The sequence below is a fragment of the Rhinopithecus roxellana genome, chromosome 12, assembly GCF_007565055.1.
Source record: "Rhinopithecus roxellana isolate Shanxi Qingling chromosome 12, ASM756505v1, whole genome shotgun sequence".
Lineage (NCBI taxonomy): Eukaryota > Metazoa > Chordata > Mammalia > Primates > Cercopithecidae > Rhinopithecus > Rhinopithecus roxellana.
Genome location: NC_044560.1, coordinates 119911737 through 120055915, shown reverse-complemented (window position 1 = coordinate 120055915; position 144179 = coordinate 119911737). Strand labels below are relative to the sequence as shown.

The 144179-nt window shown below is 43.8% G+C and overlaps 1 protein-coding gene and 2 long non-coding RNA genes across 7 annotated transcripts; 1 reads left to right on the top strand and 2 right to left on the bottom strand.

Moving 5' to 3' along the window:
* Positions 1–38567: 38567 nt before the first annotated feature.
* On the bottom strand, positions 38568–45954 carry LOC115892324. The gene is made up of 2 exons (XR_004052209.1): positions 45266–45954; positions 38568–39170 (listed from the first exon to the last, which is right to left on the bottom strand). It is a non-coding gene; the product is annotated as an uncharacterized LOC115892324 (long non-coding RNA).
* A 175-nt stretch (positions 45955–46129) lies between these two features.
* Positions 46130–118589, top strand: LOC104680928 (paternally-expressed gene 3 protein). Of its 5 annotated transcripts, none has more exons than XM_030913356.1 (12): positions 46130–46268; positions 51057–51143; positions 59854–60019; positions 60614–60703; positions 61495–61578; positions 62867–62970; positions 65928–66030; positions 67105–67197; positions 96429–96508; positions 111034–111202; positions 113677–113772; positions 117615–118589. In XM_030913356.1, exons 3-12 carry the CDS (start codon positions 60004–60006, stop codon positions 118454–118456), a joined length of 1677 nt encoding a protein of 558 aa, XP_030769216.1. In that variant the 5' UTR covers positions 46130–46268; positions 51057–51143; positions 59854–60003; the 3' UTR covers positions 118457–118589. The 5 variants fall into 5 exon arrangements, with proteins under 5 accessions (XP_030769216.1, XP_030769215.1, XP_030769218.1 ...); XM_030913355.1 differs by having other exon boundaries at positions 46130–46273; XM_030913358.1 differs by lacking the exon at positions 67105–67197.
* LOC104680927 lies at positions 85917–96455 on the bottom strand. Its single transcript, XR_750523.1, has 3 exons — positions 96301–96455; positions 95081–95334; positions 85917–87561 (listed from the first exon to the last, which is right to left on the bottom strand). It is a non-coding gene; the product is annotated as an uncharacterized LOC104680927 (long non-coding RNA).
* Positions 118590–144179: the final 25590 nt, after the last annotated feature.

The following is a 144179-nucleotide window of genomic DNA, read 5'->3' as shown; positions in this document are numbered from 1 at the left end:
CAAGCAAGCGATCCAACTGGAAACTACATTGTCCGTTATGACTGAGCATTAGAAGTCATATGCTCTATCACTTCCTCCATATTCTACTGTTTCCAGCTGCAGTGGGAAGGGTTCAAGCGAGAACCAAAAACTTCCTAAATCTTCCCTTCCCACCTCCCTCAGCCTCCGCTGGTCATGAACCAGCTCTGGGTCAGTGTCAGAAGAGACTACAAGTCTATGAGCACTACTAGGGAGTGAGGATTATTGGGGGCCACCTTGAAGGCTGGCTACTACAATCTGGGCAGACTCAGGGACACCAGGAGCCTCTTGTCCTTAATCCCTCTGGCTGCCGGGCTGGAGGCCCTTGCCAGGGCCAGGAAGGAGGCTTACTCCTTTGACCTCTCCATCTTCCACCCCAGCAGAGGAGGGGTAGCCTGAGACCCCTGCCTGACACCAAGAGACAGGATTTCTATCCCAGTGGGGTATAGGGCGTGCAGAGCTGGAAAGGGGAGAAAGTATCATTGCTTCTATATCCAGCAATGGGGGAGGTAGGAAGAAAGCCAGAAGAGAGAATTGTCAGGGAGGTCTGGTGAACACAATTCAGTGTGGACTCGAGTCTTCTAAGAAGGATGGGGTGGGGCAGGTGCAGTGGCTCACGCCTATAATCCCAGCACTTTGGGAGGCCGAGGCGGGTGGAACACCTGAGGTTGGGAGTTCGAGACCAGCCTGGCCAACATGGTGAAACCCTGTCTCTACTAAAAATACAAAAATTAGCTGGGCATGGTGGTGGGTGCCTGTAATCCTAGCTACTTGGGAGGCCGAGGCAGGAGAATCACTTGAACCCGGGATGTGGAGGTTGCAGTGAGGCAAGATCACACCACTGCACTCCAGCCTGGGCAATAGAGTGAGACTCTGTCTCAAAGGAGGAAGAAGAAGAAGAAAAGAAGAAGAAGAAGAGGAAAAAGAAGAAGAAGAAGAAGAAGAAGAAGAAGAAGAAGAAAAGAAGAAGAAGAAGAAGAAGAAGAAGAAGAAGAAGAAGAAGAAGAAGAAGAAGAAGAAGAAGAAGAAGAAGAAGAAGAAGAAGAAGAAGAGAAAAAAAAGAGAAGAAGAGAAGAAGAAAGAAGAAAGAAGAAAGAAGAAGGAGGAGGAGGAAGAAGAAGAAAAGAAGAAGAAGAAGGATGAGGAGGAGGAGGAGGAAGAAGAAAAAAGAAGAAGGAGGAGGAGGAAGAGAGGAGGAGGAGGAAGAAGAGAGGAGGAGGAGAGGTGACAAATTGTCAAGTCTTTATGACAGCTGGAACTCAACTACTGGATTTGTCAATGTGGAGATTATTGGTGGCCTTTTAGTAAAATGGTATAGATGAAAGCTTGATTGGAATGAGGTTAAGAGAGAGAGAGAAATACAAAAGTAGAGCTGGGGCTATAGAGTTAGTTCTAAGGGGGAGAAGAGAAATGGTGAAGGAGCCGAATGAAATGTGGGTTGGCCAAGCACAGTGGCTCATGCCTGTAATCCCAACACTTTGGAAGGCACTGAGGTGGGAGGATCACTTCAGCCCAGGAGTTCAAGGTCAGCCTGAGCAACATAGGAAGTACCCATCTCTAACAAAAAATTTAAAATTAGCTGGGCGTGGTGATGCACACCTGTAGTCCCAGGTGTGCTTAGACTTGGGAGGCTGAGAAGGGAAGACTGTTTGAGCCCAGGAGGTCAAGGTGTCAGTGAGTCGTGGTTGTGCCACCACACTCCATCCTGAGCAACACAGCAAGAGCCTGTCTAAACAAACACACAAAAAAGAAACGAAAGAACTCAGACTCCCATCCAAACTATGAGGGTTCAAATCTTGGATCTGTTTATTCAGCAGGTGTTAGACAAATTATCTCTCCCTAAGTGGAAAATAAAAAGGATCTCTGAAAGTATCCAGTCAAAGGGTTATTGTGAGAACACTCTGTGAAAATGTTTCGTGAGAACACTTAGCTCATGCCTGTATCTTCCGTGAATGTTATTTATTGCTGGAATGAGACAGTATTCCATGAAATTCAAGAGGAAAGGTATCGGACAAGTAAGTGCAGTGCTTACAAAAGGGGTACATTTCTCATTTATTACAGGTTATTACTATTGTATTACAATAATCTTACATATAACATATAATTAAATATATAATGCAATGATTATGTAATAATGTTATATATGACAAGTAAGTAAAGAGACAATCTATAATAAATTTATTGTAGATTTTCATCCCTTGCCAGAGAATCAACAACACAGTCCTCATTGCAGTTTACCTGAGTGAAGTAAGGCTTGGTAGGGATAAACTAGCAAGAGACGAGCCAACAAGTCATTGACTGACTGACAGTGAATTCAGTATTTATTGAATGTCGAAGACAGAGTTGCAATACACAACCACCCTTCAGCCAAAGCTGGTGAAAGCCTTTCTCCTATACATCCACATCAACATTCAGGAAAACAGAAGATACTATATTACCTGCAGTATATTCCTTTGACTTGACACATGGACATTGATCCGTTGACAAAGATTCTTCACTTGGCCACATGTTACTTTGTTTGTTTGTTTTGTTTTGTTTTGTTTTTGAAACAGAGTCTTGCTCTGTCACCCAGGCTGGAGTGCAATGGTGTGATCACAGCTCACTGCAACCTCCACCTCCCAGGTTGAAGCCATTCTCCTGCCTCAGCCTCCTGAGTAGCTGGGATTACAGGCACCTGCGACCATGCCCGGCTAATTTTTATATTTTTAGTAGAGATGGGGTTTCACCATGTTGGCCAGGCTGATCTCAAACTCCTGACCTCAGGCAATTCTGCCCACCTCGGCCTCCCAAAGTGCTGGGATTATAGGCGTGAGCCACCACGCCCAGGCTTGGCCACACTTTAGACAGGCTCCTGAATCTTGTGCTAGGCCCATCTAAGACCCAGTTTCAGGGAAGAACCCTGCTAAGTGAGTTTAGCAGGTACCCTCCACTGTTGACATCTCATCCCCTTTGATATCTGACTGGATTCCTCCTGTCACCCGGGGCTGCCTTCAGCAGGAATCCTGAAAGGTCAGTTTAACCAGAATCGCCCTTATCTCTGAAGTTTCCTCTTAGTAATTTTCTAGCCACCGCTCCTGACCCTGTTCCTTGGCTCTGAATTCCCGCTTTCCCTGCTGTATTCGGGAATTAACCCAACCTCTCTCACCAACTGCAAGCCCCTGTGGCAGCGGTCCCCGTACCCACTGCGGTGATCCCAAATAAAGTCCACCCATTGTCATCGAGCCGTTTTTTCGCAAATAAAATTAAAGTCTGCCCGTGTCATTGAGCAAATGCAGGCATTTTTTCACTCTCTCCTGCTTTCAACCTTGACAAATATGCACCTCAAAGGCAGCCCAGGGCCTCTATAAGGGGAGCTGTTGGGGACAGCAGTATTTCAAAGCGATTTCAGGTTTGGGATCCAGAGGCTTTTCTTTCACCCCAGGGCAATTCACTGCGATAAGATTAGGGGGTGAGAGAGAGGTATGCTATTCATCTGTAAAGTGTTAGCAGGGTCGTGGCAAAGGGGGGCCCTAGGGCACCTCTCTGGGAGATGGATTCTCTTAAACTGTGTGCTCCATCCCCCGTGGGGGTGTGCCAGCCTCCTGGGTTACAAGTATCCTAATCTGAAGGTCACAGCTCCAGCGACCTTCAGACCTCTGATTGATTTGGGAGCCTCCAGCCCTCTGGCCCACTCCAGCTCCCCTGGGAGGCTCCTGGGCTGCCACACCAGACTCAGGGACGCCAGGAGCCTCTTGTCCTTAATCCCTCTGGCTGCCGGGCTAGAGGCCGTTGCAAGGGTCAGGAAGGAGGCTTGCTCCTTTGACCTCTCCATCTTCCACCCCAGCAGAGGAGGGGTAGCCTGAGACCCCTGCCTGACACCAAGAGATGGGATTTCTATCCCAGTGGGGTTCAGGGAGTGCAGAACTGGAAAGGGAGAAAGAATCATTGCTTCCATATCCAGTAATGGGGGAGGTGTTGGCCGTTAAGGTTTCCACATTCAGGAGGGGGTTGCAGATGCAGACCCCGCCTACACTCCCATTCCCTGCTGGGGCAGGTGACCTAAAAACCCCGTTTCCAGCTGCAGTGGGAAGGATTCAAGTGAGAATCAAAAACCTCCTAACTCCTCCCTACCTCCTTCAGCCTCAGTATCCCCAGTCGCCTAGAAGGCCTCAGCTTCCTGCACACCAGAGGAGGGGGAATGGAGGGAGGGGCAGAAGGTTCCATCCCATTCACCCTGCAAATCAAAGATCAGGGAGATTCCCAGCCCCAGTACAGAGTCAGCCCTCTGAGGGACCAAGAGACAAGGTCTGCCTGTCCCGTAAGTGCCCCATCACAGGACAGTGGCAGGCAGGTCTCCTCTGGAAGCTTCGTCCCTCCTTTCTGGTGCCGACCAGAAGAATTCAGAGACCTTGCCTAGGGACAGTCAGGTGTAAGCTATAAACAATATTCTGTTAGACATCAGCAACAGAGAATCCACTCATACAACAAGTATGTTTCATGTTTGTGCCCTGGGCACTGTGTTAAATTCTAGGAAGTCCGGGGGAGCCAGAGACATGTCTGTTTTCTCCTGGAGCGGATGGAATGGGGTGTGGGAACTGACAAACAGAATCAAGAATTTTTTTTTTTTTTTTTTTTTTGTTCCGATACAGAATCTCGGTCTGTTACCCAGGCTGGAGTGCAATGGCCGGATCTTGGCTCACTAGAACCTCCGCCTCCTGGGTTCAAGGGATTCTCTTGCCTCAGCCTCTTGAATAGCTGGGATTACAGGCACCCACTACCACGAATAGCTAATTTTTAAATTTTTAGTAGAGACAGGGTTTTGCCATGTTGGCCAGGCTGGTCTTGAATGCTTGACCTCAGGTGATCCACCCACCTCAGCCTCCCAAAGTGCTGGGATGGCAGGCATGAGCCACCGTGCCCGATAAGAAAATTTTTAAAATAAATGGGGTTAGGCAATGACATGCTTTAGGATCTGACACCAAGCACAGGCAACAAAAGTGAAAATAGGCAAATGGGACTATATCAGATGTAAAATGTTTGTGCCTTAAATAACTCAACAATTGACAGAATGCAAAGACAGCCTATGGAATAAGAGAAAATATTTGCAAATGATACATCTGATATGTGGTTAATATTGAAAATATATACAGAACTACAACAACTTAACAAAAAAATCAAATAACACAATTCAAAAATGGGCAAAGAGCTTGAACAGACATGTCTCCAAAGAAGATATACAAATGACGAACAAGCACATGTTCATTATTAATCATTAAAGAAAAGCAATTCAAAACCACGATGAGATACCAACTCATATCTATCGGGATGGCTACTATCAAAAAGAAAAAAAAAAAAGCAAAGCATAAAAGGCAATGTGGACTTGGCACGGCGGCTTACGCCTGTAATCCCAGCACTCTGGGAGGCCCAGGCGGGCGGATCACGAGGTCAAGAGTTCGAGACCAGCCTGGCCAGCATGGTGAAACCCCATCTCTAGTAAAAATACAAAAAATTAGCCAGGCATGGTGGTGCGTGCCTGTAATCCCAGCTACTCGGGAGGCTGAGGCAGGAGAATCACTTGAACCCAGGAGGCCGAGGTTGCAGTGAGCTGAGATCGTGCCACTGCACTCTAGCCTGGGTGATACAGCAAGACTCTGTCTCGAAAAAAAAAAAAAAAAAAAGGAGGCAATGTGGAGAAATTGGAACCCTTGGGTACCATTGGTGGGAATATAAAAGTGGTACAGTCACTTTGGAAAATGGTATGGCAGTTCCTCAAAAAATTAAAAGTAGAATTACCTTATGATCCAGCAATTCCAATTCCAGGTATTTACCCAAAAGAAAACATGTACTCAAAGAGGTATGTGTACAGCCATGTTCCTAACAGCACTATTCACTATAGCCAAGAGGTTGAAGCAGACCAAATGCCCATCAACAGATAAATGGACAATGGGAATGTGGTATATGCATACAACGGAACATTATTATTCAGGATAAAAAAGGAAGTGTTGTAAGATAACAGGACTGAACCTTGAGGACATTATGCTAAGTGAAATAAGGCAGTCACAAAAAGATAAATGTTATTATCTCACTTATACAAAGTTACTTACGAATCAAATTCATAAAAACAAAAAGTAAAATGGTGGTTACCAGGGACTCGGGTAGGAAGCAATGGGGAGTTGCTTTTTCATGGTTATAGAGTTTCCGATTTGCAAGATGAAAGAGTCCTGGAGACTGGTTTCACAATCACGTGAAAATACTTAACATTACTAAATTCTACACTTAATTAGGATGGCAAATTTTATGTTATGTGGTTTTTACCTCAGTAAAATAATTAACGAAGATCACAAAACTGGGGAACTTGCTGTTTCCTCAGGAGTTTCTACACAGGGGGGACTTCAGAGGGTAAAGAGAAGGGAAGTTGAAGCTGATTTGTATATTGCTTTATAAATAACTTTGAGGAGACACAAGTTGTCCACGCGAAAGAATGGGGGTTAATTACGGCGATGAGGCCACCTATAGCACGACAGACATTGCTGGAGGGTGACCGAGGCTATTTCAGCTCAGGTTCTCAGAAAAGACCCCTTCAAGGAAGTGACATTTAAGTTGAAGGAAGCCTAAATGATCAGTCAAGCAAAGATCTAAGGGAAGAACATACCGAGAAGTGAGAAGACAATGGAGAGAAAAATGTTGGAGAGGGAGAAAGAAATCCTGTGTGGCTGAATAAGCCAGTGGAGAGGTGGGAGGAGGTGACTCTGAGCTAGGGTAAGGTTTTCATAAAGGAAAAATGTCCACAGGAATACAGGAATGCTGCAATTCACAATAACAGCTATGACTATTATTTCTTTTCTTTCTTTTTTTTTTTTAAGAGTCTCGCTTTGTCGCCCAGGCTGGAGTGCGGTGTCATGATCTTAGCTCACTGCAACATCTGCTTCCCAGGTTCAAGCGATTCTCTCACCTCAGCCTCCGGAGTAGCTGGGACTACAGGCATGTGCCACCACGCCCAGCTGACTTTTGTATTTTTAGTAGAGACAGGGTTTCACCGTGTTGGCCAGGCTGGTTTTGAACTCCTGACATTGTGAACTGCCCGCCTTGGCCTCCCAAAGTGCTGAAATTACAGCATGAGCCACCGCGCCCGGCTGACTATTATTTCTATCATTATTATTGTCTTGTTGATTTCCAGGGAGACAGATTGAAATTAGGGTGGCCATTACAGGTTGAGCATATCTAATGGGAAAATCTGAAATCAGAAATACTCCAAAATCTGAAACTTCTTGAGTGCCAGCATGATGCCACAAGTGGAAAATTGCAAAGGGTTGCAGTCAAAAAAACAGTCAAAACTTTGTTTTTATGCATAAAATTATTAAAATTATTGCATAAAATTACCTCCAGTCTATGTGTATAAGATGCCTATGAAACATAAATAAGGCCGAGCATGGTGACTCATACCTGCAATCCCAGCACTTTGGGAGTCCGAGGCGGGCAGATCACCTGAGATCAGGAGTTTGAAATCAGTCTAGCCAACGTGACGAAACCCATCTCTACTAAAAATTAAAAAACAAATTAGCCGGGCATGGTGGTGGGCGCCTGTAATCCCAGCTACTCGGGAGGCTGAGGCAGGAGAATCGCTTGAACCTGGGAGGTGGAGGTTCCAGTGAGCTGGGATTGTGCCACTGCACTCCAGCCTGGGAGACAGAGCAAAACGACTCTGTCTCAAAAATAAATAAATAAATAAATAAATAAATTTCATGTAGAGATTCAGGTTATATCCCCAAGATATATCTCATTATATAAATGCAAAGTTCCAAAATCTGAAAAAATCTGAAATCTGAAACACTTCTGGTCTCAAGCATTTTGGATAAGGGATATTCAGCCTGTATTCCCTGAGCCTCCAAACCCTGGTTCCACCACTCACCAGCTACAGGCCTGGCCCCTGCCTTGGTGAAGCTTATCGTCTAACAGGGAAGACAAACACCACATCAGAGAGGACAGGATGTTTAAGCAGCACGGAAGGGGTGACCATTCCATGGTGGGCTGGTAAATGTTTAACAACTAGCTCTCAGGGGAACAAAACCATGTTCTGTAGAGTCTGCCCATTTCCATGGTGCAAATATTCCCGCTGTGGTTGACTTCAAGCTAACAATGTGATATCACCAAACGTGCAGTTGGGAAGAGATGAACAAAATTGGATCTCATGAGGCTGGGGAAGCCATGACTGGGGCTACCCCTATTCTGAAGGGGATGGGAGGGAGGCGTCAGAGGTCTCCTGGGAGGAAGTGTCCTGAAAAGTGCAGGCAGAACAGGAAGGAATGGCAAGGGGGAAGTGTTTCAAGCCAAGAGGTCCACAGCTTGAAGTCTGGCTACTCAGAGCGCAGCCTCCAAGAAGTGCAGAAAAACAAGAGCATGACAGCAGAGACACAGTCCGTTTTGTTTTTTAATTGTGGAACAATACAGGTAACATAAAATTTACCATCTTAAACTCTTTTGTTGTTGTTGAGACAGATCCTTGCTTTTGTTGCCAGGCTGGAGTTCAATGGCTTGATCTCAGCTCACTACAACCTCTGCCTCCCGGGTTCAAGCGATCCTCCTGTCTCAGCCTCCTGAGTAGCTGAGATTACAGGCACTTGCCACCAGGCTCAGAGGAAGTGACAAGAACTGGTCTGGAGAAGGAGCTATTTTGAGGCATGAGAGGCAGGATTCTCTGGGTGGTGGGACGTGGAGCCTGAATGTGGAGAGCATTGAGTGCATCCCTGAGTCTTCCCAGGCACTTCCTTTCCCCAAGACATGCAGGTGAGACTTTGGATCTCCAGAGACTTTTGAGGTGAGTGACCAGCCAAGGTTATAATCTGAAAACAAGAAATCAAATCCTTACAAAGCAGGAAGACCAGCTCAAGTAGGACAGGCCTGGGAGCAGCATGAGGCCATCTCTACTCTCCTCTGGGGAAGCGGGGCCCTAGGAGGCGAGCTGGGGAGGCGGCTGCAAGAACCAATCTCTCCTGGAGGTGAGAGCCGGGAGTGCCCCTCCGTTCCCCAGTTGCCAGGGGGGCCAAGGGCACCTGCTACCAGCCTGCCTGGATTTGAACAACCTGGGACCCCCACCATGTCTCTGCTGGGGCAGAGAGCTTGTTCTCAGCTTGTGGATGCACACGGTGGTTCTCCATGTTCTAACGAGGAGGACAGGACGCTAGGGAGATATGACCCCAAGTCCCTGGAGCTAACAGCATCCCAAGGCGAAGGCCAGTGCACGATTTACCCATCGGTTCAATATTCTCCACTGTCTTTGCTCAAGAACATTAAATCTTACCAGTAGCTACTACCCTAGGCGGGAGGGTCAGGCAAGCGGTGAGTGGGAAACCCAGAACACGGAGGATTCATGTGGGACAGATTCAGGTCCTACAGAGAACACACGGCATGTGCCCAAAAGCCAGGTGTAAGGACTTCAACTCTCACACTGGAGGAAAGAAACATCTTCCCAGGAAAGCAGGGAGAGCCTACCAATGCAGGAGTCATCTGTAACCATAGAGGTGGCGTATTTACTTTGCCAAAGCACAGTGATACTAGTGTTCTATTATGGACTGAATTGTGGCACACCTCCCACCCCCACCTTCATATATTGAAAGTTCTAACCCCCAGTTTTTCAGAATGTGGCTGTATTTGGAGACAGAGTTATTATTATTATTATTATTATTATTATTATTATTATTATTATTTTGATATGTAGTTTTGCTCTTGTCAGTCAGGCTGGAGTGCAGTTGCATGATCTCAGCTCACTACAGCCTCCACCTCCTGGGTTCAAGCGATTCTCCTGCCTCACCTCCTGAGTAACTGGGATTACAGGCGCCCAACACCACACCCGGCTAATTTTAGTATTTTTAGTAGAGACAGGATTCTACCATGTTGGCCAGGCTGGTCTCGAACTCCTGGCCTCAGGTGATCTGCCCGTCTCGGCCTCCCAAAGTGCTGGGATTACAGGCATGAGCCACTGCGCCTGGCCGATGACAGGGTCTTTAAAGAGGGAAATAAAATGTGGTCATTAGGGTGAGTCCTAATCCATATGCTGCTATCCTTTTAAGAAGAGGAGACCAGGACACTGACACACACAGAGGGACAACCCTGTAAGGACATGGGGGAAAGGCAGCCGGGTATCAGTCAAAGAGAGGCCTCAGCAGGAACCAACTCCAGCAACACCTGGATCTTGGACTTTTTGCCTCCAGAACTGTCAGAAAATACATTTCTGTTCTTTAAGCTACTCAGTCTGTGGTCCTTTGTCACGGCAGCCCGAGCTAACACAATTCAATATCTGAAACAAAAGAACAATGCTGAATCGGTTTCTTACTGTAATAAAGGAGAGAGAGAGATGCTAACCAGGCAGTCTCTCTGTGCAGAACAGTCTGGTTGGATGGAGGGTGTCGGGGCAATGTGAAGTTCAGAGGTTGTGGGGCTTCCATAGACATCAAAGAGTTGACATCATCTGCAGGACGGTGATCTCTCGAGTGGGACCCTTGTGGACTGGCTGGCACTCACAGACACATGTATCAGAGGGGAGTCCCTCCAACCAAATGATTGTTTGGCTTGCAAAGGCGCATTCACTGAGGCGGGCTGCCATGGGTCAGTGGTACAACCTTAAAACTGATTCTGATAGCTCCCTGTTTCCCTGGCTGCTGACTAATCTATCTTCTCCCAAGCTTGGGAGAACTTGCTTATTCTCCACGTTTTTGGCAATTGGGGCCCATGAGACTGTGAGCTCTGGGAAACGTGAAGGAGATATAAATTGTTCATCTAGGTTCATTCCTGGACAGGGCGTGTGACTGGCCTAATGTGGGCACTCGATACATATTGGGAATTAGTACTGTTCCTTGCTGGGTGCACATCTGGGGAGTGGTCATCTGGGCTCCCTGAATAAGAATGGCGGGGTCGAAGGGTGTGCACGCTTTCAGCTTTAGTACCTGCAAGCAGAAGAAGGAGAGCTAGAAGAAGGTGGGGCCAGGACAATCAGGATAGATGGTCTACGAAGGGACAAGAAGAAGTGTTTTTGCGCCAGGCGTGGTGGCTCACGCCTGTAATCCCAGCACTTTGGGAGGCTGAGGTGGGCGGATCACGAGGTCAGGAGTTTGAGACCAGCCTGGCTAACATAGTGAAACCCCATCTCTACTAAAAATATAAAAATTAGCCGGGCATGGTGGCGGGCACCTGTAGTCCCAGCTACTTGGGAGGCTGAGGCAGGAGAATCGCTTGAACCAGGGAGGCAGAGCTTGCAGTGAGCCGAGATTGGGCCATTGCACTCCAGCCTGAGTGAAAGAGTGAGACTCCGTCGCAAAAAAAAATAAAAATAAAATAAAGAAATAAAAATGAAAAAAGAAAAAGGAGATAAAATTGGTAGCCACAGGAAACTGATTGGCTGAACTTGGGGCAGACAGGAGCACTTAAGAACTACAGCTTTATCTCTGCCTGGGGCGACTGACAGGGAACAGGTTTGTTCAGTAAGCAAAGAATTTCAGGCAAAGCCAATGGCCTCCAACCTCTAAGAAGAAAAAAGGCAATTCTGGAGAGGGAAGAAAGGCTGACCACGCAGGTCAGGGTCACGAGCATCTCAGGGGCCTTCTCCCCTTGCCGCCCACCCTGAGAACTGTGAGGTCTCTAGAGAGGCAGAGGAGAAAGAGGGGGACGAGCAGATGTAGCCTGCCCTGGCAGCATCCTGACTCACCTTCTGCGGCCCCCCTCCTTGCCCCTACTCAGAGTGGAGACAGAGGAGGTCTGTGGCTTGCCTGCCTTGACAGTTTCTGCAGCTTCCTGCTGGGGTCTGGTTCTTCCCAGGCAGCCCAAGGTACTCATGGCCAGTATGTTTTTTGGAAAGGTGACCTTGGCTGTATGTGATGAACATATGGGAAAGGGGCAGTGAGGAAGCAGATACAAGGAAATGGTCATTCTTGAAGAGGGAAGAGATGACAGAAGCTTGGTAGCTAAGGAGGGTGGCATGGGGAAGGAGGCAGTGGGAGACAGGTGTGGACAAACCAAGGTTTCTGTTGGAGATGCAAGTGATGGATTTGAGGGGGCAGAAGGACCCAAGATGTCCCCAGTCTTCTGACCTGGTGAGTAGGTGGGTGCTGGCATCCTGAGCATACCTGATTAACACTGAAAAAGAAACAATTCAGAGTTTGGAGTCAAAGGACTGAGACCAACTGGAACCAGACAAAGTGGAAATGTCCAGTGAAAGCAGGATTCATGCGTGACCAGAGGCTGGAAGAGAGACCTGGACTGGAGGAACAGGAGACATTGAGAAAAAGATGGCAGATCTGGCACAGGGTCCAATCCGAGGTGTTGGAATCACTAGGAGTGACGTGGCACAAGGATTTCTTCTGCTTTTGTTTTAAAATAGGGACTTAACCTTCTGCAACTGTGGGAGGTGGCTCAGCAGTCGAGCTTAGCCCTGGAGCCTGTGTTTGGCACTGGTGCTGCTGTTGAGAAAGGAAAGTGAAGAAGAACAAGTGCAAATGGATCTGGGAGGTCTTGCCAGCACCCATGGAGATGAATCGGAACCTCCATCAGTCTCTCATGGCCTGTGAGGATGCGGCACTTTGCAGGAGACCCTGGAGCCCTTCAGTGTGAGCTAAAAACATGCAGACAGCCCAGGAGAAGCTAGTGGTGTAACCACCCAAAAGTTTCTTCCCATCTGCTGCACAAATAAAGATCATGGTATTGCAGTAAAGAAACAATTTAATTGACGTGAGGCCAGCCGCGCCATACAAAAGATGGAGTTATTACTCAAATCAGTCTCATCAAAGGTTTGTAGGTTGGGGGTTTTTCAAAAGTAGTTTGGGATAAGGGGCGGGGGTGGTTATGCAATGGGTGGTTGCTGCTGATTAGTTGGGTCAGAGATGAAATCATAGGGAGTTGAAACCATCCTCTTACATTGAGTTGGTTCTGGGTAGGGCCATAGGAGCCATCGTGGATGGGTCTAGGTGGAGCCAGGGAGGTCAGACATGCAAAAAACCTGAAAAGATATGTCAAAAGGCCAGTCCACAATAGCGATGTTACCTGCAGGACCTCCAGAATAATGGCTGGCAATCTTTAAGTCTACACCTTAGCAGAATTCAGTCTTCTCCCCTCCCCTACTCTGGTGGTCTCTCATTAGCTTTACAAAGGTGGTCGCGTTTTGGGGAAGGGCTGTTATTACTTAAACTATAACCTAAATGCCTCTCAAAGTTAGCTCAGCCTAAGCCCAGTGATAATTAAGGTAACTTGAAAGCTAAAGGCAAGAGGAGGGTTGGCTAGATCAGATCTCCTCCACTGCCAACATTTTCTCACTGATATAATTTTTGCAAAGGTGGTTTCAGTGGGAGCCGGGAATGCCCCCATGGGCCACAGGGTGAGCCGGCAGCTAGCAGGGACATGCATGAGCTGCACAGTACCTGATCCAACTGTAACCTCTAAACACACGCACCCACACACACATGGCAGCGGGTCCAACTGTAACCTCTAGACACACACACACCCCACACATACACACATACACAGTGAGCTGGCAGCTGGCAGGGACATGCATGAGCTGCATAGCACCTGGTCCAACTGTAACCTCTAAACACACACACCCACACACACACACACAGAGCACCTGGTCCAACTGTAACCTCTAAACACACACACACACACACACACACACGGCACCTGGTCCAACTGTAACCCCTAAACAAACACACCCCCCCATACACACATGTACACAGTGAGCTGGCAGCTGGCAGGGACATGCATGAGCTGCATAGCACCTGGTCCAACTGTAACCTCTAAACACACACACACACACACACACACACAGCACCTGGTCCAACTGTGACCTCTAAACACACACACCCACACACACATACACACACACGGCACCTGGTCCAACTGTAACCTCTAGACACACACACACACACACACACACACAGCACCTGGTCCAACTGTAACCTCTACACACACACAGCCACACACACACACACACACACACACACAGCACCTGGTCCAACTGTAACCTCTAAACACACACACCCACCCACACACACACACACACAGCACCTGGTCCAACTGTAACCTCTACACACACACAGCCACACACACATACACACACACACACAGCACCTGGTCCAACTGTAACCTCTAAACACACACACCCACACACATACACACACACGGCACCTGGTCCAACTGTAACCTCTAAACACGCACACCCACACACACATACACACACACACACACACGGCACCTGTCCAACTGTAACCTCTAAACACACAGACCCCTGCCACACACACACATACACGGTGAGCTGGCAGCTGGCAGGGACATGCATGAGCTGCACAGCACCTGGTCCAACTGTAACCTCTAAACACACATACACACACACACACAGCACCTGGTCCAACTGTAGCCTCTAAACACACACACACACACACACACAGCACCTGGTCCAACTGTAGCCTCTAGACACACACACACACACACACACAGCACCTGGTCCAACTGTAACCTCTAAACACACACACACACACACACAGCACCTGGTCCAACTGTAACCTCTAGACACACACACACACACACACACACACACACACACAGCACCTGGTCCAACTGTAACCTCTACACACACACAGCCACACACACACACACACAGCACCTGGTCCAACTGTAACCTCTAAACACACACACCCACCCACACACACACACACAGCACCTGGTCCAACTGTAACCTCTACACACACACAGCCACACACACATACACACACACACACAGCACCTGGTCCAACTGTAACCTCTAAACACACACACCCACACACATACACACACACGGCACCTGGTCCAACTGTAACCTCTAAACACGCACACCCACACACACATACACACACACACACACACACGGCACCTGGTCCAACTGTAACCTCTAAACACACAGACCCCTGCCACACACACACATACACGGTGAGCTGGCAGCTGGCAGGGACATGCATGAGCTGCACAGCACCTGGTCCAACTGTAACCTCTAAACACACACACACACACACACACACAGCGCCTGGTCCAACTGTAGCCTCTAAACACACCCACCCACACACACAGCACCTAGTCCAACTGTAGCCTCTAAACACACACACCCCCACACATACACACATACACAGTGAGCTGGCAGCTGGCAGGGACATGCATGAGCTGCATAGCACCTGGTCCAACTGTAACCTCTAAACACACACACACACACACACACACACACACGGCACTTGGTCCAACTATAGCCTCTAAACACACACACACACACATACAGCACCTGGTTCAACTATAACCTCTAAACACACACACACACAGAGCACACACAGCTGCCACTCCACCCATGCGTTTTCCATCCCAGGCAAACCCCTCTGGTGGCCAAGCCCAGCCGAGAACCATAATAGAAAGTGGACTCTGTGAAACACCACTGGTTCTGCCAAGTTGAGCACAGCACTGAGCCACCACAGGCAGCATTCCAAGCCACACCAGCGGGTAAAATCTCTACGGTGTCTTTGCCTAGAGATCTTTAAATTGCCAAATCATGATATTCCCAGATGAGTGATGTGGGTGTTCCTACAAGGGGGCCATTTAAAACTGGAAGAGTTGGACTGGAATGGAATTAGCTTAGGTGAGGACACGAACATGTGCATCTCTGAAACTCTGGGGTAATATATTCCTTGGGAAGCCAAGAGGCAAAAATGTGTTCCCAGCATGGAGGATGAGCTTACAAGGTAGGTGTCATTTATTTATGTGGTTTTTTTTTTTTTTTTTTTTTTTTTCTGTTTTTTGTTTTGAGACAGAGTTTTGCTCTTGTTGCCCAAGCTGGAGTGCAATGGCACGATCTCGGCTCACTGCAACCTCCGCCTCCCAGGTTCAAGCGATTCTCCTGTCTCAGCCTCCCGAGTAGCTGGCATTACAGGCACCCGCCACCACACCTGGCTAAGGTTTTGTATTTTTAGTAGAGATGGGGTTTCACCATGTTGAATGGGCTGGTCTCGAACTCCTGACTTTAGGTGATCTACCTGCCTCAACCTCCCAAAGTGCTGAGATTACAGGCATGAGCCATCGTGCCCGGCTTATTTATGTGTCAATTTTTAAAAATTATTTTTAACTGTGGCAAAAGATATATAACACAGGCTGGGCACAGTGGCTCATGCCTATAATCCAGCACTTTGGGAGGCAAAGGTGGGCAGGTCACCTGAGGTCAGAAGTTCAAGATCAGCCTGGCCAACATGGTGAAACACTGTCTCTACTAAAAATACAAAAATTAGCCAGGCGTGGTGGTGAGTGCCTGTAATCCCAGCTACTTGGGAGGCTGAGATAGGAGAACTGCTTAAACCCAGGAGGTAGAGGTTGCAGTGAGCTGAGATTGCGCCACTGCACTCCGGCCTGGGCAACAGAGCAAGACTCTGTCTCATAAAAAAAAAAAAAAATATATATATATATATATATATAACACATAAAACCCTTGCTTTTAAAAAGTGTTGGAGACAGGATCTTGCTCTGTTACTCAGGCTGGAGTTCAGTGTTTTGATCATAGCTCACCGTAGCCTCAAACTCCTGTGCTCAAGCAATCTTCTCGTGGCCTCTGACTGTAGCTGGGACTAGAGAGGCACACACCATCACCATTGACTCTGGTTTCAATTTTCTGTAGAGTTGGGGCCTCACTATGTTGCCCAGGCTGGTCTTGAACTCCTGGGCTCAAGTGATCCTCCTGCCTCAGCCTCTCAAAGTGCTGGGATTCCAGGCATGAGCCACCGCGCCTGGCCCTATCTTAACCATTTTTAAGTGTACGGTTTGTCTACACAAAGAGTCAAACGCTATGAAATAGCTGAAGAGATTTATTCTGAGCCAAATCTGAGTGACCATGACCCGTGACACAGCCCTCAGGAGGTCCTGAGAACGTGTGCTCAAGGTGGTCGGGCTGTGGCTTGGTTTTATACATTTTAGGGAGGCATGAGATGGGGGGTGGCTTCCAGGCTACAGGTAAATTTAAATATTTTCTGGTTGACTTTGTCTAAATACCTGGAATCTACAGAAATAAAATGTTCAGGTTAAGATAAAAGATTGTGGACAAGTTTTTTTTTTTTTTTTTTTTAATGGAGTTTGGCTCTTGTTGCCCAGGCTGTAGTGCAATGGTGTGACCTTGGCTCACCGCAACCTCCGCCTCCCAGGTTCAAGCGATTCTCCTGCCTCAGCCCCTCAAGTAGCTGGGATTACAGGCATGTGCCACCACACCCAGCTAATTTTTGTATTTTTAGTAGAGACGGGGTTTTTCCATGTTGGTCAGGCTGGTCTCGAACTCCCGACCTCAGGTGATCCGCCTGCCTCAGCCTCCCAAAGTGCTGGGATTATAGGCGTGAGCCACCGTGCCTGGCCCCAAGGTTCTTCTGAAGCCTTATAGTGGCTGCCCTTAGAGACAATAGATGACAAATGTTTCATATTCAGACCTTTAAAAGGTGCTAGAGTCTTAGTTAATCTCCTCAGGATTGGGAGGGCCTAGAAGAAAAAGATCTAGCTATGTTTATAGAGATTCTTTACAGATGTGAATTTTCCCCCACAAAGGGCAGCTTTCAATGGCCATTTCAAAATATGGCAAAGAAACACGTTTGGGGTAAAATATTTTGACTTTCTTCTTTGTCACATAATGTTATGCCAGAGTCAGATGAAAAAGTAAGTTACGATATATAGGGTTAAACAAAACCTATCTGATGAGAATTTATAGTTCGTAGGGCATGACTTCCCAGACGCCTTAGATGGGAATTTGGGCATGATAAAAAAAATCAGAGCTTAATCCTCAAGTTCAGTGACATTAAATACATTCATATCTTTGTGCAACCATCACCACCATCCAGCCCCAGAACTCTTTCAACTTGAAAAACTGAAACTTTGAACCCATTAAAAACAGCTCCCCATTTCCTGCAACTCAGTCCCTGGCACTTACCATTCTACTTTCTATCTCTATTAATTTGACTACTCTAAGTACCTCATGTGGAATCATACAGTACTTGTCCTTTTGTGACTGGCTTCTTTCACCTCACATAACGTCATAATGCTCATCGATGTTGTAACAAGTGTCGAGTTTCCTTCCTTTTTAAGGCTGGACAATATTCCATTGTATGGGTAGATCACACTGGGTTTCCATTCATGTTTTAATTTCAAGACATCATCTCCAGAGACAATTGCCTCACCTGATTTTTAACCAATACATTCCTAATCCCTAGAAAGAGTCTGATGTAGTTTTTGTTTGTTTGTTGTTTTCTTGTGTGTGTGTGGTTTTTTTTTTTTTTTTTTTTTGAGACAGAGTCTTGCTCTGTCGTCCAGGCTGGAGCATAGTGGTGCAATCTCAGCTCACTGCAACCTCTGCCTCCCAGGTTCAAGTGATTCTCCTGCCTCAGCCTCCCGAGTAGCTGGGATTACAGGCAAGAGTCACCATGCCCAGCTAATTTTTTGTATTTAGTAGAGACAGGGTTTCACCACGTTGGTCAGACTGGTCTCAAAGTCCTGACTTCAAATGATCAGCCTGCCTGGGCCTCCCAAAATGCTGGGATTACAGACATGAACTACCACGCTCTGCCAACTGCCTGTTTTTTTTTCTTGTTTTTTTTTTTTTTTTTTGAGAGACAGAGTCTTGCTCTGTTGCCAAGGCTGAAGAGCAGTGATACAATCATAGTTCACTGTAGCCTTGACTTCCTGTGCTCAAAGGATCCTGTTGCTTTAGCCTTGCTAAAGTCATGCTGGGACTACAGGCTTATGCCACCATACCTGGTTAACTTTTAAAAATATTTATGTAGAGATGAAGTTTTGATACGTTTTGATACGTTGCACAAGCTGATCTTGAACTCCTGGGCTAAAGTGATCCTACCTCCTTGGCCTCCCAAAGTGCTAGGATTACAGACATGCGCCACCATGCCCAGCTAATTTTTCTATTTTTAGTAGAAACAGGGTCTCCCTATGTTGCACAGGCTGGTCTGGAACTCCTGGGCTCAAGCGATCCTGCTGCCTTGGCCTCCTAAAGTGCTGGGGTTATAGGTATGAGCAACTACACCTCGCCTCACAGCCTGTTTTTGTATGGCTCAAGAGCTAAGAATGGTTTCGGTATTTTTAAATGGTTGAAAACAAATCCAAAGAAGAATATTGTTGATGTGACAAAATCATCTGAAATTCAAATTTCAGCATCCCAAAATAATGTGGAACACAGCCATGTTCATTCATGTACATATTGTCTATGGCAGGTTTTACACAAAATGGTAGAGCTGCATAGTTACAACAGAGACTGTACAGCCCACAAGCCTAAAATAGTCATTGTCTGGTTTGTTCCTGAAGTTTTGCTAACCACTGCACTTGATTATAAGTTCCAATACAAAAGGCATCAATTTAGTTCAATACATTATCTCTTATACCTCACACCATGCCTGACATGTTATATACGTTTCTGTGTATTTCTTACGTAAATGAATGTGGATCTGAAGGTTGCCCCATACTTCCCTGGCCTTACTGTTACTGGTTCTTCACTTCTCTGCTACCCTAGTTGAGTACAAGGTCCTTAATGGCTATGATCATGCCTTGTGCACCTTCTCATCTACAGAATCTTACAGAAGGGGTCAGTGAATGTCTGAATGGGTTGGTCCAAGCATTTTGAATCCAGGCAAGCATATTCTTCAGTGAACCCTGGACAGCTCATAAAACCTTGCTGTGGCTCAGAGGAAACATTCCTCTATACTGTGGACCTCCATGTTTTCATTCCATGCTCTCCAAAAACTCTCCTGATTTACCTTAATTTTGAAGCAGTTAACAAATTCACAATCTTTCAGTTCCTGCAAATAATTTCTTCTCACTCATTCCTCCGTAAATCACTAACAACGCTGGTTAACATTTATTGAGAATTTACTATGTGCTAAGCACATTACATGCATTATCTAGTGGAAGCTTAAAACACACAGTGGGATGCTCTTTCTTGATTTATTCAGACAGGCAAAAAAATGGCTATAGGCCAGGCACACTTCAGACCAGTTTAGCATCCCAGCAAAGGGAATGTTATTTCTCATAATTCCCAAGGAAAAGTCCCAGGTAAGTAAGTCTCTGACTGGGCCATTGGAGTCATGTACCCATTCCTGAACCAATCACTTTGGGCATAGCAACAGCATGAAGTGACCAGGCCTAGGTCAGACGCCAACCAGTTCTCCATAGGAAAGAAGGCTTCTGTAGCAGGAAGCCTGGGGAAGGCGTGTTGGGCAGAAAAATTACAGAGATCTGCAACAACATAAATTATGTTCATGAATACTGATCAGATCAATTATATCTCTGTCATTTTCAGTTACTTAGGCCAATAAATTCTTCTTTTTATTTAAGTCAACTTGAGTTTAATATCCTTTTTCTTCTAACTAAAAGCAAATGAATTCATTTATATATTTTCCCTCTCTTTCCATTAGAATGTAAGTTCCATGAGAACAGATACCAAGTCTATTTTGTTCCCTGCTGTCATCCCCTTGCCTAAAATAGTGCCTAGCACCACAGTAGCTGCTCAGTAAATATTTGCTGTTTTGTGATTATCTATTTAATGTCTGACCTCAATCCCACCAGGATCATTTCCATGCAGCTCAACAATTTGTTTTGAACTCATCCGTGACTCCCTAATACATGTCTCACACATATGGGACCTCAGAGTATATTGAAGAATAAACAAATGTCTCTTCCACTGAATTCTAAGAAACAGGAAAATAGAGACTCTGGTTTTTTTTTTTTTGAGACGGAGTCTCACTCTGTCCCCCAGGCTGGAGTGCAGTGGCGCGATCTCGGCTCACTGCAAGCTCCACCTCCTGGGTTCACGCCATTCTCCTGCCTCAGCCTCCCGACTAGCTGGGACTACAGGCGCCCGCCACTACGCCTGGCTAATTTTTTGTATTTTTAGTAGAGACAGGGTTCCACCATGTTAGCCAGGATGGTCTCAATCTCCTGACCTCATGACCCGTCCACCTCGGCCTCCCAAATTGCTGGCATTACAGTTGTGAGCCACTGCGCCCGGCCAACTAGTGTCTGTTTTGATAGTAATTACATCTTTGGGATCTAGCACTGTTTGAGATGCAGAAGTGCCCCCAATCATTATTAGTTGAATAATGACTAAATACATTTTAATAAATGGTAAGTATGCAAAAAGTTTATGTCACCAGTGTTTGAAGCAGTTCCTGAAGTGAAAACTTATGAATTCATGGGGTCTGCTGATGTTTACATAGACAGCTTTTGTTCTTTTGCAGAGACTCCATCCAAGGACAGATGTTGACACAGACAAAATTCTTGCATAAACCATTGATGAAGGAATAGAAGGCTTTAGGGCTTCAAGCAGTCCTTCCCATCCCCCAGCCAGGGTAGGCTGACGTCAATTGTTCTGGCTTATTCCCTTTCAAAAACCCTTAGCTCTTGTTAGCTACAGAGGCAGGTTCAGTTTGTTACCATAGAAACTGCAGCTGGAGTGGGGAAGGGGAGGGAGGCTGAGGAATGGTCAGACACTGGAATTTTCCAGTTCTGGAAGCAGATTATGTGGAATAGAAATCCGAGACCAGCAGCACACAGTCAGTTCTCAATAAATAATAATTATTTTATTTATTTATTTTTTTTTGGCACAGAGTCTCACTCTGTCACCCAGGCTGGAGTGAAGTGGTGTGATCTCTGCTCCCTGCAACCACCCCCTCCCAGGTTCAAGCGATCATCCTGCCTCAGCCTCCCAAGCAGCTGGGACTACAGAGTAGTGTCACCACACCTGGCTAATGGTTTGTACTTTTAGTAGTGGCAGGGTTTCACCATGTTGGCCAGGCTGGTCTTGAACTCCTGAGCTCAGGCAATCTGCCTGCCTCAGCCTCCCAAAGTGCTAGGATTACAGGTGTGAGCCACCAAGAGGCCATAATACATATTTTTGGGGGTGACAGTGAAAATATTAGAACTTGGACAAGTAAATTCCTATCTCTGAGCTTCTTTCTGCACTTATAAAATAAAAATAATCATCCTACTGTGTAGGAGGTTTCAGTTAAGATGATGTAAATACAACACTGCACACACTTTATAAAACACAGTTTCTCAAGTGTAGTTTTCTGACTTGCTTTAGAATTGTTTGGAAGTACTTATTTTATTTACAAATTCTGGGTACCGTTTTCTTTTCTCTTCCAGTTCTTTCTCTAAGAGGCACACAATCATTTTTCCTCCCCACCTTAATATGTCTTCTAAGTTGCTAAATAAAATATAGGACACCCAGCGTATCCAAACGGGACATAACTTATGCTAACAAATTATTTTTTTAGTTTATCTGAAAATCACATTTGACAGGGTTATCCTGTATTTTTTATTTACTAAATCTGGCAACCCTACTTTTCACACTAGGTCACTCTGAGACAAATCAAAAGCTGGTTGTTATTAGCTAATCTACTCGATTAACAGTAGCTAATTATTAGCGAATCTATCCGTTAACAGTAACTCAGGGTGCCTTTTTCAAAGACTCCAGTCAGTCATTTGAGAAATACTCGAGGAGCATCCATTCCATGCCAATTACCATGCAAGGCGCAGAGGATAGGGCACCCACACTCATCAGTGGCTGCTCTCTCAGAGCTTTCATTCTGGTCATAGAATCATACATCTTTCCCCCACAACATAACGAAATCTCGGAGGCTGAGGCAGGCGGATCACTTGAGCCCAGGAGTTTGAGATCAGTCTGGGCAACATGGTGAAACTCCATTTCTACACAAATACAAAAAATAAAATAAAATAAAACATTAGCTGCGCGCAATGGCGCGTGCCTGTAGTCCCAGCTACTCAGGAGACTGAGGAGGGAGAATCACTTGAGCCTGGGAGGTTGAGGCTGTGAGCCGTGATCACACCACTACACTCCAGTCTGGGTGATAGAGCCAGACCTCCCTGTCTCAAAACAACCGAAAAAACAAAAAACCCGTATGAAATTTCAAAATATTTCAAAATATTCAAAATATAATTAAATATAATTCTAAAACTGAAATTTAATAGAATTCTAAAACTTGCTTTTTAAAAGATTACCTCACTCTCTAGATCACAATGTAAAAATAATGTGTCCAAATGCAGATTGCTCCAAGCTCTATCACAGACCTTTAGGTATAGCTGACAGACGTCCCACGTTTGACCCGTTCTCCTGTTTCCCAGTCGGCCGTGAGCTCCCTGAGGGCAGGGCGTGTGTCACCTCACATACGGTTTCCCAGGTGTCCTTGCTCGGGGCCCTGCACGGCGCGCATGCGCACTACCCGCGGCCTCGTTGACCGGAAATGCTTCCGCCTGGGTCTCACCACAACCCTTTTCTGTGACCCGAGCTCGACTGAAGAGAGCTGCGACTCTGAGGACATAGTCAATGGAGGTCATGGTTCTACTGACCAACTCCTTCAGAGCAACCGGGAGAACAAACCACGACGGTGAACGGACTAGATTCGAAGGCCGGCGGGGTGCATGCGCAGAGGGCCTGGGACTCTGGCGCAACAGGGCCGCTGCGGGCTGGAGGCTCGGCGTCTCGCTGAGGTCAGCCAGGTTCGTGGGCTCGCGCCCCGCGCCTCTGCGACACACGGCCTTCCCCTCTCTTGGGGAGATACCTCCGATGTCCTCCAGACGGAAGTGCTGGGGGTTCCAGTCCGCGCCAGGCTGCAGGCCTCGCGCTGAGACCCAGCCCGTCGTGGTGAGGCGTTACCCAGGTGACCTGGCAATCACAGGCCTCATTCGCCAGACGTGGTCTCTTCTCTGCCGGTCCCCACCAACGGCTTCCAGCTTCGCCGCTAGAGGCTTCGAGAAAGGCGAGCAACTTCCCGGAACGGCCGCTGCAGTCTGGGACCCATTCCCTGATCCCCAGTGCGCCCATTCTACGCTAGCATTTCTCAGAACTTGCTGTGTCCGATTATAAGCATTGATTTGGCTGGGAAAAAACCTGTGAGACGCCTAGCGCGGAGTATAGGAAATGGCTTTCGACAAGAAGCGGTACTGGGGTACCCAGCCTCTTTTAGACAGTTTTGTGGAGATGCAGTTTACGTCAAAATGTACCCAGTATACAACTGAGTATTTTTTAGTAAATTTATGAGTTGTACAGCCATCACTGCAATCCACTTTTAGAATGTTTACGTCAACCAATCCCACCATTCCCAGTTCCCTCGAGCCCATTTGAGGATCGGCCCCAGGCAAGCACTAATCCACTTGATGCCTCTTGAGATTTGCCTTTTCTGGACGTTTCATGAAAACTGAATTGTACAATTTATGAGCTTTTGCGGCTGGCTTCTTACCTTTAGCATAACACTTTTGAAGTTCATCCATATTGTAACGTTTATGTGGAGTTTGGTCTCGCCTCTTTCAGAGGAAGATAGTTTTGGTTCAGAACTGCTTTGCTGAGTGAATTGTGGAGACTGTTGACATTGTTTGAAAGCTGTAGGTATACCACCCACCCCTTCATCCCCTTAAGTTTGACTGAGTTTTGTCAATTTCTTTTTTCCCTGGATTGAGCATGTATAATTAGGATTTTCAGACTTATTAGCTGAAAGTCTGTTAAGGATGCCGGGTTTGTTCCCTTGCTAGCTTGGATTTGGATCCAGGCCCTCTTGCTTGTGTGATTTTGGACAACCATTCAACCTCCTTATGGTCTTAGTCTACAGGGGATACTTATTCCTAGTTTAAATGAGTTATTGCATGGGAAGTGTTTAGTGTCTGGCACATAGTTCAGCTAAAAATGTTAGCTATCATTATCTTGCATGGTTTTTTTATTTTTAATGGTGTGTTTTTTTTTTTTTTTTTTTTTTTTTTTTTTTTTTTTTTTTTAGTGGTGATGTGTTAGAGATAAGTGCTGTTGCAACCCAGTGGGCTAGGGTATTAAAACTTGTTAAGTCTGTTTTCTTATGACCCAGATCAATTTGTGGCACGTATTTATTTGCTTCCTGGGAGTTGGTAGGAAATTTATACAACTCAGCAAGATTATTTTGATAGTTACTATTGGTACTTTATATATTTTCAGGAAATTATGTATTTCCTTATATTTGCAGATTTATTAGATAAAAGTAAATGGTGTGGTGTTAAGACTAATCTCTGGAGGGCAGAAATGAGGGTTAGAATGCTGAGCTCTATGTGGAGCATTGGGCAATTTGTTTAACATCCCGAGGACCCAGTTTCATCCGTGGAATTGGAAAACAATGGCACCCTACCTTCCTGGTTGTCAGGAAGATTAAATAGAAATCTTCTACTTAACCACAACACCTGGCAGCATAGGGAAAGTTCCATAACTGCCAGCTGTTGTTATTTCCATTCTGCAGAGTTCTTTCCAATTAAAACAGCTTAGGGATTGTAAACCTCTGTGAACCAGTTAATTAAAATGAACTGGGAAGCCCTCCACTGTTTTCTAGGCCTTGGAACACTTTATGGAACGGAGACATTATTTGTTCCTTGAAAGTTGGAGGTTAGTTTCCATTCCTACTCCAGTCACCTTTTGAGGCCATGCTTTTTCTTGCTTTTTCCCGGGGAGGGGGTGGAGGGGGGGGACGGTACTTTCTGTGTACTACTCCTCCATTTTAATAAGAGTTTTAAATATAATAACAAAGAGGGTCAGCAAATCTTTTCTGTAAAGAGCCAAACAGCAAATATTTCAGGCTTTGTGCGATATACTGATGTCTTGTCAAAATTACTCAGCTCTGTCCTTGTAGTGTGAAAGCGGCTGTAAATAAATGGGTGTGTCTGGGTCCAATAAAATACAGCCAGTGTTATTTATGAACATTGAAATTTAGGTTTCATTTAATTTTCTCATGAAATATTTTTTTTCAACCATCAATTTTTTTTTTTTTTTGAGACGGAGTCTCGCTCTGTCGCCCAGGCAGTGGCGTCTTCTCGTCTCACTGCAACCTCCGCCTCCCAGGTTCATGTGATTCTCCTGCCTCAGCCTCCTGAGTACCTGGGACTATAGGTGTGTGCCACCACGCCTGGCTAATTTTTTGTATTTTTAGTAGAGACAGTGTTTCACCGTGTTAGCCAGGATGGTCTCGATCTCTTGATCTCGTGATCCACCCACCTCAGCCTCCCAAAATGCTGGGATTACAGGCGTGAGCCACTGCGCCCGGCCCATCTATTTTTGATTCAACCGAATTTTTGTATGTAGGCTGTGTGAACTGTATAAAAACACAGCAGACTGGACTTGGCCTGCTTGCTGTAGTTTGCTGACCCCTACCATAGTATTTCATGACATAGTGACTAGTGGTGTGATGTAGAGTCAGAAAGACGTGGGTTTAATACAATTTTGGCTCTGATATGTGTTAATTGGGTGTATTTGGGCAAATCAGCACATCATTCAGCCTCATGGTCTTCATCTTGCAATAGGCAGTAAACTTACCTACGTTTCTGGTTGTCAGTTGGGATAATACATATGAAGGGAGTCAGTGTGATAATCCACAGTGCTAGGAGTCCAGTGAATCATATATTAGCTATAGCATATTCTTTTTTGAGAGTTGGTTGTGTAGACTTAAGTGCTGGAGAGTAGAGCTAGATGACTTGGTTTTTAATCCTGGCCACTTTCTAGCCATGTGACTTTGTGCCAAGCATCTACCCTCTCTGTGCCTCCCCTTCCTCATCTGTAAAATAGGGATTATTAATAGTACCTACCTTAGTTGTGATGAAGATTTAAGAAGCTAACAATTACAAAGTGCTCAGACACATTCCTGGTACATACACATTCTTATGTCAAAATAAGGTATATTTGGGGTTGAAAATCCACGTGCTTTCTTCAAATGAAACTTTTGTCTCCTTTTGCTGAAATTACACAATTTATAAAGCATAAGAATTATTTGTTCTTTGGAAATGTGAAGAAAGTTGCCTATAAATGGTAAAGGCTTGGATAACTTTTTGAGGAAAGTACTCCCCTGACATTTGCCAAGTTTTTATTATCTCCCTTCCTTTCAAGAATGATCCATTTCATTATGGCTTTCAAATGTAATAGCCTAGAAATGTGCCTAGTGGTGGTTGAGGGCTGAGGCTCACGAATCTAACAGATTTGGGTTTGATTTCTAGCTCTGCCACCCTTTAGCTTGTAACCTGGGAAAAGATACCTCTTAAGGCTTGCCTCTCATCTGTAAAACCTGGATGATAATAGCATCTACCTCATTAAGTTGTTATGATAATTAAACATAATAATTCACATAAAGTGCTTGGTGCCAGGCCTTACCCACTGTAAAAGTTTAATAAATTATAGCTATTATTTTTATTATTCTCCGGGGCACTCTTGAATTCAGATGCACTTGGAAGCCATCTGCTAGCTTCTTAAATGGACAGCTTCCCTCTTACTTTAGGTTTGAAATGCTTAATAGCATTATAGGTTGAGTATTCCTTATCTGAAATGCTTGACACCAGAAATGTTTGGGATTTCTGATTTTTTTGGATTTGGGATTTTCAACTGTATATGAATTATTTGTTCTTAGGAGGCTCCCTTCATGAACCTGTTAGTCATAAGTATGTTTTCTAAGAAAAAAAGGGGCCATTTATTGAAGATTTTCAGTGTATTTGCATAGGATTGTGTTGGGAGATAGTAAGCAATATACACAGAAAAACTCATATTTGATTTCTCGCCTTCTCAACTATTTAGATTATGACTCTGAGTAGATAGCATCCTCTCTGAGCTGCAGATTTCTCGTCTACAAAATAAGTATATTAGTTTCAGTTTCATTAAGGTTGTTGGGAAAATATACCTAGATATATATTTTTAATAACAGCCTTATCAAGATATAATTCATCTGCCTTACAATTCACCTGTTTATAGTGGGTACAGTTCAGTGGTATTTAGTATATTCAGAGTTGTACGGCCATCACTGCCATCAATCTGAGAACATTTTCATTACCCTAAAAAAAACCCTTCAGTCCTCATTCGCCTCTTCCTCCAACCATAGGGAACCATTCACCTATTTTCTGTCTATAGATTTGCCTGTTCTGGACATTTCATATAAATGGAATCATATAAGATGTGAGCTTTTGTGCCTGACTTTTTTTACTTAGCATACCGTTTTCAAAGTTCATCTATGCGGTAGCATGTATTAGAACGTTGTTCTTTTCTATTGCCAAATAATATTCTGTTGTTTGGATATACATAATTTATCCATTCATCAGCTAATGACCGTTTGGGTTTTTTCCCCTTTTTGACTATATTATGAATAATGCTGTTAAGAACATTGATGTGCAAGGTTTTGTGTGAACATGTGCAAGTTTTCTACCTACCAGTAGAATTACTGGGTCATATGGTAACTCTAACGTTTTGAAGAACTGCCAGATTGTTTTCCAAGTGGCACCCAGATCTTTTCTAAAGCACTTACTCCAGTGCCTGGCACAGGGTGAGTGTCCCATACAAGAGAGCTATTCTTGTAACACATTTTCATTGTAAGAAATATGTTCTTGAAAGCCACTCTTCTAATTCAGTTCAATGAATTGGCAAGCCCTCGTCTTTTTCTTCTTAATGTCCTGGGAACTATCTGTGCAGACTAAGAATAATTTGTTCCTTAGGCATTGGAAGAACACTTCCAGTCAAATAGATTTCAAGTAATTTCTGTTTCCCTAGAAAATGATGCATTTCTTTAAAGTTTTCCAGCTTATTAATACAGAATTAACGTAGGATAGTGGTTGCAGACTCTGACTTCTGGAGTTACTTACTGGGTATGCTTCAGTTTCCTTATATGTAAAATAGAGGTAATGAGGTCACCTATCTCAGGAGTTGTGAGGATGAGCTGCAAATACATGTAATGCTTGATGCAGTATATAGCACACAGGAAATATTCAATACATATTAGTTTTATCTCATGGAACCTGTAGGGGCTAGATTATTAAAATGTACTAGAAAGTTTTAACATACAGGATTCTTTGTAAGAAGGCTTTTCTTACCTTTTTTCCCCCCTATTCCTGTGGCAGTCAGTTTGCTAATTTTTATTTTCCTTGAAAATGTTCCTTTGCATTAAAATTTTCATAAGTACTCATCTAAAATCATATTGAGTACTAACTTTTTTTAACTTTTAAAAGGTAATATATTTGTGTAGTTTGAAATTCAAAAAGGAGAAAATTCCTGCTCCCCACATCCCATCTTCTAGCCATCAGTTTCCCTCTCTATACATAACCAGTGTCTCAGATGTGTTTGAGTCAGAAAAAGAAAAAAAAAAAAAGATAACCAATGTCAATAGTTTTGTGAATATCTTTCCAATGTTATTCCATGCATATAGAAGCAAATGCGTCTGCAGTGTGTTTCTCTTTTTATTTAATAAATGAAGTATACTGTGTTTACTGTTTAGCACCTTGGCTTTTCATTTAACAGTGTATCTTGGTGGTTGTTCCATAAGAGTTTTTGCATGCTTTTTATCATTGTAGATTTTTCTGTTAAATGTATGTGCCATAATTTATTCATCTAGTCTCCTCCTTGTAAATATTTTACTTATTGTTAGACTTTGTTAAATCTGTATCTCTTACCTCCAGCTGTTTTTCTGCTTTCTGATTCATGTTTTACTTTTATATCAATTATTGCCTTTTTCTCCATTATTAGGTTTATCTCATGATGGGCCTTAAAAACCAACCAGATAAAAATGCATTTTCTCTATCTGCACGATGATCTGCATTGTGGAAGCCAGAGTAGCTCTCCTTATCATTCTGGTCATGTTCTCAGGCATTAACATGTGAGTATGTGTGGAAATCATGCTGTTTTTCAGGGGACGTGGTTGAGATGTGAGTGCCGATCTCACCTGGGAGAAATTCTTGTAGTGTGCTACAGTTGTGGGTTGTCTGGGACCTCCAGTCATTAAATGGCCTACAGGGTCTTACAAGGTCTGACTCTTCTCTGCTTCTGTAGCCTTTATCTTATGCCATTCTGTATTCTAGCTACACAGGTTTCTGTATTCCTGCAGCCTCATAACCCTTGTGCACACTGTTAATTAGGCATAGAATGTCTTTCCTTACTACCTAGACTGGGTCAGGCTCTCTGATATATGTGTTATAGTACAATGTTTGTTTCATCACATTTATTGCTTGTTACTTATGTTATTTATATGCTTATTTGATTGTTTGGCTTCATCAGTGAGCTATAGGCCCCATGAAGGCAGAAGACTATGTCTCCATTGTTTATCACTGTGTCTCTAGTGTCTGAATGTAGTTGATACTCATTACCTGTTTATTAGATGGTCGGATAAATGAACGTCTACCATTTTGACAGTTCAGGGTTAGAGCTTTCTGGCTGGTAAACCAACTTGAGCAAAAAGCGGATGAGTAACCCTGCGTTTTCTACGTGTACTACTTTGGTTACCATGTTATAGCTTGATTTCTGAATGTTTTTGCTTCTTATGAGAAATGGTGCCCAGTGCCCTTTTGGACAGGGACATATAAGCTGAACTTTAGTTCTGAACCGTAATGCTGTCTGCCAGACTTGACATATTTTCCTTTTATCATATCTGATTCATGATGGGGGTGGGCTTTTGCCTGTCTTTAATTCTGTATGTAATTCATTGCTTTTGGGAACTGTTCTTTTTTTTTTTTTTTTTTGAGACGGGAGTCTCGCTCTGCCGCCCAGGCTGGAGTGCAGTGGCCGGATCTCAGCTCACTGCAAGCTCCGCCTCCTGGGTTTACGCCATTCTCCTGCCTCAGCCTCCCGAGTAGCTGGGACTACAGGCGCCCGCCACCTCGCCCGGCTAGTTTTTTGTATTTTTTAGTAGAGACGGGGTTTCACCGTGTTAGCCAGGATGGTCTCGATCTCCTGACCTCGTGATCCGCCCGTCTCAGCCTCCCAAAGTGCTGGGATTACAGGCTTGAGCCACCGCGTCCGGCCGGGAACTGTTCTTTTAATATTTGAACTTAGTAGTACTTTCTGTGAAAGGGTTGGTTACTTTAATATGAATGTTTGGCTTTATGTTGTCCTGAAACTCCTACTAGAGAGAGTTAAAAAAAAAAACAAGTTTTCCTTAAGGAAAATTTGTTAGATTTGCATTACTGAGGAATGGTGTACAAATTTGTATATGAAGATATTTATCCAGCAGCACTGAATATATACACACGAGTTCTAAATACTGAAGAACTGGTTTCTTTATCTTGTAGTGTTTTTAATCTGACTATTCATGCAACAAATCAGCTATGTGTGGAGGACTTCAGAGCTCTAGCAGAGACCTCTCCAGAATCCCTGCTCAGTGTCTCCACTTGCTTTAGTATAAGTATTTTAAATATTACATGTCCCACATAGCTCTTGATGTTGTGCTCTTCCCCTGAAACCTGTGTCTCAGATACTCACCAAATAACACTTCTGTGCACCCAGTTGTCCAAACCAGAAATGTGGAACTCATTCCTGATTCTTTTTTCTTTGCCACACATATACAGATCATCAGCAAGATCTGTCTATATTGTTTGCAAAGTACATCTTGATTTGTTCACTTCTCCCTATCTCTACTGCCACCATACTAGTTCAGAGCCCTGCCATCCTTTGCTGCCCCTTAACTGGTCTTCTTGCTTCCTCTGTTAAGTATCTCCAGTCCCCTAGTTTTCCACAGAGCAACATGAATCATCTTAAAATGCACTGTGTCAGGCCTTATTTAAAAATCTTTAATGGCCCCCATTACATTTAGGATTAAGTTCAAGCTCTTCCTCTTAATCTACAGTTCTTAAAGAGCTGGCTTTTGAATACCTGTACAACCTCATTTTACACCCCTCATTATCCTCTAGCCACTCTGATGTCTTTTCTGTTTTTTTTCCTTTATTATCTTTGTATATTGCTGTTTTGTTCTTTCTTTTTTTTTTTTTTTTGAGATGGAGTCTCGCTCTGTTGCCCAGGCTGGAGTTCAGTGGCACGATCTTGGCTCACTGCAACTTCCGCTTCCTGGGTTCAATCGATTCTCCCACCTCAGCCTCCTGAGTAGTAGCTGGGATTACAGGTATGCACTACCATGCCTGGCTAATTTATGTGTTTTTGGTAGAGATGGGGTTTTACCATGTTGGCCAGGCTGGTCTCAAGCTCCTGACCTTGGGTGATCCTCCACCTCAGCCTCCCAAAGTGCTGGGATTACAGGTGTGAGTCACCACGCCCTGCCTGTTTTGTCTTTTTGAAATGTTCTTCCCTTCCTCTTCCCCAGGCTGCTAGCTTTTTCAAAATTTAGTCTTAGTTTCTCTTCCTCAGAGATCCCTGACTATTCTGTATCTACCATACAAACACAACATTCCTCATCTCGGCATCCTGGTTTTTTGTTGTTGTTGTTGTTGTTTTGTTTAAAGCATTTACCATAATCTTTAAAGGTTTATTGAATGTCTCCTCCCAGCTGGACTGAAACTCCAAAGACATATTAAATAAATAAGTTATGGCAGGGGCCATTTCAGTTTGATTTACAGTGAACCATGAACTTGACCTAGCATTGGGTCTTATAAGTAATTGCAAAAACCACTATTACTTTTGCACCAACCTAATAAGATAGTAGGCACTCAAATATTTGCTGAAGCAATAGCTGAATAAACACTTACTGAGAGACTTCTGTGTACTAAGCTTTGTGCCAGGCCTTGAGATCATAGTAGTGAAAAAGACAGATTTCCATCCAATCTGCTCAAATAACCCAAACTATTACAGATTTATTGTAGACCACAGATTCTCAAGCTTTTTGGTCTCAAAACCTACTTACACTCATGAAAATGAGGACCCTAAAGAACTTTTGCTTACGTGGCTTATACCTATCAATATGTATAGTTTTAGATATTTTAAAAACTAGAAATATGGCCAGGCATGGTGGCTCACACCTATAATCCCAGCACTTTGGGAGGCCGAGGTGGCAGATCATGAGGTCAGGAGTTCAAGACCAGTCTGGCCAACATGGTAGAACACCATCTCTACTAAAAATACAAAAATTACCTGGGCATGGTGGCACGTGCTTGTAATTGCAGCTACTTGGGAGGCTGAGGCAGGAGAATTGCTTAAACGGGACCTGGGAGGCAGAGGTTGCAGTGAGCCAAGGTCACGCCACTGCACTCCAGCCTGTGCTACAGAGCGAGACTCTGTCTCAAAAAACAAAACAAAACAAAAAATAAAGCTAGAAATAAAGTCAGAGGACTTCAGTACTTGTATTAGTCTGATTTCATACTGCTGATAAAAACATACCCAAGACTGGGAAGCAAAAGAGGTTTAATGGACTTACTGTTCCACATGGCTGGGGGGCCTCACAGTCATGGCAGAAGGCAAGGAGGAGCAAGTTAAGTCTTACATGGATGGCGCCAAGCAAAGAGATAGCTTGTGCAGGGAAACTACCATTTTCAAAACCATCAGATCTCATAAGACTTGTGCACCATCATGAGAACAGCACGGGAAAGACCCACCCCCATGATTCAGCTATCTCCCACTGAGTCCCTTCCACAACACGTGGGAATTATGGGAGCCACAAGATGAGATTTGGATGGGGACACAGAGCCAAACCACATCATTCCTCCCATGGCCCCTCCCAAATCTCATGTTTTCACATTTCAAAACCAATCATGCCATCCCAACAGTCCCCCAAAGTCTTAACTCATATCAGGATTAACTCAGAAGTCCACAGTCCAAAGTCTCATCTGAGACAAGGCAAGTCCCTTCTGCCTATGAGCCTGTAAAATCAAAAGCAAGTTACTTCCTAGATACAATGGGGGTACAGGTATTGGGTAAATAGAGCTGTTCCAAATGGGAGAAACTGGCTAAAACAAAGGCTGCAGGACCCATGCAAGTCCAAAATCCAGCTGGGCAATCAAATCTTATATCTCCAAAATGATTTTCTTTGACTTCATGTCTCACATCCAGGTCATGCTGATGTAAGAGGTGGGTTCCCATGGTCTTGGGCAGCTCTGCCCCTGTGGCTTTGCCAGGGTACAGCCTCCCTCCCAGCTGCTTTCATGGGCTGGCATTGAGTGTCTGCAGCTTTTCCAGGTGCACAGTGCAAGCTGTAGGTGGATCTACCCTACCAGGGTCTGCAGGATGGTGGCCTTCTTCTCACAGCTCCACTAGGCAGTGCCCCAGTAGGGACTCTGTGTGGGGGATCTGACCCCACATTTCCCATCTGCACTGCCCTAGCAGAGGTTCTTCATGAGAGCCCCACCCCTGCAGCAAACTTCTGCCTGGACATTCAGGTGTTTCCATACATCCTTTGAAATCTAGGTGGAGGTTCCCAAACCTCAGTTCTTGAATTCTGTGCACCCACAGGCTCAACATTACGTGGAAGCTGCCAAGGCTTGGGACTTGCACCCTCTGAAGCCATGGGCCAAGCTGTACCTTGGCCCCTTTTAATCATGGCTGGAGCAGCTGGGATGTAGGACACCAAGTCCCTAGGCTGCACACAGCACAGAGACCCTGGGCCCAGCCCATAAAACCATTTTTTCTTCCTACGTCTCCAGGCCTGTGATGGGAGGAGCTGCTGTGAAGACCTCTGATATGCCCTGGAGACATTTTCCCCATTGTCTTGGGGATTAAAATTCGGCTCCTGCTTACTTGTGCACATTTCTGCAGCAGGCTTGAATTTCTCCTCAGAAAATGGGATTTTCTTTTCTATCGTATTGTCAGGCTGCAAATTTTTCGAACTTTTATGCTCTGCTTCCCTTATAAAATTGAATGCCTTTAACAGCACCCAAGTCACCTCTTGAATGCTTTGCTGCTTAGAAATTTCTTCCGCCAGATACTCGAAATCATCTCTTTCAAGTTCAAAGTTATACAGATCTCTGGGGCAAGGGCAAAATTCTGCCAGTCTCTTTGCTAAAGTGTAAGAAGAGTCACCTTTGCTCCAGTTCCCAACACGTTCCTTATCTCCATCTGAGACCACCTCAGCCTGGACCTTATTGTTCATATCACTTAGCAGCATTTCTGTCAAAGTCATTCAACAAGTCTCGAAGAAGTTCCAAACTTGCCCACATTTTCCTGTCTTCTTCTGATCCCTCCAAACAATTCCAACCTCTGCCTGTTAACCCAGTTCCAAAGTTGCTTTCACATCTTTGGGTATCTCTTCAGCAATGCCCCACTCTACTGGTACCAATTTATTGTATTATTCTGTTTTCAAGCTGCTGATAAAAACATACCCCAGACTGGGAAGAAAAAGAGGTTTAATGGACTTACAGTTCCACATGGCTGGGGAGGCCTCACAATCATGGCAGAAGACAAGGAGGAACAAGTCAAGTCTTATGTGGATGGTGGCAGGCAAAGAGAACTTGTACAGGGAAACTACCATTTTCAAAACCATCAGATCTTGTGAGACTTATTTACCATCATGAGAACAGCATGGAAAAGACCTGCTCCCATGATTCAACTATCTCCCTCGCACAACACATGGAAATTGTAGGAGCCACAAGATGAAATTTGGTTGGGGACACAGAGCAAAACCACATCAGTACCTCACTTTTAGTAATGTATAGAGTATCCAAACAGAAAACAATAAGGATAGAGTAGATTTGAACAATACTGTAGGCCAAATGGACCTGACACATATACAGAACATTCCATCTAACTGCAGAAGAATATACATTCTTTTCAAGCACACAAGGAACATTCTCCAGGACAAATCATGTATTAGGCCACAAAACAAGACTTAACAAATTTAAGAAGATTGATACCTATATGAAGTATCTTTTCTGACTATAACAGTATGAAACTAGAAATCAATAATGAAGAAGAGTGGAAAACAACACATATGTGGAAATTAACACACTCAATCCTGAACAGCCAGCAGGTCAAAGAAAAAATCATAAGGGAAATAAAAAATATCTTGAGACAAATGAAAATGGAAACACAACATGCTATAACTTGGGATGTAGAGAAAGCAATTCTAAAAGGGAAGTTTATAGTGTTAAATACTATATTAAGAAAAACAAAGATCTCAAAGAACCTAAGTTTACACCTCAAGAAACTAGAAAAAGATGAACAAATTAAGACCAAAATCTAGAGAAAGAAGGAAAGATAAAGATCAGAGCAGAAATAAATGAAATAGAGAATAGATAAACAATAGAAAAGATCAACAAAACTATGATTGTAATAGTGAAATCTGTTTTTTTGAAAAAATAAAATTTACAAACCTTTAGCTAGGCTAAGAAAAAAAGAAGACTCAAAATTATAAATGGAAGAGGAGACATTACAACTGATACCACAGAAATCATAAGATTCTAAAAATTCATAAAGAATCATAAGATACTACTATGAACAAGTGTACACCAACAAATTGGATAACCCAGAAGTGAAAAAATTGTTAGAAACATACAACCTACTAAGACAGAATCATGAAGAAATAGAAGTTCTGAGCAGATCAATAAAGAGTAAGGAGATTTAATCTATAATCAAAAACCTCCCAACAAAGAAAAGCCTGATACCTGATTGCTTCACTGGCGAATTCGACCAAATATTTGAGGAATAATTAACACACAGCCATCTCAAACTCTTCCAAAAATTAAAGAGGAGGGAAAACTTTTAAACTCATTTTATGAGGTCAGCATTACCCTGATACCACAGCCAGGCAGAGACACTACAAAAATAGAAAATTACAGGCCAATATCTCTGATGAACATACATGCAAAAATCCTTAACAAAATAACTAGCAAACTAAATTTAACAGCTCATTGAAAGGATCATACACTATGGTTAAGTGAGATTAATCACTGGGATGTAAGGATGGTTCAACATACACAAATAAGTAAATGTGATACACTAACAAAATGAAGCATAGAAATTGTGATAATTTCAACTGATGCAGAAAAAGCATCTGACAAAACTCAACTTCCTTTCATGATAAAAACTCAACGAATTATGTATAGAAGGAACGTACCTCGAAATATTAAAGGTCATATATGACAGGCCCACAGCTAACATCATTATCAGTGGTAGAAGACAGAAATGTTTTCCTTTAAGATCAGGAGCAAGATAAGGAAAAACAGAAGGCATACAAATTCGCACAGAAGAAGTGAAATTGTCTTTGCTGATGATGTGGTCTTATATATAAAAGACCCTAAAGATGCCGCCAAAAACTTGTTAAATTAATAAATTCAGTAAAGTTGCAGTAAAAACCAATATTGTTTCCAGGTACTACTACCAATAAACTATCCGAAAAAGTAATCAAGGAAACAATTCCATTCACAATACCATCAAATTATTTAGGAATAAATTTAACCAGAAAGATGAAAGACCTGTTCACTGAAAACTATAAGACTTCGATGAAAGAAGTTGAAGACACAGAAAAATATCTGGTGTTCATGGATTGGAAAATATTGTTAAAATCTCCATACTACCCAAAGTGATGTGTAGATTCAGTGCAATTTCCTTTAAAAATTCCAATGTCATTTTTCACAGAAATAGAAAAATACTCCTAAAACTCATATGAAACCACAGAATACCCCAAATAACCAAAGAAACTTTCAACAAAAAGAACAAAGCTGGAGAGGCATCATACTACCTGATTTCAAAATTGAGTATAAAGCTACAGTAAAAAAAAACAGCATGATACTGGCATAAAACCAGACATAGAGACAAGTAGAACAAAATAGCCCAGAAATATATCCGTAATTTATAGTCAGTCAATCTTTGACAAAAGTGTCAAGAACACACAGCGGGGAAAGGACTTTTTTTTTTTTTTTTTTTAAATAAGTGAGTGGGGAAAACTAGATATCCATATATAAAGGAATGAAATTAGACACCCCATATTACAAAATCAACTCAAAATGGATTAAAGACTTAAACATAAGACCTGAAACTGTAAAACTACTGGGAGAAAACATAACGGAAGAAACTTCTTGTCGTTGGTCTGACCAATGATTTTTGGATAAGACTTTAAAAGCACAGGCAGAAAAAGCAAAAAACAGAAGGGATTGAATCAAACTAAAAAGCTTCTAGTGTTGGCAAAGATATGGAGAAAGGGAACCTGTGTACATTGTTGGTGGAAATGTAAATTAATATTGCCATTATGGAAAGCAGTATGGAAATTCATTAAAAAAATTGAAACTACTGTATGACCCAGCAATCTCACTTCTGGCTATGTATCTAAAGAAAATCAGTATATACTTTCATGTTCATTGCAGCATTATTCACATTAGCCAAGATGTGGAATCAACCTAATTGTCCATGGATTGATGAATGGATACATAAAATGTATATATATATAATGGCATACTTTTTCAGCCTTTAAAAAGAAGGAAATGTTGTCACTTATGACAACATGGGTAAACCTGGAGGACATAATGGTAAGACAAACACTGCGTGATCTCATTTATATGTGGAATCTAAAAAAGTTGAACTCATACAAGTAGAGAGTAGAATGGTGGTTATCAGGGGCCAGAGGAGATGAACTGATGTTGGCCAAAGGATGCAAAGTTTCGGTTAGATGGGATTAAAAAGTCCTGGCGATCTGTTGTACGGTATAGTGACTATAGTTAATGTATACTTGAAAATTGCTAACAGAGTAGATCTTAAGTGTTCTTCACACACAAAAATAATATGTGAGGTGATATGTTAATTAGCTTGATATCCTTTTTCAGTGTATATATATATTGAAACACCATGTTGTACACTATAAATATATACAATTTTTACTTATCAATTATATCTTAAGAAAAAATTAAATATTTAAAATGTGTATTTTATTTAAAATAATGGTAGTAAACTTACAGGTTAATGGAAGCAACATTTTTAATGAAAAATAACAATTTTCAAAACCAAAGGTTATTGAGAAGAAGGGCATTGTTTCACATCTTTGTAAATCTCCTTAGCATCTGACTTAGTACAAAACAGCTGGATTCTCATCTGCTTCGGCCTTCAATTTGTCATGATATCACAGATCATACAGCCTCAGGCAAACTCCACACCACACTTGGGAAACAAGTGAAAACTATTGTAGTTCATAGAAGATAATACTTTTGATTGAGATGGTGCTATGATGCTATGAGTTTGTGAGTTCACAATTTACCCTCCTTTTAATATAAACTTGGAATAATAGGAATATTTAAGATATCCATATGGGTCAAAACTTGAACAGAAAAATGCAAGGAGGATATGTGGAATTGAAAACATAAACCTTCTGAACTAATGATCTTGAAAAAGGCAGAGGAAATTAGGAATCTGACTGCTCTTGGGTAATGAGGTCCAGAAGCACCCCATGAATATTGAGGTCCCAGGCTCATTGTGGCAAACAGGCACTAGATTGGGACTCTCCTGACATAAAAGCAGCCTGGAAAAACAACAACAACAACAAACAGTGATGGTTACCCAGGTTTTTTACTTACGAGTGGTGGCAGGGGGTGAAAAAACAGAGCCATGCAGAGAGGACCCAGCCTAAGCTTTAATCTTGCTCAGTGACTAATACGCCCCTTTTTTCACATGGCACAAAATCCCCAGTTGACAATACATGATTGTCTCTGGACTATGCTTCTCATGGGTGAGGTAGAGACAGTCAAAAAGACGTGGAGGGAAGAAAAGTTCAGAGAGGAGGGGAAACGATAACCCATAGGAAAAACACTTAGAAACTAAACTTGCAAAGCACTGGGTTAAAGTTAGGAAATCTTAAAATGAACAAGACAGCAAAACCAGCAATCGAGACATGAATTCAGTCCTTTCAAAATGCAATTCAGATAATGTTAGTGTGACTTGACGATTTTTGAAGCAATAAAGAATAGTGTCCATGAAATGTTCATCCATTTGAGAAAGGTAGATATAAAAAAAGGTACCAATTAGAAATTATAGAACAGAAAACATAGTTACTGTATTTAAAACCTCTAGGGAAATGCTATTACCAGATGCCGTTAAAAAGAGGAGTTACTCAGCACAGAAAACAAAGTGAAAAATAGAAAGATTGAGACAAATGGAGGATGGATTAAGATGGGTCATTATACTTTATAGGTTGAAAAGAGTAGAAATGGAATGGCAGAAAAGTTATATTTAAAGACACACTAGCCCAAGAATTCTCCAGAGTGGAAGAAAGACCTTCATTGTTCACATAAATCCTGAACAGGATAAATAAAAATCTGTACATAACATCTATTCTGAAAGCTACCAGGACAAAAACTAGCTGTTATTAGAAAGGAACGTTATGCTGATGCAGACCTCCTCATCAGGTTTGTTAGAAGAGAATGGAATAATATCTTAGGAGAGAAGATAAAGGTTACCTAAGAATTCCATAACTGGCTAAAATGTCATTCAAAAATGTCTTATAAAGACATTTTTAGAAATACAAATAGACTACCTTATACACTTCCTGAAAGATACGTTTAAGGATTTATTGCAACGAGAAAAAGTAAACCTAGAGGAACGAGGACTGAGATTCAAGAAACAAGAACGAGTGAATCAATTCTTGAAATAAACCAGTAAATATAATTAGTCATTGACTGTAAAAATGGTTTTCCTTTGTTTATAAAAAAGGTATAATTAAAATTCTAGACAATATTAATGAAGGTGGGAATGGGAAATCCAGTGAATTGCTGACGTGTGCCAGCATGTTTGCTTTAGTACTTTATAGTCTGTTAAAAAATACATGGTTGTGTAGAAATTAGGAACTTAAAGATAGACACTGAAGTAATAAATATAATTGAAACCTCCCAAATAAGCAGAAGGAAAAGAGGGGACTAAAGAAAACTCGATCAATTCCATAGAATGCAGGAAAGGAGAAAATAAGTGACAAAAAGCATATTAAACAAATACATCAATAATTAAAAATGTAAACAAATTAACTTTCCTGTGTTTCTCAACAGAGTCATGGCCTTGTTTGCACCTAAAAACATAGCCTTGAAATATATATAAAGCAAAAACTATTAATTATAACGAGTGGCAGATAAAACCATAGGAATATTGGGAGATTTTATTATATCTAGAACAGATAGATCAGGCAGACAAAAAATTACCAAGAATACTAAAAATCTAAACACAGTTAACAAGTTGATCCTATGAACATAAATAGAAATACCTAACAATTAGAGAATACTCATTCTTTTCTAATATATTGAACAATTAAAATTAACCATATCTTAAGATCACCAAGGATGCTTTGACAAATGTGAAATAGTAGCATATGGGCCATGCTACATGAGTATAATGCAGTTAATTTGGAAATCTGTATTCAAAAGATAGTTTTTTCCCCCCAAGGTCTTTGACCCCTAAACATGTTTCTTCATGTCGCAAAGAGGAAATCTAATGGAAACAGTGAGATACAGAACTGAACAAGAAAGAACTACAGAGAGAACAGAAATTAATTACATGGAAAAGAAGGAAGAATATGGTCAACAAAATCAAGTCATTTTCAAAAGACAGAACTGGCAAATCTTTAGCAAAACTGATGGAGAAACCATGGAGAGAATAATAATGTTAGTAATAGAAAAAGGGGCATAATTCCCAATGGAGAGGAGATTATAAACTATGGTAGAGAATATAAGAAGATGACAATCCAAATCATTCTATGAGGATGTTACAACCTTGGTAGCAAAACCAGACAAGGATAGTGTAAAGGAAAAGTATAACTCAGTAGTACCCAGCTGCATGTGTCTATGAATCAGATCCTCATAATCATGATCAAGCAGGGTTTAGGAATACAGTTTTCAACGTAAAACCTGCTTTATTCACCATATCATCAGATTATGTTAAATAATATCTTCCCAGTGGATGCAGAGAAGTCATTATATAAAATTAAACTTGTGATAAAATTTTTAAAAACTAGAACTTAAGGGAATTTCCTTAACCCCCAATAAAGGGACTGTACAAAACAAGTTTGCAATGAACGTTTTTACCTCTTAGTAAAGATGAGTATCCCTTTCAAATATAGGACGACTTGTTCAGTATCACCCCAGAAGTCCTAGCCAATGCATTATGTTAATGAAGTAAGGTATGATTGTCAATGAAAGTAAAAATGAAGTCATTAATTAGCATGTTAATATTTTAAAGATACAGGAACATTTTTTTCTGTAGAAAAAAAAAAAGTCAAGAAGTTCACTGGATCCAAAGTCAGCATATAAAAAGCAATAGCAGGCCAGGTGCGGTGGCTTATGCATGTAATCCCAGCACTTTGGGAGGCCAGGGTAGGCTGATCACAAGGTCAGGAGTTCGAGACCAGCCTGACCAACATGGTGAAACTCTGTCTCTACTAAAAATACAAAATTAGCCGGGCATGATGGCACATGCCTGTAATCCCAGTTACTCAGGAGGCTGAGGCAGGAGAATTGTTTGAACCTGGGAGGTGGAGGTTGCAGTGAGCTGAGATTGAGCCATTGCATTGCTAGCCTGGGCGACAGAGCCGAACTGTGTCTCAAAAAAAAAAAAAAAAAAAGGCAATAGCAGATACTCTTCTCAAAAATTCATAACCCAAATCAAGTTGTGAGAAAATATCAAACAAACTGAGTATTCTACAAAATACTGAGAAGCTGTCCCAGCCTTGGGGAGCCTAAGGAGATGTAATCACTAAGTGTAATGCTGTGTCCAGAATGAGATCCTGGAACAGAAGGAAGATAGTAATGGAAAAATGGGTGAAATCAAAATAAAGTCTGTAGTTTGTTTTCTGCTAATTATCTCTTCTTTTTGACAAAGTAGCAAGGTTACGTAAGGTATTAACATCAGGGAAAATGGGATGGGGAAATTTTGTACTATCTTTGCAACTTTTTTGTAATTCTGAAACTATTAAATAGCCAATTATACAATTAATGGGGGGAAAAAGGACCTCCTAAAGTCAAATAAGGCCTTTATAGGGAAAAAAATTACAGTGTATCATTGACGGCCATAAGAGTTAGGAGTAAATACTGATATAGAGGATGGTCAAAGATGAGAGATCTTGATATAATGTTTTCAGTTTCTCTAAATTGCTGTGTGGATTTAATAAAATGTCAGAATCTCAATAGGATAGTTCATCAGACTTTAAAAGCTGCTTCTAAAAATCATTTGAAAGATGGTAGGCTACGAGTCATATAATTTTGAAAGACAAGGTAGGGCCAGACACTTTGAAAAACAAGGCAGGGCAGTCACCCTTTCAGATACCGAGATACTGTAAAGGTGTAATAATATGGTGCCTTAATGCACAGAGATAGAGAAATGGATCAGGGGACCAACAAGAGAGTTCAAGCACAGACCTGCTCATATACAGAAATATGATACAAAGTCTGGGGAAAATTAGATCCCTAACACAGAACATAGGCAAAAATAACCATAAAGAAAACTAAAATGCACAGCTATTTGAGTATGACATCAGTGTGGGAAAGAATTTCTTAAATTAGGCATTGAAGGAAAAGATTGTGAAATTTTACAGCACCTATATTTAATTGTCCTCTAAGACAAAAGATAATGTTGGCTCTTCTAATTTTGGGCTTTTGGACTTTAAATGCAATTGGGATGCGGGGCAGGAGGTCATTCAAGCTGAAACATGACATCTTTTTTGCTTTGCAAGATCACCCTTAATACTGTGTGGAGAATACTGGAGGAAGGGTTTGGAATGGAAGAAGGGTTTTTGTAGGAAGATAATGTTCCTTAGGACTACCATGGAAAGGGAAATCATGGGACAAATTTGGGATTTGCCTTAGCAAGACTTTAGGGTCAGCAAGACTTGCTGATAAATTGGATGCTGGTGGTAAGGAAAAAAGGAATGAGAACAATCGTGAGGCTTTTTTGTTTGTTTTTATTTTTGTTTTGTTTTTTGTTTTTGGCTTCAGCAACTGGTACTGTTTATAGAAATGGGGAAAGGGGAAATTAATATTTGTTTGAAATGCTTTGAGTTACCTGATAGACATCCAAGGGGATCAGTCAGTTTCCAAGCAAAAGACGGCACTTTTGTGGACCTTCCTGTGGCAGAGGATTGGAATTTGGGAACCATTGGTATGCAGGTGGCATTTAAATTATGTGACTAGGTGAGGAGGGAAGGGCTGTTACCTAGGGAGTGGACATTGATGAAGAAGGCTAGTGGCTAAGTTCTGAGGCAAGACCCTCCAGTGTGTAGATGGTGAGCAGAGCAGAAGCCATTTATGACTGAGAAGAGACCACTGATAGGGGGGCAGAAACCAGGACCATGTAATTGTCACCAAAAATAAGAGAAGATAGCGTGCGATTTTGTTTTTGTTTGCTTGTTTTAATGAGGATGTTGACTATTACTGAGAGATAAAGTGTGGTTAAGAACAAGTTTCTTGGTCACATAAGGAATTGCTGAAATTTGTCAAGCAATTTCAGTGGGTTTGGAAGGGATGGAAGCCTTTGGGGCATGTATGTTAGCAGGAGAGTATGTATGGTAAGACCATTGAGTCAGCAACAGTAGACTGTTCTATCAGGAGGCATTTTCAGGGCCAAGAGGTGCTGAGCAAAGGAGTAGTAACTGCAGGAGCTCTGAGAGCATGTGGTGTCTGGTGGAAATTAATGATTCAGGATCCAGAAAGAAACTGGTATTGCAGATAGAGGCCTCTGAGGAGAGAGGGGGATGACGGAATCCTTAAAATATGTTAAAATCACCTACAAAACCTAAACCAGACATTAGGATCCCTTGGGAACCTGAAAAACAAAGATCTCTGTGGGACACTGGGAATCTGCATTGTTTAACCGCTCTCCAGGTGAGCCAATTTTGAAAATCTCTAACCTAAGTCAGGGTACTGCCACAGTCACCTTCAGTCTTCCTGCTGGGAACTTGTTTTGAACGTGTATTTTCATAAGCATAGTGTTTTCATTCGTATATTATGTTTATGTTGCACTGCCGGGCGAAAAGAGACTGTTGATGGTCTAGGGAATCTAAAACACATAAAGCAGCTTCTCAGTGTAGCAAGCAATCACTGATAACTCCTTGAGTATAATCAAAGTTTAATTTGGGGTATTAAAGTCTATGTGCTCCTTAGGTAAACACCTTTTGGTAATTAACCACGTCTTACAGATTTTTTCCTTTAAAGTTAAAATCATACAGCATTTTTATTAGCCACTGAAAATCGCTCTGTGTAAATTTACCAGAATACAGTTTAATTCTTTTCTATGGAGCACAGTTTCTGTGATAAAAATGATGCTCCGTGAATATCCCTGTATAGAATCTTCTGTATATCTCTGTATTTCCTTTGCTTTTTTAGTTCCTTGAAAGTGGAATAGTTGGACCAAAGAGTATATTAGTGAACTTTTAGTAATTCATTGATTTTACTGCCAGAGAAGAGATACGTATTTCTGCCAAGGAAATTCACAGTATGGATGGCAGAAGGGAAAAATCCCTCTTCCACCCCACATTCCTTGTCCCTAGAAGTAACCCATTAACAATTTCTTGCCTACCCTTCCAGCAGTTTTACCTGTAGTTGGGTTTATCCTTAAAAAACAAATATATGAGAAAACACTTACCAGTTCGTTTCTACAAACTTCAGTAACTTGTATATTTCACTAAATCTATTGAGAATTCGGTCCTTAATAATCCCATGCAACTCTACCTCATTATTTTTATCTCTCACTTTCTCGCTGTTTTACTAAACGGCAATGCAGTGGGCCCACGCAGTGGAAGGTCTGTATTGACGGCTGGTGGGAAACAAGTCAGTAGTGTGTGAGACTGCCCGCTCCCATAAACCGCACGTGCCAGGTGTTTCAGGTTTGCATTTCTTTATGCAAAAAGGTCGTGATGTTTCCTTCGCAGGTCGGCCAGCCGTTTGGATTTTCTTGCGAATTGCCAGTTTTGTCCCCTTTGCCCATTTTTCTGGCTTGGTTTGGTCTTTATCTCGTTGGTTTCCAAGAGCTCTTCATTTATTAAGGAAATTAGCTCGGTGTCTTTCATGTGTCCCAGGCGGAGAAGTCTTGTCTTACCTGTTGGTCTTTAGACGTTAATGTATATGTTTTTGCGGCCAGGATTTTCATTTTTTTCATTTAGACAGTTGTGTACATTTGTCCCTTTATTCTTCAGCGGTTTTACATTTGAGCATCTCAGTGGGGTTTACTCCATTTCGACCCCCATTTCTTTGTTTGGGGGCTGCACCCCCACCACCCAACGCACCCCCCTTTTCCAGACCCGGCTTTGGGGTCCCTCACGGCTACTCCCTGACGTCAGCCCCCAGCCTTCGCGCCAAGCCGTTGCTGTGGCAACCGCAGCCTGATTGGCACATCACGGGGCCGTGGTGAGGGGGCCCGGAGAGGGCGGCGAGGCTGCTGATTGGCTAGCACAGAAGCCCCGCCTCTGCAGAGAAGCCCTGACAAGGAGGCGTCGAGCTGCCCCTCGGTGCAGAAGCCTGGGAGCTGCGGGTGGAGAGGTTTGGGAGGCGCGAGAGATGTCCACCCTGGGCTGGTGGCGCCGCCGGGCGCCAGGCGCCATGTGGGTGCGCTAGGCGGCTGTTCGCGCCCGAGGCTGCGCTGCACTGAGGTGAGGTGAGTGCGCCCTCGGCCGCCCGGTGCACCTCCTGTCCGCCGGACCTTGGTGTAGTGACGGTGCTGTGCCGGAGTGGCCGTCTTGCCGCAAGCCCAAGACCCCCGTGGCAAGCCAGCGACCCTTGTGGCAGGGCGGGCCGGCGGGCATGGTACATGGCCGCCCACTGCCCAGTCCGGGAGTGGGCACAGTGGCGGCCGGGCTGTGGATGGTTGGTGCCTTTTTGGGGCAGGGGTGGGCGCAGCCTGGGCTGCTGCGTTGGTGCCGCCATCTTGCGGGCCGGGGTCTGAAGGGCTGCTGCGGATTCTCCGCGCCTTCCTGACTGGCCGGGGCCACCGCAGCAACCCGGGGGCATTAGGGCAGACAGCCAGGGGCTCTGTCACGGCGAGTCCAGCAAGGTGGACACCAGTGCCATCCCTGTTGCCGCGGTGCAGTGCGGCTCTCGGGAGCCCTGGGCTGCCTGGACTGGGTCTGGGGGCTGCAAGAATGCCCCTTCCTGCGGGCTGCCATCGGCCTCACGGCGCTGGCGTGCCCGGTACCCTCTGGGGGCGGGGCCTGTTTGCCGCAGTGGTGGTGGGAGGGGCGAAGGCCACCAAGGTGGCGGGGCTGAGGGCTGTCCTGCCTGTAAGGGGTTTTCTTTCCCCGCCCTCTTGGGCGCGATCTTAAAGGAGGGCGGCTGAAGCTTGCGGCGCAAGCGCTGCCCTGGTTGGTTGGCGGCAGATGGGGCGGGGCAAGGCTAAAGTGACTGTGGGTGCCATTGGATGTAATCATCTGCTCAAGCCCCACCCACTGGATGACATCTTTTCTGAGGGTGGCTGAGGTTTGCCGCGCAGGGGCTGTTCTGGTTGATTGGCGGCAGATGGGGCGAGGCAAAGCTGAAATGACTGGGTTGCATTGGATGTAATGGTCTGTTCCAGCCCCACCCACTGGGTGCATCTTTTATGAGCGTGGCTGAGGTTTGCCGAGCAGGAGCTGTTCTTGTTGATTGGCAGCAAATGGGGCGGGGCAAGGCTGAAGTGACTGGGTAGTGTTAGATGTAACGGTCAGCTCAGGCCCCGCCCACTTGGGCGCCATGTTTGATGGGGGCTGCTGAGGTTTGCTGCGCAGGCGATGCCCTGGTTGGTTGGTGGCACATGGGGCGGGGCAAGGCTGAAGTGACTGGGTAGCATTGGTTGTGACGATCTGTTCACGCCCCACCCGCTTGGACGCCATGTCTGATGGGGGCTGCAGGCCCCGCTCTCTTGGACGCCATGTTTGATGGGGGCGGCTGAGGTTTGCTGCGCAGGCGCTGCGCTGGTTGGTTGGTAGCAGATGGGGTGGGGCAAGGCTGAAGTGACAGGATAGCATTGGCTGTGACGATCTCAGGCCCCGCCCACCTAGGTTTGCCATGTTTGATGGGGGCTGATGAGGTTTGCTGTGCAGGTGCTCCGCTGGTTGGTTGGTAGCAGATGGGGTGGAGCAAGGCTGAAGTAATTGGGTAGCATTGGATGTGACGATCTCAGGCCCCGCCCACCTGGATGCCATGTTTGATGGGGGCTGATGAGGTTTGCTATGCAGACGCTGCCCTGGTTGGTTGGTAGCAGATGGGGCGGGGCAAGGCTGAAGTGACTGGGTAGCATTGGATGTGACGATCTGCTCAGGCCCCGCCCACCTAGGTGCCATGTTTGATGAGGGCTGCTGGGGTTTACTGCGCAGGTGCCCTGATTGGTTGGTGGCAGATGGGGCGGGGCAAGGCTGAAGTGACAGTGTGGCATTGGACCTAGTGGTTTGTTCAAGCCCCACCGACCTGGGCGCCATCTTTAATGGAAGCGCCTGAGATTTGCTGCACAGGCGCTGTCGTGGTTGGTTGGGCGAGGCAAGGCCCGCCCGCCTGGGCACCATCTTTGATGGGGGCAGCTGAGGTTTGCTGTGCAGGTGTTGCCCAGATTGGTTGGCGGCAGATGTGGCGGGGAAAGGCTGAAGTGGCTGCGGGTGGCATGGGCGTGATGGTCTCAAGCCCCGCCCACCCGGGCGCCATCGTTGATGGGGGCGGCTGCGGTTTGCCGCATAGGTGTAGGGTTGTCCGCAGGGAGGGGCGAGGCCGTGGCTGCTGTGCCTGCCTTCTTTGCGGTGGTGGAAAGCTGTGGAGTGCCACGCCCGTTGGGTTGTGTGTGCTGGTCACCGAGTTGTTTTGCCAGTGGGGCTGGCTCGGTCTCCGCATCTGCGGGAGCCAGGAGACCTGCCTAGAGAGTTTGCCGTAGCGGCCGCGGAGCCATTTGTCCTCAAGGACAGGGCGACGCTTGTCAGCGTGCTCGCTGTGTTTTTGGCTAACGGTGGCAGAGGCTCACCCCTTCCCCTGTTATTGCCTGACCAAGACTATGTTCACCTCAGGATGTGTGTGGCTCCATTTTGTGTCTGGGGGCGGCTTGGCGGGGGAGCTGCGTGGCGGGTTGCGGAGGCGCCTTGCTGCAGGGCTAAGGCCTGGGGCCCAGGACAGTTCTTCGGGACTGATAGGGCTGAGAGCACCCCTACCTCCACTGCCCCCCGCCGCCTCCACGGTACTGGCTGTGCTAGCCGCGAGGGGGCGCCCGAGGTTGATTGCGCAGGCGCCATCTTGAGTGACACCTGGGTCGGCCCCAGGGCGGGCATGAGGGAGGGCTGTCTCAGTGACTGGGAGCTGCCAAGCCTGGTCCACTCTGGCGCAGTGTTTGGCTACAGTGGGGCACGTGAGGGCAGTTACACAGGCAGTGGTTTGAATGACTGCTGGGTTGGCTGTAGGGCCGGGCGCAGAGGAGTGACCCGGGGGCTGCATGGCCCTGCCCACCCTGTGGCATCATCGTGGCTGGCCATTAGGTGGCAGCCAAGGTTTACTGTGCAGGCACCATCCTGAATGACAGGCTGGCTGCAGGTGCGGGCCTGAGGGAGGAGCTGTCTTGTCTTGAGTGACTGAGGGGGGCCGTAGCATGTGTGTCTTGTCTGATGGAGCAGCCTGCATTCAATGTGGCGGGTGCACTGCAGAGGCGCCATTTTTGAATGACAGCTGCGTTGGCTGTAGGAGTGGGCGTGAGCCCCGCCCACCCTAGTACCTTGTGTGTTGGACGTTGGCGGGGGCAGCAGAAGCATACTGCGCAGGCGCCATCTTGAGTGACAGCAGGGCTGTTGGAGGGGGCTGAGGGGATTTCGAGGTAGGCGGGGCCGTAGAGCCTAGTTCATTCATTCTGTGTCATCTTTGCCGGCTCAGGGGTGGGGCCTGCGCGGGAGCCTTCCTGAGTGACCGCGGGCTGCACTGGCGTGCCAGCTGAGCCCTGCCCCTGCCATCTTGGGCAGCGCGCCTTCATGGCTGGTGGCGCTGGAGTTCCTCCACGGGGCGCCAAAGCCAGGTCTCGGGAAGCCATCGGGTTCAGCTGCGCAGCCTTGGAACAGTGAGGTCCAAGGCCAAACTCAGACGTTTTAAGAGATTTGGGGAAGGGTGGGATTTTAAGTGAGAAAATGGGAGGAAGTGCGCTGTGGGTGTAAGATTTGGGGTCTAGGTGATTTGGAGACTCTGGTGGTGAAGGATTTTCTCTCAAAATCCTACAACTGGAGCTGGAAAAATTCACGGCTGCAGGTGGTCCTGAAGAGAGGGGCAGTGCCTTGGAACTAGGAGACTGCCCTGGGCAGGTGGGGGTGTGTTTGAAGGGGCTGCCCCAAAGGTAGGGTGGGTCCTTGGGAGAAACTATTCATGAGCAGAGCCGCTAGAGGGCTGCACAGCTTCCAAAGCTTAGTTTGGGTGGGGACCTCCCAGCCCTAGCTCTCCTACAGAGTCCTAGAGCTCACTTACCTAGCCCTGGCTCCACCCAAGAAGATCTTAAGTCAGCCCTTTTGTTTTATTTGAGGTAGGGAAAGTGACACATATGACGCTTCCTTCCTAGCCTGTCATCATCTCTTTTTTTTTTTTTTTTTTTTCCAGACAAAGTCTCGCCCTGTCGCCCAGGCAGTAGTGTGGTAGCGCAATCTCGGCTCACTGCAGCCTCTGCCTCCCGGGTTCAAGTGATTCTCCCACCTCAGCCTCTTTTGAGTAGCTGGGAATACAGACGCGCGCCACCATGCCCAGCTAATTTTAAATTTTTAGTAGAGCAGGGGTTTCGCCATGTTGGCCAGGGTGGTCTTGAACTCCTGACCTCAGGTGATCTGCCCGCCTTGGCGTCCTAAAGTGCTGATTACAGGCGTGAGTCACTGCACCCATCCTTTGAATAGTTTTTAATAAGCTCTTTAACCTCACCAAAATATGCTCACCTGACTCTTGGAATATAAACCAGCCCCGTAATCATGAAGGTCCTTTCCCCAGCGACCTCTAATTGATTGAACACATACGCTGAGGTGTAGTGGGACTTGAACTATGTCCTACTAGTCCACTGAGAGCATGTTGATAAACCCTAAAATATTTCACATGATTAAGGGTACCATTACCTAATAATGATAGGATAGCGGTCCTAACATAGGGATGGCCAGCGCCATAAATGGGGTTCTTGAATTGATTCCTTAATCTAGAGCCACAGGGAAGGTTGTAAGACCCCCCAGAAACTAACTTGAATGCTTTTGATGTAACTTTGTTGGAGAAAGTCTATGAGTACATCCCAGGGTGTGACATGGCCTAAGGGAGCTATACCCATGGCCATTCATCCTGGATGGGATGCTCTTTATGGTCTCGTTTGACCTGTGCCATCATAGAAGATAAATGTGGAACTGTTGTGGTATTGTTCCCCCCTGAGCAACCCAGCAACTGCAAAATAAACTTGGCGAATCACATTTTCTTTTCCTCTACAGCTTTGCCTTCTTGGTCTTCCATCCTTCTTGGAGACGACTGGCGAGAGGAAGAGGGACTAGGTCCAAACGCTAGGTGGCTGGGTCCAGGTGAGTTGAATTTCCTCCTCAGTGCCACATCCATCTTTGAAGTGACCACCGCACTTCCTTACTCTGACACTTTCCTACTGCACACGTGTTCCACATAGCCACCCCAGCACCATTTGTGCCCTCTGAGAATACCCAGACTCTTCTCGTGAATTTTGTATTCCCTAGAAATTCTCCTTGGCCTCACACCATCCATTTCAGCATCCTCCCTCTTTTTCTCATACTCAGCTACTGCTTCAGGCCTACTCTTTTTCTTTTACCTGGTGATTAAGGAAGCATAAGAGATTTATCCACTCATCTGTGAATATTGACCAAGTGTGTACTTTGTGCCAGGTACTGGGACATAGCCCCCATGGGGGAAAGGAAGTGTTTTTGCAGAGTTTTTAGTCTATTTGGGAATTAAAGCTGTGGAAAATATAATTGTTTGATTTATACTTTTGCAAGAGAACATCTGCTAGCAACAGCCGACTTAATCTTGGAGAGGCCACATAGGGGCCTCCCTGAAATGGTCAAGAACATTAAAGCTGAGCCCTGAAGGAGTGTGAATGGTGTGTGTCATGGGGAGAGTAGTCTCAGCAGAGGGGACAGGGATGTTCTTGGGAGATGCAGAGAGAGAGGAGCTGAAAATCCAGGATTCCTAGAGCAAGGGAATCGTTGAGTGGCATCTGACTGAGGTAGGAAGAAGGTAAGTTGCGGCTTCATTGTGAAAAGACTTGTAATCGTGGTGAGTAACTGGGCTTGACCTGAAGTGCATCAGGAAGCCCTTTTAACCACGGGAGTATCATGATAATCAGATTTGTGGTTTTAAAAAGATCATCTGATTACAGGGTGCAGAAGGGGAGGGTGGACGCAGTGGGTGTAAGGAGGCCACCTTGGGCCTGGGTGAGAGATGGTGGCTTGGCTTGTGGTCATATCACAGGGAGGAGCGAAGTGGGTAGATTATTTGAGAGGTGCTAGGAGGGAGACTCCACAAGACTCACTTTCTCTGTTCATGGCCTGCTGACTGATTCAGAGCAGACACAGTGAGTCACATGATGTGGGAAAGCAAGCACATAGCCAGAGGTTGTCTGTTGGTTTATTTGTTAGCAAGCATTGATACTGGGCCTGATCCAGGACAGGATCATGCCAGGCTTGGAGTCTCCAGAAGTGAGTGGCATAATCCCTGGCCTCAGTGTCTACTGAGTGGAAACTACTCCCATCACAAGAAGAATAAGGATGTGTTGACCAAGATAGGTGGCTACGGTGGTGGTGGAATACTGCTTGGGGAGAAGCTAACATGGCCAGGTGGGCCCTTGGGATGGGTTGGTGTGTTCCTGGCCTCAGTGAATGCTCAAGATATCCATTATGGCGCTTAACCCTGTGGAGACTTGGAAACCTCCTTTGCCTGAGGGCTTGTGTTGGTAGATCCACGTTTAACTAAGCTCGGGAGACTTAAACCCGTACTGACGTGTGACTTATGATAGGATGTTCTTGTTCCCACAACTCTGGTTTATTAATTCATGGTAGGAAATCAACAGTAGTGGGGACCCAGGTACTCAGCAGTGTGTATGATCAGCAGATTCTCTCCCTGTGGGCAGACCTGCATGGGAAACACAGCCATAGTGAGAAGGTTGCTTGGTGAGTGTGGAATCAGAACCAAGAGGATGTGGGTGAGCTTTCATACCACTGGTTTGTAACACAGCCTGGTGCAGCCATGTAGTCACAGTGAAACCCTTGCTTAGGGTTACCAAGACACCACAAGCCCCTTATCTAACATCCTTGCCCTCCCCAAACTCCATTCGAGTTAGGTCTGATGAGAGTTGTTCACTATCCTGTAGATGGTTGGATGGACCATGCTTTGTGGCCTACTTTTTAGTACTCCCTCCCCTTAAAAAAATAAGATCAACCAATTATTGTTATTAGAATATAGTCAAATAATTCATACTGTTCTGGAAGACATTTTGTCTCTTTAAGTAGCTTTATTTGTCTGGAACCATTTTGTGCTGGTCATAAGACTGAACTCTTAGATATTATTTCCTCTCTTTCTGAACTTTTGGGGAAATCTCTCAAGGATGGACAACGACAAGGAGATTTTGCTGCAGTGTGGTAAGTGCTAAGCTTAATGTGGTAGAAGTAAGCCCAGGATGTTGAGATTATCTGAGAGAAGCCAGCCAACAGACCAGAGGGTGGAGGTTGTGGCCTTTGAGATGGAGTTGGTGGTCATTTACTCCTTGCTCCCATATAAAATTGTTCCCTCTAAAGACCCTGTGTCCCATATGTACCTTATTCGTAGGTGATTGGACCAGACTGGATACCTTAGAGCAGTGGTTCTCAAAGAACAGCTCCTGGAGTGGTTGTAGGAATGCTTCTTTCCTGGGGAACCACAGACCTCCTGGGTCATCCCACCTGGAAAGGTAGCTTCGTGTTTCATAAGCACCCTAGGCAACTCTTCTGCACGTCGGAGTTTGAGAACCACTGCCCTAGAAGGAATCAGGCTGTAGCATGCACTTTCATACCGAGAATTTGGATTAAGGGACACTTGCGTGTCGGGCATTTAAACTGGGAGGTGAGGTAGGCCTGGGCTGGGACAGCATCTTACTCCACGTGCATGCTGAACTAGAGAATGTCGGTCTGCAGAGAGAGGCAGGAGAATGGAGCAAACAAGAAGAGAGACGAGACCACACACCACGCTGTCCCTGAGAGACGAAGAGAGTAACTTCCTCGGTTCCTGACTTTAAAGTTCTCAATTCCAGCCCCCTTTTAATGAGGTAGGTAGAATGAGTTAGGGGCTGAACCTAGGTGCACCATGGTGAGGGACCAAAGTAAGTAAATGTCAATGAGACTGAAAGAGACTTGGTGGATTTTCTCCTGCGTCAGATGGGATGTGGGAACCTGAGGCCAAACTGGAGTCACAGGATTTCCTCTCACACATAGTCCCAGATGCTTTCTAGTGCATGATGTGTTCTTTAATTAAGTTCTTCCTTGCTCAGTTGAACACTGACCCGTCATTTCTCTGATTAAAGCCATAGATCTTCCCCAACTTAATGGCAAGGATGCCTGATGAGTTTCATTTTTATTATGTATTATATTAATTGTGAGATCCATGCTTTTATTTTCTACTCATTTTAATGGAATAGAAGTAAAGTGTCATAAAATATTCAAAGAATGTCATCAGTACCACCCTCCAGACTTCAATGGCAATGCTGTCTTACAGCAGGCTGCGCCAAGCTTATTCTGTATACAGAGAGGTTTCATGTTTAGATATCTAGTGTAAAGAACAGATCCTTTGGAGATCAAATAATGCCAGATTCCCAGAAGCACTCTTCCTGCCTGGCTGTGTAGAGGGACCCTTTATTAGTGGCCCCATCACTTGGCGCCTCTCCTCCCTCCCTTTGAAGTTGGTGACTTTTCTTTGTCCCCTGGCCCAGAGTCAGCTAGCCCTTGTGTGCTGCTAACTACTGTTGGCTACTACTTAACACTGAGTCCTGCTCTGAAGAGAGAGCAGAGGGAGATGTGGAAGCTTTAGTAATGAGGGGTGTGTGGGAGCCCACCTTCAAGTCAGGAAGGAGATGGATTTGCCCTGTGGCCAGAGTTCAGTCTTGAGCCATATGATGGCTAGACAGCTGTCAGTGAAGTGAGGATTTGGGTGTGGAGCTTGATGCCTACTAGCCCCCTCCATGGTACAGTCACTGGAGAGGGGAGATACAGATGGTGACCACAGGGTACCCTCGGAGGGAGTGCAGCAGGAAAAGGGGAGGGCCTGATGTGCTATAACAAGCTGGGCAGGAAGGAAAACAAATACACTAGGAAACAGTCATTGAATTTACTTCATTTTTATATTTATTTTTTTTCCTGATTGGGAAGTTAAAATAACATTTTAAATAGAGGTGGAAAAAGAAACAGAGACTTGTTATTGTTAATCATTTATTCTGATAGATTTCCCCTATTTTATAAATAGTCTTAGTACAAGTGTATGTGAGTTTTCTTCCAGTTTAGTTTGTGTGTAGTTTAGTTTATATGTACTACCATATGTTTAACTATTTTTTACATACATGAGATCATGCCATTTATCAAACATTTCACACTCAAGGTCTCCGTCTATAGCTTTGCTTTCTGAAAATGGCATTATATTCCATTGTGTGGACATTATCATTCTCTGTGTACACATAAATGGGAATATTTGCAGAAAGAACAACATATGTATAGATTTTAAGATTTATTAATAGCAACAAACTTAATCAGTAGGTGTGGCTTGCAGTTTCTGTGGTGAATGTTTTGCAATACCTGAATGTAGTGCTGTGTTTTATTTTTATAATCAGAAAGTAAAGCCTTAATATTTCTTGACAACACAACTTAATGGTTATGTAACATTTTGCTTAATACTTTGTTTTCATTCGTTGTTTAATGAAAATTCAGGAGGGATGCTGATTTTTTGGGTGCAGTAACTCACTTAGAACAAAGTATGTTTGTCGTTGGCCCTAGTGGCCTTAGCCTTCCAGAAATGTGTAGGTGAAATACCTAATTTCTTAGGGGACGCTCCATGCCAGCAGTGGTTATATCGGCCTTTCCTAACGTCAAAGGCCAACTCTAATTCTAGAAATGCATGCTTGAGTAACCAAACACTAAAGTGTCAGCGGTCCTGTCATGGCCTTTTTGTTAAAGTTATTCTTTGCCATTTAGTTGTAAGAAAGTTCCTAGTTTGTATTTAAGTAAGGAATCCTTTTCCAGTCCTTTATTATACATTAAGTTCTCACGTGTCTGTAGACTTTCACACAGTTGAATTCTGGACTCTGTTGTGTCCCAGTGGTATATTTGTCCTTGTGCTTATATCCTTATATTGGAAAAAACACTTTATTTTCGTGTGTTGGAGTCATTTTACAGAGAAACCACCTCCCACTCCATATAGGCCTTACGCAGGGTTGTCTTGATATTCTTGTACATTTATTCTTCCAGAAGAACTGGATTATCGGTTTGTCAAAACTCCCCACCTCAAAATAAAAAGGAACTTTTAAAATGTGATACACGTCTTCATGTATTTATTTCAGACTTATTGCCCTTCTGTAATTTTTTTTGTTTTGTTTTGTTTTGTTTTGTTTTTGGTGATGTGGTCTAGTTCTGTTACCCAGGCTGGAATGCAGGGGCATGATCTTAGCCCACTGCACCCTCCCCCTCCCAGGGCTCCCCCTGCATCAACCTCTCGAGTAGTTTGGATTACAGGCGCATGCCACCAACCCTGGCTAATTTTTGTGTTCCTCTGTAAACTTTTGAAATTTTTTTTTTGTTTTTTTTTTTTTTTTGAGACGGAGTCTCGCTCTGTCGCCCAGGCTGGACTGCAGTGGCCGGATCTCAGCTCACTGCAAGCTCCGCCTCCCGGGTTCACGCCATTCTCCTGCCTCAGCCTCCCGAGTAGCTGGGACTACAGGCGCCACCATCTCGCCCGGCTAGTTTTTTGTATTTTTTAGTAGAGACGGGGTTTCACCGTGTTAGCCAGGATGGTCTCGACCTCCTGACCTTGTGATCCGCCCGCCTCGGCCTCCCAAAGTGCTGGGATTACAGGCTTGAGCCACCGCGCCCGGCCAACTTTTGAAATTTTGTTTGAAGTTGCAGATAACTTTGTTAAACTTACTTATGGAGATTGATTTATTTGTTTTGCTATTCATGGGAATTATTTCTCTTGCTGTATTTACTCATAAGGTTTTGTAGTTCAAAATAATGCTGTCCCCACATTTATACTTTTTTCTTCAGTCGCACTAGCTAGGACTTCCAGGGTCGTGTTATATTGTAGTTGTGATGTAGCTGTCCCTTCCAGAGGAACACCTTTAGGGTTTAATAATGCGCTTGTTTGTATTTCTTTGAGATAAGTATTATGCTTAGATGGCCTCCTGCGTTTACTCTGCTAAGAATTTATGAGGAAAGGCTGTTGAAGTTTGCAAATGTTGTGTAACTTGAAATACTGCTCATGGGCTCCCCTTCCCCTTTCATCCTTTATATAACAGTTTACCCTTATGTGACATCCTCCTTGTATTCCTGGAATAGCCTTTCAAGATCATGGGCTATTATTTGGACTTTGTTAGATTGGGTTTGTCAAATGTTTTTGCATCTATGTACAAATAATATTTATTGAACACCTATAAAAATACAGAGATGAAAAAGGTAGCAGAGTCCTTGCCCATGGGGCCTTGCAGTAGGGTATAAATACAGGTGCTCTGTTGTTCTGTTGGATTCATACATCTTCAAGGACAGCTCTGATTAATAGGCTACATTTTTATTGATGGCCCGTTTAGGCCATCCTCGGGCAGACTAACTCCTCAGCCTTACTTAATGTTTCATTTGATAGCATCAGGCAAGCCTTTAGACCTTTCTTCCTCTCGGCACCTGCAAACACATATCTTCTGTTTTCTTCAGTGGTAGGCGTGGCTGTTGCCACGGAGAAGCTGGCCTGGGGAAGTGGGGGCCGAGTGGGTAGAGCAGTTATGCTTTTGATTGGCCAGACTCGCTGTCACAGAAGGTCACCCGGGATCTGATCTTCCTCAGGCAGGGTAAGGTAAGTATGTGGCCCTGGCAGGTGCAAATTCAGCATCTGGCCCCTTTGCTAGTTGCCCTTTGGGCAGCAAGTAGAGGATGGGGTTCATGCCTGTACCAGCCAGCTTCTCTACACCCTCACTAGCAAAAATTTTCATCTTTTAAACATATGCCCATTTGACAGGTCAAAAAAATGTTTATTGTAATATTTTACATTTCTTTGATTTCTGATGTTAAGTGGCCTTTATTATCACTAATTTTATGAACTCTGTGTATTAGTGTTGTTTATTTTCATATTGGGCTATTTTTCCTAATGCCAAAAGCCTTTTACATTTCAAATATTAACTGTCATCTATGTTATAAAATACTTTCCCCCTCACTTTTTGCTTTGTTTTTACTTTGGTTGGTTTTTATAGTGCAGAAAAGTTGGGCCCATCTTTATTTTCCTGTCTCCCACGTGGTGGCCTTTCAGTGGTCTCTGGAGCCTGGACTCTCTGGCCTGTTGCCTTCCCTCGCTTTGGGATTCTTCTTCCCAGCAGAGCATTATCTGTGTTGTGCTGTCTGTGGTGTCTCAGTCCTATGGAGAAGGGCAACAAGGGAATAGTCCAGTCCCTAAGGTCTTTAGGATCAAGGCATTTGCATTGGATAGTGCCCAAGCTCCATGGGATAACTTACAAGAGAGAACACGGGAAGGCAGTTTGCATAGGGAGGGAAGTGGGAGCCCATCACTGAGAGGAGTAAACATGAGTTTACCACAGTTACCACATTAATTTCCAAGTGAGAATGTCTAATTGAGACTCTGAATAATGGAAACACCTTCAGTTTTCCTTTAGACTTTTTTAAATTAAAAAATTTAAACTTGCTTTTCTTTTAAAACAAAGGGAGAAAATTTTTGTTGCATATGGTTGTTTTTTTTTTCTTCTCTGGAAGTAAAGCCAGTAGGTAGTTTATGCTCCCAGACCTCGATCTCTCTCCCATATCGCCCTACTTAGCTGCACCGGTTGTGCTGACAAGTCATAAAAATACGTAAGAAAACGTAAATGCAAGCAAAAATGCTTTAAGGGAAATGTATAGCTTTACTTGGTTACGTAAAAAAGAGGAGAGTTTGAAAATCTTTACGTTTAATAAATGGAAGGGGGCAGATAATAAAATAAAGACAAGGAAATAAATGAACTAGGTAAAGAAACAGTAAGAAAGGAATGTCAAAACGGAAAGCCGATTCTTTTAGACAGATGAGATCTTTGATGAGATTGATGAAGGGCAAAAGAACATACAGTAGCATCAAGAGGCACAGTGGTCGCTTGTCACTGTCTGAGGGAAAAATGTCATATTACCTAGAGTTGAGTACTTTTAATATTTTTGAGTGGTCTTCCATTTTTTTACATGTTGTATACTGTGTTTTAATGATTATGTTAAGGGAAGAAATGTTAGGGGAGGATTTGCCCCAGCTCCTACTTCCCTTTTCATTTTTGCTAATAAACGTGCTGACATCTGATTTTAGTACTGGCTAGGGCCTTGAACATTTCTCTTGTGCCTTGCATTGGGCAGTTAAGTCTTTTTAGGTATCTTAGTTTATTTCAGCTTCACAATTCTGAAAGGGATGGAGGTGCCGTTATTCTCCTTTCTCAGATTACAGAGACCGACTCTAGGGCATTAGACAAGTTTCCCACAGTCGCCTAACAAGTTAGTAGCAGATCTAACTCCTCAAGAGTAGGTCTGTGTGAAGCCCAGGGATCGTGCTTGTAACTGCTGTGCTGAGGCCAACTTCGTGCAGTTGTTTGTCTCTTTCCTGGCGACTCCCATATCCCAAAGCATTGTTGATGCCCCTGGTAGGGTGGCCTCCACTGCTGCCTGGTCCTCAACTTCTGGGACATGTGTATATCTCCTTATGATCTACAGTTCCCTGAGTACTGACAGTCACAGGCTGCCGTGTCTTTCCCGTTGACTCATGTTTGATTCCTCCAGTGAAAATTTTACTTAGAGAAATGCTGCCTCCAAAGCACTTGTCTGCCACCACACCTAAGAAGTCCTGGGCCCCAAATCTGTATGAGCTAAACAGTGACTTGACTAAGGAGCCGGATGTCATCATAGGAGAAGGTCCAACTGACTCTTAGTTTTTCGTCAGAGGTTTCGGAACCTAATCTATGTGGAATTTGTTGGGCCTCGGAAGACCCTGGTCAAACTCCGAAACCTCTGCCTTGATTGGTTGCAGCCAGAGACTCGTACCAAGGAGGAGATCATTGAGCTCTTGGTCCTTGAGCAGTACCTGACCATCATCCCTGAAAAGCTCAAGCCTTGGGTGTGAGCAAAAAAGCCAGAGAACTGTGAGAAACTCGTCACTCTGCTGGAGAATTACAAGGAGATGTACCAACCGGAAGGTAAGAATCTCCACGGGGTGATGGTGGTCAGTGCAGGCCTCAGGCGTGCCCTGCGGCTCTCAGCCTCCACACTTCCGACATGGTCTGGGCTGGATTACTCTCTGTCCTGGGCAGCGGTGGGGGTGTCCCGTGTACTGTGGGATTGAGCCGCATCATGATTTTCTGGATGTGACCACCACAAGTGTCTCCACACATGCCCAGGTATACCCTGGCAGCCAAAACCGCCCTGGCGCAGAACCACCATCCTGAGTTAGGAGAGGGAAGGGAGACACTTCTGTGGAAGGGAGAAAACGTCTTACGGCTCCTGCCCTTTTGGTGTGGCGCGCTAGGAGATTGCCTTCTGGCTGTTTGTGTCTGGGGGTGAGGTCGGGGTGCTCACAGCCACCATGTTCCCCCCCAGTTTTTAGTATGTCAGGAGTGGTTGGAAGCCACTAAAGGGTTTTGAGCTCAACAATGTCAGGATCAGGTCACTCCAACCATGTGTATGTGTGTGACAGGGAGATGCAACTCAGGGATTGGGGGGAACTATTGTGAGAATATGGGCCAGAGATAGTAACCAGGTCGATAGTAACCAGGTGACCGGTGTCCTCTCAGACGACAACAGCAGTGACGTGACCAGCGACGACGACATGGCCCGGAACAGAGGAGAGTCCTCACCACCTCACTCAGTCCATTCTTTCAGTGGTGAGTACCCATCCCCCCGGTCAACCATGGGCAGGCGCTGCCAGATGCTTCCAGGTGGAGACACGGTGGGTTGGGGCCTCCATGAAGATGCCCCGCCATCCCCAAGTGGTCAGCTTCACTCAGAGGTCTGAGGAGAGGGTAAAGTAATTTATGGCATAATGAGATATTTTTATATCTAAACAGACACCTTAAATACTTAGTTTCGTTTTATTCAGCGATAAAATATTTAAAGCTATTTGGAATTTGCAACAGGCTGCTTCCAGCTGTACCCCAGCCTCCCCAGGAAGGTTCATTAAAGATGCTTCAGTGAGCTTTTATAGGGAGCACTGCTTTCAGGGAGGGTGTGTGTGTTGTTTTCTTGGGTTTTGTGTTTTTTTGTAGTAGAATGACATGCACTTTAAGATTGGCTGCCAGACAGTAGACGGTCTGCAATCCATTCTCCTGAATGTGGACTCAGCCCCTTAGGAACTGGGAATGTGGACTCAGCCCCTTAGGAACTCAGTTCCCCTTAGGAACCAGCAAAGAGTCTGAAGTGGGGGTTAGCTACTGGACTGAGCTTTGGAACTTGCTTGGAAGCAAGCCCCACTTGTGCAAAGCCTGCAGAAACCATGTTGCGGGTATATGATAAAGAAGGGGCCAGATGAGCCTGGGAATCTGGAGCTCTCTGTTCTGGATCCATTTCCTTGTGGGAAGAGGGTAGGATCTCTTTCCAGAGGGGTGTTTGTGCACATGCAGGGAAAACAGGTGTGTTGAAGTGCTTTGTTAACCACTGGAATATCTCACCTGCTCAGGTGACCGGGACTGGGACCGGAGGGGCAGAAGCAGAGACATGGAGCCACGAGACCGCTGGTCCTACACCAGGAACCCAAGAAGCAGTGAGTCTTAACCACTTTCTTTCTTAGTAGGAGATACAGAGCATGTGCTGTGCACAGGTTCAAGGGGAAAGTGCCAGGGCCTCGAAGTTTCTGCTGCTCCATTTGGACTATATTCTGCTTCCCCAAAAGTTTAGTCTGAGCCTCCTATTGGTGAAGTTCCACTCTGTGCCACCAGCACAGGTTTCACCACATAGACCTGTCGCCTTCTGAACTATTTGCTCAGTGTTCTTAAGCTGGTGCATTTTTTTTAAAAAGCTAGAAGTTTCTGTATGAAAGATTATGCTACTCTAAAAATTGAAAACTAGGCCAGGTGCAGTGGCTCATGCCTATAATCCCAGCACTTTGGGAGGCCGAGGCGAGCGGATCACGAGGTCAGGAGATGGAGACCATCCTGGCTAACACAGTGAAACCCCATCTCTACTAAAAATACAAAAAAATTAGCCGGGCGCAGTAGTCCCAGCTACCCAGGAGACTGAGGCAGGAGAATGGCGTGAACCCAGGAGGCGGAGTTTGCAGTGAGCCGAGATCATGCCACTGCACTCCAGCCTGGGTGATAGAGTGAGCCTCCATCTCCAAAAAAAAAAATTGAAAACTATTATAAAGTGCCATAGGCAGAAAGCAGAATGAAAAACACATTATAACAATGTTGTTAACTAGGAATGTCTGCCATGACTTCTTGCAGTGTTAGGGAAGTGCCACATCTGAGCACCAGGCCTGAGATTTGAAAGGGAATCAATCATCACACCAATGTGGTGTTGGTGTCCATACTGCTGGAAATCATTTCCTCTTCTTCCTGGACTTGGAGAGCACTGCTATGGGCAGCAGGGCACCCCTAAAATTGATCAGGAGAAGGATATCAGGAGTGAGTGACTTTTAGTGATGGTTCACAACACATTAGGCATTGTTCAGAGACATGAGCCTGTGGGACGGTGTCTCCGATGCCATCTCCCTGTCACACTTGCAGCTGGGGAGACCCAGAGGTTGTGCCCAAAGGATGAGGCTAGTGGGCACTGCACTGGACCCACACAGCTTGGGCACAATCTGAACCACCTGCGAGACTGGGAGCAGAAGGACGAGGCAGGGCCCCTGGCCCTGCTCTGGGTCTGGGTTTTTGTAGGGCCACAGGTTTTATGGGACTCCTCAGAGGCTGCCACAGAGTGCAGAGAAGAGAAAGGCACTTGCTGTCGTACACTCACACCCCAGCCGGCTTCACAGTTGAGTGGGACAGACCTGGGACCTGCAGGATGGACTGGGCCCTGCTTCTTGTTGATGCCTTTTCTCTTCCCAGGGCTGCCTCAGCGAGATCTTTCCCTTCCTGTGATGGCGAAAACAAGCTTTGAAATGGAAAGAGATGATGACAGGGACTCCAGGGCTTATGAGTCCCGATCTCAGGTATGCTCAGGTTTCCTCTCTTTCTAGAAAGGCCATCTTCATTTCGTGGCAGAGATGCCTTTCTTTCCTTGGATGTTGTGTTTATTTATCTGCCCCTTAGAGTCCCACCTGGGGTGAGAGCCCCAGCCCTCCAGGAGGAGCCCAGGCCCATCCCATAGGTGATAAGTAGCCCAGGCTGCTGCTGGCTGTCTGTGTCATTCATGTGGTCAGAGGAGCTCCTGCCCCTCAGCATGTGTGTCACTTGGTAGGTTGGTCACATTGCCATTCCCTACAGGGCCGGGGAAGCAGAGTGACTGTGGAGATGTTTCTGGTCCTCAGGAGGGAGCCAGGAAAGCTGTGGGTCTGCAGAGTAGACTGGCCAGGGAGAACAAAGGCTCTGGAGCTGACAAGAGCTGGGTTCAAAGCCTGGCTCTGCCACTTGCTAGCTGGCCTTGGGCCATTTACTCAACTAAGCTGAATTTCAGTTTCCTCATCTGTAAAATGAGTATGGTGATTGCTCCCAGGGCTGCTGTGAAAAGTCACTCATACACATACATAAAGTACCTGGCACATGGTAGGCATACCATTAAATGTTATGGCAGTTGTGGTTTAAGAGGCAGCATGTGCCAGGGAGATGCATGAAGGGAAAAAAAATGTGGGACTTGAGCTTGTTTTTTAGGAAGGAGGAGAGGGGTCACTTAGACATGGTGGAGTGTGGAGGAAGACCCCAGCACTGACTGGACTCAAAGAACGGAGGAGCCATTGGGCTGAACCTTCCTTTCCTTCATGTATCAGTACCCACCCCATGTCAGATAGCAGGCCTAGGCCCTGGGGGGCACAGCAGTGAGCAACATAGAGAGGGGCCCTGCCCTGAGAAGCTTTTGACAGCTGCACAAATAAATATTGACACAAATGTTGTATATGACTGCTAATCGTTCTCAGTGCCCTCAAGAAAAAATAGAGAGTTAACAAGAAATTATAACAAGGGCCTTGATTTGGATTGAAGGGAAATGTCTTGGAGGCATTAACAGTTGCCGTTTAGAGCCAGGAGCAGGCTGGGTCAGGTGTTGTGGGAGGGGACCCCAGGCATTAGGGAGAGCTCAGCTAAAGTTGTGGGATAGGAACTAAACAAAGGGCCAAGTGACTGGGATACAGGAAGAAGGCTGCAGGCATATGTGGGCCTGGCCATTGGTATCCTGGTAGTTGGGCTTTGTCTCGTTTTGCTTTTTAAATGCCCTTCCTTGACAATCTGTGAAGAATTGGCATCCAAGCCCCATGACTGCATAATCAAAAGTCTGGAAGCTACTGATTCCTACTGATGCAGTATAGTAGTAACCCCAGCAGCAAATGACAAATTACATTTTGGAGGTGTACAAAACAGAAAATTCTCTCATCTTCTAGCATCATGTGTAAATCTCTTAATTGTTCACATGTATGGATCATGTTGTGAAAATTACATTGTGCCATACTAGCATTGTTTTCAGAACAGCATCTCTTCCGTTGAACTTGATTGCAGTTTGTATACATTAAGATGTCATTGTTGATTACAAACACGAAGTGAACAACCAATGTAGGGCTGCCCACTTGCCTAGATTTTAATTTCAAATCAAAGTGTGCTTTTTCTTTCATGTGAGAAAATAATTTTATTGTGAAGCTCTGCTTTGTTTCCTTGCCCTACTTAGTTTTTGTCGTTGTTTTTGCTTTTTTGTGGCAGGACACAGGCAGTGCATAAATAAGGCTTCCCTCTTAAACCCAGATGCCCGTACCTCTTTGTCTTTCTTGATATATACCTTATTCAGCAAACCCTCTTTTTTTACTACGTTTTTCATGTTGCTGCATGCCTTTTCCCAGCAATAGAACTATGGTGGATTTAATATCAAAACATATGTATTTCCTTTACATAATTTTTCTGAATATTTAAGCAACACATCACATTGCCGAAAATCCTCACCCACAGTATTGCGAAGCAGATAAATGCACTTCTCCCCATTTTACAGGTGAAGAACCTGAAAGAAAGGTTCAAAAAGATTTCCGTTCCCAAGGTTGCACAGCTCATAATCGGTGCGATCCTCCTTTGACCGAGATCTCTGTCCAGCTCCAAAGCCTGTGGGCTTCCCATAGCACCGTCTCCCTCCTCAAGTCTCTCTCCAGCCTCAGTGCCATTCTTCCTGGGACCATGACTCCCTGAAACCAGTGGTGTTCTCGTCAGCCCTCTGGCAATAAGCAGAGGTCCTTTAGGATCCTAGTAGAAGGTTCTCCTGAGTAATTCGAGGAATTTTTAAATCCCTTTTTAGGTAAATGTCCATTAAAACAGAAAAGGCAATTATAAAAATGCCCTCAGGGCTTACAGTTATTCCTGGGTTATTTGAAAATTCTGCAAACTGGAAACTCCCTCAGTATAGCCATGCTATGCCATGGAGAAACCAGGAGGGAGGTTTAAGTCACATCCTGACCAGACGTCTGCCTGAATGTGTGTGTCTTCTTTCTGTTCCCTGAGTACTCCATGCCTGTTTGATATTTAGTCTGTTTAAGTTTTTCCACCAATCCCTTTCTCTATGTATCATAACCTCACCCGCTACTTAAGGCCCCACCTGCCCTCCACAAACCTTTGCACACTGTTCAGGCCCACCCTGAACTGTCCCTCTACAAAACCTGTTTAGCACTTATTATCTGTACCCCAATTTATTGTTTATTGTTCTCTAATTGTTTCATGAGTCTTTTCTCTCCAACCAAATTATAAGCTGCATGAGGGCAAGGAATATGTGTCATGCGTCTTTGGGATCTGCCTCAGAGTGTAGCACCAAGGTAGGTACGATGTAGGCCCCTAGTAACACTTGACTTGGATCACTCAGAACCCCAATACCGTGAGCACTTACTATATAACTTCATATATGTAGCTCCCATGTCGCCAACATTATTCTGTCTTTGGATATCGGTGGGGACAGACTCCATTGAGAGGTCTGTGTTTGCTGTTTTAGGATGCTGAATCATACCAAAATGTGGTAGACCTCACTGAGGACAGGAAACCTCACAACACAATCCAGGACAACATGGAAAACTACAGGAAGCTGCTCTCCCTGGGTAAGCAGCTGCTTCTCAGTCACTCCCACTCCACTCGTTGGAGCGTTTTGTCATCTTGCTCCTTTTTAAGCTGGATGTTAGAGTCCACATTAATATATTTGGACTTCAAGGGTAGTAAGAAATCTATGAAAGATTTCAAATGAGGGAGTAAATGATGAAATTTGTGTTTTTAAGAAATGCCTCTGGCTTTGTGTAAAGATATATTGTACAGGGTGGGGACAAACAGGGAGATGCTTCTTGCCACAAGAGTTGATACCTTTTTCCAGAGCAGTAGCACTGGAGGTTTTTAAGTAGACATTCAGGATGGAATTCTGAGTTCCCATGTGGACTTTCCTGGAAGACATCTAGCCCAAGTTGGTAGTGGGCAGTTGGCTGTCCTGCAGGTCTATAAGGCCACAGGGCCTCGAGGGAGCGGGTGGAGGAAGAGCAGTCGTGAGGTAAGAGGAAGAAGGCCAGTGAAAACGAGGACTTAAAAAGTGGTTACAAGGGCCGGGCGTGGTGGCTCAAGCCTGTAATCCCAGCACTTTGGGAGGCTGAGACGGGCAGATCATGAGGTCAGGAGATCGAGACCATCCTGGCTAACACGATGAAACCCCGTCTCTACTAAAAAATACAAAAAACTAGCCGGGCGAGGTGGCGGGCGCCTGTAGTCCCAGCTACTCGGGAGGCTGAGGCAGGAGAATGGCATAAACCTGGGAGGCGGAGCTTGCAGTGAGCTGAGATCCGGCCACTGCACCCCAGCCTGGGCGACAGAGCGAGACTCCGTCTCAAAAAAAAAAAAAAAAAAAAAAGTAGTTACAAGAAGGTGAAGACTAAAAGACAATGCACTGATTTCAGGGACATGTGAGGTCTTTGTGCACATTTCCGAGTGGAGTCAGAAGAATTACTTGCAGATTACAATGGATTAGGGAATAGATAGTAGGGAAATGAGACAGCAAATGTCTTCTGACATCCAAGGAATCAGATACGGGCCACCTCATATTTAGAGGCTCAGTGAAAGATGAAGATCAATTTATGGGGATGAGTCTTGGTCCTCAACTTGAATTTGAGGCACCATATTGTCCTTGTGACCAGGAGTGCAGCTTGCTGAAGACGATGGCCACTCCCACATGACGCAGGGCCACTCATCAAGATCCAAGAGAAGTGCCTACCCAAGCACCAGTCGAGGTAAGCAGGAGGCACATCCCACAGAGGAGCCACACAGCCAGTAAGATGCTATCAAGGAACCTTCTACACTTTGCATTCCTAAACATCACAGAAGGGTGCACCCCTCCAAGTCCCACTGATCTTTCTATGGGGACTAGGGAGTATTTACATTTAGGGTTTCTTTCCAGGTCTAAAAACTATGCCTGAAGCCAAAAAATCATCCCACCGGCGGGGGATTTGTGAAGATGAATCTTCCCATGGAGTGATAATGGAAAAATTCATCAAGGATGTGTCGCGCAATTCCAAATCGGGAAGAGCAAGGGAGTCAAGCGACCAGTCACAGAGATTCCCCAGAATGTCAGATGCTAACTGGAAGGACGTTTCATTGCACAAGAGGGAGTCAGTGATCCAGCAGAGGGTTTATGAAGGGAATGCATTTAGGGGAGGCTTTAGGTTTAATTCAACCCTTGTTTCCAGAAAGAGAGTTCTGGAAAGAAAGAGGCGCTATCATTTTGACACGGATGGGAAGGGCTCAATTCACGATCAAAAAGGCTGTCCCAGGAAGAAGCCCTTTGAATGTGGTAGTGAGGTGAGAAAAGCCGTGAGCATGAGCAACTTGAGCAGCCTCAGCTCCCCGTCCTTTACCGAGTCGCAGCCAATTGATTTTGGGGCAATGCCATATGTATGTGATGAGTGTGGGAGGTCGTTCAGTGTCATCTCAGAATTTGTTGAGCACCAGATCATGCATACTAGAGAGAACCTCTATGAGTATGGTGAGTCCTTTATTCACAGTGTGGCTGTCAGTGAAGTTCAGAAAAGTCAGGTTGGAGGGAAACGTTTTGAATGTAAGGACTGTGGAGAGACCTTCAATAAGAGTGCCGCCTTGGCTGAACATCGGAAAATTCATGCTAGAGAATATCTTGTGGAATGTAAGAATCAGGAGTGTGAGGAGGCCTTCATGCCTAGCCCAACCTTTAGTGAGCTTCAGAAAATGTATGGGAAAGACAAATTCTATGAGTGCAGGGTGTGTAAGGAAACCTTCCTTCATAGTTCTGCCCTGATTGAGCACCAGAAAGTCCACTTTGGGGATGACAAAGATAATGAGCGTGAACGTGAACGTGAGCGCGGGGAAACCTTTAGGCCCAGCCCAACGCTTAATGAGTTTCAGAAAATGTATGGTAAAGAGAAAATGTACGAATGTAAGGTGTGTGGGGAGACTTTCCTTCATAGCTCATCCCTGAAAGAACATCAGAAAATCCATACTAGAGGGAACCCATTTGAAAATAAGGGTAAAGTATGTGAGGAAACCTTTATTCCTGGTCAGTCCCTTAAAAGGCGTCAGAAGACTTACAATAAGGAGAAGCTCTATGACTTTACAGATGGCCGGGATGCGTTCATGCAAAGCTCAGAGCTCAGTGAGCATCAGAAAATTCACTCTCGAAAGAACCTCTTTGAAGGCAGAGGGTATGAGAAATCTGTCATTCATAGTGGACCCTTCACTGAATCTCAGAAGAGTCATACTATAACACGACCTCCTGAAAGTGATGAGGACGAGAAGGCATTCACCATTAGCTCTAACCCCTATGAAAACCAGAAGATTCCCACTAAGGAAAATGTCTATGAGGGGAAATCATATGAGAGGTCTGTTATTCATAGCTTAGCCTCTGTGGAAGCTCAGAAAAGTCACAGTGTAGCGGGGCCCAGTAAACCGAAAGTAACAGCAGAGTCTGCCATTCAGAGCTTCGATGCTATCAACCATCAGAGAGTTCGTGCTGGAGGGAACACCTCCGAAGGAAGGGAATACAGTAGGTCTGTTATCTATAGCTTAGTGACTTCCAAACCTCCAAGAAGTCACAGTGGAAATGAATTAGTGGAATCTAATGAGAAGGGAGAATTCTCCATTTATGTCTTAGACCTTAATGATAAGCGACAGAAGATTCCTGCCAGAGAGAACCCTTGTGAAGGGGGCAGTAAGAATCACAACTATGAAGACTCTGTCATACAGAGTGTATCGCATGCCAGACCTCAGAAAAGTGTTCCTGGAGAGGGATCTGGTGAATTTAAGAAGGATGGTGAATTCTCTGTTCCCAGCTCAAATGTCCGTGAATACCAGAAGGCTCGGGCTAAAAAGAAATACATTGAGCATAGGAGCAATGAGACCTCTGTAATTCACTCTCTACCTTTTGGTGAACAAACATTTCGCCCTCGAGGGATGCTCTATGAATGTCAGGAGTGTGGGGAGTGCTTTGCGCATATCTCTGACCTCACTGAGCACCAGAAGATTCATGATAGAGAGAAGCCCTCTGGAAGCAGAAACTACGAATGGTCTGTCATTCGCAGCCTGTCCCCTACTGACCCTCAAACAAGTTATGCCCAAGAGCAGTATGCTAAAGAGCAAGCGTGGAACAAATTTAAGGAATTCAGACAATTTTTTGCTACCAGCAAAGACCTGAACACACACCAGAAAATCTATGACCAAGAGAAGTCTCGTGGTGAGGAGTCTCAAGGTGAGAAGACCCGTGGGGAGGAGACCCACGGCGAGGAGACCTACAGCGAGGAGACCCATGGCAAGGGGACAATTGAAGACCCTGTCATTGAAGGCTCAGACATGGAAGACCCGCAGAAGGATGACCCTGATGACACAATCTATGAATGTGAGCACTGTGGCCTGGGCTTTGTGGATCTCACAGACCTCACAGACCATCAGAAAGTCCACAGCAGGAAGTGCCTGGTTGACAGTCGGGAGTACACACATTCTGTAATTCACACCCATTCCATCAGCGAGTATCAGAGAGATTACACTGGAGAGCAGCTGTATGAATGTCCAAAGTGTGGGGAATCTTTTATTCATAGCTCATTCCTTTTCGAGCATCAGAGAATCCATGAACAAGACCAGTTGTATTCCATGAAGGGGTGTGATGATGGTTTTATTGCCCTCTTGCCCATGAAGCCAAGGAGGAATCGTGCCGCAGAGAGGAATCCTGCTCTTGCTGGGTCGGCCATTCGATGCCTTTTGTGTGGACAAGGCTTCATTCATAGCTCTGCCCTTAATGAGCATATGAGACTTCACAGGGAAGATGATTTACTGGAGCAGAGCCAGATGGCTGAGGAAGCTATCATTCCAGGCTTAGCCCTCACTGAGTTTCAGAGAAGTCAGACGGAAGAGAGACTCTTTGAATGTGCAGTCTGTGGAGAATCTTTCGTCAACCCAGCAGAACTTGCAGATCATGTAAGTGTTCATAAGAATGAGCCTTATGAGTATGGGTCCTCCTATACTCACACCTCATTTCTTACTGAGCCCCTCAAAGGAGCTATACCATTCTATGAATGCAAGGATTGTGGCAAGTCCTTTATTCATAGCACAGTCCTCACTAAACATAAGGAGCTTCATCTGGAGGAAGAAGATGATGATGATGATGAAGCAGCAGCTGCAGCAGCAGCAGCCCAGGAAGTTGAAGCCAATGTCCATGTTCCACAAGTAGTTCTGAGGATTCAGGGGTCAAATGTAGAGGCTGCTGAGCCAGAAGTGGAGGCTGCCGAGCCGGAAGTGGAGGCTGCTGAGCCAGAGGTGGAGGCGGCTGAGCCAAATGGAGAGGCTGAAGGGCCAGATGGAGAGGCTGCAGAGCCCAATGGAGAGGCTGAACAGCCCAATGGAGAGGCCGAGCAGCCAAATGGGGATGCCGATGAGCCAGATGGTGCAGGGATTGAAGACCCAGAAGAAAGAGCTGAAGAACCAGAGGGAAAAGCTGAAGAGCCAGAGGGAGATGCCGACGAGCCTGACGGTGTGGGAATTGAAGACCCAGAAGAAGCTGAAGATGAAGAGATTCAGGTGGAAGAACCATACTATGATTGCCATGAATGCACAGAAACCTTCACTTCCAGCACAGCATTCGGCGAGCACCTGAAAACTCATGCCAGCATGATCATATTTGAGCCTGCAAATGCCTTTGGGGAGTGCTCAGGCTACATCGAACGTGCCAGCACCAGCACAGGTGGTGCCAATCAAGCTGATGAGAAGTACTTCAAATGTGACATCTGTGGACAGCTCTTCAGTGACCGCCTGTCCCTGGCCAGACACCAGAATACCCACACTGGCTGAGGGCATGGGGTAAAGGTTAGAAAACCTTCACCTAGGACTTGACCCTTACCAAACCACAAAGAATTCAAACCAATCCATGATAATGTCAGTAGGAGACTTAACCTTAGTGTGTTACACACCTGACTTAACATCTCCAAACTCATATTGAAAAGAGAATGAATGTGGAGATTCCAGTCTTAAGCTTTCCCCTTCAGATGTCAGTGTCTGCATGTGGGAAAGCCACAGCACACATCTTACCTTTCTAAGTAATCAGATTGAGAAAACCCTATGAGTATTCCATACTACAAAGGTTGCCCAGACCAACTGTGAATGACACTTGTGTAATGTATATATAGTGTTTCCCGAGGTGTATATAAAATAGCAGATTATGGCAGAACAGTGATCACATATATTTGGATTTAATATGATATACAGTTACAGTTTACAGAGGTACCTTACCTGGTACTCTAAATTTTTTTTTTTTTTTTTTTTTTTTTTTGGAGGAGGAAGAGAGCAACAAATTTGAATATATTTGTAAGTGTCTTAGATCCCAAGAAAGATTTATTGTGCATTATTTGAACCCTGTCAGTATCTTTTTTGAGTAATTGTTTTGTTTCTTACCCTTGAACAGTTTTGTGAAGGTGTGGGCATGATAGATAACATGTCTTTTACTCTTTGCTGTTTGAAAAGAGAAGTACTTTAGCTTCTTTCTGCAGCCATTTCATCTGCACCAACACTTTGGAACCTAATACTGTGTAAGGCTTTACAATATACGGATTGACTTTTTGTGACCCAAATTGATTGGTTCCCACATTGTTATGTTTGTTGAAGTGGTTGTCCTGCAAAAATATTACAAGTTTGTTTTCTGGATTTTTTTTTTTTTTAAACCAACTCAGTATGTGTTTGATGATAGTGAATTGATAAAACCCGAAGCTTTTCCCTGTAAATCTTACATCTTTGCCTTTAAAGAATGGGTTACAACCATCACTAGATCACAGTAGTGCCTAATGAAGGTTGAGAACCGTAGGAGAGGCTCTCATGCTGTAAATAATGATGCAGGCTAATGACCTTTCATCACTTCCTTTGTGCGCTTCCTGCCTTAAGTGACAAGTAGCAACATGGCTTGGGTCCCCTGTGCAGCACCAGCCTATGCTGCCACAAGTCAGTTTGCACCCTAGGTGCCCAGGAGCTAGTATCCTTAGATCTTTCTATCGCTAACTTAATTATCTTCGTTATTTGACCCTCTAACTCCATGTCTAACTTGCATTAAAAAAAAAAAAATTGCTTTCTTTACAGTCAACCCAAGCTTAACATGGACTCAGGTTCCCCAGCAGCCTTAATTTGTTTTGTTAACATCTGTTCCTTCTTTTTCAGCTCTCCTAGAGTATTTCTGAGTGTCGCATTCATCTAATCTTAGTATTCCTTTTAATCACAAATTGACCTCACAGCTTGAGGTTTCCTGTGTCCTATTCTGTGGACTACCTGTGCTCCTTTGCTTCCCCTCCCCTTGCATAATAACTATATTAAGAGATTTTTTTTTTTTTGGCCTTGAGTTGGCTGGAAAAAAAAAAATTAAAATTTAAAAAATTAAAAAAAAAAAAGATTTGCAAAATGTAAGTGTAGATCATTTGAACAAGCAAACTTAAAATACCCACTGGGGGAAATGTGTCTGAATCTTACTCTTCTGGATCTGCAGGATTAGGGCTTGGAAGTATGTCAAAGATGCAGGGAGTGTCAAAGTTTAGGAAGATTGTAGAGCTGAGAGCAAGAAGCAGAAATGAGTAAGCCAAAGAAGGGAGTCCTAATATATCACCAGATCTAGGAGGGGAGAGGAGACAGACAGAAGAAAACACCAGAGGCAAGAACTGTGGAAGGCCAGGTTGCTGAGAAGGAATTGAGTAGGGTGTCCTGAGCAGTTTGGAAAAGGAGCCTTTGATGGTATGGTGTAGGTGAGAGCTGGCTGCATAGGAAGACCTGAGGTTGGAACGGACATCGGGAAAGCTGAGGGGCAGTGAGGTGTACTACATGGGAAGAGGACTCTTGAAACGAGAATCAGTGTTGATGTCGGGGTGAACTTTGTGGGTTCGTTACTTGGTGTTAACATTGTTGGCTGTGGTAGACCCTTTTCAGAAAGCACCTTGCCATAAGTCAGGGTGTCCGTTCCAACCTTAAGTTAGTGAAAAGGTAGTAACAAATGGTAAACAAGAGAGTGATTGCTTAAACCTATCTGTGGACACTTAATGCAGCTGTTTAAAAATGATAATCACGAGTTATGCAGCAACGTGGAAATATATTTACAGAATATTAAGCGGAGAAAGCAGGACATGAAAGTATATTTATACTGCAGTTATAACTGTTTAAAAATATATGCTTATAGTCAAAAGCTGTTGTGGTGGTGTTGTAGGCTTATAGTTGAGCATTATTTTCTTAAATTTCTTGAATGTTCTTTATGGTAGTGTTACTAAAAAGTTTATGATCACATTTTCATTGTGAATATAATTTGAACTCATTATCACACAATTGGAAATTACAGAAAAGTGGAGGAAAAAAAATCATATTCCCACCATCCAAAGACAGATATAGTCTCCTCTATCTTGTTTATTCTTGTTTCTGTGCACAGGTTTATGATTATAACTGTGTCAAAATGTATATTCAAAATAGCTGTTACGTTACCTTTGTGGAATTATGGTTAAATACTTTCACCTTAAGTTTTTCAAATGTTCCCTATAATAATGTCCTGATAACAGTGTATTATGTATGTCTCCATTGTGTGCATAATACATACCCAGAGGAAAAATTAGAAAATACAGTAAATTATTTTTAAAAATTACCTATATTCCCAACACCCAACAACTACTGCTAACATCTTGATCTATTTCCTCCATCTTGTTTCAGTGCACAAGTTTGTGATTATAAATTGTTAAATATGTGTGCATAAAGTCTAAAATGAAAAGATGTGGAAAATAGCTAAAATAATGTTGTCGTTGTGGGAATTTGGTTAAATATTTTGTCTCAAATTCCTTAAATAATCTTTGGTGTTTTGGTAATAAATTTTATGTATGTATTTTTCCATTACAAATATAATACATACTCATAGAAAACTTTGGAAATTCAGTAAAGAAAATTCACTCATATTCCCAACACCCAACAATTACTGTTAACATCGTGATCTGTGCACTAGTCTGTGATTATTAGGGTGTTAATGATAAGTATGCATAAGTGTCAAAGATGGGAAGAAAGATGGAAAACAAGAAATAGTTGTGTGGTTGTTGTGGGATTATGGTTATTTTGTCTCGGTTTCCTTGAAAGGTCTTCATCATTCTAGTGTTTTGGTAGTCTGCCTTTATTACATATATTTCCATTATATATGAAATATGTGTTCATTATAGAAACTTCAAAGTTACAGAAATGTAGAAGAGAAACTCACCCATGTTTTCACCATCCAAAGACTGTGGTTAACATCTTGATATATTTTCTTCATCTTGTTTCTGTGCACAGGTTTTTGGTTTGTTAATATGGTTGTGGTTGTTCTATCTATCTGTAATAGTGTCAACAATAAAAATAAAGTTAAAAATAAATATTTCCCAGTCTCTTTTGTCTGTTTTGTGTTTGGGGTTGTTAAATATGTTCTTTTGTTAGAGTTATAAATCCAAAAACTTAGTCCCTCCTTAAGCCTAAAAGTTTTGGTTTGCAAATCTTATTCTATTTTTAAGTATTACCTATTTCAACGATTACTTCTAAGGGATTTTAAAATACTGTCTGATGTCACATTTGTAACTGCCCTTATGAAACTAAAACATATGTTCCAACAATGTTTTTTAACTTGATAATGAGCACAAGTACATCGTAGTTACTTGAGTGGGCATTTTTAATTGGAAATGTGAGATTGTCTCAAACATAAAAAAATCACAGAAAATAATAAACCCTTAACATAAAAGTGTTAATACTATGTTATATAATCTCAGGTGTTTATTCCTGACTCTTGCCTGAGGTTAAAAGGTAATTATCCTGAGTGGGTCATCTCCGTACCGTTTTTCCCCCAAGTTCATTAACCATACTTTAACCTGACTTCCCCACCGGAAACATCCCATGCAATTCAGCAGGTTGTCATCCCTGATAGTAATTTTTAAACATGCCTGTGATTCTATAGTCTTCAGAGCTTTTCAGCCAGCTTGCTAACTGGAACCCAGTTGGCGACCACAGTGGGTAGCACCATACCCAATTTGCGACTGCTGTGTCCCCGATTCCATAAGTCGGAGGAGATGATTGTGTATTTCATGTCGTTCGTGTCACATGATTGGATTATGCTCTTAAGATACAAAAATGTACTTGCCACTAATTCTAACTAGGGTTTGACAGAGTCCTGCATTCTTTCATGTTCTTAGAACTTTATCTCTTGTGGCATCTGACTGTTTTGGTCACAGCTTCCATGGTGATAAGGGTCATCAGCATAGGTCAGGGTGGGAGGGTCGGGACTTTTTAAGGATGGATTCCCTAAATAATGCGTTACAAAAGGCTGTAAAGGAAGGGAATGAAGTGGGTATCATTAGGGGTTGTTTGACCAATCCTTACACTCTTGGGCAATTCCTTCCTCCACCCCACACCCAGTTGAAGGAGTAACTAACTTCCCTACTACTATGCTTATTCTGTTAGACTTGACCTCTCCCTCGTGTCAGTTGATTGATGCCCATAGATTCCTGGTGTCCAGTCAGACTCAGAATGAGGGCTACCTAGGTGGTCATATGGGTTGGGACTGGGTATACTCGTGAACAAACAGACCTAGAAGGAAATAGGCCATAAAGCCAAAGGGAATCCTGGTTCCTGGTGCCTCACCCACCCCAGTGCCTTGTGGAGTCTGGCTGAACTGCCTGCCCTTGGGTTTCTTTTACATGGTTAATCCACTTTTTGACAAACCTCTCAAGGATTAATGGATGTTGAATCTAAACACTAATTGTTGGGGATCAGAACATTGCAGGGTGAAGAGCAATGAACATATGCTGTCTGCAGGCTAGCCAGCTCTCGAGTTTAAGTCACTCCTCCCCTAGAAAGGCAGGAGTGAGAAGCCGGGACTGGTACCATATCTCCCCAACCAGCCAGACAGCAGATTGATCATACCAGTCCCTTTTAACCACAGAGAGGGCAGTTTTCTAGCCTCATGGAATAGAGATTCATCCTGGGCTTAGATTTTTCTTTTCCTGCCCGCCAGCCTCTCACGAATGTCTGCCGACTTACTGTATGCCTCGTACCACTTACAGACCATATACAGCAGCAAGGAGTACAGAAAAAATCTGGAGAGACTACTCTCAAACCAAAGTAGTTCAAGAAGATTCACCAGGATAATTGCATGGTTTCTTCCACAAAGCCAAAGCGTGAATTGTCCAGGATAGCTCTTCTGTATGTCCAACATCCACTAAATAACAGCACACTGCATGGTTTTGGTGAACTATCCTGACCCCATTCCTTCTGATCACCATCTCTGCCCCTCCCTCTTGCCAGCAAAGGGATAATTACGGGGTTTGGGGTAGACCAATCAGACTTCCTTACCCAAGAATTTGAATCTTCAGCAGAGCATACATGGATTGAAGGTGTTCAAAGCCCAGTCATTCTTATGGCCACACTGAGAAGAGACAGTCTATTATTTCCCCCTAATGAGATTAACGAGTCTTCTCTGATTGCTGTCCTACTAGAAGGACTGATTGTTAACTCTTTACTCACTATTTTAAGCTACACAATATTATTCCAATAAGATTCAGTTTTCCCCTTAAATTAACCTGAATGAATTTATGTTGCTTGCAAGCAGAGAATTCTAGCACAGATGTGGTTTCTTTTTAATTTTAATTCTTTCTTATTTATTTCTTGAGACAGGGTCTCACTCTGTTGCCCAGCCTGAAGTGCAGTGGCACAAACACAGCTCACTGCAGCCTTGACCTCCTGGGCTTGAGTGATCCTCTGGCCTGACCTTCCTGTGCAGCTGGGATCCACAGGCAGGTGCTACCACACCCAGCTGATTTTTTAATTTTTTGTAGAGACAGGAGCTCAATATGGGTCCCAGGGCTCAAGTGACCCTCTTGCCCTGGTCTCCCAAAATCCTGGGATTACAGGCATGAGCCACCGTGCCTGGCCTAAACATGTCTGTTGTTGTTGTTGCTCTGTCAGAGATATTGATGACCATTCCATACTCAAGAATACTTCTTTTCAAGGGAATCTGTCCTATCACAGCTGAACAGATGGAAAGTTTCTATCTGTATAATCATAACATGATACAAATGTGAACTCACTTTCTCAAAAAATTCTGATTTAAGTTCTTTATTCTCTTTTTTCCCTCATCCCATCATGAGGAAGCACATAAAGAAATATGTCGGTCATTTGCTTGTCATCCTGAATTAGTCTTCAGGGATCACTGTGAGAGAAGTCAACTTTCATTTTGGTTTATAACCATATTTTGCCTTTATTCAAGAACCATGAGGTCTCATCCCCATGCAAAGTCTTCTTAAAATTTCTCTGACTCTGGGCTGGGCGCAGTGGCTCAAGCCTGTAATCCCAGCACTTTGGGAGGCCGAGACGGGCGGATCACGAGGTCAGGAGATCGAGACCATCCTGGCTAACCTGGTGAAACCCTGTCTCTACTAAAAAATACAAAAAACTAGCCGGGCGAGGTGGCGGGCGCCTGTAGTCCCAGCTACTCGGGAGGCTGAGGCAGGAGAATGGCGTAAACCTGGGAGGCGGAGCTTGCTGTGAGCTGAGATCCGGCCACTGCACTCCAGCCTGGGCAACAGAGCAAGACTCCGTCTCAAAAAAAAAAAAAAAAAATTTCTCTGACTCTGAAGTCTCAAGCCACCTTCCTTCACTCAATAATTGATGGGCATGGGCCATTTGTAAGTGTCAGGTACTGTTTGGGGCATTTGGGATTCTGTGGGTGACAAATCAGACATGGTCCCTACCCTCATGGAACCAAGAATATGTGTATATTTGGGCTGCCATAACAAAATATCTTAGACTGGGGAATTTATAAACAATAGAAATTTATTGCTTACAGTTCTGGAGGCTGGGAAGTCCAAGATCAAGGTGCCAGCAAATATGGAGTCTGATGAGGGCTTGCTTGCTGCCTCAAAGATGATGACTTCTTGCTGCATCCTCACATGGCAAAAGAGGCTAGGTAGCTCCCTTGCATATCTTTTATAAGGGCACTAATCTCATTCATGAGGGCTTAGCCCTCATGACCTAATCTCCCCTTAAAGGGCCTACCTCTTAATACTATTGGATTGGGGTTTGAACATCAACATATGAGTTTTGTGGGGACACAAACATTCAGACCACAGAAGTATGTATGGGGAGGAAGGCAGTAGCAATGTATCTCCGAATATACATTCTCCTGCTCTTACTAAATGTTGACTGGTTATGTGGCTATTTAGAAGAAGTAAATATTTTCTCAGCTTCCCTTGCAGCTAGATGTAGGCATGTGAGTAATGTCTGGTCCATGAGATGAGCACAGTAAAGGTGTGTGTCATTTCCAGGTCACAGCCAGCCTTCTACTCTTTTCTCCCCGTTCCCCACAAGCTGGAATGTAGATACGATGGTAGGAACTGGAGCAGCCATCTTGGATCAAAAGATGGAAGCCATATATTGAAGATGTCAGAGTAATGAGATAAGAGCTTGTGTCTGATGATTCTTGACTACTTATCCAGGCTTTTACATGAGAAACATCTGTCATATTTAAGCATGTATTAATTGGGGACTCTTCATTACAGGAATGAAACAATAAAATATTGGGAAATAATTTAAAGCTCATGGGAACGTTGCAAGCATAGTACAAAGATCACCCATCTTCACTGATTTGGTAACATTTCTCCTATTTGTTTTGTCATTTGCATATTATTCTATATAAACCCAATACATTATTTTTATAACCACTGAGCATAGATTTCCCACATCACAAAGCTCACCTCTAAATACTTCAGTCTGTCACCTAAGAATAATTATTTTCTCTTACATAACTGAGGTGCTATTATAACCTTTACACATTTAACACTGACACAATGCTTTTATCAAATCTGTCTATATTCTAATTTTATCAACTTGCTGAATACCCTCCATTTAAACATTCTTTTTTTCTCCGGTACAGGATCCTTTCTAGGGCTAGGACCAGGCCTGTGTTTAGCAGTTGTAAAGTAGCCTCCTTTAATCTGGAAAACCTCGTCAGCCTTTCTTTGGCTTCTAAGTCACACTCTGACACACTTTGGGGTTTGGGGGGCCATTTTCCTATGAATTAGGTTCAGTTTATGCAGTCGTTCCTGGAATACCACATAAGTGATTTGGTGTCCTCTCAGGACCTCACATTTTAACCTACAAGAGATCCATGTGCCATCACTGGTGATGCTAGTTTTGATCCACCTAGTCAAGGTGTTTGCCTGATTTACCCACTGAATACTTTCTGGTTTCCCTCCTTGCAACTAATAAACAATCAGTGGGAAACACTTAGATAAAGCAAATAAGGAAGGATTGGGGAATATTTCGATTGGTCCATGATGGGTCACATGTCTGCTGCTGAACCAATCCACAACTGGGGGATGTAGGACTCTTATTGGCCCAGCCTGAGTTGCATGCCTAGCCCTTCCCAGTGGAAGGTCCCAGACTCTCCCTAAAACGAAACAATGAAATTGTGGAGTAAGTCTGTGGTTCTCAAATGGGATTGAACGATTTGCCCTCCAGGGCACATGTGGCAATGTCTGGAAACATTTCTGGTTGTCATAACTGAAGGGGTGATGCTACCAGCATCTCATGGATGGAAGCTGCTCAATAACCTATAATGCACACGACAGCGCCCCCACCCCCAGGACACAGAATGAACCAACCCTAAATGTCAGTAGAGCCAAGGCTGAAAACCCCTGGAGCAGAGGAAGGATGGTTCTGCAAAGGAAGGGGCACAGAGCAGAGACCCAACCCTCCTGTCCACTCTGATGCCTCCCAGCTGAAAATGTCAGCCTGGTGAAGCTGAAAGCCCAGACTCTGGGGTTTAACTGCCTGGTCACAAATATTGCCTCTGCCACTAAAAGCTGTGAATCTTGGGTTATTTCCTTAACTATTCTGTGCCTCAGTTTCCTCATCTGTAAAATGGGACTGATGTTAGTACCCCCGTTACGGGGTTACTGTAAGGTTTGAGTGCATTACTTGTACCATTCTTGGGACATGCCTATTTTATAAATGTTTGTAACATAACTGATTGGAAATTTCCACCCTCGGAGGTTAGATGCACACTTCTAATCCTAACCCTCTGCCTGCCCCTTTCTAATCATACTGAGTGGGACAAGTTACTGAAGCTTTGTAGTCTCAGTTTCCTCTTCTGTAAAATGGAGAAATAACAGAGGCTACCTTGTGAGGTTTACATGAGATCATAGCACATCAACCATGTAGAAAAGGAAATACTCAACCATTAGATAGGAATAATAGTCTTGATAGAAATTGCTACACCTACTCATTGCTTACCTGAAGACTGTGGTTTCCAGGTAGTATGTGGGTGCCATCTTGTTTCTAGGCTTTGAGAAGTAGCTTCAGTAATGGAAGATATGAATGCTGGTCCCTCAGTTGGATTGACTGAGGCAGCCCAAATCTTGGGACAACTTTCTTTAATAGCACCTTTGCCACCCGATGTGCAGGGTCACTGCAGGTGGCAAAGGCTTCTACCCACCCTGAAAAGGTGTCAGTGAAGATCAGGAGGTATTTAAAGTTCCCCAAGGCTCTGGGCATAACTATGAAATCAACTTTCTCATCTTCCCCTGGACATCTACCTTGGAACTGGACCAGCTGAGGAGCCCTCTCTGAGTTCCTCTCACCCCCACTATCCCCCCATGGGGTGGGTATCAGGGGTTATTAACATAGCAGGTGGGATGAGTCCCAACCACCTTTTTGATTGACTCCCTGAAGTTTGGGACAGTCATGCTTTCACAAAACCAGTTATAAAGGATTTTTCTCACCAAAGTGGGTGTTAGAGTAAAGTTTTTTAATGGCCTGCAGTGCAACTGTTTTTAGGAAAAGAAATTGTGCACGACGGTTTATTAGCCATCCTGGATGGTCAGGATTCTTGGTATAAGCCCATTTGGTGGCCTTTTTCCATTCTTTTTGAGAGAAAACGGGTTAAAAGAGCAGGACCCAAGAAGAAAGGCAAAAGTGGCATTTGAAATGTGACCTTCCCTAAAGCTGCCTGTTTGGACGCTAGGTTGGATTTATTATTTTATTTAATTACCTCAACGTCCCATTTCTGGTGACTGCGGCAACGGACTATTGCCATGTAGGCTGGTTTTCTTCCAGCTTCCAATAATCTTAGAATGATGGCAATACCTGTTTATTATGAGTTTAACCTGTCCCTTTCCTTCCAAATAACCCCACGTGGGTGTAAAATGAAATACACGTGCCTGGAATCAATGTATATGGTGAGGACCTTCCCTTCACCCAACTCTAATGCCTGGGTTAGAGCAACAAGCTCTGCTTTCTGTGAAGAGCATCCTGGCGAGAAAGCACTGGCTTGTATAACTTCAGTGGGAGAGAACATAGCACATCCTCCCCTCTTCTGTACCTCTTGCAGGTTGCTGCTCCTACCAGTGAACTATTTGACTTCCACATTTTCAGTAGGCTCACTTTTAAGGTCTGGGCTACTGGAGTACACTTCACCATCACCCCTAAGCAGTTGTGAGATAGGTAGCCATCTTCAGATGGAAGGAGGGTGGCAGGCTTCAAGCTGTTACACACCTTCAAAGTTATGTGGGGGTCATCAATAAGCATTACCTGTAACTGGAGAGCCCTGCCTTGGGACAGTCCTTCTGCCCCCTTTCTTTTAGGAGGGTCTGGGTATGGTGGGGAGTCCAGACAGTTAACTTTTCAGTCTCTTTTGGAAGGACGGACATGACCATCCCCAACCAAAGACAAGGTGGCCATCCTTTAGCAACTGAGTTCAGCTGCTTGGAAAAGTAGATCATCACCCAGGTCAGTGGGTCCAATCTTTAAATGTGTAGTCCTAGGGCAATTCTTCCCCTCTCATGAACATAAACATGGAAAGGTTTGCTTAAGTCAGGTAGGGCTAATTCTGGGTCCCTCATGAGCTGGGTTTTCAGCTTTTTGAATGCTTGATCACAGTCTGCCATCAGATCCTCCAGCTTCATGGCTAGGGACTCTCCAGATATTTTGGGGGAGTTTTTGAACACCTGGGTCAACACAATCAATGTTAGTTGCTGTTTCCTGCCTGTCTGAGGATCCTGCCATTTGAAAGTGAAGAGGGGCTGGGAGTCTGTGGCCAGTGGGATGCAGAAAAAGTCATCTTTTAGATCCAGGTCTGAATACCATGTCCAACTTGGAGGCAGAGTGGACCATAGAGTATAAGGGTTAGGTACACTGGGTTTATGTTTTCTGTGACCTCATTAATTGGCCTTAAGTCTTACACTAATTGGTATTTTCCATTTGATTTCTTAACACGGAGGATAGGAGTATTGCAAGGGGATTGACAGGCCCTCAGAAGTCCCTGTTTTCTAAGCTCTTTAATCATTGGGGCCATCCCTTTTAGTGCATCTCGTTTGATCTAGTTTATATTTTAGGATCTCAATAAAGGGGCTATCTTTTGCCTTCCCTCACATTTCCATAGGCAATTTTGGTGGGTGACCTTATTCTTGGGGGTGTTCAGAACCAAGTAGGTGGCCCCCTGTGTTGACCAAGAAGTCAACAGGCTTGTTCCCCATGCCCAGTGTCAGCCTGGGCTCCTAGCAGGACGGACACCTGGAGGGCCAATTGAGGAGTACCCAGGACCCGTCAATCTTTTTTTTCTACTTGGACCATCTGCCTCTGTGAGGCACCTGGTGGGACGTACCCTCTTCCCCCTCCCTTCAGACATGAAGGAGACAGTCCCTTTTCCAGTGATCCTCCCCCTTATAGAGAGCATGTTGGTTTTGTCCTAGTCCCTTAGGTCTTTAGGATCCTTTCTGTTTGTTAGGGGACCAGGGATCACTCACTTCAATTGTGGTACTTTATGGATAGGTATCCTGTGAGTTTTCTAGCTGGCACTCGAGAGCAACAGCCAGTAGGTGGGCTTGCCATTTGTCCTGTCTGTCTTCTTTATGTTCTTTCTCCCTATCCCAGTTGTTGGACACCTTACTGCCTAGGTCTACTAGTCTTGAGATGAGAGCATCGAGCTCTAATTTTACTTTTTGGAGTTTATGTCTAATGTCCGCTGTGCTCTGAGAGCTAAAATAGGATTGTTTGTCTCTTCTCTATGGGATTGGTCCACTTCCTCCCTGACCCTTTTGAGAGCAGAGGTATTTTTCTGTTTCACTGAGGAGAATATCAAAAGGGATTGAACTTCTGCCCAGTTGAGGTCATGGGTCCAAAACTATTCTGAATGAGGTTTTGAAACCCCTCAGATCTTCCCTTAGTCCTTTAGAATGAGACTTTCAGTTATAAAGCTCTGAAGTTGTGAAGGGAAAATGTACAGCAAACATCTCTCTTTCCCCACTGGGGACCTGCTGGAAGGGGCATCATAGAGTAAGACTGGTAAATGTCCTGCTCCAGGTAGTGGTTGGGCTGAGTCCCTGAGAGGAGTCTGAAGGTGATTGGTAAGAAGGGAGTGTGTTGCCTGCAGAGACCACTGAGAATAAGGGAGCTATAGGTCAAAGATTATAGAATTAAAAATCAAAACCTCTTACAATTTCATTAATAGTAAATTAACACAATAAAGAGGCCAAGAGAGGTGGCTCACACCTGTAATCCCAGCACTTTGGGAGGCCGAGGCAGGTAGATCACGAGGTCAGGAGTTCAAGACCAGCCTAGCCAACATGGTGAAAGCCCTGTCTCTACTAAAAACACACAAAAAATTAGCCAGCCTGGTGGTGGGCACCTGTAATCCCAGCTACTTGGGAGGCTGAGGCAGAGAATTTCTTGAACCCAGGAGGTGGAGGTTGCAGTGAGCCAAGATCACACCACTGCACTCCAGCCTGGGTGACAGAGTGAGACTCTGTCTTAAAAAAAAAAAAAAGTAATACCATCAAGAAACCTTGTTTTAACATAGGGGACCAATCTCAGAAAGACTTATGAATAATTTCTTATTAATTATAGCCAACTTAATAATATACAAAATTCCTTTTATAAATTTTTTTCCACAGACTTGATCATGACTTTTACAGACCATCTATGACATGCTTGGACCTTTTGATTTGTTCTATAATACCTCTTTTAAAATAATTGGTCATTTTATTTTAGGACAAAACTTTACCACATGAAATCCTTTTCTTATATAAAATTATTTTCTTTTCTTACCAAAAATACATATTTATGTCTACAAATCTTTTCTCTCTCTCTCTCTCTTTCTCTCTCTTACTCGTTCTTTTCTACCTTTTAAAATAAATAACTTTTAAATAACCTCTAAACTACATAAAATTATTGTTATCTCAATAAAAATACAACTTACAGAGTTATATATTATTGCAATTCTTACTTTTAGTAAACTTAAATTTTAGTGAAAACTCAGGAAGCAATAAATCTTGAACTGTTTATCAGATGTTAGCATTTTATAGCTGAAACCATTCTATAATTTTTAGAAACATGTTTTTTTTCATATTATAACCCATTTTTAATTGGAAAACACCCCCAACATCTAATGGGTATTTATTATTCAATTCAAAATAATTATAAGATTTTACATGACATGAAAAGTTTGTCTACAAGCACTTTTCCCATTTATATGTACTTAGTTCTTTTTTTTTTTTTTTTTTTTTTTTTTGAGACGGAGTCTCCTCTGCCGCCCAGGCTGGAGTGCAGTGGCCGGATCTCAGCTCACTGCAAGCTCCGCCTCCTGGGTTTATGCCATTCTCCTGCCTCAGCCTCCCGAGTAGCTGGGACTACAGGCGCCTGCCACCTCACCCAGCTAGTTTTTTGTATTTTTTTTTTTTAGTAGAAATGGGGTTTCACCATGTTAGCCAGGATGGTCTCGATCTCCTGACCTCGTGATCTGCCCGTCTCGGCCTCCCAAAGTGCTGGGATTACAGGCTTGAGCCACCGCACCCGGCCTCATTTTTTTTTAAGGATTCTTTCTTTTCTATTGTGAGGTCAAATTTACATACATCAAAACATACAAATCTTAAGGATATTATTCAATGAGTTTTGGAAAATATGTACACCTGTGTAACTCAAATCTCTATTAATATACAAAACAATATTGTCAATCCCAAAATTCCCTCATGCTGCTCATCAATCAGTCTCCAACTCTATCTCATCAGAGGCAACCACCAATTTATTTTCACCACACATTAGTTTTGCTTGTTGTAGAATTAGCATGAATGGAATGACACAGCATGCATTCTTTGTGTAACTCTTCTTTCACTCAGAATGTTTTTCTATATTCATCCATTTTATTGCATGTATAGGCAGTTTGTTCCTTTTTTGCTGAGTAGTATTCCATCACATGAACCTACCATACTTTGGTTATTTTTTCTCCTATTGATTGTCACCTGGGCTGTTTCCAGATTTTTGGCTATTATGAATATAGCTGCTAAGAACATTCATGTACAAGTTTTTTTTTTGTTTTTTGTTTTTTGGGTTTTTTTTTTTTTTTTTTTTGCATATGTGGCCATATGTTTTTATTTCACTTGGGTAAATACTTAAAAATGAAATCACTGGATCATGTAGCAGGTATATGTTTAGGGTTTTTTTTTATTTCCAACTTTTATTTTAAGGTCAGGGGTACATGTCAGGATGTGTAGGTTTGTTACATAGATGTGTGCCATAGTGGTTTGCTGCACAGATCATTCCATCCTGTAGGTATTAAGCCCAGCAGGCATTATCTATTCTTCCCAATGCTCTCCCTCTCACTCCACACCCTGCAACAGGCCCCAGTGTGTATCGTTCCCCACCATGTGTCTGTGTGTTCTCATCATTCAGCTCCCACTTATAAGTGAGAACATGTGGTATTTGCTTTTCTGTTCCTGCGTTAATTTGCTGAGGATAATGGCTTCTGGTTCCATCCAGGTCCCTGCAAAAGACATGATCTTGATCATTTTTATGGCTGCATGTTATTCCTTGGTATATATATACCACATTTCCTTTATCAAGTCTGTCGTTGATGGGCATTTAGGTTGATTCCATGGTTTTGCTATTTTGCAATGAACATGCACATGTATCTTTATAACAGAATGATTTATATTCCTCTGGGTATATACCCAGTAATAAGAGTGCTGGGTCAGATGGTATTTCTTCCCCTAGGTCTTTAAGGAATCACCACACTGTCTTCCAAAATGATAGAACTAATTTACACTCCAACCAACAGTATAAAAGTGTTCATTTTTCTTCACAACCTTGCTATCATCTGTTGTTTTATGACCCTTAAGTAATAGCCATTCTGACTGGTGTGAGATGCTATCTCATTGTGGTTTTCATGTGCATTTCTCTAATGATCAGTGGTGTTGAGCTTTTGTTTTAAAAAATGTTCGTTGCCTACATAAATGTCTTCTTTTGAGAAGTGTCTGTCCATGTCCTTTACCCACTTTTTAATGGCGTTGTTTTTTTCCTGTAAATTTGTTTAAGTTCCTTGTAGACACTGGATATTATACTTTTGTCAGATGGATATATTGCAAAAATTTTTCTCCCATGCTGTAGGTTGTCTATTCACTCTGATGATAGTTTCTTTTGCTGTACAGAAGCTTTTTAGTTTAATTAGATTCCATTTGTCAATTTTTGCTTTTGTTGCTACTGCTTTTGGCATCTTTGTCATGAAATCTTTGCTTGTACCCATGTGCTGAATGGTATTGCCTAGATTTTCTTCTAGGGTTTCTATAGTTTGGGTTTTTACATTTAAGTCTTTAATCCATCTTGAGTTGATTTTTGTATATGGTGTAAGGAGGGGCTCCAGTTTCAACTTTCTGCATATGGCTAGCCAGTTCTCCCCACACCATTTATTAAATAGGGACTCCCTTCCCCATTGCTTGTTTTTGTCACATGCGCGCACACACACACAAACATCCAAAAGCTTTTACCTCAGAATTTTAGCCATGAGATAGCAATACAAACTCACCATTGTATAAAGATAGCTGCATCCAAATTATTTCTAATAAAATTGGAACCTGTTCACATGGTTAAACTTTGTTTGCCCTGATAAGTAATTCAATGAAAGCTGTGGACCAAAAGCAAAGCAGTCTTCATGGTAGTTTTGATTGTAAAAACTTCTTTTTCATTTTTTTCTTCAGTTTCAGACAAGTTTCCAGTATTGCCATTTCAGTTAGACCATAAATAATAAGTGTTATTTCAGCATCAGCAACTTAATAACAGCAGATTCAAAGCTGGCAGAGAAGAAAATAAGGAAGATACAGAGCTTTAGAAGACTCTTAACTCTGTAGTAGCAGATTGACCATTTAAGCTCTAAATTGTCCTTACTGTGCACAAAACCAATATTGACCATTGCACTCAGGCATCCGTGGTGTCTTATTGAGGTCAGTGGGCATCACTGGCACCCTGTCTCAGGTAGTCTCCCATAGGTACCTTAACCTCGTAATGGAGATTTCTTCCAATCCCCCACAAGTGATCCCTTAACCTCACAGCCTCTAAATTGTCCTCCTTTTGGTAGAGCAGCCAAGGCCACCTTGTCTTTAGGGCCTCAGGGAGGAGGAAGAGGAGGAGGAGGAGGAGGGAAAGGAGGAGGAGGAGAAGAAAGAGGTACTTTTAAGAAGGGGAGAATCCAAGTTCCTCCAGTGCATGGAAACTGGCATGTAGGAGGTTTTCACAGGCATAAGAGAACAAACTCTAAGAGGAATAAACAGAAAGAAATAGAAAAGAACACACACACGTAAAAGACTTGCTGGCGCAGGTCATTTCCTGGTTCTGTAGTCTACACTGTCAACCCTTCAGTTCCTCTCTCACCTTTCTAAGGACAGTTTTCTTTAAATCAATGTAATAATAAATTTTGTCATGCTTTTGGCTCACCCTCACATAGTCACAACTTATTTATTTATTTATTTATTTATTTATTTATTTATTTATTTATTATTTGAGACATAGTCTCACTCTGTTGCCCAGGCTGGAGTGCAGTGGCACGATCTCAGCTCACTGCAACTTCCACCTCCTGGGTTCAAGCCATTCTCATGCCTCAACCTCCTGAGTAGCTAGGTCTACAAGCATGCGCCACCACACCCAGCTATTTTTTTAAAAAAATATTTTTAGTAGAGAGGAAGTTTCACCATGTTGATTAGGCTGGTCTCAAACTCTTGACCTCAGGTCATCTGCCTGCCTCGGCCTCCCAAAGTGCTGGGATTACAGGTGTGAGCCACCATGCCTGGCCGAGCCACTGTTCCCGGCCTCTTTAAATCAAAAGAGTAATAAATTTTGTCATGCTTTCAGCTCACCCTCACGTAGTCACAGCTTAGTTTAATCTTTATGTAGACAAGACTCCTAAAATCTTAAAACAAAGATGGTGTGTTCGTCTGCTTGCTTTCTGATGACGCCCTACTCTGTAATGGAATAGCTTCTAATAAACTTGCCTTTTTCACCGTGCTCTGTGACTTACCTTGAATTCCTTCCTGTGCGAGATCCAAGAACCCTCTTTTGGGATTTGGATCAAGACCCTTTTCTTTCATTTGCCTGCTGTTTGTCCCACTCATCCTGGGCATATGGTCAGCCTCCCTGCCCCTCACTGCCTGGGGGAACCTTTAGTGGACTCACTGAGCAAGCTCGCCTCACTTGCCCATGGGTGAGCAGCCAGATGGGAAGCTTTGCTTGGTCATTCCTGGGCCTAGAGGACCGACCCACTGTCCAGCGGGGATCAGCCTCCAGCTTTGAGGTTTGGGCATGAGTGGGGCCAACCTGCAGCAGGGGCATCCAGCTTGGGGGGCTCCACTGTTCTGTCACTCCAGCCTGGGTGACAGAGTGAGACATCATCTCTAACAAAGTTAAAAAAAAAAAAAAGGAAAAGAAAAATTTGGAAGAAAATTCCACCAAGTTCCAAAATCCACAATTTAAATTTGCCATGTGTGCTGTGTACTGTCAAATCCACAAGAATGATGTGTAGGTACTGTACTAGGTAATGTAAGTAATCTAGAGATGAATTAAAGTATGCCTAAGTATGTGCATAGATTATATGCAAATACTATGCCATTTTACATGAGCCTTCAGTGTGCACAAAATTTGATATCCTGGGGGTCCTAAAACAAATCCCCCAAGAATACTGAGGGAAGCGTTACACACATACACATATACATTCCTTCTACAAGTATAAAGAAACATTGGTGTGACACTTTGGATCAGTTACAGTGGTTACCTATGTTTTTGGGGTAAAATTTTGGTGAATGGTGCACACGTGGTGTGAGGAACGGTTTTCACTGACTACCGCGTATTTTCAAATGTTTGAAATTATCTAGTTTATTATTTTTTATTTAAACCACTTATCCTCAAGTTCTAAGTAACATATTAACTCTCCAAAACTTACGTAAGGCATTAGTTTTTTTGTTTTTTTTGTTTTTGTTTTTTTGAGACGGAGTCTTGCTCTGTCGCCCAGGCTGGAGTGCAGTGACGCGATCTTGGCGCACTGCAACCTCCGCCTCCCGGGTTCAAGCAATTCTGCTGCCTCAGCCTCTCGAGTAAGCTGGGGTTACAGGCGCCCACTGTTTGGACGAAGAGAGGCAAGATGGCGCAGTTTCGGGTTCTTCACCGTCAAATTTCCCGCGCCCGGGAAAGACATGGGTCGACTGCGCAGGTGCAACCCGACCTCCGATGGAGAGGAACCAGAACCGCCTAGCCACGCCTACCGCCCCGCCCCCGACCCGCCTATGTACCGCCCACTACCCGCCCACTCCCGGGCCCAGGACATAAAAGCCGCTCCCAGCGGGCGCGCAGTGCGAACTTCCTTGGCCACTCCTCGTACGCTGGACCCAGGAACCTCGTCCGAGAGCGCCGGTGCGAACTTCTTTGGCCCCTGCTCCTGTGCGGACCTAGGAACCTCGCCCGAGAACGCCGGAGCGACTTCGTCGGCCTCCACCGCCGGAGACCGGTGAACCTCGCTCCCTCCTTCACGTTGGCTTGTAAATAAAGTTTTTTTGCCTTGCCTACTTGCCTTTTCTCTGGCATTTGCTCTGGGGGTCGCATTAAAGCAAATCACCCACCACCAACAGAAGGCGTTAGTTTTAAGGAGGAAGGTCACAGGAGCGCCCTCCTTCGTGGCCGCCCTTCTCCTCGCAGTCCCAACCCTGTCCTCGTGTCTCACAGGGCACTTGGCTGCGAGCAACTGTGGTTCCGCAGCCCCTGCAAGCCAGCCACGGCGCATGCACTGCTGGTTTTGGTCAAGGAGTGGAGACGTTCAGTCAGGCCAGGGCGTGAGGCATGCGAGGTGAGTTCACTGGGCCCCGGGGCAGGAGAAAGGCCGGCGCGCGGGCAGCCCAGCCAGCGGCCTGGGCGGGGCTGGGGCCCCAGTGGACGTGAGGGCGCGAGAGGCATCCAGTGCAGGGCAGCGCGCGGCTTCGTGAGGGAGACTCCGCGCCGAGTCCTACTGGGGCCTTGTGGAAAAGCCACTCCAGAGGCGAGGGCTGCGTCTGACTGCCCTAAAATCACTGCCCCTGCAGGGAGGAACCCAGGACCGCCCTGCGCTGGTGGGCCCGGAACTCACCCCAAAGCTGGAGGCTGAGGCCTGAGAATCACTTGAGCCCAGGAGGCAGGGATTGCAGTGAGCCAAGATTGTGCCACTGCACTCCAGCCTGGGCGACTGAAGGAGAGTCTGCCTCAAAAAAAAAAAAAAAGAAAGAAAGAAAAGAAAAAAAGAAACACCCCAATGGAAAGAAGCACAAAGGATGTGAACAATTTATAGTTGGCTAGTAAATCCGAAACAAAGAGAAAGCCGTATTATTAATCAAAAGAAATGTAAAATTAAGGAATAAAATGATATATTTTTAAATCTGGCTAATTGACAACAGATTTCGAGGGATGATAATATTCTTGATTGGCAGAACCAGTTACATAATTTACAGGGCCTAGTGCAAAATGAAAATGTGGGGCTCCTTGTCCAAAAACTTGTGAAAAATTTCAAGAGTGACAGTAAAGCCTTAAACTAGGGCTGTGGGCTTTATAAGAGTGGGGCCCTTGTGACTGCCCTAATTACAAGCCCATGAAGATGGCACTATTGGCTTGTAAGGTGGACTGAGACGTAATCTTACACATTGAGTTTGGAAGAAGTTGGTAGAAGCCGTTGAAAGGAAAATTTGGCAGATTGTGTCAAGAACTTTTAAAAACAGTTTATCCCTTTTGTCTGTGTAATTTGAGAACAAATACTTAGTTTCAGTGATGTTCATTATATTATGATTTATAATAATGGAAAACAAAAATAAATGCTTTCAAATGGAAAAACTGTTAAATTATAGAAATAAAAGGTGTAAGTTTTAGTGGGGAGAAGGAAAGAAAAAAATGTTTCCCCCCAGTGGCATCTTTGTTCATAGTTTCTTAGAGTGAGTGTAGCCTTTATGGAAGGTATGTTTTATTTCTCTGATTACAGAAGAAATGAAGGTTTGTTGTAGAACATCTTGAAGCCAGAAAATAGTTTTGACAGAGAAAGTACAAAATCACCTGTAAAAATTACTTATAATATTACTGTTTGTACTTAACCCACTGGCGTAGTATTTTGGTTTGCCGCCTTTTCTGTGCTTTATATGGTTAAGCATATATTGTTATGTACAGGTTTCCTTTTTCCACTGATACAATGACCTAGATAGATGTTTTCCTACTACTGTAATACAGCTAAAAAATGTTTAGCGAGGCCAGGCGCAGTGGCTCAAGCCTGTAATCCCAGCACTTTGGGAGGCCGAGACGGGCGGATCACGAGGTCAGGAGTTCGAGACCATCCTGGCTAACACGGTGAAACCCTGTCTCTACTAAAAAATGCAAAAAAAGCTAGCCGGGCGAGGTGGCTGGCGCCTGTAGTCCCAGCTACTTGGGAGGCTGAGGCAGGAGAATGGCGTAAACCCGGGAGGCGGAGCTTGCAGTGAGCTGAGATCCGGCCACTGCACTCCAGCCCGGGCGACAGAGCGTGACTCCATCTCAAAAAAAAAAAAAAAAAAAAAATGTTTAGCAAGATATACATACGGAAAAGGGTACAAACCACAAATGTGTAGCTCGGTTTTCAGAAAGTGAATACACTGTGTCCACGTCATTCCTAGCTTTCCAGAAGCCCTCATGGCTGGTTCCAGTCATTACCACTCTTCCCCCTAACAGCAGCCACTATTCTGAATTCTAACACTTTAGGTTTATTTTGCCTGTTTTTGACCTTCGTATAAATGGAATCATATAATATAGACCTTTTTTTTGAGTCTGGTTTCTTTCATTCAACAGCAACTTACATTCGTATTTTTTGTTTAGTGTTCCAGTATACAAATATATCAGCCTACTGTGGCTCTATCTCCTTGCCAACACTTGGTGTTGTCTGACTTTTTCATTTTGGATGTTTTGGAGGGTGTGTAGTGTTACCCTATCAGGGTTTTAATTCCTATATCTCTGATAACTAATGAGGTTTAGCCTTGTTTTATGTTGATTGGCTATTTATAGCTGTCATCTTTTGTGTAATACTTGCTCAGATCACCTCCACTCCACTGTCCAATCATAACACTGCAGGCTAGTTGTAAGTCTCTACGTAATTTCTGCAGTTCCTGAGGTTTCTGTATCCTTTCAGCTGATACAACTCTGCCCACCATCTTCCACAGCATTGTGTACCAGAGCAGCCTGCCTTTAAGAGTAGCTCTGTCTTGTAAAGGGCCAAGGTGTAGAGATGCCGGATGTGACAGGAGTTTCGGATATCTTGAGGAATCCCTACATCTTTTGTATGCGTGGTCAAGAGAAGAAACTAGAAACAGAGACACTGAAAGTTTCTCCTCAAAAGTGGGGATTTTCAGTACCTGTCAGTGAATAGGCCTTATCAAGCTGTGAGCCAAATCCAGGAGTTCTGTTTGCAATGGATGCAGCTGGAGCTCCTCACTAAGGAGCAGATGATAGAGCAACTAGTGCTGGCACAGTTTCTGAGCACCCTGCCAGAGGAGATTTAGACATGGGTTAGGTCAAAACAACCCAAGAACAGCAAAGAGGCAGGAACCATGGTGGCAAACTTTATTCAGGCATGTGAGAAGGAAGGTGAGAAGGAGGAAGCAACTGGCTGCTTCTATTTATTGAATATCTGCTTTATGCCTGGCATATAATAGGAGCTGAATAGAAATTTGTTGAGTGAATGAATGAAAGAATGCATTTTATACATTCAGTCTGATCTGCCTAATCTCATGTGAGATGAAAGAAATTTGGGATTTGGGTTATTTTTAAATTTTTATTTTAAGTTCAGGGGTGCATTTGCAGGTTTATTACATGGGTATATTGGATGATGCTGAAATTTGGGCTTCTAATGATTCTGTCACCCAAGTAGTGAACATAGTACTGGATAGGCGGTTTTTCAACCTTTGCCCTCCTTCCTTCTTACCCCCTTTTGGAATTCTCTGTGTTTATTGTTCCCATCTTAGTGTCCATGTATACCCAATGTTTAGCTCCCACTTAAAAGTGGAAACATGTAGTATTTGGTTTTCTCTTTTTTTTTTTTTTTTTTTTTTTTTTTTTTTTTTTTTTTTTGAGATGGAGTCTTGCTCTGTCACCCAGGGTAGACAGGGTAGAGTGCCGTGGCATGATCTGAGCTCACTGCAACCTCCACCTCCCGGGTTCAAGCAATTCTCCTGCCTAAGCCTCCTGAGTAGCTGGAATTACAGGCGCCCACCACCACACCTGGCTAATTTTTGTATTTTTAGTAGAGACGAAGTTTCACCATGTTGGCCAGGCTGGTCTTGAACTCCTGACCTTGTGATCCACCCACCTCGGCCTCCCAAAATGCTGGAATTATAGGCGTGAGCCACCGCAGATTCTGTGTTAATTTGCGTAGGATAATGGCTTTGGCTGCAACCATATTGCTGCAGAGGACATGATTTCATTCCTTTTTATGCCTGTGTGGGTTTGGTTTTTGCTTTTAACATTTACTATTTCTCTGAGTGTACCAGCTTTGTTCACCTTGCCTCACATTTCTTATCCAGTGTAAACCTTAGTTTCAACACAAAATAACACACACACACTACAAAAACAAATCTCCTGGGATTGCTTGTGGCATTAATATATTAAGTATAAATTTGGGAAAATTGGTCTTTACATTATTTAGTCTTTCTATTCAAGAACAAGAATGATTAGCTAAATTTTAGATGCAAGGGGGCATAAAATGTGGGAGATACAAAGACTGGAAGTTCAACTTCTGCCAAAATTTGACTGGTATCTTAGAAACTCAAGTTATTAGATTAGAGCTAAGGAGGTATTTCTAGAATGAGAGAAGAAAGTCACTGGGTCCTTATAGTCCTTTGAAAAAAGTAATACTAACTAAAAGCAAAGTATTGTTTGGGGCATATATATAGCAAGGGAAAAATGAATACAAACACCAGACCTCAGAGCATAGTTATCTGTAGCGGGAAGGCTGGAGTATGGACATGAAAGAAGCACACAGGCAGATGTAAGTTATTGGGAATGTTCTAGTTTTGGGTTGGATAGTAAATTCACAGGCCTTAATTATACTTAAAAATATAAACAAATGGATTTAAAATAACTATGAGGGCCATGCATGGCTCAATAAAGATAGCATATCATTAACTAAGGATTATGATTAATCCCATTCTGTGCTCCCACATTACTTAAAAGAATTTTAAAAATGCTAACAGTGAACACTTGAGCACTTAGAATGTTTTAATGTATTATCACAGGTGTTCTTTCATGTTAATTCATTTTCTTCTATTAATAGCTCTGTGAAATAGGTATTACCTTCATTTCATAGACCAGGAGCCAGAGGCATAAAGAGGTTGAGTAACTTGACCATGGTTCCACAACTTATAATAATAATTGGCAGTCAGGATTCAGACTTAGGCTGCTGGCTCCAGCATCTGTACTCTTAATCACGGTGTTACAGTGAGTGCCTCATATAGATATAGTGGATGTTGTCCCAGAGGCTAAAAACTTGGCCAGAGGCACTGAGCTATTGATGAAGCTAGAGTTCAGTGAGAAGGAAAGAGAGTTCCCTAGGGTACCAGAAATAAACAACAGATTAATGAAGGGTTTACCCAGAAAAGAATATATAGGCAAGGAAGGCCATCAAGGTTAAGGCTCCTGGAGGGAACGTGGTGGTTGTCTTTTAGATCAGTGAGTGAGAAATAGGTAGGAAAAGCTTAATCATAAGAGCTGTCATTTACCAAACAAAATACCTACTGTGTGCCTTACATATATAATGTTTAATTCTCACAAGAGCCCTTACAGGTATAGTATACTCCCCTTATCTGAGGGGCATACATTCTAACACACTTGAAAGTGTAGATAGTATCAAACCCTATACATACTATGTCTTTTCCTCTACATACATACTTATGATGAAGTTTATTAATTAGACACAGTAAGATATTAACAACAACTAGTTATAAAATGGAACAATTGTAACAGTAGGTTAGCATCACTACTCATGTGCTTTGGGGGCATTATTAAGTAAAATAAGGGCTACGTGAACACAAGCACTGTGATACCATGACAGTTGATCTGATAACCAAGACAGCTAGTAAGTGACTAACAGGTAGGTAGTGTATACAGAGTGGATACACTGATGATTCATGTCCCAAGTGGGACAGAGCAGGAAAGTGTGAGATTGCATCACCAGAATGGCACACAATTTATAACATATGAATTGTTTATTTCTGGAATTTTCCATTCAATATTTTTGACCCCCATTTGACCATGGGTAACTGAAACTGCAGAAAGCAAAACCTCAGATAAGTGGGGACTACTGTATAGGTATTGTCATTATTTCTGCTTTACAGTTGAGAGACAGAGGTTCTGTGGTGATCTTGATTGGACAGTGAGGCCCGAAATGACTGATATGGAGGGAACTTTATTTGGAAGGCATGGGAGCCATTGAAGCATTTAGAGCTGGGAAATAACCAGAGCTCTCTTTTGGAACTTGTTATATTGAGTTGAGAAATGATTTCTGTCTTTCTCACCATAAGAACTCTAGAGCTGCTGTTCCTTCCCATGGCAGGACAGGGTGGCATGAGGGTGGCTGGCCACTGTGTCTGTCAGTGCTGCCAGACAGGACTCAATTCCCTGGTTATTCCTCTCTCCCTTCTAGGTTTCCTTGCTCAGGACTCTGTCCCTGCAGAAAAGAGGAACACAGAGATGTTAGACAATCTGCCATCTGCTGGGCCCCAGGTGAGTCAGGCTTTCCTCTGACATGGTTATCAAATATGGGGATCTTATCTTCCTAATTTGTGGACTTCCTTATTTAATTAAACCACATCCTCATTTCCGTTCAGTTTTTATTTAAATATCACCTTACTGAGCCTTTTTTCTGAGTAATCTAACATTTGTTTATGATTCTTTTTTTTCTTATTTCACCAAGAAAAATCCTTCTGACTCTTTTATCCTCCTTCCTTGCTTTACTTTTCTCTGTTGTACTTATCACCATCCCACATACTATTTATTTAATATTTTTCCTCTTTCTCTGTCTTTTGAATTAATTGTTTACTTTTTTTAGTATTCTATTTTATTTAAAAAAACCCTTATGTGGTTTGCATTATTGTTGTACCCCTTTTTATATATGAGGGAGTGGAAGCAGAAAAGCTAGGTAATATGCTAAAGGTCACACAGCTGTTAAATAATACAATTGAGACATGAACCCAGGCAGTCTGGCTTTAGAGTCCACATTCATAAACCCTTAGTTATTGCTGCCTAATGTAGTGCTGTTACTCCAACTTAGGCTGGCCAGATTTAGCAAGTAAATATACACAATGCCCAAATTAAATTTGAATTTTTGATAAACTGAATAAATTTTTAGCATAAGTATGAAGTTTGAATTTCAGATAAACAATTTTTTTGCATAAGTATGCAATGTTTAAGACATACTTATGTAAAAAACTGTTGTTTATCCAAACTCTTCCAAGCTAAAGGAGCACGTTGTAACCCAATGCAAGGAAGCTAAGAACCTTGAAAAAAGGTTAGAGGAATTGCTAACTATAATAACCACTTTAGAGACAAACATAAATTACCTGATAGAGCTGAAAAACACAGCATGAGAACTTCATGAAGCATACGTAAGTATCAGTAGCAAATCAATCAAGCAGAAGAAAGGTTATCAGAGACTGGAGATCAACTTAATGAAATAAAGCATGAAAACAAGATTAGAGAAAAAAGAATGAAAAGAAATGAGCAAAGCCTCCAAGAAATATGGGACTATGTGAAAAGACCAAACCTACATTTGATTGGTGTACCTGAAAGTGATGGGAAGAATAAACCAAGTTGGAAAACACTCTTCAGGATGTTATCCAGGAGAACTTCCCCAACCTAGCAAGACAGGCCAACATTCAAATTCAGGAAATACAGCGAACAGCAAGCACAAAGATACTCCTTGAGAAGAGCAACTCCAAGACGCATAATTGTCGGATTCACCAAAGTTGAAATGAAGGAAAAGTTGTTAAGGGCAGCCAGAGAAAGGTCGGGTTACCCACAAAGGGAAACCCATCAGACTAACGCAGATCTCTCTGCAGAAACCCTACAAGCCAGAAGAGAGTGGGGGGTCAATATTCAACATTCTTAAGGAAAATAATTCAGAACTCAGGATTAAGAAACTCACTCAAAACCGCACGACTATATGGAAACTGAATAATCTGCTCCCGAATGACTCAGTAAATAACGAAATTAAGGCAGAAATAAATAAGTTCTTTGAAACCGATGAGAACAAAGACACAATGTACCAGCATATCTGGGACACAGCTAAAGCAGTGTTTAGAGGGAAATTTATAGCACTAAATGCCCACAGGAGAAAGCAGGAAAGATCTAAAATTGACACCCTAACATCACAATTAAAAGAAACAGAGAAGCAAGAGCAAGCAAATTCAGGAGCTAACAGAAGACAAGAAACAACTAAGATCAGAGCAGAACTGAAGGAGAGACACAAAACACCCTCCAAAAAATCAATGAATCCAGGAGTTGGTTTTTTGAAAAGATCAACAAAATTGACAGACCGCTAGCCAGACTAATAAAGAAGAAAAGAGAGAAGAATCAAATAGACACAATAAAAAACAATAAAGGGGATATCACCACTGACCCCACAGAAATACAAACTACCATCAGAGAATACTTTAAACACCTCTACACAAATAAACTAGAAAATCTAGAAGAAATGGATAAATTCCTGGACACATACACGCCACCCAAGACTAAACCAGGAAGAAGTCGAATCCCTGAATAGACCAATAACAAGTTCTGAAATTGAGGCAGTAATTAATAGCCTACCAACCAAAAAAAGCTCAGGACCAGACAGATTCACAGCCAAATTCTACCAGAGGTACAAAGAGGAGCTTGTACCATTCCTTCTGAAACTATTCTAAACAATAGAAAAAGAAGTTCATTTTATGAGGCCAGCGTCATCCGGATAGCAAAACCTGGCAGAGACAACCAAAAAAAGAAAATTTCAGGCCAATATCCTTCCTGAGGCAGGAGGATCACCTGAGGTCAGGAGTTCAAGACCAGCCTGGCCAACATGGTGAAACCCCATCTCTACTAAAAATACAAAAATTAGCTGGGCATGGTGGCACGTGCCTGTAATCCCAGCTACTTGGGAGGCTGAGACAGGAGGATCACTTGAACTGGGGAGGTGGAGGTTGCAGTGAGCCAAGATCACATTGCTGCACTCCAGCCTGGGTGAGAGTGAGACTCCAGGTCAAAAAAGAAAAAAAAGATTTTTAATAGACACATAACAAAATTTGATCTTCACAAAACCCTATGATACAAAAAGTATGATGACCATTTATATAGATAAAGGTCCAGATCAGAGATGTTACCTGTCTTGTCCAATGCAATTAAATAACAGTACAGGCCGTGTGCAGTGGCTCATACCTGTAACCCCAGCACTTTGGGAGGCCAAGGCGGGCGGATCACCTTAGGTCAGGAGTTCAAGACCAGCCTGGCCAAAATGGTGAAACCCCGTCTCTACTAAAAATACAAATATTAGCTGGGCGTGGTGACACACACCTGTAATCCCAGCTACTTGGGAGTAGCACGAGAATTGCTTGAACCCAGGAGGTGGAGGTTGCAGGGAGCTGAGATAGCACCACTTCACTCCAGCCTGGGTGACAGAGGGAGACTCTATCTCAGAAAACAAACAAGAAAAAAAAGAAAAAAACAGTACAGTACTTGAACCCAGGTCTCTGAACTGCCAGCCCAGTGCTCTTCCCACCCAACACACTATCCTTGAAATTGTCAAAGATTTCAGAAAACTCAGCCCCTTAAAACTTACTGAAATTCAAATTTAACTGGGCATGCTGAATTTTATCTGGCCATCCTATTTCAACTAAATTTTTGGATTTGGAGATTTGAGACAATAGGGTCCACTGGGAAGCATGGATAGGCTAGAATACCCCAGAATTTAAAAAAAAGGAAAGGTAATTATGTCCTACCATATATTTCCTCCAAAATAATGAATAATATTTTAATGAAATCATCAAACATAAAACTTTCTTCTCGTTATACAAGATTATACAAATGATTCTGGTAGTGTCATCATCTGTTTGTTTATTCACCAATGTCTACCGGTGTCAGGCTCTGTTTGAGGGAAAAAAGAATGTTCTTAGAACCATATAGGAGGTGCCAGAAAGTCACAGAGCAATTGAAAAGGGCCTTTTCCTTGAAAGTCATGTCATAGAACATGCATTCTTAAGGAGGATGATATTGCCTTCAAGGGGAAGAAAATTGGTTCTTGGGGATGAACACATACTATTCTTCTTATGTATATAGCACAGGCATACATACAGTACATACACAGATACACAGTATATTTGCAATATTAAAATGTATGGGGTACCGTGTGATTCCATTTTAATGAAATATCCAGAATCAGCAAATCCATGGAGACATAAAGTATGTTAGTGGTTGCCTAGGGCTTGGGGTAGAGGGTGGGAAGATGTTGGAGGGAAATGGAGAGTGACTGCTGGAAGGTACAGGGTTTCTTTTGGGGTGATGAAATGTTCTGAAACTTATTGGGGTGATGGTTGCACAATGCTGTGAATATGCTTAAAAACCCATTAAATCGCATACTCCAAATAGGTGACTTTTATAATACATAAATTAAATCTCAATAAAGCTGTTATTAAAAAAATAGACATACGGCACCTGTGGCCCCAGTTCCACCAACTGAATTAGAATCTGTGTTTAACAAGATCCCCAGGGGATTTGTGTGCACATTAAAATTGGAAGCATCCAATAACTGTGTATGTGAATCAATGCTAATTTACAATTGTTTGAAAAAGTATATCCATGCCAAGGACTGGAATGTACTTTGCAAAAATGAAATAGTGTAAATGAAGACAACCCCTTCTACCCACACAAAGGGTGTGGCTTACTGTAGGCCTTTAACAAATGGCAGCTCTTATAGGGATATGATACTGTTATGAGGTTTTCTGATTTTTTGTTTCAAAAATGTTCTCCAGTGTTCTTGTTAAGTCATGTTTTAGAAACCTAAAAGACAATAATGAAATTAATACACTCTGCTTTCTTTAGAACCAGAAAAAATTCATGGGGGTTGTGATTAGAAAAAAATGGTCTATAAAGATTGCTGGGGTGGAGGGAGCAAGATAAGGAAAAAAGGTTGAGAAGCAATGTTCTAGAATATCTGCTCCTGAGAGTAGCCCTCTGTCCCTACCTTGTCTGTGCCAGGGATTCCAAGCAAAGATGCCCCCGAGGGACTACCAAGGGAATATAAATAAGGAACTGGTCTGGGTGGATTATGACAAACAGGGGAGTGCCTGTCCCATATATAAGGGCAGCTGTGACTCAGCTTTTGCTGATGGTGCCCAGGTGAGAGTGTGTACCCAGGTCCCCAGATTTTCTAATGTTTTTAATCAGAAGTCACAAAACCAGTTAATAATGATATTTCCTAATTTTTTGGTGTTGGCAGCTAATACAAATTTTTTAAAAAGAGTAGAAGGACCACGCGAGCCAAATAAACCCATCTGAAGGAGCTGGGCAGCCAGTATGTGATCCCTAATTTAATCCAATGTTTGTTGATTTGCATAAATTTTTTAAAACTTTCAATTAAAACACAAAAGATGTGTATTAATAAAATGACTATCCTAGGCCGGGCGCGGTGGCTCAAGCCTGTAATCCCAGCACTTTGGGAGGCCGAGACGGGCGGATCACGAGGTCAGGAGATCGAGACCATCCTGGCTAACACGGTGAAACCCCGTCTCTACTAAAAATACAAAAAACTAGCCGGGCGTGGTGGCGGGCGCCTGTAGTCCCAGCTACTCGGGAGGCTGAGGCAGGAGAATGGCGGGAACCCGGGAGATGGAGCTTGCAGTGAGCCGAGATTGCGCCACTGCACTCCAGCCTGGGCAACAGAGCCAGACTCCGTCTCAAAAAAAAAAAAAAAAAAAAAAAAAAAAAAATGACTATCCTAGTCTTATGTAATCTTCTGATATTTGCCTTTTTATTTTTATAGTATCAAGCAATTTTATGTGTTTTATTGTAAAATTTTAGAGTGTAAATGACTTTAGAGATAATGTAATGGATCTCTTTATTTTAAAGATGAGACAATGAGAATCAAAGATTAATTAACCCATACCTCACAACTAGCTAATAGCAGAACTCAAAACTCCTTATTCCAGCATAGGTTTGTTCCCATAATTTTCTCTAATAGTTACAGAGAATGAGATGGAAAAAAGAAAGGAGGGTTGATTGACAGTTTATAGTAGGAAAACAGTTGGGAACAGTAAGAGAGCAGTCTTAAAAATGCTCTGGCTACCACATGACCACCATCGTTTAAAAAGGACGCTGTGACTGAGAAATCATGACCTACCATACAGTGATTCTTGAAATAGATACCTTTGCTACAACTAAATTCAGTTGTCTTATAGTGAATCAGGTAACATTTCTCTTTTAACAATTTTTATATATAATAATATTGATTATCCATTATATTCAAGGTATTATAGCATATTAACTGTATTAGTTAAGTAAAATAAAGCACAAGAAAAATGATTATGAAAAACTGAGATTGCTGTCTATTCTAAATATTTTGAGTCACAGACTCCTTTGAGAAACTTGGAATTTTTATCTTCCAGAAAGGTGCACATGTACTACAAAGCTCAGCCTTAAGAATCCTTGATTGCCAGGTTAAGACCTCAGCCTGACAATGTACCTTTGGTTTTGAATCATTTTTTTCATTGCCGAAGTATAACTGGAAACAAACAGAAAACTCATTAACTGCTATAACATTTTGAGCAAAATGGCTAGTAAGTTTTAATTTTCAATTTTTGTCATTAACTGTTTATGAAGACTGTTATTGGATTAGCATATTTGAGTGGGGAGATCCTATGCATTTTCTCATACGTGTTACAATTTTCTAGTTGGTAGATATTCAGATTTGCTAAGGAAGGTAAGTATCCTATTGCCTCAGGATAACGTTAGATTTGAAGAGGTCAGTCTATCTTTTTTTTTTTCCACTTTTATTTTAGAATCAGGGCACACATGTGCAGGTTTGTTACAAAGGTGTTTTACACAATGCTAAGATTTGGAGCATGAATGAATATGTCACTCAGGTACTAAGCATGGTACCCAATAAATGGCTTTTTCCAGCCCTTACTCCCCTCCCTCCCTGCCTCCTCTTGTATTCCCTAGTGTCTGTTGTCCCATTTTTTTTAGGACAACAGTTAACTACTTTTATTATTTTTAGTATTTTAATATTACCTACAATATTCTTAAAATTAAGTAGAGTTTTTTACAGCTTTGACCTTTCAGATATTTCACATTCTAATTTGTTGGCAATTCTTTCTCTTTTTTTTACTATACTTTTATGTTCTAGGGCACATGTGCACAGCGTGCAGGTTTGTTCCATATGTATACATGTGCCAGGTTGGTGAGCTGCACCCATCAACTCATCATTTACATTAGGTATTTCTCCTAATGCTATCCCTCCCCTCTACCCCCACCCCACAACAGGCCCCAGTGTGTCATGTTCCCCTTTCTGTGTCCAAGTGATCTCATTGTTCAATTCCCACCTGTGAGTGAGAACATGCAGTGTTTGTTTTTTGTCCTTGCGATAGTTCGCTGAGAATGATGGTTTCCAGCTTCATCCATGTCCCTACAAAGGACATGAACTCATCCTTTCTTATGACTGCATAGTATTCCATGGTATATGTGTGCCACACTTTCTTAATCCAGTCTATCATTGGTGGACATTTGTGTTGGTTCCAAGTCTTTGCTATTGTGAATAGTGCCACAATAAACATACGTGTGCATGTGTCTTTATAGCAGCACACCTTCTGGGTATATACTCAGTATCCTTTGGTATATACCCAGTAATGGGATGGCTGGGTCAAATGGTATTTCTAGTTCTAGATCCTTGAGGAATCACCACACTGTCTTCCGCAATGGTTGAACTAGTTTACAGTCTCACCAACAGTGTAAAAGTGTTCCTGTTTCTCCACATCCTCTCCAGCACCTGTTGTTTCCTGACTTTTTAATGATCGCCATTCTAACTGGTATGAGATGGTATCTCATTGTGGTTTTGATTGGCATTTCTGTGATGGCAGTGATGGTGAGCATTTTTTCATGTGTCTGTTGGCTGCATAAATGTCTTCTTTTGAGAGGTGTCTGTTCATATCCTTTGCCCACTTTTTGATGGAGTTGTTTGTTTTTTTCTTGTAAATTTGTTTAAGTTTTTTGTAGATTCTGGGTATTAGCCCTTTGTCAGATGAGTAGATTGCAAAAATTTTTTCCCATTCTGTAGGTTGCCTGTTCACTCCGACGGTAGCTTCTTTTGCTGTGCAGAAGCTCTTTAGTTTAATTAGATCCCATTTGTCCATTTTGGCTTTTGTTGCCATTGCTTTTGGTGTTTTAGACATGAAGTCCTTGCCCATGCCTGTGTCCTGAATGGTATTGCCTAGGTTTTCTTCTAGGGTTTTTATGGTTTTAGATCTAACATTTAAGTCTTTAATCCATCTTGAATTAATTTTTGTATAAGGTATAAGGAAAGGATCCAGTTTCAGCTTTCTACATATGGCTAGCCAGTTTTCCCAGCACCATTTATTAAAGAGGGAATCCTTTCCCCATTTCTTGTTTTTGTGAGGTTTGTGAAAGATCAGATGGTTGTAGATGTGTGGTCTTATTTCTGAGGGCTCTGTTCTGTTCCATTGGTCTATATGTCTGTTTTGGTACCAGTACCATGCTGTTTTGGTTACTGTAGCCTTGTAGTATAGTTTGAAGTTAGGTAGCGTGATGTCTCCAGCTTTGTTCTTTTAACTTAGGATTGTCTTGGCAACGCGGGCTCTTTTTTGGTTCCATATGAACTTAAAAGTAGTTTTTTCCAATTCTGTGAAGAAAGTCTTTGGTAGCTTGATGGGGATGGCATTGAATCTGTAAATTACCTTGGACAGTATGGCCATTTTCACGATACTGATTCTTCCTATCCATGAGCATGGAATGTTCTTCTATTTGTTTGTGTCCTCTTTTATTTCCTTGAGCAGTGGTTTGTAGTTCTCCTTGAAGAGGTCCTTCACATCCCTTGTAAGGTGGATTCCTAGGTATTTTATTCTCTTTGAAGCAATTGTGAATGGGAGTTCACTCATGATTTGGCTCTCTGTCTGTTACTGGTGTATAAGAATGCTTGTGATTTTTGCATATTGATTTTGTATCCTGAGACTTTGCTGAAGTTGCTTATCAGCTTAAGGAGATTTTGGGCTGAGATGATGGGGTTTTCTAGATATACAATCATGTCGTCTGCAAACAGGGACAATTTGACTTCCTCTTTTCTTACTTGAATATCCTTTATTTCTTTCTCCTGCCTGATTGCCCTGGCCAGAACTTCCAACACTGTGTTGAATAGGAGTGGTGAGAGAGGGCATCCCTGTCTTGTGCCAGTTTTCAAAGGGAATGCTTCCAGTTTTTTCCCATTCAGTATTATATTGACTGTGGGTTTGTCATAAATAGCTCTTATTATTTTGAGATACATCCCATCAATACCTAATTTATTGAGAGTTTTTAGCATGAAGGGCTGTTGACTTTTGTCAAAGGCCTTTTCTCCATCTGTTGAGATAATCATGTGGTTTTTGTCTTTGGTTCTGTTTATATGCTGGATTACGTTTATTGATTTGTATATGCTGAACGAGCCTTGCATCCCAGGGATGAAGCCCACTTGATCATGGTGGATAAGCTTTTTGATGTGCTGCTGGATTCGGTTTGCCAGTATTTTATTGAGGGTTTTTGCATCGATGTTCATCAGGGATATTGGTCTAAAATTCTCTTTTTTGTTGTATCTCCGCCAGGCTTTGTTATCAGGGTGATGCTGGCCTCATAAAATGAGTTAGGGAGGATTCCCTCTTTTTCTATTGATTGGAATAGTTTCAGAAGGAATGGTACCAGCTCCTCCTTGTACCTCTGGTAGAATTCAGCTGTGAATCTGTCTGGTCCCAGACTTTTTTTGGTTGGTAAGCTATTAATTATTGCCTCAATTTCAGAGCCTGTTATTGGTCTATTCAGAGATTCAACTTCTTCCTGGTTTAGTCTTGGGAGGGTATACGTGTCCAGGAATTTATCCATTTCTTCTAGATTTTCTAGTTTATTTGCTTAGAGGTGTTTATAATATTCTCTGATGGTAGTTTGTATTTCTGTAGGATCAGTGGTGATATCCCTTTATCATTTTTTATTGTGTCTATTTAATTCTTCTCTCTTTTCTTCTTTATTAGTCTTGCTAGCGGTCTATCAATTTTGTTGATCTTTTCCAAAAACCAGCTCCTGGATTCATTGATTTTTTGAAGGGTTTTTGGTGTCTCTATCTCCTTCAGTTCTGCTCTGATCTTAGTTATTTCTAGCTTTTGAATTTGTTTGCTCTTGCTTCTCTGTTTCTTTTAATTGTGATGTTAGGGTGTCAATTTTAGATCTTTCCTGCTTTCTCTTATGGGCACTTAGTGCTATAAATTTCTCTCTACACACTGCTTTAAATGTTTCCCAGAGATTCTGGTATGTTGTATCTTTGTTCTCATTGGTTTCAAAGAACATCTTTATTTCTGCCTTCATTTCGTTATGTACCCAGTAGTCATTCAGGAGCAGGTTGTTCAGTTTCCATGTAGTTGAGTGGTTTTGAGTGAGTTTCTTAATCCTGAGTTCTAGTTTGATTGCACTGTGTTCTGAGAGACAGTTTGTTATAATTTCTGTTCTTTTACATTTGCTGAGGAGTGCTTTACTTCCAACTATGTGGTCCATTTTGGAATAAGTGCAATGTGGTGCTGAGAAGAATGTATATTCTGTTGATTTGGGGTGGAGAGTTCTGTAGATATCTATTAGGTCCGCTTGGTGCAGAGATGAGTTCAATTCCTGGATATCCTTATTAAAATTCTGTCTCATTGATCTGTCTAATGTTGACAGTGGGGTGTTAAAGTCTCCATTATTATTGTGTGGGAGTCTAAGTCTCTTTGTATGTCTCTAAGGACTTGCTTTATTAATCTTGGTGCTCCTGTATTGGGTGCATATATATTTAGGATAGTGAACTCCTCTTGTTGAATTGATCCCTTTACCATTATGTAATGGCCTTCTTTGTCTCTTTTGATCTTTGTTGGTTTAAAGTCTGTTTTATCAGAGACTAGGATTGCAACCCCTGCCTTTTTTTGTTTTCCATTTGCTTGGTCGATCTTCCTCCATCCCTTTATTTTGAGCCTATGTGTGTCTCTGCATGTGAGATGGGTCTCCTGAATACAGCACACTGATGGGTCTTGACTCTTTATCCAATTTGCCAGTCTGTGTCTTTTAATTGGAGCATTTAGCCCATTTACACTTAAGGGTAATGTCATTATGTGTGAATTTGATCCTGTCATTATGATGTTAGCTGGTTGTTTTGCTTGTTAGTTGATGCAGTTTCTTCCTAAGCATTGATGGTCTTTACAATTTGGCATGTTTTTCCAGTGGCTGATACCGGTTGTTCCTTTCCATGTTTAGTGCTTCCTTCAGGAGCTCTTGTAGGGCAGGCCTGGTGGTGACACAATCAGCACTTGCTTGTCTGTAAAGGATTTTATTTCTCCTTCCCTTATGAAACTTAGTTTGGCTGGATATGAAATTCTGGGTTGAAAATTCTTTTCTTTAAGAATGTTGAATGTTGGTCCCCACTCTATTCTGGCTTGTAGAGCTTCTGCTGAGAGGTCCGCTGTTAGTCTGATGGGCTTCATTTGTGTATAACCTGACCTTTCTCTCTGGCTGCCCTTAACATTTTTTCCTTCTTTTCAACTTTGGTGAATCTGACAATTTTGTGTCTTGGAGTTGCTCTTCTCAAGGAGTATCTTTGTGGCGTTCTCTGTAGTTTCTGAATTTGAATGTTGGCTTGCCTTGCTAGGTTGGGGAAGTTCTCCTGGATAATATCCTACAGAGTGTTTTCCATCTTGGTTCCATTCTCCCCGTCACTTTCAGGTACACCAATTAGACGTAGATTTGGTCTTTTCACATAGTCCCATATTTCTTGGAGGCTTTGTTCATTTCTTTTTACTTTTTTTTTCTCTAAACTTCTCTTCTCGCTTCATTTCATTCTTTAATCTTCAGTCACTGATACCCTTTCTTCCAGTTGATTGAATCGGCTACTGAAGCTTGTGCATTCGTCACATAGTTCTCATGCCATGGTTTTCAACTCCATCGGGCCATTTAAGGACTTCTCTACACTGGTTATTCTAGTTAGCCATTCGTCTAATCTTTTTTCAAGATTTTTAGCTTCTTTGCGATGGGTTCGAACTTCCTCCTTTAGCTTGGAGAAGTTTGATCGCCTGAAGCCTTCTTCTCTCAACTCGTCAAAGTCATTCTCCGTCCAGCTTTGTGCCATTGCTGGCAAGGAGCTGCATTCTTTTGGAGGGGAAGAGGTGCTCTAATTTTTAGAATTTTCAGCTTTTCTGCTCTGTTTTTCTCCCATCTTTGTGGTTTTATCTACCTTTGGTCTTTGATGATGGTGACATACGGATGGGGTTTTGGTGTGGATGTCCTTTCTGTTTATTAGTGTTCCTTCTAACAGTGAGGACCCTCAGCTGCAGGTCTGTTGGAGTTTGCTGGAGGTCCACTCCAGACCCTGTTTGCCTGGGTATCACCCGCGGAGGCTGCAGAACAGCGAACATTGCTGAACAGCAAATGTTGCTGCCAATCCTTCCTCTGGAAGCTTTGTCTCAGAGGGGCACCCAGCTGTATGAGGTATCAATTGGCCCCTGCTGGGGTCTCCCAGTTAGGTTACTCGGGGGTCAGGGACCCACTTGAGGAGGCAGTCTGTCCGTTCTCAGACTCAAACTCCGTGCTGGGAGAACCACTACTCTCTTCAAAGCTGTCAGACAGGGACATTTAAGTCTGCAGAGGTTTCTGCTGCCTTTTATTTGGCTGTGCCCTGCCCCCGGAGGTGAAGTCTGCAGAGGCAGGCAGGTCTGCTTGAGCTGTGGTGGGCTCCACCCAGTTCGAGCTTCCCGGCCGCTTTGTTTACGTACTCAAGCCTCAGCAATGGCGGGTGCCTGTACCCCAGCCTCGCTGCCGCCTTGCAGTTCGATCTCAGACTGCTGTGCTAGGAATGAGCGAGGCTCCATGGGCATGGGACTCTCCAAGCCAGGTGCGGGATATAATCTCCTGGTGTGCCATTTGCTAAGACCATTGGAAAAGCACAGTATTAGGGTGTGAGTGACCCAATTTTCCAGGTGCCATCTGTCACAGCTTTGCTTGTCTAGGAAAGGGAATTCCCTGAACCCCTGCATTCCTGTGATGCCTCGCCCTGCTTCGGCTCACGCTCGGTGTGCTGCACCCCCTGTCCTGCACCCACTGTCCAACAAGCCCCAGTGAGATGAACCCGGTACCTCAGTTGGAAATGCAGAAATCACCTGTCTTCTGCCTGTTGTCCCATTTTAATGACCGTGTGAACCCAGTGTTTAGCTCCCACTAATAAGTGAGAACACGTGGTATTTGGTTTTCTGTTTCTGCGTTAGTTTGCTTAGGATAATGGTTTCCAGTTGCATCTGTGTTGCTGCAGAGGACGTGATTTTGTTCTTTTTTTGGCTGCATAGCATTCAGTGGTGTATACACACCTCATTTTCTTTATCCAGTCCACTGTAGATGGGCAGTTGGGTTGATTCCATGTCTTTGCTTCTGTGAACAGTGCTGTGATGAACATATGAGTGCATGTGTCTTTTTGGTAGGATGGCTTATTTTCCTTTGGGTATATGGTATCTGCCTTTTAAATTCAACCTTAGGCTATCAAGATTGTTATATATAACTGTAGTTAATTGATTTCTGTTGTTGTTGTTGTTGTTGTTGTTGTTGTTGTTGTTGAGACGGAGTCTTGCTCTGTCGCCCAGGCTGGAGCGCAGTGGCATGATCTCGGCTCACTGCAAGCTCCGCCTCCCGAGTTCACACCATTCTCCTGCCTCAGCCTCCTGAGTAGCTGGGACTACAGGCATCTGCTACCACGTCCGGCTAATTTTTTGTATTTTTAGTAGAGACGGGGTTTCACCCTGTTAGCCAGAAGGGTCTCGATCTCCTGACCTCGTGATCCGCCCGTCTCGGCCTCCCAAAGTGCTAGGATTACAGGCGTGAGCCACCATGCCTGGCCAGTTAATTGATTTCTATTGCTAGAATACTATTTCATTGTATGGCTATACCATATTTATCTCTTCTACTGTTAATGAATGTTTGGGTTATTTCCAGATTTTGGATGTTCCAAACATGCCATTATAAACATACCTACCCATCCATGTCGTTAAGTACACATGAGCAAATATACCTAGGAATAGAATTTTGGGGTTAAATAGAGATGAGAAGGGTGGTTATCAGAGGCTGGGAAGGGTAGTTGGGGGCCTGGAGGGAGGTGGAGATGGCTAACGAGTACAAAAAAAAAGTAGAAAGAATGAATAAGACCTACTATTGATAACACAGTAGGGAGTCTATAATCAATAATAACTTAATTGTACATTTTAAAATAACTTAGAGTGTAACTGGATTGTTTGTAACTCAAAGGATAAATGCCTAAGGGGATGGATACCCCATTCCGCAGGATGTGCTTATTCCACATTGCCTGCCTGTATCAAAGCACCTCATGCACCCCAGAAGTATATACAAGTACTATGTACCCACAAAAATTTTTAAAAATTAAAAAAAGAATTTCTGGATCAAAAGTGGTTTTCCAATTTACATTTCCCTTAGCATCTCCAGTGGATCCATGTTTTATATAATACTTGGTATTGTCCCACTTCTTAATTTTTACTCAATTACTTAATTTTTACCCAATACTTAATTGAATGGGTATAAAATGGTATTTTGTCATTTTGATTTTCATCTCCTTGTTTATTAACAAGATTGAATATTTCTTCATGTTACAAGCACTTTGTTTTACAGGTGGGACCCTGAGGCTTAACCTACCCAAACTCACAAAGAACCAGAGCCAGGACTCTGATTCCTGAGGCTGAGGTATATTGCTGAGCTTTTAAGTATTTGCATGCTTGCATTCTATCTTTATAAAGTGGCTTCAAAGGCTATTTCCCCCTCAGCCCAAATCTGTAGTAATTAGCAACAGGAACCGTTTCAGTTAATGTTCCCACTTCTCTCAGACTCTAAGACAAAGCAAGATGCAATGCCCGGTGCCTATGGCTCTGCATTAGAGCACGTGGAAGCTCTCTGCTGGTCTGAATGCCTGCATCATGTTCAGTCCTCTCATCACATTCCTTCTTCTCTCTCTGGGATAGTTCCTGGACTTCAAACACTTAGGAGCATTTCTGGTGTTTGAGGAGTTGGTGACCTTTGAGGACGTGTTTGTGGACTTCAGCCCGGAGGAATTAAGCTCCCTTAGTGCTGCTCAGAGAAACCTCTACAGGGAGGTGATGCTGGAGAATTACCGGAACCTGGTATCCCTGGGTAAGTGTGCCTTCTCCACAGGACTTGGTTTCTTCCCACTAGAGCAGTGGCTCTCAACTCCTTTGTGTCCTCTCATCAGTAATGGCGGTTCAGCATGTCAGTGAGTCTCAACCCAGGTCAGAGGCAATATTTTAATATTTGAATATCAAATTCACTGTTCATTATAAAATAGCTAACATTTCTTGAGCACTACATACGTGTCAGGCACTTGTGTAAGTGTTTTACATATTCCAACTCCTTGAATCCCCTCACTAGTCCTATGAGGGGGAGGTATGCTTATCGTCGTTATTATCGACATTTTTAACGTTGAGGACACTGAGTCGTTGAAAGGTTAAATTACTTGTCAAAAGCTGGGATTTAACCCCAAGCAGACTCCAGAATCTGCTGTCTTAAACTCTGATGTGCTACCTGACGGGGGTTTGCTCCACCAGTTCTCAGCACAATGGAAGGCTCGAAATGATGTTTATTGAATGAGCGAAGGAATTGCTAAAAATTCCAGGAGCTCCAAAGACTTCTACTGGCTTGAGTTTTAACAGTCAGAGGTTGCCAATCTCTCTTTACATGCAGAGGCAAAATTGTTTTACCTGTTCTCACAGGTAAAGTTGAAAGTGAAAAGTGAAAAGTTGATGTTGCCGGTGCCAAGATCCTTTTTCAGTGGCTTTTTGGGAGGCTTGAGGTCTCCTGAAAAACAGAATCCGAAACAAACACTGTTCCACTGGCCGTAACCTGGTGAAGTCAGAGACCTGGTGAGAAAACACACACATCCTACCTCAACCCTAGCACAGGGATGCATACGTTTAACTCTGGTTCTTGTCGGTTACCAGGAAGTACATTTTCCAGCATATTTTACACTCTTCTCTGGCTTACCATATTTTATGACTTAAAATAGAGGGAATAGTATCAAAATAGAGGAAATAAATTAATTTTATCTTTCCAGCTCTTATGCAGTGACCTGGAGGCATTTCTATCTTGTGAGCCCTTGGCTTCTTTAACACTAAAGGTTTCGTGTTAATAGCAATCTTATATGTCACCTGGGACATTGTCTTCCTAAGTATGGAATGAGTACAGTGGGCTAAATAGAAGATTATTTTAGGCAGTACATGGACAGCATGACATAATCCTTCAATCTGTTGGTGAGAAAAAAGTTCTTCTAATTTTCTTTTAAGCCTTCTGACTCTATCAAGTAGAGAATATCAGTTTGGTGTTAGCATGTCTATCTTGTTATTCTTCCATTTTAGCAAAGAGAGAGCAGACATCAAACCCTGAGTGTTAGATAGGCAACAGAAGCTAGCTAGCACTCAATAACCTTAGTTTCTGTTATATTTACCATGATGTTACCTTCCATTTTTGTGTGTGTGTATGTGAGTGACATTGGTTTCCATTTATAGGGTTGATATAAAGCTTCCATTGAAAATAAGCATATTGGCCAGGCGCAGTGGCTTATGCCTGTAATCCCAGCACTTTGGGAGGCGGAGGTGGGTGGTTCATTTGAGGTCAGGAGTTCAAGACCAGCCTGGCCAACATGGTGAAACCTCATCTCTACTAAAAATATGAAAAATTAGCTGGGTAGTCCCAGCTACTGGACAGGCTGAGGCAGAAGAATCACTTGAACCTGGGAGTCAGAAGCTGCAGTGAGCCGAGATTGCACTGCACTCTAGCCTGGGTGACAGAGCGAGACTCTGTCTCAAAAAATAAAAAATAAAAAATAAAATAAGTGTATTTAACAAGAAAGGTGATCTAAAGAAAAACATTAAATAAATACTGAATACGACTATAAATGGCACATAGAAATGCCAGAATGCAAGGGTCATTCATTAACTCGTCAGTGAATTCAGATGTACAAGGCCTGGTATAGGCATTGGGGTTACCAAATAGATGACATTTCCCATTCTCATGGATGTTACGTTTGAGTGGAGAGAGTCAGACAGTAGACAAATAGATAATAATTTGGTGTGCAAATGATAGAAGTTTGGGAAACAAGGAACTAAGGGAGGGGGAGGAGCAGCACTTCAAGACCTTTAAAGAGGCAGTGGACGTTATCCCAGGAAGGAAAAGAACCAAACTGTTGACTTTTTGAGCAGCTACGTCAGATTGTTGGTGCTGAAGTGTAGAGCTCAGCACACTGCCCTCATGCCCCCTTTTTAGTCTTCACAGCAGAGTTGTTCAACCTTGGCGCTCTTGACGTGGGGCCAGATCGTTCTGGGTTGTGGGGCTGTCTTGCAGAATGTTGAGCCATGTCCCTGCCTCCAGCCATACTAGACACCAGGAACCCCTCCCTCTGCTCCCACAGTTGTGACGACCAAAGATACCTCCATACATTCTAGATGTCCCTTGGGGGTAAAATCTCTATAGGCTGGAAACAGGCTTCATTTCACTCCTGCAAGAGTTTATTCCTTCCTTATTACCCCAGAGTCTTTGGGACCCCGGGTTGGGAGTTACTGAAACCCTGAGTTCTGAATCTTCCTCTCCAACAGGGTACCAATTCTCTAAACCTGACATTATCTCACGCCTGGAAGCGGAGGAATCACATGCAATGGTGACAGATAGCAGACATACAGTGATTTGTCAAGGTGAGTAGTGAGGGGGAAGCCCGGGGTGTAGGAGGGGGGACCAGGAAATGCTAGTCAGGGAGCTTTCCTCAAAGACCCCTGGGCCAGGGAGAAGGCTGGTAGGTGCTCTCACCTCAGGGCCTCTTTCTCCTCAGTACTCCCCTTCATCTTTCTGGAGCTCATCTCTTCCTGCAACATCAGTTCCTCTCCTGCTCAGTTCCAGGGTGGCCAGTGTCCTTTTACTCTTGTGTTCCAGCCCTTCCATTCACTCATGCTTTTCTCGTTGCAGCTAGAAATCATAGATCTTTCCTTTTTAACTGAGACAAACAAAAAACCCTGGCCTGATACCACTTGTCTTTCTCACTGCCCTCCCACTTTCCCTCACATCAGCTCCTCAGACTTGTTGACATCCAGAGGCTCCCTTCCCTTTTCTTCTTAACCCCCACCCTCTGGTTTCCATCCCACTACTTCTGCCAACGTAGACACACGTATACGCTCTTTTCTGAAAGTTCCACAAAAGGTTCCCACTAGCATCCTTATGGTTCTGGAACCATAGACTTCACATCCTCCAAACTCTGTGGCTACAGTCTAATAACACTTACCATCTTCATGAAATCCCCTTCTTTGAATTGGGTCACTATGTGCATCAACTGGGATCACTGTTGTCCTTAGTTGTAGTTAACAGAAAACCGACACCCAAACTAGCTAAAGTCATAGAGGGATTATTAGCCTATAGTACTGATCAGCTGGCCTGTATTCAGGGACCCAGTGAAGTCATCGAAGACCTAGTTTCATTTTCTCCTTCTACTCTGGCTTCAACTCTGACAATAAATCCTAGATGCATTTTTTTATTGTTGTTCGTGTACAAAGAAGGAGCAAGAAAGAGCTGGTGTGTCCAAGCTGCATTCTCAAGAGAGAAGAAACATCTTTTCCAGCTCTCCTGATTTTTCATTGTTCCATATCGGGTTGTATCCCTTTCCTGAACTAGTAGCTGTGTCCAGTACAGTGCTGATTGACACAGCCCTCCTCCACCTTTTTCTGTGTGAGTGGAAAAGGGATGTCCAAACAAAATGCAAGAAGTTACCAGGAAGACTCCTCTCTGTTTCTTTCATTGTCTTCTCTTCTTTCCCTACTGTGGCTTCTTCATTCATTCAGTCATCCCATAGATATTTATCAGGCTTCTGTGGTGGAGAGGGTACTGTCTTAGCATCTGTGGATACAATAATGAACAAGACAGGCAAATCTCTTCCTTCATAGAGCTTGCATTCTAATGGAAGCAGTAGTTTTAAAAAATAGACAAATAATAACTGAGTGTAAAGCAGATACAGAATGAGATATGGGAGGCTGTTTAAGATGGAATAGTCAGAGAAGGCCTCACTGTGGAAGACTTGAATGAGATTTCTACCCATGTAGAAATCTTGAGGAAGACTGTTACAGGCAGAGCAAACAGCAAATGCGAGGACCCTGAGATTGGAATGAGCTTGGGTGTTCCAAAAACAGGAAGAAGGGCAATATGGTCTGAGTTAAGTGGAAGATAGAAGATGAGATCACAGAGATAGTCAGGGGCCAGCCCACTTAGGAATATGTTAAAGAATTTTGTTATAAGTGAGATGCGAAGATGGTGGGAAGTTTTGAGCAGGGAAATGAGGTAGTGTTATTGACATTTTAGAACTTTGCTGTCCAATGTGGTAGACAATAGGCACATGTGGCTACTTACATTTACACTAGTAAGAATTACATAAAATTTAAAATTTAGTTCCTCAGTCACACAAGCCACATGGCAAGCATTTGATAGCCACATGTGACTAACGGCTACTGTGCTGGACAGCAAAAGTGTAGACCATTTCCGTCAGCACTGGGAGTTCTACTGGGCAGTGCTATTCTAGCAAGATCTATCTGGTTGTCCTATGGAGAACGGGCTTTAAGAGGAAAAGCCAGAGAAACCAGTTCAAGAGGCCATTGAAGTCCACCAGGCTAAAGATGATGGAGGCTGAGGCTATGGTTGTAGAGTGGCAAGGTTTGAGGTATTCCCTGAAAGGAGAACTGGCAGACCATGCTGAAATATTGGATGTACAGCAGGGTGAGGAAAACAGAAGAGCCAGTGAGGACTAGGTGTTCTCTATTCTTCCGTTCTTGAGTGTTCTCTTCAAAGACCACTTCCTAAAAGAGTCAATCCATTGTGATGGGCCCAGCTATCCCTCTTTTCCTGATGACTTCCTAAGCCGTGTTCTGGCTCTGCTGTTTTACCTGTACTCTGTTCACATACTTTGAGTGTCTGCCAGGATGCAACCACTGTGTTCATCACCTCTCACCACAGTCTTATACTTGACTCCCTTGGCTTCAGTATTTTTCCTACCAGAGAGTTGCCTTTATAAAGCATGGACTTTTTTATCAGCTTCTTATCTCCGTCAAGATAAAATTCAAACTTTTAGCAAAACACTGAAGTTCCTCCCAGTCTGGCCTGAAATTTGCATCCCAGCCTCATCTACAGATCTTGCAACTAAAATCCTGTTTCTAGCTCCCCAGGACTGTATACTTTCACAGTTCTATAGCTTAGCTCAGGCTGTTTTATATAAACTCACCCCCCTTCCCCGTTTGCTGAGGCCAAATGCTGTCCCCTCCACTAATCATTTCCTGTTCCTAAGTGGAGTCAGTTCCCCATCTCTGCTCCTGTCGTCATTTATAGTCCGATTAGAGTCCCTTTTACAGACCTCTGACCCATCTGGCTAGATAATGCCTTGCACAAAACAGGCATTTAATAAATACTGAATTAAAGGGAATTGGTTGGCAGTGTAGATTGGGGTAAAACAAGAGATTTGGAGCTAAGAAAGGAGAATCTTTATTTAATTCTGAACAAGAGGTTGTTGACCTGTTTACTCCAGTGTCTCCTCAGTAGTCCTGAAGAACCACAGTAATAGGTGTTCTAAAAAAAAAAATGTTTCATGGCAAGATCAGTTTATGAAATGCCACATTCTGTGCCTTCCCTTTTTGGGGTTTGAGGTGCATATTAAAAGTTCTGAATCCTACAGGAATGAAATCTGCTTGATTTCTTGATTTGTGTCATACAACATTTCCCAAATTAACTTGACAATGGAACCCCCTTCATGGTATTTGTTTTTCAGAATATTAGCGATCTGCCAAACATGGTTTGGAAAATGCTGGCAAACCCCAACCCCAGCTCTTTCTCTGATTTCTGCTCATTCTAACTCTGTACATTTGTGGCATCTTTTTGACACGCCATCCTCCTGGATATTTTTTCTGCTGCTTCCTCACTCTTCCTTGCTTACTGTCTTTTCTTTTTCTTTCTTTCTTTTTTTCTTTTCTGAGACAGTCTCACTCTGTCGTCCAGGCTGCAGTGCTGTGGGTGAATCCCAGGTTCAAGTGATTCTCCTGCCTCAGCCTCCTGAGCAGCTGGGATGACAGGCACTTGCCACCACGCCCAGCTAATTTTTTGTATTTTTAGTAGAGACGGTTTCACAATGTTGGCCAGGATGATCTCAATCTCTTCACCTTGTGATCTGCCCACCTTGGCCTCCCAAGGTGCTGGAATTACAGGTGTCAGCCACTGTGCCTGGCCACTTACTGTCCTTTCTGTCCTTTTCCTGTTTTCTCTTTAGGTTTTCAGAAAACTCTCAACCTCCATAAGATCCGTTACCCTTGGTCTCTTTATTTCTATTATATTGGTATGTCTCTCTGAGTAAAAAGAATAGAGGAATTTTTACTTTTTTTTTTTTTTTAGATTAGGAAAAAGAGACCTGAAACCAAAGCACTAACTCCAGGGCAAAGCCTGCCTATGGAAATGTCATTACTGGGGGCAGGAAAGGGTAATTTAGCAGCAGGTAACTTCTGGCATGTCTCTGCAGGAGAGTCTCATGACAATCCATTGGAATCACACCAGGGCAACCAAGAGAAACTTTTGAGTCCTATAACAATGAATGACCCCAAGACCCTCACTCAGGAAAGAAGCTGTGGCAGTGATGAATTTAAGAGAAGCTCTAATCTTAGTGAACAATCCAAGGATCCTCTAGGAAAGGATCCCCAGGAAGACACTGCTCCTGGAATATGTACAAGTCCCCAGTCAGCTTCCCAAGATAACAAACACAACAGATGTGAATTTTGCAAACGAACCTTTAGTACTCAAGTAGCCCTTGGGAGACACAAACAGATCCATACTGGGAAGAAACCCTATGAATGTAAACAGTGTGGTAAAGCCTTCTATCTCATGCCACACCTCAACAGACATCAGAAGACCCATTCTGGCAGGAAGCCTTCTGGCTGCAATGAAGGTAGAAAGCCTTCCATCCAGTATGCGAATCTCTGTGAACGTGTAAGAATTCATAGTCAGGAGGACTACTATGAATGTTTTCAGTGCGGCAAAGCTTTTCTCCAGAATGTGCATCTTCTTCAACATCTCAAAGCCCATGAGGCAGCAAGAGTCCTTTCTCCTGGGTTGTCCCGCAGCAAGACATACTTAATTCGTTATCAGCGGAAACATGACTACGTTGGAGAGAGAGCCTGCCAGTGTTGTGACTGCGGCAGAGTCTTCAGTCGGAATTCACATCTCATTCAGCATTATAGAACTCACACTCAAGAGAGGCCTTACCAGTGTCGGCTGTGTGGGAAATGTTTCGGCCGACCCTCATACCTCACTCAACATTATCAATTCCATTCTCAAGAGAAAACTCTTGCGTCCAATCACTGTTGAGAAACCTTCAGTCACGGCACACACGTTTCTCAACATTTTTGGCTTCATCCTAGAAAGAGTGTTCTGAATGTGAGAAGGCCTTTCACTAGCCCCCACACCCTTTTAACAACTTGAAAATTCATCAAAGTGTGGTTAAAAAAAAGTGTTGCAAGGATGTAGGAAAACCTTTTTCCAAGGGGGGATTCCTCACATGTCACACAGGTGAAAAGCTTACGAAGAATATTTTGGTTGCATAGGAAAATAGCTAATAGATTTTACCTTTTTCAGTGTTATTCATCATGAGGGAGGATTGCCCTCATTTCTTTTTTTTTTTTTTTTGAGACTGAGTCTCGCTCTGTCGCTCAGGCTGGAGTGCAGTGGTGCAATCTCGGCTCACTGCAAGCTCCGCCTCCCGGGTTCCCGCCATTCTCCTGCCTCAGCCTCCCGAGTAGCTGGGACTACAGGCATCCACCACCGCGCCCGGCTGATTTTTTGTATTTTTAGTAGAGACGGGGTTTCACCGTGTTAGCCAGGATGGTCTCGATCTCCTGACCTCGTGATCTGCCCGCCTCGGCCTCCCAAAGTGCTGGGTTTACAGGCGTGAGCCCCCGCGCCTGGCCGCCCTCATTTCTTTATATGAGAATGGATTCATGGATATGTATCCTATGGGCTGTAATTCGGTACTGTCATTTATTTTGTTCAAATGGCTGCAGCTTTGGCCATTGGGAGCTCTTTCAAGTTGGCTCTTGTGCCTTTTCAATAAGCTCCCATCCTTTTCAGGAACCACTTCCTTTCTACATCTTCCATAATTTTTCTCCCTTCACCTCCGCCTGTCATGTCTTTAAGGTAGTTCCTACCTCATTCACTGTCTCATGAAATCCACTTCTTTCCCCATGGTCAGAAGGCTCATAGCCTGATCGGTCTTTTATTTCACTTCTCCTGTTGCCGTTTTTGCTAAATCTACATTCTGCTTGAACTGTTATTTACTTAACATATTTTTAATGGACTCATTTATGTTTTTTAAACTTCAGTACCTCTACTTAAAAAGGAAATTTTTAAATCACCTCAGACAAAGCGTTTTACTCACACCATAACCAGACTTCCCTGAGTATCTCCCAAGATGTCCTTGGACAGTCGGCTTGTTTCAATCTGGATCTAAACGTGCTCCACAGATCGCATTTGGTCGTCTGATCGTCTGAGCTCTTAAGTCTCTTAATCTAAAGCAATCCCCTCTCACGTTAAGGCCTGTGCGACCCTGAGGTTAATACAGAATTTCCCTCCTGTTCCTACCCAGTTCCTGATATGTCAAACAGTTCAGACACTCCTCTTCATGTTCACATTTTTAAATTTAGAAGAACTCATTTAAAAATTCTTATATTTCACTGTGGTAAAAACCACATAAAGCTTAGTGTCTTAACCATTTTTAAGCATGCAGTTCAGTAATGTTAAGTATATTCACACTGTAGGCCGGGCATGGTGGCTCATGCCTATAAATTTAGAAGCACTCATGTTTTAAGTTTTTTAGTGGTGATGCAAGTAATATACATTCCCAGAAGAACACTAGAAAATATGTTTGGTTTTTCTTTGAGTATTTCTATTTCCCGCTCCCAGATATACTTGCTGCTAAAAGTTTGTGCCCATTTTTTCTTAACGCATAAATCTCTGTATAGTTTTTAAAAGTTATATTTTTAGGCTGGGCATGGTGGCTGATGGCTGTAATCCTGGCACTTTGGGAGTCCAAGGCGGGCAGATCACCTGAGGTCAGGAGTTTGAGACCAGCCTGGCCAAAATGATGAAACCCCGTCTCTACTAAAAATACGAAACAATAATCCCAGCTACTTGGGAGGCTGAAGCACAAGAATCGCTTGAACCTGAGAGGCAGAGGTTACATTGAGCTGAGATCGCGCCATTGCACTCCAGCCTGGACAACAGAGCGAGACTCTGTCTCAAAAAAAAAAAGTTGTATTTTTATGAAATGAAATATACTACCATAAACACTGTTTTGAGGGCTACCATTTTCATTCTCATATATTGTGAACATCTGTCCGTAGGCAGATGTACATTTCTAAGTTTCCTTTTAGAACTTGGTTGCATGGATGTGTCCTCATTTATTTCATCTGGCCTTTCAGGGTTGGAAACTAGGGTTGCTTATAATTTCTCTCTTTTTTTTTTTTCTTTTTGAGATGGAGTCTCGCTCTGTCTCCCAGGCTGGAGTGCAGTGGCGCAATCTTGGCTCACTGCAAGCTCCACCTCCTGGGTTCACACTATTCTCCTGCCTCACCCTCCCGAGTAGCTGGGACTACAGGCGCCCGCCACCACGCCCAGCTAATTTTTTTGTATTTTTAGTAGAGATGGAGTTTCACCGTGTTAGCCAGGAGAGTCTCGATCTCCTGACCTTGTGATCCGCCCGCCTCAGCCTCCCAAAGTGCTGGAATTACAGGCGTGAGCCACTGTGCCCGGCCAGTTTATCTTATATACACGTTGCTGCTATAGTTATGCTTCCACCCCTGTAGCCCTTGGGTTTTGGGGTTTTGGCATTTTTCCTTATTGATTTGCTCTAACGTCTTTGCATCTGGTCTTGTTTCCTAAGGGGAAATTCTCAGCAGTGGAATTTCTGAGCCAAATTGTGTGTATCTTGAAGGTTTTAGAAGCACTCCTAGCCTCATCCTAGCAGGGTTTAAAAGTTGTATTGATTTTTTTTCTCAAGGGAAGGACTGTAAACCACTTACCTCTCCTCCACAACCCTCTTCTCCTTGAAGAATTTGCATGATGAACCCATATTAGGATATGACAGGATTTAAGTCAGGTCTGGAAAGAGCCACAGATTAATTGAAGTCTTTTGTTTGAACTCTGATTTTTAACATAGTTTTATTAGGTATTGTTTCCTCACTATACAAATAATATTAAGCATATTAAAGAAAATTTTGCAAAACAGAGAAGGCTAATAAACTTCCTAATCGTTCTAGGTACACAACTAGTACAAGTCCAGGGAGGTAGTTATAGTCACAGGTAGAAGAGACCTTTGGCAGAGAAGAGACAGGGTGGGCTTTGGAGCCAGGGAAAGCTGAGGTCAAATCTCAGGGTCCTCCTTAGAGGCTGATTATATCTCGTTTTCTTAGGAAATGGGGATCCTCCCCTGGGAGAACCATTGAAAGGCCTAGAGTTCATCTATAGGAAAGAGCCTAATAGTGCCTGGTATTTAGAAGGCACTCAGCAACGAGTAGCTGCAATTAGGGAATATTTTAAATTAAATTAAATTTAATGTAATTTTAATTTTATTTTATTTTTGAGATGGAGTCCTGCTGTTACCCAGGCTGGAGTGCAGTGGTATGATCTCAGCTCACTGCAGCCTCCGCCTCCTGGGTTCAAGTGATTCTCCTGCCTCAGCCTCCTGAGTAGCTGGGATTATAGGTGCGCGCCACCACGCTCAGCTAATTTTTGTATTTTCAGTAGAGACGGGGTTTCACCATGTTGATGAGGCTGGTCTCAGACTCCTGACCTCATGATGTGCCCGCCTCAGCCTCCCAAAGTGCTGGGATTACAGGCGTGAGCCACTGCACCTGGCCTAAAATTTATTTTTAAAAACGTTTTATTAGCAGTGATAAACTAGAGTTGTAAACCACAGTTAACACATCAAAATGCAACCACATTTTATCATATTTTAGTATTTTTTCTACAAATAATTTTTTCTTTGTGTAGGTTTTTTAAAATAACAAGTTTAGGCCAGGCGCGGTGGCTCAAGCCTGTAATCCCAGCACTTTGGGAGGCCGAGACGGGCAGATCACGAGGTCAGGAGATCGAGACCATCCTGGCTAACACGGTGAAACCCCGTCTCTACTAAAAAATACAAAAAACTAGCCGGGCGATGTGGCGGGCACCTGTAGTCCCAGCTACTTGGGAGGCTGAGGCAGGAGAATGGCGTGAGCCCAGGAGGCGGAGCTTGCAGTGAGCTGAGATCCGGCCACTGCACTCCAGCCTGAGTGACAGAGTGAGACTCCGTCTCAATAAATAAATAAATAAATAAATAACAAGTTTAAAGTTTTCTGATTTTGTGACAGTTTTTAATGACTTTATATAAAACTCTGATTAACAAAGCATAAAGTACTGTATTTACAGTTTTTTTAGAATCTATTTCCAAAAAGTGGTTTTACTAGATGACACGTGATGAACACTTCTAAGGCCCTCGAAAGATGCTGCTGGATTTGTTTCTGGAGGGGCCCTGCCATTTGTAGCCCTCAGCATAGGGAAGGCCAGAGGTATGAAACAGGTGGTAAACCACCCTCCCTCTCGAGTCCCTGGCAGGCGTCGTTAACCAGTTACCCACTCTCTGGTTCCAGTGAACCTGAGGACAGGGTTGGGATCTTTCTCAGCACAGCACCCAAGACAGACAAGACACACTAAGCAGTTTCTGCATGTGCAAAGAACCGCCTTTGTCACCCTGGAGCCAAGTAAATACTCCCTTTAAATAACTTTGCCAGCACTGGGTATGTATTCACTTAAACAACAACCAAAAAATCTTTACCTATTTGATAAACCCAAAAAGTGATTATTAATTAACAATTAATCCATTTTTGCATTATTATTATGCATGTTTCTCCAAATAAGTTTTAAAAACTTCTGTATGTATAACCTAGGCCCTTTAGCTTTTCGTCTTTATGCTTTTTCTTACTAATTTGTGTGAACTCGCTTTCCTTTTTCTTAAGTACACATTTCTGATGGATTAATGTTTATTTTTCTTTTTAAAGTAATATTTGACTCATTCAAGGCAACTACTTTACAGAAACGTAGATCTCCCTCCCTCCCTCTGCCCCCGAAACAGAAAAATACACTATAAACACCATTAACATTTTAGTCTGTTTTCTTGTAACTTAAAATTAATGACCAGATTTATGAAGGTAGCTGCCTCTGGGGAGTGGCTGAAGAAAAGATCTCATTTTCATGGTCTATACCTGTCCACTTTGTTACCCTTGTGACTGTATTATGCTCTGTTGTCCAGGCTGGAGTGTAGTGGCACGATCTCGGCTCACTGCAGCCTCCATCTTCCAGGTTCAAGCACTTCTTCTGCCTCAGCCTCCCAAGTAGCTGGGACTGCAGGCGTGCACCACCCTGCCCGGCCTTTTTTTTTTCTATTTTTGGTAGAGATGGAGTTTCGCCATATTGGCAAGGCTGGTCTGGAACTCCTAACTTCAGGTGAGCTGCCTGCCTTGGCCTCCCAAAGTGCTATGATTACAGGTGTGAGCCACTGCACCCAGCCCTGTATTAACCTATTTTTAAGGTATTCATAGATAGTTGTCATATAGCTGTGACCATTCCATGTGTGCAATAGTATACCTTGTTTCTCTACCCAATCTCACACCTTAACAAAACTGCTTTCATCACTCACTTGTCTATGGTTATCACCTCCTTAACAGTCGCACAGCATACCCAGTGCTTTCTATGTATGGTTCCTCCTCTGTTGTTGGGAGATAAAATTTAGTTTCAATTTTTCATAGTTATAAATATACTATAATGAACATTTCGGTGCTTAAACATTTTTCCAAATGTAAAATTTCTTTAAGATATATATTTGCCAAAGAGGAATTGCTGGGTCAGAAGGTGTATAATTGCTTTTAAGATTTTTGATATATCCAAGTTCCTTTTGGAAACATGACATCAGTTTGCACTGCTGCTACTGCTAGTAACGCTTGGGGATGTGTGTTCCTCACACACACCCACTACCCTCCACACCCTCCCCCCAGCTGGCATTATGTATTAAGAGCACTTTTCATTGTAGGGTGTGTAGTAGCAACTTTGCTAATAGGGGAAAGGGTATCTCATTTTCATTGTCTTTATTTGATTTTTAAGGATGTTGAACTTTCTCCTGTAAGCATCTTAAGCCATTGTGTTTCCTCTCTTTGCATTGCCTTTTAAGCATTTGTCTATGTGTCTTCAATGGCTTCCTATCAATTTGATCCATCTCTTTGTGTAATAAAGATTTAATTCTTTGTTGTCATCTTGGCTGCAAATGATTTTCCCTGTTGGGCATTTTCTTTATTTTTTGAAAATGTTTCAATTTTTATATATTTCAATCCTTCTATTTTCTTCCAACCCTATGAAATCTAACCCTCTGTAAACATTAGTGTTGTATTCTGGAGTTTTAAAAATATGCTTTAGTCATTCTTGAATTTACTTGGGCATATGGTATGAAAAGAGAACTAACACTATTTCTCATTGTTAATTGCCCCAACATTATTAGTAAATTATAAATAGTTATATTTTAGAATGTAGGATCTATATTTGGACCACCTATTTGCTTTTATTGGCTTATTGCCCTGTTTTATCCTAGATCTATATTCTTTGTAATTTTTGTAGCTATATTTAATGTTTTCCATCATTGTGCCTTTAAAAAGGGTATGTGTATGTATGCATAAACTTATGTGAAGTTATACATGTACGTTTCTGTCATTCCAGATTAAAATTTATCTTTAGTAATAGAAAACCAGCCTTTTGATTATTATTGCAATGAACTTATACATTAGGGAGGATTAACATTGTTACATTTAATTTTAACATCCAGGAATATGATACTGTCTTTTCATTCATTCAGGCTTTTGTGTCAATCAGTAAAGCTTTATATGTAGTTTTCTTACCAGAATGCCACAAGTTTTCCTTAGTTATTTCTGCATGTTTTTGCAGTTGTGAGTTTTCTTCTATAGAATTTTTCTTATATTTCTCGTAAAAAGCCAGCATCTCAAGAATAGGGTCACTTCAGCATTGCCAAGGAATTCTCAAATTTTAGAACCAGACTAACTACATTTGGCTGCTTTATTCGTCTCCCAAGATCATCTCTGCTGGCCCCTGTAGGATCCTGAGTTTTCAACCCTTTCTTGAAACCAGTATTTCTCAAACTTTAATGTGCAATATGGGGGAGACAGACAAGAAGCAAAATAAGGTGGTAAATGCTATGAAGAAAAAACCAGGAAAAAGGGTAGGGAGTTACCATGCAAGAGGGCTCATTTAAAACAGGTTAGTCCAAAAAAGGCTCTCTGAGGAGATGGCCTTTAAGCAAAGACCATCAGATGAGAAGTCAGCCTGGGATCCTGGAGAAGAGAGTGTCCGGGCAGAGGAAACAGCATGAGCAAAGCTCTGGTCAGAAAATAGCTTTGTGTGTTTGTGGAGGAGACAGGAGAAGAGTTGCGAGTGAGAGGGAGAGTGATAGGATCAGATGTGGGAGCAGCAGTCGGGATTGATTTCTCCACTGGTGTGGCTGACATTTGGTGTTGGGTGACTCCTGTGGACCATCCAGTGCATTGTAGGGTGTTTAGTAGCATCCCCGGCCTCTGTTCAATGGATGCCAGGAGCACCCCCTTTCTCCAATTGTGACAAGCAAAAATGTCGAATGTCTTCTGGGAGGTGAAATCATCCCCACTTGAGAAGTCTGATCTGGGGCCCTTTGTTCAGGGTTACCTGGCGGGGAGATGATCCCTACCACCTGTATAGATTCATCTGACCCTCACCTGGTGCCGCTACATGGGAAAAAGAACAGGGGAGCTGGCCCATTTTTCTTTTTGGGCCTCTGTTTATGTTATTGAAGTCAGTGAATAAAGGCTTGATAATGGTTATTTTCAGTTTGGTTTGTCCTAACTGGCCAGTGTTGATAGCCTCAGGGTCCCTCCTAGACCGGAGGACCTTTCCGGATGCTAAGCGATACATACCAGTCACTGACACCATCACTGTGAGACGGGTAACAACGCCCCATCTTCCACACAGAGACACTAAGGTTCAGGGAGGTGATGTGACTTGTTTAAGGCCACACAACTAGTAGTGACAAGGCGGGGATTCAAACCTCCAGGTTTAGGTATCTCAATCACCCAAGTTCTGCAATTCTGCAAAGCTGTGTCCATCTGCTGTCCACCATGAAAGATGGCTGGATCTTTCTAACTTGCACTCCACAGCTTGTGCATTTAGCAGATCATACATAGATACATTGAAAGTTCTTGTCTTTTCCTCCCTCCTCTTTACTGGAAAGAAGTCCATCCTGTATGTTTGGCCCAAAGAGTCAAGAAAGTTGCAATGCTTTTCACTGCCCCACCACAGCCCTCACAGATCTTTTCTCACTTTGGGGACTGATTCTTACACTGAGAAAAGAGATCCTTGAAAATCAGCTTTAATATTATGTGGGGCATTCGGCTCTTACGTTTGAAACAACCGTTGAAGAAGCCTAACTCTCCAGTTAATAAGTTTTTGTGTTAAGAGCCAGGTTCTTGTTCGGTTGCCCAGGCTGGAGTGCAGTGACGTGATCACATTGGTCACTGCAACCTCGAGCTCCCGGGCCCAAGCAATCCTCACACGACGGCTTCCCAAGCAGTTAGGACTATAGGCAAGTGCCACCACGCCCAGCTAATTTTGTATTTATTTTTTATTTTTGTAGAGATGGGATCTTGATATGTTGCCCAGTCTAGTCTTGAACTCCAGGGTCAAGCGATCCTCCGGCCTTAGCTTCCCAAAGTGTTGGTATTACAGGGGTGAGCCACTGCACCCAACCCAGTTAATACATCTTTTGAAAAAAATCATCTCTGGAGCAAACAAAGCCAGATATTGGTACATTTCTCTTCCTTAACTTGCAAATGACCTCAGACTTGCCAGTCATGGAAAGAACTGCTGACCGGCACCTTAGGAGCCAGGTCTAGAATTAGTCTAGGGATGGTCCTTCCATATAATCCTTCTAGTTAACTCAGCAACACCCAGGAAAGCTGACTTGATCAGGCCGAGTGCCACAGAACTTTTCCTGTCTACAAAACTTCATGTGACTCAATGCATTGAGAGTTGTAGATAGGTGGATATTATCTTCCTCATTTTGCACTTGCAGAAACTGAGGCTTAGCTTGGAGATAAGGAAAACCAAGAACCGGTCATGGCCTTTAGGGACATACAACACTTGAGATGCATTTAAGGGTGCTCTTGTTCTTAATGGGAGTCATGCAGAAGGCATAACCGTCGGACCAGAGAATTCAAGTGTTGGCAGAGAGAGAACACATAGGTGTGTTTCGTTTCTTTCAAACCAGCAAGTGGCTTGTTTACTGATCATTTTAGTTACAATTAGGAAGTTTCTCATTTTTTCAGAAAACGGGATTTTTGTGTCTAGTTTTCCTAATGCTAATTCAGAGAGAGAGAGAGAGAGAGAAAGAACCTTTCTGATTTCTCAATGCCCAAGGCCAGAGTCACATCTTAAAACCATGTAGCTTGCCCTCCATTTCCTCTGTCCCTCTTCCAGCAGCCGGATTGTGAAATGAGGTGCTAGTGATCCAACTCCCACCATAGGAATAAAGGAAGCTTTGGGGATGGTAGAGCAGCGAGATAGAATGAACCTGGCCTCGGGATGACTGTGGCATAGAGATACCCAGGGTCACCTCCAAGCACAAATGATTACAAAAAAGAGAAACAAGCCTTCTGTGTTACTTAGGCCACTGTTATTTTGTTTCTGTTAAAGCAGCTGAACCAGAAATACAACAAATACAGGGTTTGCTATCAGAGAAACATTGCAGAAAGATAAAGGTTCCCGTGACTTTCCCTTAGGAAGCAGCCGCGTGAAGACTACCAACCATTTCTCTGCACGTCCGATATGGCCTATTTTTCTTCTGGAATAGATGCTGCTGCTTGTGATGAAGGCTTTGGCCTGCATTTAGGACAAACGCTAGATGAAGAAATGTGTACCACTAAACATGAGAACCACATTGAGCGAGATAAAACATGTCCACATGGGGAGGTTCATGGAAACCGAGGCGGGCTGAGAGGAGAGTCTCCTGTTGGATTCGTAGTCCAGGTCGTAAGGTTACTGAGTGGGCTCTTGGGTGGAATCACCCACCCTATTTAAATTATTTCCTCCTCCTCTTTCTCTCCTCTCCTGGGTACATTTAGTACTATTTGCCTAAATTAAATGCACGTTGGATTTGTCTCCATTTTATCCAGACATCCGTCAGGGTCCTCCTGCATGACTCACTGCCATCCAACTTCGTGTGGCGAATAGGTGTGTTCCTGGGGGTCTCTGGAGGCACTAACACTTCCACCCTGACCACAGGGAAATCTTGGGAAGGTGGATTTTTGGTTCCCTCCCACATCCAGATGGCAGACCCGAGTATGGCACCTGGAGATAGAGCTTCCGCAGGGCTCTCTTCATGGCCTGGTTCCTCAGGCTGTAGATAAGCGGATTCAGGGTGGGTGTGAGGACGGAGTAGAAGACGGCAGCCAAGCGACCTTCCAGTAGGGAGCAGCGGGTGGTGGGTCGCATGTAGGCAGAGCTGCCGGTGCCATAGAACAGGAGCACCGTGCCCAGGTGGGAAGAACAGGTGGAGAACTGGCCTTCCGGCGGCCGGCTGCTAAACGGATCTGAACCACTGTGGCCGAGATGTGGATGTAAGAGAGGACGGTGAGGGCAAAGCAGCTCATGATGACACAGCCACTGGCTGCAAATCCGGCAGCCTCGTGGGCCTCAGCGTTGGCACAGGCCAGGCGCATGAGTGGGGGGATGTCACAGAAGAAGTGATCGATCACGGTAGGACCACAGAAGGGCAGGGAGAAGGTGTTGACCGTGTGGGAGGCTGAGAAGAGGATCCCGCCGCCCCAGGCCACCGCCACCAGGGAGACACAGACCTGGGGACTCATGGCTGGCCCATACACCAGGTGCCTATAGATGGCCAGGCAGTGGTCATAAGCCATGGAGGTGATGAGGAAACACTCTGTGGCCCCAAAACAGACAAAGGCAAAGAGCTGGGATGCACATGCAGGGAGGGAAGTCTCCCCAGAGCTCATCACGGTGACCACCAGGGCCCAGGGCAGGGTGGTGGATGTGGAACAGATGTCCAGCAGGGAGAGGTGTCTGAGGAAGAAGTACATGGGTGTATGCAGGCGGGCGTCATGTGTCACCACGGCTATGATGAAGAGGTTCCCCAGGACTGCAACCAGGCAAATGAGAAGGAAGGCGGCTGCGCTCAGCAGCTGTAACTCAGGGGCTGTCGAGAAGCCCTGGAGGGCGAATGCAGGTCCTGCTGTGAGATTGGCCACATTCTTTGTCTGTGGGAGAATATCTCCTGCATTGCAGAAGACGCTGATGGAGTGGTGCATGAGGAGATAAAGCAACAATGACAAGGACCTACGAGGAAAACATTGAAAAAGGTTGGGTGAGCTGAGTCTGGAAAGGATGCCCAAATACTTCTTCATTCAGCATTCAGCACACAGGCATTGTCTTCCGCTGGGATCTCGGTCTCAGACGCCTACAGAGGCCCTGCCCATGCGTCAGTCAGTGAATCTGGCTGGCTGCGGTGCCATCCGACATGCTGTGACTATGCAGAAATGGATGTTCTGTTGAATGAGGCAGGTGCTGTAGGCTCTTGCCAGCTGTCGGTGGTGTGTCCAGCCTTGGCGGATTCTGTGAAGTTTTTCAAGGGAAGCCAGAATTCCAGATTTTTGTGTAAAACCTCTTGACTTTTTATATATTGGCAGTTAATTCATATTTAAAACACTGCCTATCATAGGGGCTGACAGTTAACACTTTGGTCTTACCATGCATACGACTACACAACTCCATAGCAGCTTAATCAGAGCCTGCAACTCAAGGTCTTCTAATGATATACTTGCCCCATTGGCCTAGGACACCATCCCTCTGTGGGAGGCGTGCGAAGGCCCTGGAGTCGGAAAAGAATGTTTCCGTAGCACAAAATAGGTCACTGTGAAGTCTGCAGTGGATATGATGTTGTGTTCAAAGACTTGGAGAAGTGGGTTGGGGCCCAATCACGCTGACCTTGGAGTCCACGGTAAGGAGTCCGGCTTATTTTCCAGGTGGGAGTTGAGGCCATTGGTGGCGGCGGCGGGGCGGGATGAGGGCAGCTGTTAAGCAAGAGAACAACAGAGTCTACAGATTGAGCGGGAATCAGTGAAGGAAAGATGGGGTGGGATGGGGGAAAGGTGTCCAGAGGAGGGAACAGCGTTCATGGTGAGATGCATTCCAGACTTCGGCTTTCTAGAACTACAAGACAATAAATGTGTGTTGTTTTTAAGAGATGATATTTGTGGTAACTTTTGTTTTAGCTGCCACCCGAAACTAACACAGCCTCCTCCACCCTCAGCCCTTCTTGTCTTATTGCCAAGTTGTCCTTCAACTGCATCCTCCTCCATGTCATGGAGACATGGAGCCTCTCCCAACAAAGGCAAAAGCAACACAACCACACACCATTCCCTATCCTGAGAGTCCCCGTAGCTAATGCAATTTCTCTCCTCCTTCCCCGCAAGATCCACAAGGAAGAACACGCTGTAACTGTATTTCCCTTGTGGGATATAGGCACCCATGTGAGATGGTTTTTTGGGGTGAGTGGGTGAACGCAATTGATGGTCCAGCTGAAATTTATTTTAATGTGCCTGGAAGAGAGAACATCAGACTCACAGCTGTCCAGATGTGACTGCTCTGGTGGGGGCAGGGGGTTAAATGTGCACTGAAGTTCCAGAAAAAGAAACATGGCAGCTGTGCACACTGTTATTTGGGAAGGAAGTGAGATTAGGCTCTTGAGTGTGAAGGGAGGTGGCTGGCATAGGTGGCACAGGGATTATGGCGTCGAGTCCTTGCTAAGTTATTATTATTACTTGTGTTTTAGCTTTAGTGTCTGGAAAGTGAAGAGCTTGCAAAGGCATCTCCGAGCTGCTCCATGGGGCCCTTGGGGCCACCAAGGCATGAGGAGCCTGCTTGGTGGAGATCCAACCCCTTTCCTTCAGCAAGATCCAGTTACACGTTGATTTCTTCAGTCGTTATTAGATTATCAGCTCAGTTTTCTTTTGATGACAGGGTCCCACCATGAAAAAGCGGGTTTGAAAGTCACCAGGGCTAGAACTCACTACTGAAAGGCAGGTTGCTTCATGGTTTACAGCATAGACTCTGAAGCGAGGCTGCCTGGAGTCAAATCCCAGCCCTGCCACTTACTAGCTGTGTAACCTCAGGCATGTTCCTTAACCTCTCTGTGCTTTGCTTTCTTTATAGATAATGTATAGGAATAACGTTCCTCTTTGTGGGGTTGTCGTGTGAATTAAATGAGGTTAACATGTGCATAGAAAACACACGTGTGTTCTTATCTTCATCCAAATGGAAGAGTGTACATTTCTCAGAACTGTGTGGGACGACCACTCCATGGCTGAAAATAGCAACACCACAGCATCGTCATGTGAAGCCCCGAAGGCAAGAGACCCAGGGTGTGAGCCTCGTTTCCCCCACTGGCTAATGAGTTTCACAGAAGCATTGCTGCTGGTGTGAGAAGAGATGTGTAAAAAGTAAAATAGAGGTTCCTCTTCAAAGACTTTCCTCCCCATCTTATAAAAAATAAATAGTAACTTCTCTTAAAAGCAAAATGTATGCAAAGACCTGTGCTAACATTCTTAAATATCTGCTAGCCATAATTAAAAAGATCAATATACTCTATGTTCTTAGCTCCCACAATTTAGCCTAAATATTTGCCCGGACATGTTTGTACTGGTCCAAGCAAGCATGAAGTCATAGCCTGTTCCTCCTCCTTATTTAACATGTTTTTACCTTTCTCAACATTCCACAAGTGACTTCCTCCTTCCTTTGTTCTCCTCTACGTTTGCCTGTTTTAGAAAGTTCTAAGTTGCTAGCCAGTCGGGACAAATACAGAATGTGAGGTCCCGTTCCAGCCAGTAAAAACCAGACACAGCAGTAGAGTAAACGTGTCAGGTATAAATGACCCTGTCTCCTTTGTTTGGTATACTCTCCTGGCAAAACTGCTAGTGATTGTACCCCTTCTGCAAAAAATAAAAATGGCCTTGCTAAGTCAATTAAATTTATGTTCAAGTGCTATTTCTTTACAGCACCAAAAAACAAGCATTTCAAACAGACGTCAGGACCTGCCTCTCCACAGAGTCTCAGTGTCCTCCATAGTATACCCACCTACAGCCCCACCCCCTCAGCTTACATCCCTGCACTCACGGGGAGCTCACGTACGTCAGAGTTCTCACCCAGGGACCACGTGTCCCTTAGAGGACACTTGGCATCGTCTGGGGACATTTCTGGCTGTCTCAGCTAGGGAGCGTGCTCCTGGCCTTTAGTGAGTGGAGACCAGGAACGTGGCTGAATATCCTTCCATGAACAGGACAGCCCTCACAGTCAAGAGTCACTGATCCCCAACGGGTCAACAGCACCGAGGTTGAGAAACCCTGGCCTAGGGAGCCTCCTCTGGGACCTCTGGCTGAGCCACTGTGACGAAACATAGCAATATCCTGCCAGGGATGGGTCACCCGAATGAGCGCTGTTCGGGGGTCATGCCAACAGTCCCCGCCAGGGATGGGTCACGGGAATGAGCGCTGTTCGGGGGCCATGCCGACAGTCTTCCTTTTGCTTTTCTCAAGTTTCCCTTTTTTTCTGAGACGGAGTTTCCCTCTTGTTGCCCCAGCTGGAGTGCAGTGATCTTGGCTCACTGCAACCTCCACTTCCCAGGTTCAAGCTATTCTGCTGCCTCAGCCTCCCTAGTAGCTGGGATTATAGGCCCCGCCACCACGCCCAATTAATATTTTGTATTTTCAGTAGAGACAGGGTTTCACTATACTGGCCGGGCTGGTGTCGAACTCCTGACCTCAGGCGATCCACCCGCCTCAGCCTCCCAAAGTGCTGGGATGACAGGCGTGAGCCATTGTGCCCGGCCGGTTTCACCATTTTTGTAGTGAGCGCGTAGAGTGGGGAAAGATGCCACCGTTTCCTGAGCTGTGTCCTGGGCCCTGTGCTAAGCACACCCCATGTAACCCGTCACTGAACTGTCACAGCCACGCTGGCACGTTCAGTATCATTAGCCCCCTCGACAGGTGGATCAAACCCCGGCTTCATGCAGGTGAAGTCGAATAGCCAGTGATGGCCGAGAAGGGGCTGGAGCCCCCGCAGTCATGATGCAAAGCTCTGGTTCTCAGCCCCAACCCCATCTCCCTCATGGGGTTTTCACTGACTGTTCTTGAATCCAAACAACAGCAACAATGTCACCCCTCGCTGTTCTGCAGCACTCGGCTGCTTGCTGACCATGTCCCCCCAGCCTCTCCTGCAATGCTGGTGGGAACACCAGACACGTTGGCGCCAACTCTTTGTAAAAATCCTCTGAACCAGGGGTTCCACTTCTGGGGCTTGCCTGGCAGAAGCACCGACAGAGGGGAATCCAGACACAGGCACAGGCATGCTCCATGCAGGGTAGGAGATGGCGACATGCTGAGCTGACCTCAGTGCCCCTCGACTGCGGACAGCTTAATCATGGGATGCTCATACAGTGGAATGTGACAAAACCATCAGAAAGCAAGGCAGGCCGGGTGCAGTGGCTCACTCCTGTAATCCCAGCACTTTGGGAGGCTGAAGCAGGCGGGTCACTCGAGGTCAGGAGTTCAAAACTGGCCTGGCCAACGTAGTGAAACCCCATCTCTTCTAAAAATACACACACACACACATATACACACACACACACAAAATTAGCTGGGCGTGGTGGTGCACACCTGTAATTCCAGCTACTTGGGAGGTTAAGGCAGGAGAATCAGTTGAACCCAGGAGGCAGAGGTTGCAGTGAGCTAAGATGACACCACTGAACTCCAGCCTGGGTGACAGAGCGAGACTCCCTCTCAAAAAAAAAAGAAAAAAAGCAAGGCAGCTGTATGTTCTGCTGTGAAATGATAAATGCCAGATATTGCTAAGAATTAAAGATAAAGCAGGCTGGGCACAATGGCTAACGCCTATAATCCCAGCGCTTTGGGAGGCCAAGGTGGGAGGATCACCTGAGGTCAGGAGTTCGAGACCAGCCTGGCCAACGTGGCAAAACCCCATCACTCCTAAAAATACAAAAATTAGCTGGGTGTGGTGGTGCATGCCTGTAATTCTAGTGACTCTGGAGGCTGAGGCAGGAGAATCACTTGAACTTGGGAGGCAGAGGTTGCAGTGAGCAGAGATTGCACCATTGCACCCCAGCCTAGGAGACAGAGCAAGACTCCGTCTCAAAAAAAAAAAAAAAAAAAAAAAAAAAAAGCAAAGCATGCCCAATGTGGTGCCTGTGATGCTCCAATGGGCCGGGGGCAGTGCCGACACATGCCCAGAAAATGGTTAAGTATATTCACCCTGGGGGAGAACCTGGGGGATGGAGGAGTGCGTTTGAGTTTTTACTGTATGTCAAGTGCTTATACCGTCTGTTCACAAAAACTAATGATAACATTCTGTTTCTGGAAGGGCATTTTCCAGATGTGACTTCAATGGATTCTCAAACTGCGAAGGCAGGCGTTGTTAGGGTTCCCATGTCACAGACGAGGAAACTGAGATTTAGGGAGGAAGTGGGAGCATCTGACTCTGAACCCAGGACTCCCTGACTTCAGTTTTAAGTTCTTTGTGCGACCCGAGCAGAATGACAACTAGCTTTTAAAAACCTTTTCCTGCGAGCTGGACTCTGATCTAAAGGCTTTGCATACAACCCACTGAAAAATTATTGAGAAATCCCCGAAGAATGTTTCTTTCTACAGTTTATATCTCCTTTCTTAGTCATGTTATAAATAAAAGCAGAGAAATTGTTAAATTTTAAACTTAAAAACAGCAACAAATCTATTATATGTTAAAAGAACCCATATTTTGTGAACAATGTTAATATTTTCCAAACAAAATCTTAGTAAAGGAAAGGTGGTATTGTTTTACATTTTTGTAAATCTCTTTAATTTCCTCCTAAAGAGAAGAGAGATAGATTTCCCCCATCTACTCACAATATTATATCATGCAGAGAAAATGAGATGGAAAAAATCCAAATAAGATATTAATGTTCTGTTTGGGCATAGTGGCTCACACCTGCAATCCCAGCACTTTGGGAGGCCAAGGAGGGCAGATCACTTGAGCTCAGGAGTTCGAGACCAGCCTGGGCAATGTAGCAAGACCTCATCTCTACTAAAAATAAAAAAATTAAAAATCAGGTGGGCATGGTGGTGTGTGCCTACAGTCCCAGCTACTCAGGAAGCTGAGGTGGGAGGATCACCTGAGCCTAGGAGATCGAGGTTGCAGTAAGCTGTGATGGCACCACTGCATTCTTGCCTGGGCAACAGAGCAAGACCCTGTCTCAAAAAAAATTTAATTAAATTAAATAAAAACTAATGTTCTTAGAAAAATAGTTTGAAGTGGTGGACCCCTTACCAAAGGTCTTGATTTACTACATTTGGAAATTACTGGCCTAAGAGATACACAAATAATGAACAAGAAATTACAAGTGGAGACCATCAGAATGTACAAATGAGAAGTTATTAATTCAAGAAACTGTGAAACATCCACATCACCTTTGCAATTCTGTGCAGCTGCATTTGGCTGGGGCAGAACAGCCCCTCCCCCACTGCCAGTTCTCGCTCTGTTTCCATGGTGACTCATCTCCAAAGACACTGAGCGTTGCTTGGCGACCAGACCAGCTCCTCCATTCTCTCCCCCTGCAATGAAGACCCACTGCATTCCTGCTGTTCTATCTTCATACCTGCAATTGTCTGCAGAGGAACCCTGGATACATTAAAACTGAGGGAAGAACAGCAACATTCCACATCTGATGCCACGGAAACTACCAGCTCCAATGGTGCACAGATCCTGCATTTGATCTCTCTACATTTCCCGGTCTCTGTGAAGCTGAGGTGTCAGTGCTTGCTGGGAAGAAAAGCAATCCCCACATGGAAATCAGCGAGAAAGAGGGTGGCATGGCCCCGTCTGATCTGAAAGTTCGAGAAGTTGCACGGTGCCCAGCAGACACACATATCCCATTCTTCAATAACTGTCATTATGGACAAATGGAAAAAACAGATTTTGAGAGAAAGAAGGAACCACCACACATTATTAACATGGTTATTATCCATAAAACAGAATATAATAAGTGTCGGCAGGCTGTGGAAAAATAAGAAGCCTTCCGCCCTCTGGTTGGGAATGTGATGTGGTGCAGCGGCTTTGGAAGCGAGATGTTTCCTGTGAAATTCATAATAAAGTTACCAGATGATCCAGCTGTGTCCTCATCTGGGTATATACCCCAAGAACTGAAAACAGTGGTTTTTTTTTTTTTTTTTTTTTTTTTTTTTTTTTTTTTTTTTTTTTTGAGACGGAGTCTCGCTCTGTCGCCCAGGCTGGAGTGCAGTGGCCGGATCTCAGCTCACTGCAAGCTCCGCCTCCCGGGTTCACGCCGTTCTTCCTGCCTCAGCCTCCCGAGTAGCTGGGACTACAGGCACCGCCACCACGCCCGGCCGAAAACAGTGTTTTAAAGAGATATTTGGGCCGGGCGCGGTGGCTCACACCTGTAATCCCAGCACTTTGGGAGGCCGAGACGGGCGGATCACGAGGTCAGGAGATCGAGACCATCCTGGCTAACACGGTGAAACCCCGTCTCTACTAAAAAAATACAAGAAACTAGCCGGGCGCGGTGGCGGCGCCTGTAGTCCCAGCTACTCAGGAGGCTGAGGCAGGAGAATGGCGTAAACCCGGGAGGCGGAGCTTGCAGTGAGCCGAGATCTGGCCACTGCACTCCAGCCTGGGCGACAGAGTGAGACTCCGTCTCAAAAAAAAAAGAGAGATTTGTACTGTCATGTTTACAGCAGCTTTATTCGTAATCGTCAAAAGTAGAGAAACTGAAGTGTCCATCAAGGGATGAGTGGATAATGGGTTAACAAACTGTGGTTTTTCACTTTGGGAGGCCGAGGCGGGTGGAACACCTGAGGTTGGGAGTTCGAGACCAGCCTGACCAACATGGTGAAACCCCTGTCTCTACTAAAAATACAAAAATTAGCCGGGCGTGGTGGCGGGTGCCTGTCATCCCAGCTACTCGGGAGGCTGAGGCAGGAAAATGGTTTGAACCCGGGAGGCGGAGGTTGCAGTGAGCCGAGTTCATGCCACTGAGCGATCTTGAGGTTGCAGTGAGCTGAGAATGTGCCACCGAATGATCATGCCATGCCGAGATTGTGCCTGGGCGACAAGAGCAAGACTCTAAAAAAAAAAAAAAAAAAAAAAAAACACCTGTGGATTTTGCATGCGATGGAATATTACTGAGCCTTAAAATAAAACCCTGACACATGCTACCACACAGAGGAACTTTAGGACACGATGCCAAGGGGAATAAGCCAGAGTCAAAGCGACAACTCTCTATGATTCCACTTCCATAAGGTCCCAAACTAACCTAATTCATAAAGACAGAAAGTACAATGGTGGTTGCCAGGGGCGAAGAGAGAAGGAACGGAGAGTTAGTGTTTCATGAGTACAGAATTCCAGTTTTGCAATATGAAAACTACTCTGGATTTGGAAGGTGGTGATGTTTGCAAATAATGTGAATGCAATTAATGACACAGAATTGCCCACTTTAAAAATGATTAAAATATAAATATTGAATTCTGTAATAATTTACCCCATGTTTATTTAAAAATTTAAAACAAACGTAAAAAGTCTTTGCTTACGAATTAATATTAGCAAAATATGGACTATATGGTAAATTTTATATCCTGTGTAGTCTGCTAGAGTTTTAACAAGGAATGCCTATTTCCTTTCCAGTGCTTCAACAGTGCCATCTAGCTGTGGCAAAGGCGCTTGACAGCATTTGATAAAATCATACGCATTGCCTTAAATGAGAAGAAAGAGAAAAAACTGAGACCCTAAAAATTGCTGTGTCACTTTAGTTTCTTGTTTGTTCTTTGAAAAGAATTTGTGCCGCAGGTTTTATTAATGAGCACATGGCCACGGAAGGCTGTAGGACCTCGGGTTGATCTGCAATGGTGTAACCTCCTGATGGGCTGGTTCTTCCTGCACAGAAAAAAAACATTCACCGAGACATCAGCCACGGTGGCTCATGCCTGTAATCCCAGCACTTTGGGAGGCTGAGGCAGGCGGATCACCTGAGGTCAGGAGTTCGAGAGCAGGTGACCAATGTGGTGAAACCCCATCTCTACTAAAAATACAAACTCAGCCGGGCATGGTGATGGGTGCCTGTAATCCCATCTACTCAAGAGGCTGAGGCAGGAGAGTCGCTTGAACCCAGGAGGCGGAGGTTGCAGTGAGCCGAAATCCCACCATTGCACTCCAGCCTGGGCGACAGAGCGAGACTCCATCTCAAAAACAAACACAAAAAGAACAAAACAAACAAAAAACAATTCACTGAGGCCATGACACTGCCACAAAGAGTTTATTGATATGAGGCTGGCCACGCAGCGTGGGAGACAGAGTTACTACTCAAATCAATCTTCTTGAAAATTCAGAGGTTAGGGTTTTTCCAGGCTAGTTTGGTGCGCCAGGGAGTCCACTTCTGAGTGGGGCTAAAGGACCAGTTGGTGTGTTGAGTGATTCGAATGGAGCCATTGGCCATCAGAAAAGCAAAAACCTAAAAAGATATTTCAAAAGGCCAGTCTTAGGTTCTACAAGAGCGATGTTATCTGCAGAGGCAATTGTGGAAGTGGCAAATCTTGTGACCTCTAGACTCCTGGTTATCATTTAAGTCTATACCTTAGCAGAATTCGGGCTCCTCATCCTCCTAACCTGGTGACTTTTCATTAGCTTTACGAACTTTCGGTTTTTTGGGGGGCGGGGGAAGGGCCATTATCATTTAAATTATGAATTAAAACATCTCCCCAAATTAACCTGGCCTAAACTCAGCAATGATCTAGACACTTTGGAGGTTAAAGGCAAGATGGGGGCCGGTTAGATCAGACATCTTTCACTGTCGTAATTTTTGCTGTCGTAATTTTTGCTGTCGCAATTTTTGCAAAGAGAGTTTCAGTGATATGGCTCTGGAGAGATTCTTCAGTTCCGGTACGGGCATAACTGTAGAGAGAGTGCAGGCTGGATTTCAAATTCTGCTCAGCTCTACGGACATGAATCTAAATGCAGAGGAAAACACACACAACCATCCCCAGCAGCCTTGGCCATGAGCAAGGTCCTAGGAGCGTCCACATTTTACAGAAAGCACTGGGCCCAGAGATGGGAGGTCTCCAGGCTGCCTGTCCCTGTGTCCACACCCCCATCACCTGCTCCCCCAGCCTGTTTCTGGACATCCAAGGAGAGGTGTCTGGCACCTTCTAGAAAAGAGTTTCCAGGGCTGCAGTCTTGTTCCACCCTCAGGCTTGGGATAGCCCTCGTGCCCCTAGGGGACAGTTGGCAGTGTCTGAAGGGGTTTTTAGTTATCACAGGAGTGGAGAGCTGCTGAGAATCCAGGAATGTCCCTCGACGGCCCACATGGCCTAGCACAACCCTCCCCGCCACAATGAAGAATATCCTACCAAATTTTCAGTGTTACCCTGGAAGAGAACACATGATACAGATGACCCTCCCAACATGTTTGACCATCGCCATATTGACCTCCTCCCCTCCAAGGCTTTCGTTCAATCTCCCTAAGCCATCCACTCCTACCTGCCTTGTCATTACTAATAACCAAGACCACTCAGTCCTCTCATTTCCAGCATCCCGTTCCCATCTCCAACATCACATCCTACCAGACAGATGACTTATCCTCCTCACCTGATACCAACATTCTTTTATCCTTTAAGGACCAACACTCCACCATTTTAATCAAACCTTCACTGCGACACCCAGGTCACCTTCTAGGGTCAATCTGTGAAATGGATTCTTTCTGCGCACACTCCACTCTCACAGTTTCGTGTGATTCTCTTGGAAAACCCCATCCATGTTTGGCTCTGACTCCCCTTGCCCTCCCCCTTACTCCTCACTCCTGGTGGCTGGAAAGGAACAGCCCCTACCCCATTGCTGTTCTCACCCTCACTTCATGGTGACTCACCTCCAAGGATTCTGAGCACAGCCTGGAAGCAGGACCAGCTTCTCTATACACACCACTACTTCAATGCATGACCACTGCATAATGGCTCTTTTTTTACAGAGTTTTTCACTCTTGTCACCCAGGCTGGAGTACAATGGCACCATCTTGGCTCACTGCAACCTCCACCTTCCAGGTTCAAGGGATTCTCCTGCCTCAGCCTCCAGAGTAGCTGGGATTAAAGGTGCCCGCCACCACACCTGGCTAATTTTTTTTTGTATTTTTAGTAGACCTGGGGTTTCACCGTGTTGGCCAGGCTATTCTCGAACTTCTGACCTCAAGCGATCTGCCTGCCTCAGCCTCCCAGAATGCTGGGATTGCAGGCGTGAGCCACTGCCCTCGGCAGACGTTTCTGATCTTAAGACTTCACCTCTTTCATTCACATTGTCACCTTATTCCTATTTCCCAAACAAAAGTAACAAGATTAAAATAATATTTTTAATCATGTTCAAAAGGAAGTGAGATACAATTCTTACTTTTGCCCTTTGAACCTCTTCTATCTCCAGCAACAAACCTAAAACCTGAGATACTCGCAACTTTAGGTATATTTTTCTACCACACTCCAAGCTTACATTCCAGGCGAGGAAGAGAACAAGCAGTAAGCAAGGAAAAGAAGCATCAATTTACGTGCAGTGGCTCATGCCTGTAATCTCCATGCTTTGGGAGGCTGAGACAGGAGGATTGCTTGAGGCCAGGAGTTTGAGACCAGCCTGGGCAACATAGCAAAACCCCATCTCTAAAAATAGAAAAAATCAGCTGGGGCTGAGATTTGTAAACTGAAGGATGAAAATACAAAATATAAAATTAATTGATAAAGCATCAGTAGGCTTTGACAGGATGGATTTCAATTTTAAAAGAAGTTCTGTGGGTAAAATGCTATCAAACAGCATCACATGCTACAGAGAAATATTTTGTGACTCAGCTGATTGGACGGTCTTTATCGTTATCTTATTTTAAGAAATTGCCACAGACACCTCAACCTTGAACAACCACCACCGTGATCAGTCTGCAGCCATCAACACTGAGGCAAGACCCTCCACCAGCCAAATGGTTATGACTCATTGAAAGATCAGGTGATTCTTACAATTTTTTAGCAATAACATATTTTACATTAAGGTGGGGATATTGTGAACTGGAGGATATATTCTAAATTCTAAATTATTTGTGGTCATTTTACAATGTTCACAGCATCTTCACAAGGAGTAGATTCCATCTCAAGAAACCACTTCCTTTGCTCGTTCAAAAGAAGCAACTCCTGTAATCCCAGCACTTTGGGAGGCCGAGGTGGGCGGATCACGAGGTCAAGAGATTGAGACCATCCTGGCAACACGGTGAAACCCTGTCTCTACTAAAATTACAAAAAAAAAATTAGCCAGGTGTGGTGGCACATGCCTGTAGTCCCAGCTACTTGGGAGGCTGAGGCAGGAGAATCGCTTGAACCTGGGAGGTGCAGGTTGCAGTGAGTCGAGATCATGCCATTGCACTCCAGCCTGGGTGACAGAGTGAGACCCTGTCTCAAAAAAAAAAGAAAGAAAGAAAGAAGGAAGGAAGGAAGGAAGGAAGGAAGGAAGGAAGGAAGGAAGGAAGGAAGGAAGGAAGGAAAGAAAGAAAGAAAGAAAGAAAGAAAGAAAGAAAGAAAGAAAGAAAGAAAGAAAGAAAGAAAGAAAGAAAGAAAGAAAGAAAGAAAGAAAGAAAGAATTCCTCACCTGCTAAAACTTCCTTATGAGATTACAGAATTCAGTCATATATTTAGGCTCTACTTCTAATTCTAGTTTTCTTGTTCTTTCTACCACATCTGCAGTGACTTCCTCCATTGAACTCTTGAACCCCACAAAGTCATCAACAGGAGTTGAAATCAACTTCTTTCAAACTCCTATTGATGTTGACATTTTGACCTCCTTGTTCCATTTATAGAGCACAGGTAGAGTAGGTTTTGCACAGTGCTGAAGAGTCCTAGAATTTTTAGGCCATGCATGGTGGCTCACGCCTATAATCCCAGCACTTTGGGAGGCCAAGACCAGCAGATCACTTGAGGTCAGGAGTTCGAGACCAGTCTGGCCAACATGGCAAAACCCTGTCTCTACTAAAAATACAAAACTTATCCGGGCATGGTGGTACAACCTGTAATCCCAGCTACTCAGGAGGCTGAGGCAGGAGAATCACTTGAACTCAGGAGGCGGAGGTTGCAGTGAGGCAAGATTGTGCCACTACACTCCAGCCTGGGCAACAGAGTGAGACTCTGCCTCACAAAAAAAAAAAAAAAAAGAATAAATAAATAAATAGTCCTAGGACTTTTGGAATAATAAAAAAGCATTGGATTCCACTGACCATCACCAGCTGCATTAGTTCCTAAGAAGAGAGTCAGCCTGTCCTTTGAAGCTTTGAAGCCAGGCACTGACTTCTCTCTAGCTACGAAAGTCCTAGATGACATCTTTTTCCAATAAAAGGCTGTGTTGTCTACATTGAAAATCTGTTGTTTGATGTACTCACTAAGGACCTTCACTAGATCTGCTGGATGACTTGCTTCAGCTTCCACACCAGCACTTGCAACTTCACCTTTCACTTTTTTTTTTTTTTTTGAGACAGAGTCTTGCTCTTTTGCCCAGGCTGAAGTGCAATGGTGTGGTCTCGACTCACTGCAACCTCTGCTTCCTGGGTTCAAGCAATTCTCCCCCCTCAGCCTCCCACGTAGCTGGGACTACAGGCATGTGCCACCACGCCCAGCTAATTTTTTTTGTATTTTTAGTAGAGACAGGGTTTCACCATGTTGCCCAGGCTGGTCTCAAACTCCTGGGCTCAGGTAATCTGCCCACCCTGGCCTCCCAAAGTGCTGGGGTTACAGGCGTGAGCCACTGCACCTGGTCTGCCTTTCACTTCCGTGTTATGAAGACGGTTTCTTTCCCTGAAGCTCATGAATCAACCTCTGCTAGCTTCCAGCATTTCTTCTACAGCTTCCTTACCTCTCTCAGCCTTCATAGAATTAAGGAGAGTTAGGGCCTCACTGTGTATTAGGCTAAGGCTTAGGGCAATTTTCTGGCTCGTTTGATTTTCTATCCTCACAGATGGCTCAAACTTTCCTGACTTGGCAATAAGGGTATTTCCCTTTCTTATCGTTTGTGTGTTCCCTGGAGTAGTCTTTATTTTCAGTCCAGAACTTTTCCTTTGCACTCACAAGTTGTCTCACGGGTGCAAGAAAACTAGCTTTCACCCTGTCTCGGCTTCCTACCTGCCTTCCTCACTAAGCGTCCTTATTTCTAGCTTGTGATTTAAAGTGAGAGACCAGCAACTCTTCCTTTCACTTGAACACTTTAGCATCATTGTAGGGTTATGTTTTGGAAGAATTCAATACAGTTGTGTCTCACAGAATAGGGAAGCTTGGACGTGGGGAAATGGGGGAATGAACAATTAGTGCAATTAATGGGGCACTCAGAACAAACACATGGTTTTTGTTGTTGTTGTTGTTGTTGTTGTTGTTGTTGCTGTTGTTTTAGAGGGAATCTCACTCTGTTGCCCAGGCTGTCATGCAGTGGTGCCATCTTGGCTCACTGCAGCCTCCCCCTCTTGGGTTCAAGCGATTCTCACGCCTCAGCCTCCTGAGTAGCTGGGATTACAGGCCCGCGTCACCACACCTGGATAACTTTTGCTTTTTTATTACAAGCAGGGTTTCACCATGTTGATCAGGTTGGTCTCGAACTCCTGACATCAGGTGATCCGCCCGCCTCGGCCTCCCAAAGTGCTGGGATGACAAGCGCGAGCCACCACGCCCAGCCACATGTATATTTAGATTCCCCGTCTCATATGCATGTGGATTGTGATGTCCCAAAATAATTACGGCAGTAACATGAAAGATTACTGACCACAGATCACCATCACATCCATGATAATAATAAAAATGCTTGAACTGTTATGAGAGTTACTGAAATGTGATACTGAGGTGTGAGG

What these genes read in the sequence shown, in the direction of transcription:
- LOC104680928 (XM_010387027.2), top strand. An exon ending in CACCAGGAACCCAAGAAGCA is followed by an intron (nt 61,579 to 62,866) that starts GTGAGTCTTAAC and finishes TTCTCTTCCCAG; the next exon opens with GGCTGCCTCAGCGAGATCTT. An exon ending in CAGGAAGCTGCTCTCCCTGG is followed by an intron (nt 66,031 to 67,104) that starts GTAAGCAGCTGC and finishes CCTTGTGACCAG; the next exon opens with GAGTGCAGCTTGCTGAAGAC.